At 42.3% G+C, this 144,179-nt stretch overlaps 2 protein-coding genes across 3 annotated transcripts in view; both read left to right on the top strand.

The window, feature by feature from the left end:
- Nucleotides 1–47,774: 47,774 nt before the first annotated feature.
- EFL1 (elongation factor like GTPase 1) lies at nucleotides 47,775–79,954 on the top strand. 2 transcript variants are annotated; one of them, XM_032947519.2, is made up of 24 exons: nucleotides 47,775–47,932; nucleotides 50,487–50,602; nucleotides 50,791–50,858; nucleotides 51,296–51,380; nucleotides 54,635–54,768; nucleotides 57,622–57,759; nucleotides 58,229–58,452; nucleotides 60,147–60,270; nucleotides 60,424–60,503; nucleotides 60,612–60,748; nucleotides 61,606–61,728; nucleotides 62,447–62,546; nucleotides 63,893–64,053; nucleotides 64,476–64,666; nucleotides 66,502–66,637; nucleotides 69,810–69,941; nucleotides 71,057–71,204; nucleotides 71,762–71,914; nucleotides 72,960–73,167; nucleotides 73,681–73,787; nucleotides 73,949–74,066; nucleotides 74,511–74,982; nucleotides 76,598–76,782; nucleotides 79,176–79,954. In XM_032947519.2, the coding sequence occupies exons 2-24, from the start codon at nucleotides 50,512–50,514 to the stop codon at nucleotides 79,362–79,364; spliced, it is 3,504 nt and encodes a 1,167-aa protein (XP_032803410.2). In that variant the 5' UTR covers nucleotides 47,775–47,932; nucleotides 50,487–50,511; the 3' UTR covers nucleotides 79,365–79,954. The 2 variants fall into 2 exon arrangements, with proteins under 2 accessions (XP_032803410.2, XP_075922687.1); XM_076066572.1 differs by lacking the exon at nucleotides 47,775–47,932 and adding an exon at nucleotides 48,017–48,039.
- A 59,747-nt stretch (nucleotides 79,955–139,701) lies between these two features.
- LOC116939299 (RNA-binding protein MEX3B-like) overlaps nucleotides 139,702–144,179 on the top strand; it is a 5,510-nt gene continuing 1,032 nt past the window's right edge. Inside the window, exons 1-2 of the mRNA XM_032947509.2 lie at nucleotides 139,702–141,750; nucleotides 142,815–144,179. The exon at nucleotides 142,815–144,179 is cut by the window's right edge and continues 1,032 nt beyond it. Coding sequence (XP_032803400.2) covers nucleotides 141,159–141,750; nucleotides 142,815–144,179 — 1,957 coding nt within the window. The 5' untranslated portion in view covers nucleotides 139,702–141,158. The remainder of the gene's footprint in view (nucleotides 141,751–142,814) is intronic.

Below are 144,179 nucleotides of genomic sequence, written 5' to 3'. Positions count from 1 at the left end.
TTATTGACCCCTGAGAGATGATGCGCTGAGTTCACCCCCAACCAGGAATTGAATTAATAACATTGTGATTGTGTTCCACGTGCTCCAGCACTGAGCTCAACTATATGGTATTTTAAGAGGAATGTGTTCACGGGAATAAAAACAAAACTCAACACATTCCTCAATAACACAGCCTTAAAGGGAAATACTATATATTGTATATAAAATAGGTGAAGTTTCAGGCAATGGTGCTTCATCTTATTTATGTCCTATGAAGATGGGATGCTGCCCAAAACATTGTTATATTTTTCCTTTTAAAGCACTGTTATTGAGAAGTATATTGAGTTGTTTGTGCTTATGCACCACAGCCAACGCTATCACCAATTAATGGTGTTTCACAGGAATGGATTGGTGTTAAAGATGCTACAATGCTGCAGTGGTTAGCACCCTGGTCGTGCAATCCAGACGTGCATCTTCCGGCGTGGCAGTTTCTCCCTGCTTTGTCCACCCAGCAGTATAAATTAGTACACCACGATTAGCTGATCGGCAGGCCCACGTATAGTGGGGTAATATACGTATGTTTAATTTTTTTGCACACCGTACGTACCCAACCGTGCTAATCAGAGGTGTGGGAGTACAGCAAACAAACAAAAAAGAGTTCAAAATAATTGAGTTTTCAATCTAGATTTAGAAGTGCACAGCTCCAGTGGCTTCCTAATACAGTATTGGAAGAAAGAGCGTTCCAGACGGCCGCAGAAGCGCACTTGAAAGCGTGCGATGCGGTGGCGGTCTTTGTTCGATGGCTCGCCAAAAGCCGCTGCGAGCATGACCGGAGTTTTCCTGATGGTTTATCCATCTTGACGAGATTAGCAAAAGTATTGTGTGTCATGAGTGCGCTAAAAATGTGTGGATACTACCAGCTCTCCCAAGATGTCTGGTCAGCATGGAAGAGTAGGCCAAATACCCTCTAGTGAAGGCTCTTTGGCTTCCAGTAGGGTCAGAAAGAAATTGCACGTTTGATGACCATGCAAAGTTGTTTGAACTTAGTGTGGAAAGGATGGCCATAACCGTCTGAATGTGGAATATTCGTCTGCGGCTCAGGGACGAACAATTGAGACGAGAGCTGTCCACCACAGTCTGAAACATGGGGACAGTGACTAACTCTGTGTTAAAGATAATACATGCGGTGTCATTGTTTGCCCTCTGGAATGAGACACGCCACTGTAGTGCGACGTGTATTATAGTCGGCCTTTCTCTGGAACAATGCGATGAAGCTGATTGAGAGTACATCGCAAGCGGAGATGGAACGATGAGATCAGCTTGTGTACGGAAGCTGGACGGTTCGTTGCCATTGCCAGACCGCAAAGGATAGCGACTTCTTGGAGAGGCCTTTAACCAGCAGTGGATAAATCATGGCTGATGATGAGGCAAATGCCGAACTTGTGTGAGTGTAATCACTTAAGCAACACCACCTAGTCTTACTATACAGTATATACGTAAACATCAAATTGAAATATACCATAGGTAAACACACTGCACTTATAATATATATTTTAAAATATACATACATCGCTCCGAGGTTTATAAATGTGTCGTTAAAACCCGCCACCACCCGACACAGCCAACTAGTAAGGGTTGTCACGTAAACAGAACGTGGCCAATTCCTCAATAGTACAGCACACCGGTGTGTCGGAGAGCCAAGCCACAACATTTACATTTAGAAGTGCACAGCTCCAAATATAAATGTTGTTGTGGCTTGGCTCTCCAACACACCGGTGTGCTGTACTAGTGACAATTGGCACGTTCTGTTTACGTGACAACCCTTAGCAGTTGGCTGTGTCGGGTGGTGGCGGGTTTTAACGACACATTTATATATTTGCGCGATCTAACCAAAAAACCTCTTATGGATCCTATTGGTCGCCTTCGTGTTAAACCGCTACGAGGTCGTTTGCAAAGTCGTTACCAGAAACATTTACAATTCCACTGAAGCAACCGCATCGTTTAAATTCTCATCATTTGCGACAGTATTTAACCTTGTGGTCCCTCCTGGAAGCTTTTGACAGCACTGCTGTAACGGACTTTTGTTGACGTTTTCAACAAGAGCGGTGAAGAGATGGCTTCGCGTGGGGAGGGCTGCCGTGTTTTCACAGCTGGCGAGCCAGCAATCTGACAGCGTTGCCCTTTTTCGCGTTGTGACAGCGAGCCACTTTCATAGCCCCTAAAAATGCGACACGCAAGTTTAGCTCCATGCATAAACAAGGCGGCTCAACCCTGGCTAAGTTATGTAGTGCTGCGCTGAATTATTTATCTCGCATTTCAGTCGCCAATTATATTTAAATGGTTGCTTGCTTTTTACGCGATTCTGCCAAAAGGCCAAGATGTTTAATGCAAAACACAAACATATAATCTTTCGTCAACTACAAGCCAAGCACAACTGCTTCGAATTCTGAAAATGAGGGTAAATAATTGGATTTAAGTACCAGAAAAATTGGCTAATTACTGTATTGCTTATTCGCTCGGGGCTAACGGTGGCTACAGCACCATGGCTGCAGCATGTACAAAAAAAAACTTCTTAAAATATTTTTTCTTCCGTGAAGTCAATGAAATCATAATATATCACACAAAACTCAACCATTGTACTTTTTTTTCATCTCGGGAACAAAAAAAAACCCACCGATATTTCACTTTGACAACGTTCATTATTATTCACCGACCGAAGGGCTCATTCCACGGATGAATCGCCCAACGAACTTTCATGGAGGAGTCAACCGTTTCAAATCATCGGCCCAAAGTACAACAACCCACTTTCCCCCCTCCAAGATTTCTGAGAACAGACATTTCCTGGCCACGTGTCAACTGCTTCATCTCTTGGCCAGAACAGAAAGATCAGAAGGTAAGTGAGTTTGACTCTATTTAACCACGCTCTGTCAAATCATATTCGCTGTGTTAGGTAAGTATCAATTTCTAATTGCAATGTCCACATGATTCCCCCCTGTTACCATTTTGTCAAACTCGTAACCTCCTTGAAAAGTACAGGGTGCACACGATTTGATCTTTTCTTTTCAACTCCCATGGCAAAGCATTGAGAGTTCTAATTATCTGTGCTATATCTCGTTGTTCATTTAAAGCATTGTTGCTATGATCCCAGTAGCTTGAACGTGATGATCAGGTACACTTTACTCAAGATAAATCCACTGCTGGATGGAGGCCTCCCCATGCCACCGCCACCTCTCATGATCCTGGATATGTGGTCTCCTTCGTACGCTTGATGTTGATGGAGAGCAACACCTATAATTTCACATCGAGGTGGTTAAACCAGATAATTTTGTCAAGAGTAGCGGAGTCTATCACTGCGATGCCTTTTTTCCTGTTTTGTGACTCAGGCATTGAGTCGTTTATTTGTTCCACGATCTGTTCTGGGTGACCACAGTCAGCGCACTCCCGGAGAATGTTTTTATTTTCCATTTGTGGAACAATCGCTTGGAGGAGAATAATGTGCACGCATTTATGTGAACTATGTTAAAGGCTTTGCACTGCACCAGGCATCGCGTTGAGAGTGAAGTGCCGATGACAGAACAGGATCACGCACTGTTGCAGGTGTGGCAAAGTCACGTAAGCATGTAAACAGGACAGAAAATAACGTGCGCTAAGTATGCTTTCACCCTAACACATTATAAAGTTCCCTCTTATAGCTAAACATAGTATTTTATGACTGTAGAGCATGCTGCTGGTGCACTTGGTGCCATCTGCATCCATGGCTTTTTCTCTTATAGATCCTAGTTCTTTCTTTACTTGGTTTGGTAGGATGCTGTGGTGGTGGTGGTGTTAGCGGTCAGCACACGACTTGCAATCCAGAGGTTCGTCGGTTCATTGTCCCGACGTGGCAGTTAAAACATCGGTGCAAATTTCTCAAGTCCTCTCTGCCTCTGTCCACCCAGCAGTATAAATGGGTGCACCACGGTTAGTCGATCGGCAAAGAAGGGTGTGGTGGGTTAAAGTGTGGGTACTCCTACCTCTCCCAAGAGGTCTGGCCAGTGTGGCAGATTTTTCCAAATGCCCTCCAGAGGGCTCTACTAGAGCTCTCACGAGTAGAGGCCCTTCTGCCAGCAGTGGCATGAGCAGAAACTGCAGTACTGCACCTTTACCATATTGAACTTTTAAGTAAGTTGCTGACAGGTCCAACCACATACTGGGTTTGTGCAGCACTTGCCGCTGGGGCATGATCGCAGCGCTGGCTGCACTCTGGACAGTCTTTAAATGTGAGCACTGTTCTCAACGTCAGGCTTAGGGTTTTCACGGGAGAGGAGTTCGACAGGTTCGCTGACTTGCTCAATCTCACTCGACATGGGTGTGCGCTGAGCAAAGCCACTAAGAGGCACCCACAGTATCCAAACGCGGCGGGTTTATGAACAGCTCAATGGGGGGGGGGGGGGAGGTCCCATCCCCCCCTCAAAACTTTTTTTTACGTGCCAATATACTACTACTGTGTGTTCTAGTGTTTCCTTTCGCCTGGACACAATGGCAATGAGACAGATGCACGGAGCTTTTTTAGCTTTATGGATCCTTTTATGGTGTATTAAAGCCTTGCATCAGCTTTTTCTGCCCCTGGTAGATTCCATCTGGGCAGAGAAACGAATTCTAGTCTCCAGAACGTCTCTCTAGGATTACCCTCGCCACGCTAAATTTCCCTTTTGTAAGTGGTGATTTAATCTTGACAAACGAATGACTTGTTTTACCCTGTGGTGCCCAGTAACAATGTGTCTACATGTATAGTAATGTTTAAATATAATAACAGCCTCTGACTAAATCACCGAGAATGCGTCCGTCTTGTCATGTCTCGGAAACAAAGCTTAGTTGACCCTATACTGTATAGTGTTTGAATGGATAGCTTGATACCATGCACAGCTGGTGTTACAGGCTGCAGGGCTATGTTGGTGGGAGGAACTTCATCCAGCATTGGATCGACAAAGAGTTGCTCTGTTTTTTACGATTGGTAACATAAGTTTGTCTTCAAAATTCAGATAGTATTGTTGTCATCGTCATCAGCCATGGTCTATCCACTGCTGGAGTAAGGCTTCCACAAGACATCACCTGCCAATTCAGCGGATTAGCATCACTGCAATTTATTCTAAAAAGTATTTTACAGGGTATGTTATTTTGAAATATTTTTACCTATTTCAGGACTTAATTTCCAGAATGCTGCACGGGCTGGCTTGGAGTATGTATTCGTGGCATTCGGCACTGCCACGAGAGTACGTCGCATACCTATCCATAATACTCTTATATTATTGTGCCCTATACCACTAACATCATATGAGGATAAAATACGTATCTCGAGGACAAAATTAAGCGAGACGCATGTCAAAATAATTCCCGGAAGAAGCTTTCCGGACTATTCCAGCTGATATTAAGCACTGACCTATTCTCGTATCATAAGCGACAGCCAGTTCGAGTATCTGTCAACGCAGCGTGCACGAGGTTTGCCCTGCAATTCGAATGGACATTGGCTTGCTTTGCAGCGGCCTATTTGAGAGCATGCAGAGTGCAATTAAACAGCGAAATTGGCTCTGAGCAGGATTGGAAACAAATATTTATTTCACTTGCTTGCGCTTTTCTCAGAGCCAGACATTTGTTTTTTCCAGGACGTGTGTTTGCCACGTGCTGTTGTGGAATATTTTCCCTGTTATTTTGAATATTTCCTATAACATCACTGTGCGTTATTTCCAAAGCATTAATGGAAATCAAGAACGGCATACGTGATGTAAACTGAAGTTATGATCTATACATTCTCCATTACCAGGGGTAATAGAAAAAAAAAACTAATAATGAGACACTCACCCTTGATGAGGGAAGGGCAGCTGATAAATGCAAAAAAATGTAAACAAAATTAGCAAAATTGGTGAATCTGCAACCCGGATAATCTGCCCATACAGTGAGGGAAACAAGTATTTGATACCCTGCTGATTTTGTACGTTTGCCCACTGACAAAGAAATGATCAGTCTATAATTTTAATGGTTGGTTTATTTGAATAGTGAGAGACAGAATAACAGCAACAAAATCCAGAAAAACGCATGTCAAAAATTGATTTGCATTTTAATGAGGGAAATAAGTATTTGACCCCTCTGCAAAACATGACTTAGTACTTGGTGGCAAAACCCTTGTTGGCAATCACAGAGGTCAGACGTTTCTTGTAGTTGGCCACCAGGTTTGCACACATCTCAGGAGGGATTTTGTCCCACTCCTCTTTGCAGATCTTCTCCAAGTCATTAAGGTTTCGAGGCTGACGTTTGGCAACTCGAACCTTCAGCTCCCTCCACAGATTTTCTATGGGATTAAGGTCTGGAGACTGGCTAGGCCACTCCAGGACCTTAATGTGCTTCTTCTTGAGCCACTCCTTTGTTGCCTTGGCCGTGTGTTTTGGGTCATTGTCATGCTGGAATACCCATCCACGACCCATTGTCATTGCCCTGGCTGAGGGAAGGAGGTTCTCACCCAAGATTTGACGGTACATGGCCCCGTCCATCGTCCCTTTGATGCGGTGAAGTTGTCCTGTCCCCTTAGCAGAAAAACACCCCCAAAGCATAATGTTTCCACCTCAATGTTTGACGGTGGGGATGGTGTTCTTGGGGTCAGGCAGCATTCCTCCTCCTCCAAACACGGCGAGTTGAGTTGATGCCAAAGAGCTCCATTTTGGTCTCATCTGACCACAACACTTTCACCCAGTTGTCCTCTGAATCATTCAGATGTTCATTGGAAAACTTCAGACGGGCATGTATATGTGCTTTCTTGAGCAGGGGGACCTTGCAGGTGCTGCAGGATTTCAGTCCTTCACGGCGTAGTGTGTTACCGATTGTTTTCTTGATGACTATGGTCCCAGCTGCATTGAGATCATTGACAATATCCTCCCGTGTAGTTTTGGGCTGATTCCTCACCGTTCTCATGATCATTGCAACTACACGAGGTGAGCTCTTGCATGGAGCCCCAGGCCGAGGGAGATTGACAGTTCTTTTGTGTTTCTTCCATTTGTGAATAATCGCACCAACTGTTGTCACCTTCTCACCAAGCTGCTTGGCAATGGTCTTGTAGCCCATTCCAGCCTTGTGTAGGTCTACAATCTTCTCCCTGACATCCTTGGAGAGCTCTTAGGTCTTGGCCATGGTGGAGAGTTTGGAATCTTATTGATTGATTGCTTCTGTGGACAGGTGTCTTTTATACAGGTAACAAGCTGAGATTAGGAGCACTCCCTTTAAGAGTGTGCTCCTAATCTGAGCTCGTTACCTGTATAAAAGACACCTGGGAGCCAGAAATCTTTCTGATTGAGAGGGGGTCAAATATTTATTTCCCTCATTCAAATAGAAATAAATTTATAACATTTTTGACATGCGTTTTTCTGGATTTTTGTGTTGTTATTCTGTCTCTCACTGTTCAAATAAACCTACCATTAAAATTATAGACTGATCATTTCTTTGTCAGTGGGCAAACGTACAAAATCAGCAGGGGATCAAAAACGTTTTTCCCTCACTGTACATCACCAATAGTTAACTGTACATGATATAGCAATGCCCATTAAATCGGTAAGAGGTAAAACAGCTCAATAAAGCAAGTTGGATCATAGGGAAGTAAGTATTCTTGGGAGAGGCTTTTTAAACCAACATATCTCGGTAGATTATTTCAAGAGTAAGATTGGCAGTACAAAACGGGGCAACAATAGCTGTATTTTGTCCCTGGTCAGAGATTATGATTTTGCAAGTAACTTACATTGCTATTACCATAATATAGGGTTTTTTTTTTCCCAACATACCGGTGTGCTGTACGAGTAACGAATTGGCATGTTCCGTTTACGTGACAAACTTACTAATTGGCTGTCGGGTGGTGGCGGGTTTAAAGACACATTTATATTTACGAGATCTAACTAAAAAAAACCCTATATTATGGATGATACTGGTCGCGAAAGCCTCCGTGTTAAACTACATTGCTATTTCATATTCTTAGTTTTTTCGGTAAAGTCACGTTGAAGAGAAACAACAAAATAACAAAATATATATAAAACAATAAAAAAATCCTCACGACGTTTCGACCATAACTCAAACGGTCATCATCAGGTGTGTTGGTTTGCATAAATTTATTTTTAAAGGCACATTTACTTATTTATAAAAAACGTTGGCGTCACGCGCAGCGATTTGGCAGTTTGCCCAGGACTAGTCCATCTATTTTTTTTTAAAAGAGGAGGGGGGAGACGACATTTTTTATAATGTATGCTGTCTGAAAGCCACTGTAAGCGTGAAAAATCAATTAAGAACTGAAATGGTTTATCAAATCTTTCCAATGATTGCTAAGATAGAATCCATCTTCTCGGTTGAAATTGTCTCTGTGCTTGTATATGTGGATAGCCTCATGAACGAATCTCTCATGGAAGCCAGATGGCTTACAAAGAACCTCCGTCTTGGAAAAGTCAATGGCATGTGAGCCTACTGAATTAGAACAATGATCTGCTACGGCCGAGGTGTTGGTCCTACCGTGTTTAAGGTCTGCTTTATGTTCACGAATGCGGTCCGAGACATGGCGTTTGGTTTCTCCAATGTAACTACTACCACAGAGGCAACTTAGTTTGTAGACACCAGGGTATTGTATGTCCGGAATCACATCTTTTACAGACGGAACCAGATCACGGATTTTATGTAATGTGTTGAAACGGACCTGGATCTTGTGTTTATTCAAGATTTTGGAGATCTTTTTTGTGATCCCAGCAATGTAGGGTAAAGTGATGGTTTTGAAAGGCTCCTCAAGAGGGTTCTTCTTCATGGTTTGAGTGATAGCTTTGCGGATTGTATAGTCGGAGTAACCATTAGCCCTAAGAGCTTGGTGTACGTGCTTGAGTTCACTGCTTATGTGTTCCTGGTCGGATATGCATTGGGCTCTATGATACAGAGTCTTGATGAGAGAATTCTTCTGTGATGGATGGTGGTGGGAATCCGGTTTCAGATAAGCATCCGTATGGGTAGCTTTCCTGTAGACAGAGTGGCTCATTGAACCATCAGGTCTCTTTTTAATTAGGACATCCAAAAAAGATATCTTGCCATCTATTTCGACTTCCATGGTAAATCTGATGGCTGGGTGTATGGAATTGATGTGGTCGAAGAATTGGTCTAGAGCAGGCCGGCCATGTGGCCAGATGACAAAAGTGTCATCCACGTACCTCTTCCATAAGGTTGGGCGCAGAGTGGCAGTCTGGATGGCGTCAGTCTCAAATTTCTCCATGAAAATGTTAGCTTTAACTGGAGAGAAGGGGGAGCCCATTGGGGTGCCCTCAGTTTGTTTGTAGAAAGTTCCATTCCAAGTGAAGTATGTATTGGTTAAACAGTGTCTCACCAGGGGGGGGTACCTCAGTGTTTAGTCCTTGATGAACCAAGTCTTCAATGATTGCAATGGTGTCAGGTACAGGAACCTTGGTGAATAAGGAAACTACATCAAAACTGACAAGCAGGTCGTCTGGGGACAGGGAAATACCCTTGATTGTCGATACCAGGTGAGTAGAAGAATTCTCTCATCAAGACTCTGTATCATAGAGCCCAATGCATATCCGACCAGGAACACATAAGCAGTGAACTCAAGCACGTATACCAAGCTCTTAGGGCTAATGGTTACTCCGACTATACAATCCGCAAAGCTATCACTCAAACCATGAAGAAGAACCCTCTTGAGGAGCCTTTCAAAACCATCACTTTACCCTACATTGCTGGGATCACAAAAAAAGATCTCCAAAATCTTGAATAAACACAAGATCCAGGTCCGTTTCAACACATTACATAAAATCCGTGATCTGGTTCCGTCTGTAAAAGATGTGATTCCGGACATACAATACCCTGGTGTCTACAAACTAAGTTGCCTCTGTGGTAGTAGTTACATTGGAGAAACCAAACGCCATGTCTCGGACCGCATTCGTGAACATAAAGCAGACCTTAAACACGGTAGGACCAACACCTCGGCCGTAGCAGATCATTGTTCTAATTCAGTAGGCTCACATGCCATTGACTTTTCCAAGACGGAGGTTCTTTGTAAACCATCTGGCTTCCATGAGAGATTCGTTCATGAGGCTATCCACATATACAAGCACAGAGACAATTTCAACCGAGAAGATGGATTCTATCTTAGCAATCATTGGAAAGATTTGATAAACCATTTCAGTTCTTAATTGATTTTTCACGCTTACAGTGGCTTTCAGACAGCATACATTATAAAAAATTTCGTCTCCCCCCTCCTCTTTTCAAAAAAAAAATAGATGGACTAGTCCTGGGCAAACTGCCAAATCGCTGCGCGTGACGCCAACGTTTTTTATAAATAAATAAATGAGCCGTTTAAAAATAAATGTATGCAAACCAACACACCTGATGATGACCGTTTGAGTTATGGTCGAAACGTCGTGAGAATTTTTTTATTGTTTTATATATATATTTTGTTATTTTGTTGTTTCTCTTCAACGTGACTTTACCGAAAAAACTAAGAATATGAATTACTGCAGTCACGAAAGCTTTAAATCAAAATTTACATTGCTATTTGTCAGAGATCTGATCTTAAACATTGGTTGATCGACCTACAGCGACAATTACAATCCTGCTTTAAAAAGTACACGTTTACGAATATTTAATTCGAAGTGATCATTTAAATAAATCCATGAATTTGCTTTTTAAACAAGCCTGTAATACAACTTCAGCCATAGATTTAAAAATATTTCGATTTAAAGCTTTCGTGACTGCAATGATTCATCTTCTTTGGTTCTTTCGGTAAAGGTGCCTCTGCGGATGTGTATGCTTTAACTTTTAACATAGCTATTTCTGTGACCAGTCACAAGCTAATCATTCAGCCATTTCAATGCTAAATTATATGCTAATTCCTTTGTCAAGGCGCTTTGTTCCTCTCACACAGCTTAAAGGCCGTGATCTGAACGTGGCTCTTTCACTCCAGCGCTGTCCTACTAGACAGTCTCGTCCCTTCACCTGATGAAGGCCGCTTGTGTTGTGGCCGAAACGTCGTGAGAATATTATTGTGTTATTTTATTTTATCAATTTATTATTTTATTCTCATTCTACGTGACTTTACCGAAATAACCAAAGAAGATATATATATCAACTAGTATTCCCACTTTAAACGTGCATTGTGCAATGGGCCAAAATACACCTGTGCCGATTTGTTTGAACAGGACAGGCTGCATCAGCTGCAATTGGTGCTTGCGAAACATTGCAGCACGTGGTATCTCGCCGTTTCGCGGCCCAAGAAACATCTTGTGTCTGACAGAGCTAGCAGGTGTCATGGTTGCATTCCTAACGCAGGGTTAGAGATCTTGACGCCCGCACTGCTGCTGCTGCTGCCTATCCAGATTATTGGCCATGTGTCTCGGCTTACGCAGCTCACCGAGGCGGCCGTGTGATAGGAGACAAGCTTTAGGTGTGTTCTCCTTTCCAGAAGTGTCACTTTTCTGACGAAGTGCGATACAGTTGCAAAGGGATTGTAGCAATTGTGGTAGTAAGGGGACACATCTTTTATCGCCTTTCTGTCAGTGCGAAATGTACACAAGAAAAATAGGGGTGTGTTACCTTATTAAACGCCCACACAAGTAGTGTGGTAACACAACCGTGATGTTAAGATCGAGTCATATGCAGCTGTTGTTGTATATTGTGCAACTGGGCTGGCACGGTGGCACAGTGCTTGGCTACACTGCGCTGTTATGATCTCCATTATATGAGTTGGACTCCTTGCCATGGCTAATATCGGTGACAAGTGAAATTAGCAGCAGCGTCTGGACCCCAGCCTTCACCAACCCGCATTGACCAGCGTGGTCATGCATGGCCAAACAATCCACATGATCGACACAGTTTGAGGAGGACTTTATCCAGATGTTGATTGACGAAGAGTAGCACATCATTGTATTATTGTTTACTAGTTTATTCAACTGTAATTACAGTTCATTTGGTGAAGTAGCAGCCTCCCAGGTTTTAAGGTCACGGGTTCGTAACCCAGCCAACGTCAACTCAACACATGATCCCTTCCAGGTCACGAAATGGATACCACCTGGTGAGCACCACTGAGTGGAACGTCAACAGTGAGTGTCATAGGAATGTGGAACTTCCACTAATGGCTCAAACTACTAATGGATATGAGTACTACACAGTACGTAACAATGCATCGATTTATCAATAAAAATGTGTTCTTTGCACGCGATACGTACACTGAATTGGGCATGTGGGATTCAATTATTTTCCATGCTTGGATATTGTTTGTCTATGAAAATCAGTGGCCCTGTCGCAGAGTGGTTAGCACACTACCCTATGAACTCGGCCATCTGTGTTCAATTCCCGTAACATTTGAACCTGTTTGGGTACCCCAATCACCAACCCGCACTGACCAGCTTGGTGAACTATAATCAAACAACCCCCTTGACCGGTAGGGAGTGAGGAAGCTTCATCCATCTGTGAATTGATAAAAGGGTTGCAGATAATTTTAATATTATATCGTAAGTAATTGAGGGCACATGGTATTCACGGCCACTGGAGGTGATGCATTGACTACAACGTGAATATTAAATAATCTATTCTTAAATCGAGTTACGATCCCAAAAAGTATGACAATTCATCGAATCATGATGGGAGCCGAATTGTTGCATTCCAAAGCACGACTTACCAATCTCTTAAGCAGATGAACACGTTGGCATTATTTTTAATTGATGTGTAACCATGCAAAATGGTACCAATCATGCTCCAAATTATGTCTTTTCGAATAAATACTAAAAACTGAGGCGATGCGATGTACTTTCTCCCCCCCATTTAATATTTATTGTGCTGTTAGCATCTTACTCTTTGGTTTTTTCGGTAGAGTCACATAGGTAAAAAATTAAAATAAATGAAATCACGACGTTTCGGGCACAACACAAGCGAAAAAACCAGAGCGTGTGAATCCTTGCGGTCACGAAAACTTAAAATCTAGACTGTTAGCATCTTGTCATGAGATGTTTTTTTGTGTGGAAAGTTTGCAGAGCAGCGTGCCCTATGTGTCAGAGGACAGCTGTAGCAGGGAAGCTTCACGGGACGTCTCCCAAAAAAATCATAATTTATTTTGTATTAAATTAAACATCGATTGTCCTTTCCCCTCACCTCCGATTAGCACGGGTTGGCTATGCACGGTGCGAAAGCGGTTCAACATACATCCGTTCATTTTCCCTTGGACGCCGCTATGAAGCTGTTCGTTGCACGGCGGTCAAAACTGAACATTGAAATTCTCACAGCTGGAATTTATCCAATCAACTTCAAATATAAATGTAATGTGATGGGGCTGAAGCCATCAACTCGCAACACTTGAGAACCCTGTTAATAAGAGGATGCAAACCCTGGGTTTAAGCGGTGCCGGTTCGGCACCCTGTCCTTTCAGCCACAAGGCCTCCTCTGAAATCACTTTCATTATTTTGCATTTCAGACTTTTGGACGTGCAGGTACACAGAGCGAAGAAACACTTGCACTGCCATTACGGAATTGGATGTTTTTTTGCATGCACTGTATTTCCTTGTTTCCCGTGGATATATGTGGAAGATAAAATATAATTGATTCACCCACGGTTCGTTAATGGAACACCAAATGAAAGTCATTATTTTTAGATAGCTCCTGAATATCTCAATTGATGTGGACAAAAGGGAGAGCAGTCACAAGCGCAGTTGAGAATTTCAGTGTGGTTTATTCTCATTTGTTGTGCATATTGTCTGTACTGTATTTTTTTATAATCACATTTTGTCCTCAGTCACTTAATTACTGAGTAATTAACCCAAATATAATTTCCTTCTGGCGCCTCTAGATGTACTGCATGGGGGATGAGATAAATATAATAAATAATGAAGATAATGCTAAAATATATAAACATGTTGCATTGAGAGTTGTCTGTTTAAGGTACGTTCATTTCGACGTTATTTTATGAGCCTCATGAGGAAAAAACTAATTTCCTTGAGGTTATGTCAAAGTTGTGGGTGATTGAATTGGCTAGCAGTGAACAACTCGTGACACTGCGCCAGTTTATTCTAGTGAGCAGTTACGATCTCACAGCTGCCTGATAATCTCTGCAAGTAATTACCAGAGTGAGCCATTGTCCATGAAGTTAACGGTATAGACCCTGCCATAATTATTTGGCAAATTATACACGTAAGTTAGTTGGTGGTGGCGTACGCCTGTAATCCGGTTTTGTGGAGGCCGAGCGCTGGTGGGTCACGCAAATTCTGTGAAACTCCATTCCCCTGGGCGTCGCGGGATCGCCATGCCCTCGCTCGCCAGGAGAAGACGGTACAGCGAGTGTGGACACCACTTGTTCCATCTGCATGAGAGAGAGAGAGAGTTTTACCCTATCACGTGCCTTTTGGTTTCGATTTAAAGCTTTCGTGACTGCAAGGATTCATCTTCTTTGCTTCTTTCGGTAAAGTCACGTAGAATGAGAATAAAATAATAAATTGATCAAATAAAATAACACAATAATATTCTCACGACGTTTCGGCCACAACACAAGCGGCCTTCATCAGGTGAAGGGGACGAGACTGTCTGGAGGACAGCGCTGGAGTGAGAAAGCCACGCTTTCTCACTCCAGCGCTGTGGCCGAAACGTCGTGAGAATATTATTGTGTTATTTTATTTTATCAATTTATTATTTTATTCTCATTCTACGTGACTTTACCGAAAGAACCAAAGAAGATGCCTTTTGGTGTTCTCTGGTCTGACACTGGTGAGTCTAGGCCATCAAGAAGGTTGTCTCCAGTGTAGGCCAATCAGTTTCAAAGACAATGCATACATTATATTAACAGATAAAGTTTGTTTGCATGTTCACCACAAGTACCGTGTGTGGTTAATGCGAACTTGATTCTTTGCAAAAGGTTTCTATTTCGTGTTTGAACATCTTAACACACGCTGTTTCATTGCCAGAAAATATATTTTTCCATACTTCCTCTGGGTGCCCTGTTTTTTCCACATGTAAACATCACTCGTCAATTGGCCGAAAACGCCTGATAACGAAACGATGTATTATTTTGCCAGGTAAAGCCCACTGAGCTATATATATCTTTTTTTAAGAAGCGAACTGGCCACAAATGATCGCTCAACAAAATGGCTTATCACTTGGAAATGTTTAGCAGCCAAACACTCTGAACGCACGTCGATTCTAAACGTGGAGGGAAAACCGGAGAACCCAGAGACAAATCCACACGACCACGGGCAGAACATGCAAACTCCAAACATACAGGCATCAGGGTTGGGATTCAACCCACGACCTCCTGTATACCAGGCGAGGTAGTTAACATCGGAATTTCACCCAATGGCTGGCCTTGCCCGTTTGTCTGTGGTCCCTCGCGCCTTTGAGTCCTTCTCTGTCTTCGATAATTAATGAAAACCGTGTACGTTACACATTTTATTGATTATTATTACATGTACTGTATCAACATTTTAAAATGGCCCGCGAAATAACTTTTAAAAAATGCAACAGCTGTCGCCATATATATGGTATTCCCCAGACGTACTTGGAGAACCGAGTGAATTCCCTTGAGCTCTCACAATATTAATGGCAAGACACGATGTAGCCCTTTGAAACCAACCTGACATGATGCACTTGTGATTTCAAAGTCATCAGGTAAGTCATGCGAATTTCAGTGACATTGATACCCGACTTCGTACCATGAAAATTGGTCTCTCACTCTTATTATAACCAGTTTAAAGTTACTCATCTCTGAAAATATGTCTGTGTACCCTTTGATTTACAACTTTATCAAGTGAGAAAATAAAAACGTAAAGATCAACCTGAAACACTATACCCACATTCAGGCTTGAATGCCACAGTGACAAAGTGTGATCTACAATCTCTGTAAAACTATGTAATAACCGCTCGCAACAAAAAGAGAAAGATCTATGTTGCAGTAAAACTCAACAGATTCGGCAATAACACCGTGGCCTTAAAAGAACAAAAATGAAATATATAATAGGCGACATTTTGGACAATGACCCATCTTCATGGCACATGACGCAGTACAGTATCACCCAATAACTAAATAATGCGCTTATATTACACTATATACAAACTCCAAATGTGAACATGCACTTGTTCTCTTGTGAAAATCAAAACCCCCAAAAACAATTGTACGTATTTCGAAGCCATTTTTTACTAATAAAACAATGTTGTGCTTTTTGACCACCCAGTTGCAGCGCAAGCAAATCCCATATGTGTGGTGCAATCCATTCCCTGTGCCACTCCAGCAAACTGCAGGAAATGGCAAAATTTAATATCCTCCCACCTGTGTTGCTGCTCAAGTCCGTGCATGGCCAGGCATGCACGGACTTGTGTGCTGGCACGCGAGAGACTCATACAGTGATGCTGCATGGTGAGTATGGGGCATTAACCTCAACACTGCATGGTGAGTATCAGGGATTAACTTCAACACTGCATGGTGAGTATCAGGGATTAACCTCCACACTGCATGGTGAGTATCAGGGATTAATCTCAACACTGCATGGTGAGTATCAGGGATTAACCTCAACACTGCATGGTGAGTATCAGGGGTTAACCTCAACACTGCATGGTGAGTATCAGGGATTAACTTCAACACTACATGGTGAGTATCAGGGATTAACCTCAGCACTACATGGTGAGTATCAGGGATTAACCTCAACACTGTATGGTGAGTATCAGGGATTAACCTCAACGCTGTATGGTGAGTATCAGGGGTTAACCTCAACACTGCATGGTGAGTATCAGGGGTTAACCTCAACACTGCATGGTGAGTATCAGGGATTAACTTCAACACTACATGGTGAGTATCAGGGATTAACCTCAGCACTACATGGTGAGTATCAGGGATTAACCTCAACACTGCATGGTGAGTATCAGGGATTAATCTCAACACTACATGGTGAGTATCAGGGATTAACCTCAACACTGTATGGTGAGTATCAGGGGTTAACCTCAACACTGCATGGTGAGTATCAGGGATTAACCTCAACACTGCATGGTGAGTATCAGGGGTTAACCTCAACACTGCATGGTGAGTATCAGGGATTAACCTCAACACTGTATGGTGAGTATCAGGGATTAACCTCAACGCTGTATGATGAGTATCAGGGATTAACCTCAACGCTGCATGGTGAGTATCAGGGATTAACCTCAACACTGTATGGTGAGTATCAGGGATTAACCTCAACACTGCATGGTGAGTATCAGGGATTAACCTCAACGCTGCATGGTGAGTATCAGGGATTAACCTCAACGCTGTATGATGAGTATCAGGGATTAACCTCAACGCTGCATGGTGAGTATCAGGGATTAACCTCAACACTGTATGGTGAGTATCAGGGATTAACCTCAACGCTGTATGATGAGTATCAGGGATTAACCTCAACGCTGCATGGTGAGTATCAGGGGTTAACCTCAACTCAAGCACTTTTTTTCACCACGTGTAGTGGCTCGATCTGAGTCGGTGTATCCAATGTAAGCTTTGTGGTGAGATATCAATCATTCGCTTTGCCGCGATGACCCCATTTAATGTGGGCTATCTTGTAGACTCGGGCTGCCACGTGGCCCTTATTGATGAAGTCTGGGATCTTTTTTTTAAACTCCAGAACTGAAACAATCATTTGCGTAGTTTACCATTTTATACATTGTAAAAGTGTCCAATGCGTTTGCAACGTGCATTGAATGTGCAACATCGGTTTCAATGCATTCACTCGCAGTGCCCTGTTTCTTTGCCAAACCGCGTATAATGTTCAAGCTATAACTTTAGCCGTAAAGGAGACAGCCCTTTAGCAATTCGAACGACCCTCACATGCCAGTTTGCCAGCAGATCAAGTTGCACCTAGAAATGGACCACGCTCTTAGTCTCGTTGCCAGCTGTTCTCTTTTCTTATCCACAATTTTCTGTCATCGGCCCACGAAGATCTTTGCGAGAAGTACTGACCCTGCTTTTAGCCTCGTCCCATTTATCTGAAAGAGCTTGGCGGGCTCCTGTGATCCGTGACCCCAGATGGCCACTGCTTTGGGACGAAAGCCATCACAGCCGACTGGGTTTTGCTCGTGAGATGTGGTGCGGCTTGCGCCTGTTCAACTTTTCACTTTTTGAAACTGTCATCGGGAACGGGCGAGTTTGTAAGATGTGTAACACTAGTATGTTGACGACACCTGCCTCTCGTGGATTAAAGGTAAAGACAGTAAAATACCGTACTTATGATAATTGGACGTCTGTTCACGAAGACAAACAGCACACAATAACAGTAATAGCCGCAGTCGTACCTCTATTGTTACAGTGGACTCGCAATAAAAAAAAACTGTTCGGTTAACTCCACACGACTGGCGCCAGATTTTCACGGGCCCCTAAGCAAGAAATATTAAGGGCTTCCTTCAGCATGCGAAGGGAAGTGGGTGTTTCAGAACACATGGGGAGTGCTGTGGTGTAGGCAGATGGTATTTCTGCAGCATGCTACACCTTGCTAAAGTGACTCAATGAAGTCAAAACAATTCCAAGATTGCCATGTTGACATACATCCCATTGGAACACATTGTTCTGGAAGATTCAAATATCAAATTTCACAAATACCTTTCAAAAAATGTTTTTTTTTTCAGAAAGACCTACAAAACATTTAAAACAGTCCTATAACATATACAGATGAATCCCCTCAAAAACACTATATACATACAAACTGTAATCGTACAATCATAATAACTTAGTCTTTTGTCAATTTACCATTGAATGAAGGATTTTAGATGCCTTTCTGTTATGTGGTTTGTTTGACAATACTTCCATATCCTGTTCAGTATAGGTGAGTTAAAGGGAGAGCCCAAGACTACTACAGATATCATTCACCAATGATATTAGCCATAGATGGGAATTAAACTCAGGTGACCATGTTCACACAGCTGCTTGCTATCCACTGCACAGCTAAATAAGTGTATAAATAATGCAAGCAATATACACATTCATGTTATAGACATATATAATGACACTTGCTGATGTATTTTTGCCGTGAGTCATAATATCAGTAAGAAGGCAACAAGGGCTCAGTAAAGGGGACATTGCCAAATCTAAGATATTTTAGCCTTTTTTTCTTGGAAGTGTCTTTTGTCTTGGAACTTAACAGTTTAATGTAATGTCTTCTCAGGATTGATCTCATTCACTGTATTGCTGCTGTTGGCTTAAGGCACTAAGGCGTGAATTATTTTTAGTTCAATTTTGGGCCATGGTTGTTTTGTTGCAATTTGGAGGTGCATTTGTAGTGGAGTAGGAAGGTGCGTAGCACAAACAGCGTGATTACATGATCACACAGACAGTACGGGTTATCTTGGGTCAGTCTGTAGTGAAGGCGAATACAGTGCAGGTTATGTTGGGGCAATTAAGCTGGGGTAGCCGTGGACGGCTGTGATTGGTTGGTGCTGTTGCCTGGGCTGGAGAGGCGTCTGGAAGTCTGGCGAGAAACAGGTGCGACGGTCACGCGGAGCGCCGTTGGGACGCGGGTATAAGAGCAGGAGTCGGAGTCAACAGAGGGGGAGTTGAGTTGAAGGGAGTTGAGCTTGGAGATGGGTTGAAGTTGGAGAGCTTGGGAGAGTTGGAGTGAAGAGTTGAAGGGTGGAATTGCTGAGTGCAAAGACGCTGTGTGTGAAGTCGCTGTGTGTGAAGTCGCTTTGTGCGAAGATGCTGTGCGTGAAGACGCTGTGTGTGAAGACGTTGTGTGCGGAGTTGCTGAGTGTGGAGTTGCTAAGTGCGGAGTCGCTGAGTGGGAGAGTTGGAGTTGGAGAGCTTGGAGACGGAGGTGGTTGAGGTTGGGGAGCTTGGAGTGAACAGGGAAAGTTGGAGCTTGGAGAAGGTTGTTGAAGTTGAGGAGTTGGAGTTAAGAGTTGAAGGGTGAAGTCACTGTGTGCGAAGTCGCTGTGTGCGAAGATGCTGTGTGTGAAGACGCTGTGTGTGAAGAAGAGAATAGCCAGCAGCGGAGAGAGCGTAGCGATGGCGGAGCTGAAGACGAAGAACAGCCAGCAGTGGAGTGAGCATAGTGACGGTGATAGCGGAGAACAGAGATGAAGCAGTTAGCAGTGGAGTGAGCATAGTGACGGTGATAGCGGTGAACAGAGATGAAGTAGTTAGCAGTGGAGAGAGCATAGCGACGGTGATAGCGGAGAGCGGAGACGAAGAAGTTAGTGGCGGAGTAAGCGAAGTGATCGTGGGGAGTGGAGAGACAAAGGTGGCGAGCGAGTCGAGTGAGGTACAGCGAGCGAGCCGTGGCGAGCAGGATACTGTGGAATGTGGAGGACATGCTGAGAGTTGTAAATAAAGCGGTGTTTCGAGAAAGACAGAAGTTGTCCGAGTGAAATCGAACAGTACACATTTATGAATTTGAGTTTTGAACTAAATCGGTGTGTTTCACTCGGATTCAATCATTTAATCATTTAATGGGTTATACGTGAAACAGATGAAAATATTAGTTTTTCGAGGAGAAAACGAATTCCCAACACATGCAGTATTGATTTGGATTATTCAGTTCAGGGTGATAAGTGAGAACATTATAGGCTGTCAATTAAAAAAAAATGAATGAATGAATGTGCTTGTGACCATAAGTATTCCACCACAACATTTCCATGATTTATTGTTAGGGCAAATCTTGGAGTCCACATGTCGACTGCAGCAGCTGGCAAATATGGCAGAGGGCAGAAAGTGTTTACATGGTTCTAGATTTGAAGCTTTCGTGACTGCAAGATTCATACTCTTTGCTTTTTTCGGTAAAGTCACGTAGGTAAAACAAATCAATAAAATAAAATGAATGAAAACAACTAAATTAAATCACGACGTTTCGGAGGCAACACAAGCCTCCGTCTTCAGGTTTTCGGTTTACACCTGAAGACAGAGGCTTGTGTTGCCTCCGAAACGTCATGATTTAATTTATTTTTTTCATTTATTTGGTATTTATTTACCTACGTAACTTTACCGAAAAAAACAAGGAGTATCTTGACAAGGTGTTCCCGCATAAATGTCTTTCACCATAATGACACCTTGAACTTAATCTTGAACCATTATTTAAACAAAATAGTTTGATGGTAAATCCCCAACTACAAGGCACCTGTAACAATTGGGGAGGAAACTTTGATAACACTAGCTGTCTCTGCAGTAGGTGCAACTTTTGAAGGAAGGGTTCGGTACATTTACTGACAAGAGGGAGACATTTAAATTACCATTGTCTTTGGTTAGACTGGACTTGGGTAAGCATTTGTCTCCACAGGAGGAGAGTTTGATAGGTTTCCATAAAATATATAATGAACCAGAAAAGAAAGAATATTGGAGATCAGAAAGGAGAAATTCAAACACTTGCAATAAATAGCATTTGTTTAGCTGACATTACAATGTAAAATCTTATAATCATCAGCCATGATCAATCCACTGCTAGATTCAGGCATCCCCAAGTCACCATCTGTTAAGATAGCGGCCACTTCTCAAGATCCTGCTATGTAGTCATCAACTTCAGGGATAACAACCTGACCATTCTAGGTCCTACTTGCAATAACTTTTGCACCTCAGATGTTCTTTCAAGCGTACGTGCAATTGATTGTTCTGCTTTGCAGACTTCAAGTCGTATATTTTGTATGTGATGTGTTTTATTAGCCTGTATTTTCTGTGCTGGTTGCACCATGTTGATGTATGACCTTGCCATTAAGTACTTGACCATGTACAGTTGCTTTTGGATTGTTTTGTTAATCATTCAAATTTTTTGCTGTAACCATATTTCTACAGTGTAACCAGGTCCCCATTGAAAATTAGCATTAATTTGCTGCCCAATGTTATTTTTTTTATCTGTGCCAAAGTAAAACCGAAAACTTAGCACCCGCGCACGAGCTGATTCCATCACTCCATCTCTTTGGTAGATGTCCTCTCGGACGTGTTACATTTCTTGGCTGCAACTGTCATTATTCCTGGCCATCAGCCAACATCCATTCGAGTGAAGTGTCCTGCCCAAGCACCACTTCATTAACTATCTGAATTATCATTAATCCGCATATGTTCTCGATTCCACGCGGTCATCTTTCTGTTTGCACACTTCTTTGAGCACTAAAACCTATAATTTTATAAAATTGCATGTTTTGCTACGTCTTTTAAAAGTAAATTCTATCTCTGAATGTGTTTTAGCCCACCTCTGTTGCTCTATTATCTTTGCAATTTTCTTTTCCCGAGTCACTAAATATCATGTTCAAAGTAGTGATTCATAACTACTTGCAATACAGTGCATTTATTTCAGTCCAAAGAAAACACGAGGCAATGCAAACATGTGCTAAGATGACAGCTGTGGAGACCCATTGACATTTTGAATAAAATCTGCATTCGCATTTGATATTAATTAAAATTGGCTTAACTATGTTAAATTATTTTTGTCTTATTTTATTCGTGCAATGAATTGACATTCAATTGACAGTTCAGTTCATTATGTAGATTTCAGTCGGATTGTGTTGGTTCCAAAATGAATATGTTATTTACTATTAATAATTTGAGAACACATATATATGGTAAAGTTTTAACAGTGAGATTTGCATCATGAAGTTTGAGAGAGAGAGAGAGAGAGAGAAAAAAAAATCTAGATTTTTAACGTGCATGTGCCAAAAAACCAGCGAGCCGGAAAGGAAGCGTTGAATAGAGATAGCATAATTAAGGTGACAGACCATGTCCACGTACATGGTTTATATTTGTGCATCCTAAGTATGCATTCTGGGCCTCGTAGCAGCTGTAAGCAGCTACATGCCCAGCTTCGTGCGTTTTGTTGCCATCACCATGTTGTTCGCAGAGAAACGACCCCCTATAATTCAGCGTGTGGACTCTTTCATCTTTACAGGTAGAACATTTCGCACGTGGGTCACGAAACACTTCCAAGGTGTGTTGGGTTTGTTTTGTTGTTTACGGCACTTTATCAAATTTGTTTTCAAAATTGCAATGTTTAAATGGTAATAAAAGGCAAATAGTGTATATTTGTCTTTTATGTGAGAGAGAGAGAGAGAGAAAAAAAACGCGCGTCTTATTACCTAATTGAGACTCTGAGGCCCTTTAATTTCGTGATATCTCTGTACTCTGTACTTAAGACAGAAACCCCCCCGCACAACTGCGGGTTTGAATGCGCATGTCTTTCGACATCTCGGCACGATTCAATTGACGAACAAAACCCGCCGCCGTGATGCTGACCATCAACAACTTTCAAGATGAATCGGATGCACATGAATGTTGTGCCGTTTGTCTGGAGGAGATGTGGATACACTTTATCCCTGCAAAACCGTGCGACGAGCATGCATTGCAGGGAGGCACGGCTGCGTGCATCTCTCAACCTGGCTATCGGACAGGTGTGGGTGTGGTGAGAACTTCTGTCTGCGCGTGCTTTGGGCATGATTGATGGGCTGGGCCGTCCAAATGAAAAAAAATGCGGTCATAGCAGTTACTCTGCACACCTTCAGGGCACCCAAAAGTACCCTGCGTCATTTAAATACGACGCACCCGATATTATGCTCGGAACCAATTTCAATTAGAGAGCCCTTTTAATTTTCTGCTACAATAAAATGAAACTGTTAGGCGTAGAAAAGCAACGATCTGGGCTCCGTGCTGTTCCCACCGGGGACTGGTATTACACGGGGATAATTCCCCCTGCTCGGAGGTAAAGATTGCTTGCTCACTGCTCATGGTCTTGTTTAAACGTGCAGCCCCAATTTGAAATACCGTGCGTCGATGTCATGCAAGTCTCAGTCCCTTGCAGGCAGCTAATTTGTTTATATTATATTGCGTTTTGCTATTAAACATGCTCTACAGCGAGGCCTGCTACATATTATAGGCTGTTTGGGTAAAGTGTAGTCTAGGGGTGTTTATGTAATTTTTGAACAATACAATGTTGGAAGTATATTAAATTTCGCCTGACGCTAAAACGACATTTTTACAGTCAACTCTCAATTACGTGAGGTAATGCGGTGGAGGAATGGCCCAGATAAAACAAAACAAAGATAATGAAAAGCACGTTCGTATGGGCTATACAAGTATATGTATTGTTTACCTGTTTAACACGTAGGCTTTCGCGACCAATATCATCCGTTATATAGTTTTTTTTTGGGTTAGATCGCGTAAATATGAATGTGTCGTCAAATCCACCACCACCCGACACAGTCAATTAGTAAGCTCCGTCACGTAAACAGAACATGTCAATATCTTACTCGTACAGCACACCGATGTGTTGGTTGCTAGTACAGCACACGGATGCACTGTATTAGTAATTAATTGACATGTTTTGTTTACGTGACGGACATTTCTAATTGGCTGTGTCGGGTGGTGGCGGTTTTAACGACACATTTAAATTTACGCGATCTAACCCAATAAACATATTGTTAACATACATGGAATGCAGGTGAAGACTTTGCAAGTGCCATGTTTTATTGTTCTTTAAAGAAATCGGCCACTGAGTCACGAGTGAAAAGCAGCGAATAACAGAATAAGCGTGCTTGTAAAATACATGAATGAGTGTGGAATACCACATTTATATATATGTAATTGTATCGCAAGCACGGTTAATCCACAGCCTGGATAATGTGGTGCAATGGCTCTCAGACGTTGCAATCAATTCACTTACCTGTGTTCAATTCCCAGCCACAGCTAAGATCAATGCAGTGATTATCTTCACAGATTATAGCGTTTCCCTTCCCCCAACATCAGAATCAGAATCTTTATTTATCCCGGAGAAATCCGATGAGCTGGAAAGCTCTGTTTAACATATGTCCAGCAGTTTCACAGATGTCCTGAAAGTATGGTCAAATAACCCCCTTGACTGACACGGTATGAGGAGGCCTTTATGCAGCTGTGGATGGACAAAGAGCTGTGAATGATCACTGTTTTAATAATCTCTCCTGTGCGTAAAGGCATACGTTATTAAATCTCTGCATAGTGAGATATGGTGGTGGCTTGAGGAGGCCGTCATCCAGCAGTGGATTGACCTTGGCTTATGATTGTGATGATGATGCTGAACATGCATTAGAGAGAATGAGCGGCTTTAGAGTCGACTACACCTCACCTTAAATGGCACCGTGAAACTAAAATCACCACAAAGGCAACTTCACGCATTCCTGCAGCTCTAAAGTAACCGCTTCGCACGTGAATAAAAACACACGCCAGAAAAGACATTGCATGCCACATAAGAGCGCAATGTTTTAAGGTCCACGGAGGATGCTCGGTTTTATGTGCATAAGCCCCGTCGGTTACAGAAGTCCTAAAATTGTACAGAGATGAGAGAAATTAGTGATCTTCAAAGTGCTGGCCAAAACAAATCACTGGTCACTCATTGAAACAGGTAAGAGTTTATTTTGTAGTTGGAAACTCTCAACAATTAAATTACAACTGATTGTGGAGCATTCCTGTATAATTATGCACATATTTGTTTCACGGTACAGTATGATGACGAGTCGGGCATAATACCCTTCAGAGGTGTTCTCTGAAGCTCTCTCGCTCTTCTCCTCCCGTCCCAACAATCTCCTTCCCTCCTCGCTCTCTCTCACTCCTGTGTCCTCTGCCCTCAACCTTGGCGTCACCTTAGACTTCCCTTATTTCTTACACCCAAGTCTCCACTACTACTCGCATATGCCACTTTAATATATTCAACATCAGGAAAATCAGCAATTCCTGCCGTTATTTAACCACCTGGACAACTGTAACCCTCTTCTCCTTGGTCTCCCTGCCTCTGTGCTCACTTTCCTCCAATAAATTCAAAATTATTCTGCACTAGTTATTTTCAATCTCCCTTTGAATGCTCACACCTCGTCTCTCCTTCAACTCCACTGGCTTCCCATTTACTACCGCTGTCTATTTATGTAACCGACGATCGTCTTTAAATCTCTTCATGGCCTTTTCCCCACCTTATCTCGCCTCTCTCATCCCCTTCTATGTCCCATCTTGTCCTCTTTGTTTCCCAATCTTATCTATCTCTCTCTGTCTCCCCTCCACGTGCTCAATCCCGTTATCCGTCTTTCTCCCTCTTTGCACCCCTCCACTGGAATAAACTTCCCTTGAAGCAGTCCCCCTCTTTAACCTCCTTGTATTCCTCTCTTAAAGCCTCTATTGCCCATTCTCTTCCTGTTCCCTCCCCTCGCCACTCCACTCCTTCCCATCCCTCCCTTACCCTTTCATGATCCCTAAGTACCCTCTATTGCTGTCAATCATTCCTTAATCCACGAATGCCCCTGTCAACTACATCATTCCATTCTGTCATCGTTTTGTAAGCTACGTCCAGCGCCCTGAGTGAAGGCGCCCTATAAATATAAATTAGATAAGATTCTGCCATCAGTGATGTGAGAAAGACAGTTCGGGGCTGAACTTTTGCCTTTTTCCCTCTAGCTATTTTTTTGTTATATTCAATAAGTAATAATACGCAGACCTTTGTCAATCTTCTACCTGATGCAATGTCAGCCATGGGGGTTGAATTAACGTACGAGCAGATTGGTCACACGGGGGACCCAACACCAGTTCATGTACAATGTACCACAGATGTTAGCCATGGATGGGAATCAAACTCAATTCATAGGATAGTGTGCTCACCACTGTACCACCCGATTGTAAACAAATATATTATTCAATGTTCAATTCTTCATAGCTTTGCATCTCATACAATTCAAGCAGGAATACCGAGTTGTGGTGATATCCCATTGAGACGTATTCTCTGGGTACGTATGTACACATATGGCTAACATATTTATAAATATACGTTGAGAGTATTTGGCTGCAATAGATCGCCACAATGAGTCACTTCGTTGAGCAAGGTCGCTTCTGAAAAAGAGCTATATAGTTCAGTGGGCCTTACCTGGTAACATAAAAAAAAGATTTTTAAAATACAATATATTTTTTCAACTTTAGTTTAAGGTTTTATGCTTTCCTCTGGGTTCTTGGCAAAAAAAAATTGCCAAGGAAATGAGCCAACCTGCAAATTCCATTCTTCACATTTGTAATTTTATTAGGCTCCAAAGGTTTTTGGTGCACAAAGGTTAAACATGTGAAATTGATTACATTGTTTAAAAAAATGTCACAGGAGGTGACAAATGTCCAATAAATATAATTGGCTTGCGAGTACTTGAAACTGCTGATTTAGTATTGAATTACTTAAGTGTGACCATGTTATTTATTTAAAAAATGTGTTCTTTCGCAATATTCCAATATCGTGAATATTCCTGATTTGCTGTGCAATAAAAGTAGAGCAAAATTGAGATTCATTACAATATTGTTTTTTTCCTAATATTGTAGCTACATAAAATATGATTGCACACATAGCACTCCTGTTTTAAGTCAAATGTGTAATTTTTTATATATATAAGAGGGTCATTGTCTCCATCATCGCTGACATAATAGAAAGCCTTGTTGATGCAAATATCAAATTGCAAATTGCAGCCACTAATGTGCTATCATTTGGGATTTATCTGTTTCTTCTCAGCGTTGTCAAGCCCAAGAGAGCTCTCCCTTTGTGTGACACAGAGTGCCGCTGTGCGGTTGCGCTCTGTCACACATCTGCATGTGCAGATTGTGGCAGAGAAGACGCGATGGACTCGTTAGTGCAAAGTCAAAAGCAGTAGCACATCTCTCAGCCGGTGATTTCAAAACACGGTCTGGGTCAGACTAAGTTTGATGGGGGCCCAGGGCTGTTATAGTTTCGGGGGCCCAACTTGATGTCGTATATTCAGTTCCTTCCCTTGACTGTTTTATCACCACCCATGGACGATGCCAAACACTCCATTATTATTTACCTTGGTTGCTCAGTTTTAGGTATTATATTGGATACATTGTAACGCTAAATCAAAGTTAAAATGAACAAAACTATTTCATTTACGGCACGTAGCTGGTTGTTCTGCACACAGCGATACTCTGGGGTTTTTATTACCAAATCACACCAGGATTTATCATCGTGCTCCAGAATTGTGTTTCACCATTATAAAGCAGTTATATATTTTCGGAGGCCCCTCAAAATCTGCGGGGCCATGACTGCAACTCCAAAAGCCCCCTGCGTTAATCCGACCATGAACACAATGACTGTACACATTTTTATTTACGGGTTTTTGCACATTCGGTTAAAGCTGTATGTGAAACCTTAAAAGCAACACGGATGTGTACTATCGATTCAATGAATGCACGGCGTTGAAAAATGATCTTTTTTTTACATTGCAGAGTGTATATTGCCGAAGTAGATTGTCTTTTGAATGAAAATGTAGCCTTCAGAAGGAAGCAGATCATGAAGAGCAATCAATTAGAATGTCATTTATACGGAGCGGTGCATTAAGCACACTACTTATGTAACATTTAATACCTCTAACCACAGTAATATACTGCAACACAATACTTACTCATTGATTCACTGAAGTTAGACATTTGAGGTGAATTCAAGAAGGTAGTGTTGAAAAAGTAAAATTCTACCTCACAAACATACATTGCTCGTTACCTGACTGAGTAGAGTAAATGATACTACGTTGAATGGAAGGTGAAAAAAAATCACGTGTCAAGTAAAATGCAGACTATCACTTACTACATTCTTCCAGAAAAATGCATCAACAATATAGGTGCCAGACTGTCAAGAGTTTCCGGATAGACACTCTAAATCATTTAGGAAAATACTATTTTCTTTATTTTCAGATTTTAGTGATGATAATGCATAAAAGAAGGGGGAGGGGAGTGATGGTGCAGTGGTTGGCAAACTACGCTAAGAACCCAGCAACCTATAGCTAACACTCATGGGAAGTGATATTTTAACGAATTCTGGGGCTGACATTTATGGTGAATCGTCATGGAAGTGGAATCTCAGAGGTAGAAATGGGATCTTACCATGCACTGACAAAAGCCTGTAAATAAAAAAAAATATGAAATATAATAATATAAAATCATTATTTTGAGTTAGGTATGATGCAACTAATGTGAAGTCAAACCTTCAACAATTCAGTCATTTGTAATAAAAGTGAAAAAGTTGTCCGTATAACAAAAGGACAGAGCTATTGCAAGTCAGAAGCATACATTAATATAAATTTTCTAAAATTGTGCCGTTATAAGTTTAAGGGAGATAAAAAGTCAAACAAGGTGTTTTTTTCCCATGTGATTTTATTTTTCTACTTAGCACAGAAAAAAAGTTAGTTTTGTCCCTTTATAGCAACCTCTGTCGTGGAAAATTGAGCCTTTAAAGTCTGACATTCAACTGTAACTGTATTTTCTGGAACTACAGTGAGGGAAAAAAAGTGTTTGATCCCCTGCTGATTTTGTACGTTTGCCCACTGACAACGAAATGAGCAGTCTATAATTTTAATGGTAGGTTTATTTGAACAGTGAGAGACAGAATAACAACAACAAAATCCAGTAAAACGCATGTCAAAAGTGTTATAAATTGATTTGCATTTTAATGAGGGAAATAAGTATTTGACCCCCTCTCAATCAGAAAGATTTCTGGCTCCCAGGTGTCTTTTATACAGGTAACGAGCTGAGATTAGGAGCACATTCTTAAAGGGTGTGCTCCTAATCTCAGTTTGTTACCTGTATAAAAGACACCTGTCCACAGAAGAAATCAATCAATCACATTCCAAACTCTTCACCATGGCCAAGACCAAAGGATGCAGGGACAAGACTATAGACCTACACAAGGCTGGAATGGGCTACAAGACCATTTCCAAGCAGCTTGGCGAGAAGGTGACAACAGTTGGTGCGATTATTCGCAAATGGAAAAAACACAAAAGAACTGTCAATCTCCCTCGGCATGGAGCTCCATGCAAGATCTCACCTCGTGGAGTTGCAATGATCATGAGAATGGTGAGGAATCAGCCCAGAACTACACGGGAGGATCTTGTCAATGATCTCAAGGCAGCTGGGACCATAGTCACCAAGAAAACAATTGGTAACACACTACGCCGTGAAGGACTGAAATCCTGCAGCGCCCGCAAGGTCCCCCTGCTCAAGAAAGCACATATACATGCCCGTCTGAAGTTTTCCAATGAACATCTGACTGATTCAGAGGACAACTGGGTGAAAGTGTTGTGGTCAGATGAGACCAAAATGGAGCTCTTTGGCATCAACTCAACTCGCCGTGTTTGGAGGAGGAGAAATGCTGCCTATGACCCCAAGAACACCATCCCTACCGTCAAACATGGAGGTGGAAACATTATGCTTTGGGAGTGTTTTTCTGCTAAGGGGACAGGACAACTTCACCGCATGAAAGGGACGATGGACGGGGCCATGTACCGTCAAATCTTGGGTGAGAAACTCCTTCCCTCAGCCAGGGCATTGAAAATGGGTCGTGGATGGGTATTCCAGCATGACAATGACCCAAATCACACGGCCAAGGCAACAAAGGAGTGGCTCAAGAAGAAGCACATTAAGGTCCTGGAGTGGCCTAGCCAGTCTCCAGACCTTAATCCCATAGAAAATCTGTGGAGGGAGCTGAAGGTTCGAGTTGCCAAACGTCAGCCTCGAAACCTTAATGACTTGGAGAAGATCTGCAAAGAGGAGTGGGACAAAATCCCTCCTGAGATGTGTGCAAACCTGGTGGCCAACTACAAGAAACGTCTGACCTCTGTGATTGCCAACAAGGGTTTTGCCACCAAGTACTTAGTCATGTTTTGCAGAGGGGTCAAATACTTATTTCCCTCATTAAAATGCAAATCAATTTATAACATTTTTGACATGCGTTTTTTTGGATTTTGTTGTTGTTGTTATTCTGTCTCTCACTGTTCAAATAAACCTTCCATTAAAATTATAGACTGATCATTTCTTTGTCAGTGGGCAAACGTACAAAATCAGCAGGGGATCAAATATGTTTTTCCCTCACTGTATGCAGGAGTGAAGTATTTGCATCTTGCTTTAACTAATAACGTGTGAAAAGCACAATTTAAAAGTAACGATATCTTCTTTTTTCAATTCAGAGATTAAAAAAACTATTAAAATTACTTCTGTCTTTGGTTCTTTCGATAAAGTCACGTAGGTAGAAAATAAAATAAAAAAAATAACATCAGGACGTTTCGATCGCAACACAAGTGGAAAAAATAATCCAGCAGTGGAAAAATAATCCACTGCTGGATTATTTTTTCTGCTGGATTATTTTTTCCGCCTGAGGACGGCCGTTTGTGTTGCGATCGAAACGTCATGATATATTATTTATTTTATTTAATTTTTCTACCTACGTGACTTTACCGAAAGAACCAGAGTATGGATTCCTGCAGTCACGAAAGCTTCAAATCAAGAATGACTTATGTCATCATAAAATCTGAGATGGTTAATATATGCACATTTATGTTTTCATTTCTCCACTGCCATATTTGGTATACATGTTGTTGAATAAAAGAAATGTGCCTAACAACGATCTCTCATTTAAATGTTAGGAATGTTTACGCAGTAACTAATCACCCTCAATGCAAGGCTTTCCTTTGTGAAAAGTGGCATTATAAATATTCCAAAAACATCTGCATTATGGGAAATATTTCCTTCTCCAATTCTTCGCCTGTACTTAGATGGCTAGATGGCTGTGTAACTCATTCACCATAATCGGAAACATCTGGTAATTAGCACTCATTATACAAAGAACACTGCTATAATTGCATGCTAATTGTAAACAATGCGATCAACATAATTGTGAGCTGCAGTTTAATTTTAGGCCCGCATTGCTTGTGGATGGCACTGACACATACCATGAAATGCCTATATAATATTGGTATTACATATCACACACTGCCACAAAGATTACATGCTTTAAATGACAAAGAAAAACTCTACTGTGTAAAAGGCAAAGATGCAGCCCTGACAAAAGTCTTGCTCACGTGACTGCTAAGTCGAAGGGCCTTCACTGGAGAGAGCTCTAGAGTCCGTCTGGATGGTATTTTGGCCTACTCTTTCACTCTAACCAGACATCTTGGCAGAGGTGCGAGTACCCCCACACGTTATGCCACGACATGTTACCTGCCAATACTTTGAATCGTGGTGGTCTGTTTCACTGCAGGTGGACGGAGGCTGGAGTATTTAAGAAACGTGCCCCATTATTTCTACTGCCACGCCAGGAGATGGAACCGGTTGATCTTGGAACTGTGATTCTGCTGTGCTAATGACGGCATGACCTGTACTGTGCCGGAATGGTAAAGCCCATCAATTAATTAACTTATAAATCTATTAATGAAATTGTAAATCATTTCAGGAATTAGCACACCCTCACCATGCCTGTTATTTTGTTAAATGCATTAAAATCTACTTACCTGTTATTTACACGCTTGGTTATTTAGACGTTTTAATAATTGTAAAGCTGCACAAGTAGTTCTAAAATTATAGATAAGAGCAAAACAAATAGACCAATAATGAGCTCGTAAAAAAGATGGTCATTGTTTTTATTCTTTTAAAGTTGCAGGGTAATGGCGTAATGTTAAACAAAGCACACATAATATCCTATAAGGGAGGTGGTGTCCCTGAGGAACCATTACATTCCATTTAAGTGTATTTATCCGGGCACTTATAATTGCCAGTAATGTGGAGTTTGAAGTGGCTGGCCACTGTAAACATTACACAGTTCTTGTGCTTCCTGGCATTTCTCTACAAGATTGTTTTTTTAAATCTAAACGTTTTTAGTAAATGCCAAACCAAGTAAACACCAACTAGTATATGCTTTATTTGATCGACAGGTCACCTGTGGTGGTGGTGTAAAGTGTGGATACACTTGGAATAGCCTAACAACAATACCCTCTACAGGAACTATCTTCTGCTCCCTTCAGTGGCAGCCATTCCTCCAGCAATGGTGTGAGCAAGAAATTGCAGGCCTGCCCCTTTACCTCTGCTGTACCTGGTATTTTTTTTTAGTATACGAGGGGGTGTGCATGAAGGGTGCTAGATAAAGCCAAATGTGTTTTATTGTTAAATAACTGTGCAGTCCTAGGTACTGAAAATTACGTTCACAATCCAGGATTTGTATGAGATGACATTTTCTTCCACATCCCATATAATAATATTGAGTATTGAGTAGCAATGGAAAGTATGTTATGACACATTTATACGCACTGAATCATAACAATTGTACTTAAATACTGAAAGCTCTGTTGCTCTTTGCTGCAACATGTGCGTTATGATAGTTTTGCTGCAATAATGTTTACATTGACGTAAAATGTTACATTTCATATTATACTTTACTTTATATGCCGTGAATAACTATGAATAATCAACGATGTGCAAGTGAATGCACTTGCTTGCAAACCGCAAGTTGCAAAAAGAAACACTTTAAAAGTATTTATATTCTAGTAAAAATACATGTGTGCTTACTCTGCTCTATATTAACGCTTCGAGGAATCGGTTTACACTAATGTGCAATACACAGGCATTCAATTATATGAAACATTGAATTGGTGCCACGTGCAGAAAAAATATAATTAAACGTAGCTGAAACAAGGAGGCATACATTTCTTTGCAAAAGCCTGTTCCTTCCAAGAAGAGTATAATTATTGTAACTTGACAATTTTAAACTTTTGAACACCACCCCTTCTTCGAAAACTACAGAGAGAAATAAGAACAATTTAATGAAGAAAAACGATTACTCAGATTCTTGTTTTCTTATTTTATATATACAATACACATATATGTATGTATACAATATATAAATAAAACCACACGACATACTTTTTAATCAGAGGTAAGGAAACGTAACTTGAGTGCCATATTAAAAACGTTATAACCAGACGTGTAACGTTAGAAATGAAAAACAAAATTTGTGCAGACGATGTAGAATATGCCCATTACCGTATCTACATTTGGAATTGCAAAATAAAATGTGTGGCACCACAAGTAAATAAAGGTAAAGTGAGAGTAAAGCGCTCCATTTTTAAAATTTAGTAATCATCAAGCAGAAATCTTTGGCACCAGTGATTTAATGCCTAAATGAAATAGATATATCAGGTTAACAATGCTATGTAATATGACTATAGAAACACTTGTTTACATATTGTATTTCTTTTGAACTTTTAAGTTTTACATTGCACAAAGATACTGCTTCCCCATGTGTACGAATTCTTTACAATTCCCTATCTACTATTTTCTTCAAATTGTAATTGTGTTAAATTACTTGTTGCTATATTTCCCCATAAATTTTGCGTCCATCCTTTAGGTAAAATGAATGGGGATAGCATCCAGGTCAGATCTGTGCATAGCGTATTTGGAATTAATTATTTAATAACTTCATAGCTAGGGATCCCTCCAGGGCAAGAACAATCTTTGCCATGGTATCTCGAGCTGATGAAGGCTTTGATGGTTTTTGAACGTGGTGACGTATATCAGACTCCCATCTGGCATTCGAAATGTAACGAGTGTTTTTCTTAATTGAATGGTGGTTTATGGAAGCTCCTGTTGATTAAGCTAATTTAACCCATGGGATCGCTTATTTATGTTACATTTTTGCAACTGTTGGCCAATTGACTAGATAACTCAGGTTTTGCTTGGCCATTTGAAATGCTTGTGGTAGTTTACAATCATAATGTTTAAAATAAATACATACAGTATATATTTATGAAGATATTACACATGCTCTGTGATGTGGTCCATTTTATAGACGTGCCTTTTCATCTTTTATTTGCACATCCATATCAGAAATATAAAAATGAGGTAGTCTATTATAACATGGCAGTTGAACACAAAAATTGCCAAATTTCTGAAAAAATTCTTCCTGCCGCTGTCCAACCAGCAGCGTACATGGATGTGGTGGGAATAGTGGACCAAATAGCCTGTAAAAAACTTCCTCTGCTAGAGTGCTTCTTCTGCCAGCAGTGGCATGATCATTTTACAAGAGCAGTACGTCTGTTGACCTTATAAAGGTGCAAGCAAAGTTTGGCATATTGAATTCGTAACCTGATTTCGAAACCGAGGTAGTTTAAATCTAGGACAATTTCTTAGCCAAGATAAATGGGCAAGCGGGTCAATTGACAGGTTGTTGAAGGTGGAATAATTCAGAGTTACTTTTTTATCGCTAGTTTCAGCTCGTCTGGACAGCGTGAACCAAACACGGATCAAAGGACCTAAAACAGAAGCAGGAGGCATGGGCGCGCTGTGTGTAGTGCACATTGTTACCGTCGCCAATTAGGCAACTGTTACTCAATGTTTCTTAAGAGTATTCACTATTAAAAAATATATATAATACTGTGGTAATGTGTAAAAGCAAACTCAGATTGACTTTTTATTCTTTATCAAAGAAGCTTCATTTCTTTCGTCGTGGATTTTTTTTTTAAATATGTCTGCAGCTGTTAAATAACACACAAGACAACCACATTTCCCTAAATCATTGCCGACACCATCCTTGGTCTTAGAGTGATGCGTATTTATTTTCTCAGCTGTAACGGCAGCAATCGCCAGCATATAAAAAAAAATGTGACAGCGGCTTGAAAGATGAGTGGATTTTTTTCGGGGCGCTAAATGTTTGTGTTTGCGAATGAACTCGAGGATGAAGCGTGTGTGTGTGTTTTAAATTACTCCGGCACACGCAACACAGAGAGAGAGAGAAAGACGGCGTTTTAAAGCAACAGCGACATGTGCGCTTAGAAGCACAACACGTGACAGCTCGCGAGCACTGTGCTGTTTCATGGACTCAGACGGGGAGTGTGGTCAGGCACGGGGGCGTAATGGATCGCAGGTTCCTTTGCTTAATCACCGTCTGGAAGCTTGAAATATTATTTCAAAGATACGGGCCACTGTCTTTAATCCTCCTGCCTCTGTGTTACCCAGCAACATAAATGGTGGCGCGCCCCAGTTAGTCGGCAGGTCACGTGTGTGGGGTAAAACGTGGGTGGACTGCCACCTTTGTCTAACACATCTGGCCAGTGCGAAAGGGTTGGGCAAAAACACCCTCTCGAGGGACTCTGTCGAGCTACTTCTTTCGGAGCCAGCAGCGGCATGAGAAAGACATTGCATGGCTGCACTTTCACTTTTTTGTTTAACCACTTTGCTTAAGAAGGGGCCATCTTCATCCAGAATCTTTGATACCTTTCTCACCGTGGCCACCGCAACTTTGTTTCCAGTAATCTTTGTTTCACCATCGATCTCAAGTGACATCTCAGCGGCAGCCTGTGCATGAAGACAACAATATTGTTCTCCTGTTTATCAATTAAAAGGACATCAATTAAGCCTGGTGAGGATTAGGCAATGCTCACCAGCCTTTGGGCTATTAATTATATTGATTGTTTTAGATAGTTGGCTTTTAATGCTGATTCCCATTGGCGATGAAACGGATGAATGCAAACCTTGGGAGAAAACACTTAAGTTTTTAAGTCTTCAATGGCTCATTTGCACATGCTTACGGTAGCTGTATAATGGGGATTGTTTCCACAAACTAGGCTTAAGATTGCACAACATTGGTCATATATGGAAATTAAGCTTCATAACCGTCTGTGCTTAATGTACTCCGCACTCACTGAGCCTTCAAGGGGTAATATAAAAAGCATATGTTTCACGATATTTTTTTGGGAAAACTGACAACATTGAGTCCATACATCTGTCGTTCCGTTTTGCCGGATGTGTTCGTGCACGGTCTCATTGCTGACCAAATGCGACCCAATCATCATCAGCCATTGTCTATCCACTGCTGGATGAAGGCCGCCCCAAGTCATCACCATCTCTCAGTCTCAAGATGCAACAATGCATCCGGCTCCTGCGCACGAGCTGATGTCATTGCTCCATCTCTGCGGCCGACATCCTCTCGGACATGTCTTCTCCTTTGACTGCCGCTCCTTCATTACTCTCGACCACCGGCCTTCGTCTCTTCTCGCGACGTGTCTCGCCCAGGGCCACTTACTGTTATTGACAGTAAATATGACGTATCTTACTTGTGTATGTTCTCAAATTCACGTGTTCCCCTTCCTGTCTCTCTTTGCATATTTTAAGATGTTGTTACATTTTGTCCATGTCTAACTTTTTGAGCCGTATCCCATACACACTGATTGAAAACTTTTTTCCCTAAGTAAGAGTACACTATTTATTCACGCATTGCGGGGATTCACGAAAAAAATATCCGAATGAAGGATGACGCGCATGCAACTCCTCCGTTGGTTCGGATGGTATTGCGACGTTTCTCACAAGACCGCATGTACAAGAATAATGTTTCATCCTGGATTTAATTAATTATTTGTTCTACTATAGTAGCTTAGCGCCAGTGCTCCATAAGTGCAACAAATGCAAATGTCAAAGGTGTGCCAAAATGTGGTCTCAGTCTTAAGTCAACATCCATGATGTATTATACATTATCAACAGTGCAGACAGCGGGTGGAGTGAGAGCGAAGTAAAACACTTTTTTTGCTGGTCACTTTGGCAGGATTCAGTTGCTTAATAATGTCGTATTGGTGCCGCACAGTTATGCATATTAATTAATATGTCCGCTAATTGCATATGCTTTCATGATTTGATGATGCCAAAACAGGTCATGCATACGGTTACAAATGATCGATCGAAGATTGTTTTTTTCTCACCACGCTTTCGAATAACGGCGACAATTTTATAGTTTGACAAGACAGGGGCAGAAGACAAATGATGCCTGCGTGTTGAAGTGTTCCCATGACTAATGGCTATGAAACGTAATACACTAACAACAGTAACATAGTCCCCACGCAACATGCTACTGACTAAACCAAGGAATGTGATAGGCCTTTGAAGGTGGCACAGATATTTCCCCTGTATTGGGGCTTTTAATATAACAGAAGCTTCTCTTCAAACCGTTATAAAAAAAATGAAGTTTCCATCACCATCCCAGTCGTATGTTTGGAAAAACGACACACATTAACTCAAAGGAGATCATGTGGATTTCATTAAATGTTACATTATTAGCAAAGGCAATGAACGATGACAGCAAACTGCTTGTGCAGCAGAGAGGTTTAATTGATATTTTTTAGCTTTTGTGAATTTAAAACCTCATCGGATATAATTGGCAATTCTGAATGTAATTATACTATTATCACTAATAACCCTTTTTTTATTCATGGAAATATTCAACTGAGTCTTGAGGATCTTAATTCCGATGTGTGGCCAACTCCTGAATGACTACCTGAATGAAACGTACGAATTCGGAGATGACGTTCAAAAATCGCATATATATGCAACTTACCTTTCTCGCTGCATTACAGAAGCCACTTTGTAGCCATACAAGTGTGTGGTTTTGCCCATATATAAAGAATGTGTGATTCACAGATTTAACTTAAAAAGTGCAGGATTAAACATTCCCCCGGTCATTATTATTTTAATATCTGTTGTATTGTCTGTCAAAATTGACTCATGCACACAATGCAGAATAAAAAAAAATAGCTTTGCATATTGGCCTTGGATCTTCATAAGGTGTTTAAAGAATGTTAAATCAACGTTACTGCCTAGATCCTGACATTTCACATGGATCAAATTGCTTACACAGTTTCAATTGTATTATAACTACAAAGAGGTGTTGTGTGAGCCCGGAATTTTTTAAATGGATATTCCAACATAAATATGTAATATTAATAATGCTCTACCGCTGCTAGTTCGAGTCAAATCAAGTTCATGTTAAACCTATAAATTGAAGCTTGTAGATGGTTGGTTTTAGACAAATAAAGATATGTTAAACAGAGACAAACCCAAACCAAACTTGTAAGTTTTGGCTATAAAATGAGGACAGCGTCAAGGCTGATAGTGATTAGACATTTAAGGCATTTTGCAAAGAATGTTTGGTGAATCAATTCTTTTTACATTGGCAAATGTTTACAACTTTGCAAACTATGCAATCTACAGCGATTAGGAGAGATTAAATCAAATAGTTATTTGTCCACTATTGGACAGGGACAGCTAAGGAAAGGAAGGAATGGGAGGGAATGCGGGAGGCATTTACCAATCATTGGAATTAATACAGGCTGAAAGCAACAACATATATAATTGCTTACTTGTTTATGCAGGAAAGCCGTACTGAGTCATACGACTCTCTTTCAAGAAGGCCCTGCATTTGATTTTGTATATGTTTCCATCCAATGCATGAGAGTTGTACGTGTGGGAGGAAACTGTCGCACCTACAGAAAACCCATGCACGCAATGCTCTATCCCCGTACAGATTGAAACTGATGGCGATTAGTCCACTTGCTGTACTGCATTCTCCTGAGGAGCCTTGCCTCCACAGTGCTGGAGTACAGGCATGTACTTCTAAAGGGACAGTAAAAGGACTCAGAAGCCTTTTGCATTTTCAAGGTCAGGACCTACATTCTCCTAAGAAACGAAAATTTCCCACAGGGAACCACATCGTTTTTACTTGGAACTCGCACAAGGAATTATTTTTTTGACATTTTCTCATAATCAGTTATGGTCAATCCACTGCTGACTGAAAGAATCCTCTACCCAGTGTTCTTCATTGCAAGGCCAGCGGGCTACTGGCGGCCCCTGGTGGCCTTTAGTGTGGCCCCTGACGTGTGTTTTCATGGTGTGTTTTCACCCATTGTGTGTGTTGAATGATGTATTTTCACCGATTGTTCAAACCCCAATGGTTTCAAATATGTAGCGACTCTCACACTGATGATGTCTTATCGGCGAAAGTGGCCCCATCTCTGAAAATGAGCGAAGAACACCGCTCTAACCGCTGTCTCTCATGATCCTGCAATGCAACAATCCAATAGCAACTTGCACACGCGATTATTTTATTGCTCCATCTCCCCTCGGACGTTTTCCGTTACAGATATAGTTACTGAGCAGTGCACTAATGTACATTTAATACCAGCGCAGGCACGCAAATGAATAAATGCATTCACACATAATATAGGCTTTTTAGGGTTAGATCGTGTAAATATAAATGCATCGTTAAAGCCGCCTGCACCCGACAGCTAATTAGTAAGGGTTGTCACGTAAACAGAACATGCCAATTCGTTACTAGTCAGCACACCGGTGTGTTGGAGAGAAAATAAGCCAATTTTACAATCTAAACCCAAAAAACGATATTATGGATATTGGGCGCAAAAGCCTACGTGTTAAGCGTACACAACAAATATTTCCAATGAAAAGAAACTGACGCTTACATTCGCCACATCCACATATGGGTCTGTTACCCCATTATAAAGTATATAGTACGTTATTATACTGCATGCACACGCATTTCAATGCGAATATCTGCATACCCCATCATTACAGTAAAAAGGCACAACATACAAACAGAATAAGATTCACTTCAACAAGCCCTCACAAGAGTACATGCAAGATAAACACGTATTACTTTTCTTATGAATGTGAACGTATGCATATGTACACAATTCATACACATGTAATGTAGCTCTCAGAGACACTGCCTTGTTCAGTTATGTGTATATTAATTATGAATCCGCCGACTCACTGACAACTTAACGAGCAACCGCGAGTGACTATATACACTTGGGTAACTTAGATAACTCTATTCTGAGACAACGTAACTCTAGCCTCCCAAGACTACAAGGTGCCCATTCCATGATGATGAAGACGACCCGCTCCACGGTGATGACGGCGACGACAATTCCCCCCACAACAGCAGCCCAGAGCCCCGGTTCACGCCGGCTCTTATCCCCCTCCCGACCCGGCCACTCCCCTATTCCCGAACCCTCTCTCACCCGCACCTGGCCCTGTCTGTCTCTGCCCTTATTACAATTTACGACCGTTAGGTCACGTGCTTCCCCTCACGTGACCCTGTCAAAGCTTGTCGCATCAATCATTATTAGCAACCACTTAGGGCCCACATTAGCCTAACGTGACCCTGCCTGTTCCCGTTACGTTAATTAGTAACCATGGTCACGGGGAGCTGTACTGTCCCTTCATCACCCCGTACTGTCCTTACACACATTTAATATAGCCATTACAGCAAATATACATATGCGCACTCTCACTACACTGTACTTATTTGTTCAAACTGTTTTAGGAAAATCGACATTTGATTGATATATTTTTTTCGAAAATTAAATCGATATTTTTTCCCCCATGAATACAATATTAAAATAGTCAATATTTCAGTAATAAAGAAACATTGTTCAGTTTATCTACGATTAAATGACATAATACTTTATTTCACTTAACATTAATTTTTAGTATGCATTATGGAAGGCAAGTTTATCATTGAAGTAGGCCAATTACGTACATTAATCAACAACAGTCATATATTGCTATCCCTCTCCATCCTGAAAAGCCACGATACATTTGCTTATTTGCATGAGACGTGGTTGGTAATCTTCTGAGGTGCATTCTCCCCTTTGGTTGCGTTTCTATCACCAGTCACATCCATCAGCTAGCATCCCTTCTAATGGTGTCCTGCCCAAACCAATTCCCCTTATGTTCCTTCACAGAGTGCTGTGGTGGGGAAATGTTATCTGCCTCGCCTGGTGATTCAGGAGGTTGTGGGTTCGATCCCAACCCTGAAGATGCATGTTCTCCCAGTTGTCGCATGGATTTTTCTCCGGGCCCTCCTGTTTTTCCCTCCACATTTAGAAACATTCGTTTACAGTATGTGGCTGCTATACATTTGCACATGATAAGCCACTTCGTTGAGCTATTATTTGTGGCCAGGTCACTTCTAAAAAACAGCTATATAGCTCAGTAGGCCTTATCTGATAAAATAAAAAAATAGTTTAAATCGTTTTCATATGATGTCTCTATTTTGAGTTTGTTCCTTAATTCGTGTGTTTCTCTTTCTGTCCATCGGTGTAATTCCAAGGATACATATTTCAATGTTTATTTTCATACTTTTAAGTATTGTTCCCTTTTTTCTTTTTTACTCCAACTTTATGATCTCTGTCAGGTGATGCGCACTGAATAAAATGACACACTGATGGCTAAAGATGAATACTGTCGATTATATTAGAAGATTATACGTTTTCAATTATATGGTCTTTAAAGAGTAACAAATAAAGTTGTAAATGAATGTAAAACATTCTGCACAGTATTTACAAAATGGTGAGTGTATTGTTTCTACTCGCTGTGCAAATCACTAGTTTCCCAAAGAAAACTCAGAAACAACAACACAGCAATGTTTTTTGCTAACGCTTGCAGGAAGACACTGGTGAATTCTGCCAAAATAAAACTCCCTGAAAAAGAAAGTGATGGGTGGGGGGTATGCAAAATGTTTGAGACTCTGCGACTGTTGAAAGTTTAAACTAAGTGCTGTGCAATTTGACATTTATGAGAAATGAGAGGGTTATGCCAACAAATGTTAGAATATAGAATTCACACATGTGCTGGCATATCTCATACCTTCAACAATCCCCACGAAAGTTATTAAAGGCAGACATATATATTATGAGAGACAACCTGTACCTTGGTACAGAATGACCGTGTCTCCATGATATTGCCTTTACACATAATTATAGCCAGAATACATTTTAAAAATAAGAACAAAAGATCACAAACAACATATTTTCCGAAACACGTGTCACATGCTATGGAAATGGATCGAATTTGCAGACACGCTTATTATTATGGTTATAGTTTACCAGTTCTTTCTTGCAAAGCAAAAAATATATACGCCAAAAGAATGTGCGTGGACCAAAGCCATTTGTATTTATAAAACATATGCTTACACAGTTTCACCTTTGATTTTGCATACTTGAATATTGACGGCCAAGTTAAAGAGTAGATAATCAACGTCAACAGCTCTACAAAGAACTTGCTTATAGTCGTGCTTTTCCATGAACTGTCATTAAGCTGACTGCAGCACAGTGTCAGAGAAAATGAATAAAAATTCGGAGTTATATGTTGCAGTTTTCCCATCTGGATTCTAAAAACAACCTGCATGGTCATGTGCAAAAGCGACGGGCCTAACGATCAGAGCAAAATGGAAACTATGCTGAAAATAGCTTGAGGCTTTTCAAAAGTGTAAATCCTAGTGAGAAATGCTTCAATGGCAGGGCTAATTGTACGCACATAAATTAAGCAAGCGCATTTCTCTTCACAAGGCCTGTGATCAAACTGAGCACCTCATAGGATCCAATCCTTTACGCATTCACAGTTTTAAAACTGATACATTTACATGCCTCACGGAATGCAATTTTATATTCGTTGGGAAGAGACTTGTATCAAGCTGTACTCAAGGTGTTACTAATATGTAGTTTCAACCTAATAATTATATTAATTTACAGCCCTTTGTCCAATCCAGTGCTGCATGAAGACATCCTCATGCTGTGCCAGCCATGGCGGATGTTTGATCTATTACCTCACTACGTTGGTCCGTGTGGGTTTATAAAGTGGAAGGGTACCCAGGATTACCGAGCCGGGAATTGAACTCACGTGGTCACTGGAAACTATGCTGAAAATAGCTTGAGGCTTTTCTAAAGTGTAGATCCTCGTGAGCAATTCTCAGACGCGCCATCGCTCTGTGCACACCAATCTAGTGAGCCTTTCATCTTTCTTTAAAATCATAATTTGTTGGCTTGTATATTAACATTAGTACTCATAATACTGTATTGTCAATAAGATCAATCATAATATTTTCACCAATTTTTTTAGTGAATGCAATTGAAGGTCTATTTTTATAAGTACAGCCATTTTATTTAAATTTGATATTTTGCAAGAGCTCAATTCGCACTATGGAACTATTTCACAATGACAACGCTTAAGTAATTTAATGCACAAACAAAAACTATTATCGCATTTTCATTCAAGAGTATTCCGTGGCATTGTTTTTGCAATCACATAACGAATGCATGCAATCATGCAAATGTATTTGTACAGCCTTGCAGTTTTCTTCACAAAGGTTTGGATAGCAGGTGGTTTATAAGGGCTCTGCACGTCTAATTTGCTCATTATATTTTTGACTCGAGCTTTAATAAGGCACTTGGCCAGCTACCACATTGTGATGCATGTTACTATCATTGTTGAGAACTGACAGGGTGCAACTGAAATATCATTTTGTCGAGTCCAAGGCCTATAACTGTTTGAAACAATCTCCTGGAATGTTGTAGCAATACGCAGCTAATGTTATTTGTGTATCCAGGAGATATTTGCGAAATGTCAAGACTTTTTAATGATGGTCCTGCATTGGAATGTTTGGACCATCCCTTTACACGGAGTGTTTGCTTCTTGCACCATGCGTACAATGAGGTGACACGGAAACGTCTACACAGACGCGTCCATGAATCCACTTTCTGCATCACTATCTTGTATGCATGTTGAACTTCTTTCACACCGTACGTAGCCAACTGTGATTATAATCGGAGGTGGTCATCTCACAGGTCAGTAGATTTGGGAGTTGTAACATCTCTGTGGTTGCCACCAATCTTTGCCTCAGTAGGAAATGAAACATGAAGTCGGGTGTCAAGAGAACGGATGGCTGAGGGTAGAGAGTTCCAACACCATGAGGGCAGCAAAGAAGTATAAACGACCTCCCACAGAGAACATTTATTGGGGGCTTCCAGAGGCCATGGTTGCTGGAGCATAGATGATGTGAGGGGGAGTAGAGTGGATCAGATGAGAGAGGAAAGGTAGGCAGGGGCAAGTCCATGGAGGATTGCTTTCCCATGTGTTGTCAGGTTGTACTATGTGCTGCTCGGGAATGATGTCTGATGCTTTGCTCCACTTGCTTCTTCAGTTCTTAAAGAAGTTCCCAGATGGCACTGGTTTTGGCAGCCAGTGGAGGGCTCAGAGTCTTCATGTGGTTCTATTAACACGTGGAGTCTGATAGTGGAATTTTGGTACATCTACCATTCATACTGCATTTTATGTTGCCCTGAAGAAATATATAGCGTATTGTAGTGTTTTTTGGTACATCTAGCATTCATACTGCATTTTCTGTTGCCCTGAAGAAATATATATAAAATCGTATTGTAGTGTTTGAGTATTATTCCATCGATGAACGTTCAGCAAATCACATTTGTGGGAAAATATAGCAAAGTTATTGTAACCTCTATTTATAGACTGGAATATAATTACTGTGTTGTAAATGTTTCATTGTTTAAAATAGTTTGACTTTAGATTTCAGGAATTGCTTAATGTATGGCCCAATCAACTTTTTAGTTTGGTAGCTATTCATGTCAATTTAAAACGTGTTCATCAGGCTGCATGGTGTAAATTTCAGTCTTCAACTCGTATCCACGCTATATTTTTGATCTCTCTATTTCTGTGCTATGAAGGACCATTGCCCGAAACGTCGCCTGTGATATATTTTCCTTCACAGTATCACAGTATTTACGACTTTGTTTTCTTTGTTAAGTGTTCAGAATGCTATACTACGTCGCCCTCTGCTGGGAATAATGAGGAAATGCAACATTTCTTTACGTAAAGCAACACCAAAATATGATATTATAGAGAGAAGCAAATACAAAAAAATCTGATTATCTATGTGCTTTGTATATTCCACTGTATATATATTATCGTTATAAAGTGCACATACATTTGAACAGAACGCATTGATGCATTATTTTTTCCATCAACCGAAACCGTTATGAATGCAAGCCACGGTGTGCACGCATAACACCAACAAACAAAGAGTTCATGACAGGAGTTAGGCAAAAGCATGGTCATGCATGGTTTTCATTTAGCTTCAGAGGACCAAGGGGATCTGGAAATGAAACCGAACTGCCCTAGGATGTTTCTTAAGAAAAAAATAATGACTTCAGAAAAGTTCGGACAAAATAATGAGATCTCTGGGGCCACCCACGGGTTTTTTTTTGCTTCCTTGGAAACAATGAGGCTCCCCCAATCCATATAAAGTCTGGACAATAGCTACTGGCTCAACCATGAAAACAAGTTTTGCCAACTTTAGTCCATTCTGTTTTAACAGCGAAGAGACTGAGGCTCTGCGTGTAACATATGCTGCATTCTATAACGACACACTATAACACGTTCAAAGGTGACAAATGAGGAGTGCAGTATTTACATAGTCATGCTAGAGCTGTTGCCACTTCAGTGGATACTCTTTGGTTCTTTCGGTAAAGTCACGGAGGTAAAAATAAAAAAAGTTAATAAAATCTAATTATTTTTATTTTTACCTACGTGACTTTACCGAAAGAAGCAAAGAGTATGGATCATTGCAGTCACGAAAACTTTAAATCTAGGACTTCAGTGGATATGAAGTTTAATGTAAGACATACTAACTGCCGTTTTTGTCTCTATGAGGACAAAAAAACTGCTTGTGATGTTTAAATTAACGTTTTCATTCACGTAAGCGGGGCACTTACAAGCAAATACTGATTTGTGTTTTTTTATATTCAACGACAAAATCAACACAAAAGCAATTCAATAGATTTCGATTTAAAGCTTTCGTGACTGCAATGATTCATCTTCTTTGGTTCTTTCGGTAAAGTCACGTAGAATGAGAATAAAATAATAAATTGATAAAATAAAATAACACAATAATTTTATTTATAAAATAACCAAAGACAATTCAATAGAGTTTGATGGACTCTTGCAGTTGCAGCGTTAGTATTTCAGTTGGAAATGTTTTATGACGTTATTGTAAATGTATCATGACCAATGTATATATATGTTCTTCACAACGATGCTAATGATGTAAATGCATCACATACAGTCATTATACTTGTTTGTTTTTTCTAATTATTCTCTGTAGAGATATTTTATCTCAATCCACAGAGTATTTTCACATATCTTTAAAACATTTGTTATTGTTTAACAAACAAAATAAATACGCAATGTCTCCTCAGAATATTTGTTCTTCCATGTAAGAAACCAAAGTATTTTTTTACACATTCCATCAGCAACACATCCTTCTGGGAGTGCATATTTCAGCAGCATTGGCGTAAAATGTCGTTTATTATTTTGTTTGCTATGTTTTAAACTTTGCATCTAAACTTTGGAGCCGTCCATAAATGACGTCACGCGATTTTGGACGATTTTTGACCCCCCCCCCCCCTTCGTCACACGGCGTCACGAAAAGTCAGACCCCCCCCCTCAAATATGACGTCACAAAGCTCTGCCCCCCTCCCCCCAAAAATATAAAACATGGTTCAAATCGCTTTAAACTATTGTCATTGTAGTGCGTATTTAATGTGGCGCTGCACTCTGATGTTATAGGAGAAAACATTAATTAAAAAGTCTACTTAATTAAGTAGAACGTTAAATTTTGATTTAAAGCTTTCGTGACTGCAGGAATTCATATTCTTGGTTCTTTCGGTAAAGTCATGTAGAAGGGAAACAATAAAATAATAAAAATATAAAACAATAAAATTCTCACGACGTTTGACTGCAACACACCTGATGATGATTGCTTGTGTTGCAGTCGAAACGTCGTGAGAATTTTATTGTTTTATATTTTTATTATTTTATTTTTTCCCTTCTACGTGACTGAGGTGCGTGACGTCATTTATGGACGGCCCCTTTACATTTGAATAGTTAACTATTCGTAGATATCGAGTAACAGGCAAACACTTCAATAACCAAAAATATATATAACTAAATTAACTAATTTGTATTAAAAGTAAAGTTATACAATGTTGCTGACACATAGCAGTGAGGTTAATATCAGAATTTTTTGACCGAGCCCACTGATTGATGCAATCGGTCTTTGCAAGATGATTAAAAGGGCCTTTCAAACATGTTTAGTTCCTGAACCTTGCATATAGGGCTCAGGAATTTACGGGAGACAATTTAAAGTTCTGTTTTTGTCTGATCCATATTACGTTTCTTTTGTGTGCGTTAAATTAGATTTTATTGGATTGTTACTTTTTTGCGCGGTGACGTCATGTCAGTTCCCCGCAGCGACGTCTGTGCCCCCCCCCCCCTGTGCGCGGTGACGTCATGTTAGTTCCCTGCAGCGACGTCTTTGCCCCCCCCCCCCCCGTGCGCGGTGACGTAATGTCAGTTCCCCCCTTGACCACGTCTATCGTGACATCACGACCGCGGGAGAACGCACGTGCGTGTCATACCCGGTACAGTGCGACATGAACTAGCAAGTACAGTGGCGCTTTTGGTCCGGTTGTATCGTCGACGTGCCGGCTGATGAGAGGCGGTAACGTCGGACTGTTATAGACTCAGGTAAGGGCTGCACGCACGTTGACCGTGGACTCGGGTGATGGGGGAGGGTCTCGTTAACAGGTTCCGTAAATAGGTTCGTCAACACGTCAGAGGACAGTACTCGCACGGTAGGCTGCCTGTGTCTTAGTGAGGCGAGGCCTCGGGTTTAAAGGGTTTAAATACTGCTCCACGTGTTTTCAGGGAGGCACGCAGTTAATTAGTTTTGGTTGAAAGCCTCTTGCTGACTGTGGGATACCTTATTGTCTGTTTATTTTATATTTGTAAATGGCCTCGATCGGTGTCTCCAATCTACGCAACGCACGTTTTAAGCTTCGTAAATGGATTAAAAAACTCTTAAAGTTGCGGTCAGGCGCGTCATTACTTCACGGCGATTACCTCAGTAATGTTCGTAATGGCGTAGGGACGGTCACGAGAGTTGTTCCATTGAAAGCCAGACCGTCAATTTGCTAAAGTCATTCTTGACCTAATTTTAACACAGCTGCGAGGACACACACGCGCAGTATATATATAGCTTGTAATACAAAGGTTTACTTCGTTGAAAGGGTAAAGTGTCTTCGCGTGCGAGCACTGGGCAGCGTGGCAACCCTGAGTGCTTTGGTGTAAATCCAACATGCCCGTGGCGGAGTACAGTACTGTATATCCATATCCAATCAACCACAGGACAACCCAGCATAAATGCACTCGACGTAATCGATCATGAAAGTATGATTTGGCTGAGCCTACCATCATTCGGGATGTAAGCTCACCAAATCACCGTTGGCCACCAATGTGTATCTGGAAGCAGGCTTGGGCCGCCCACCGTGTTTAAGTCGACGTTTAAGTGGTCACCTGGATGCCGGTGCGGTTACTATGAGACTGGGGTGGCGCCGACGTGAGTGTTACGCGTGCCCTCCGAACGCCGTGTGACTCGTTAGGTCCTCGTGTTTTGCTCGCCAACAAAAACAATGTCCTGGGTGTCGAGCGAAATGCTTGTAGGTTGTTGACAAAATGACACTGTCGGAGATTTAGAGGCGGCGGGGGGGGGTGAGGTTAGTAGGTGAGCATGTTGTTTATTTGTGGACTATATTGCAGTAAATATTAAATATTCAATAGAAAAAATGTTCAGCTCATGATTATTAATGAGGGGGGGGGGGTTGCCCCATATGAAGTGACGTCACCGCTAATGGTTATTGGGGAGGGGTGCGGCATGTGGAATTTGTGCGATCTTGTGCGTTTGTGTAAATTTCCACGCGGGCATGAATATTAATGAAGGGGGGGGGCTTTTGCAGTGACGTCACGCACGGATATAGCACTGTGATGCTTAGATTATTTCTTTACCGTCACTTTGTGTAAAGAAACGTCATATTTCAAGCGACTTTGTGTAATAAATGATTTAATTAAGCTCGACCTGCGTTAGTGTAAAAATCCACCTGCCATGAATATTAATGAGGGGGGTGGGCCTCATTTGGAGTGACGTCACGCGCGGGACGGACAGACATTTCTGGGTGAACACATTCCTGCGGAGGGGGCTGGTAGGAAATTTTGAAGTAATTATGAAGTAATTATGTACGGATATTTAAGCTAAACTTGTTAGGGTCGTGCGCAGAAGAAAGCAAAATTAAAAGTGAGCAGAATTATAAAACGACGCCAGAAAGTGCAGTGTAAAAGAGGTCGCACCGGAAAGTGCAGTGTATAATCCCCTGCCTCCTGTGAATTAATCCCGGTTGGGCTTCCAGTCCATATAAGGGCACCACGGGGTGACCAGCCCCTCCCCACCCAGCCCCACCCCTCCCACCCAGCCCCACCCAGCCCCTCCCCACCCCACCCAGCCCCTCCCCACCCCACCCAGCCCCACCCAGCCCCTCCCAGCCCCTCTCCACTCAGCCCCTCCCTACCCTCCCCTCTCCACCCAGCACCATCCCTCCGACGTGGACAGACATACACAATTAATCCCCTGCCTCCTGTGAATTAATCCCTGTTGGGCTTCCAGTCCACTACGTTTCCTACCAGTATTATAGTCGGTAATGATGGAGAGAGGCTCGTTTTTTTTTACTGGGTCAGCACGTTACAAAGTGCGTCAACTTTATTGAAACTGACTCATCAGTGAGCACAGAGTGGCTCGGCTGCTTGCCCCCCTGTTACATGCCTCTTGGTAAGACTTTGTTATTTCAGATCTTGAATGAGGTTTTATTCAATCGTAGGACTAATGTCTGGTTTTTCTCAACTTTAAGTTAATCGTTAATGTAAACATACGTCACCTTTCCATTTATCTACGCTACCTGTATATTTTAGATTTACAGTGTGTATCAACACATTTGTCATGAACACATCTTTAACCAAAAAGATATGATCAGGGCACATTTTAGTCGAATGCTCTTCTTCAGAGCAGAATATAGACCACTGGTCAAAACATTATACTGGTATACTATGTTATAAGACAATATTAATGATGAATGCGGTACTTATTTTTTTATTTGTGCTTGTGCAACATTACCAAGTGCAGTAACCTCAATTTATTTTGCACATCAAACAATAACTGTGTCTGTGTTTTTCTTCTGTCCATTGTATCGTTCAGTTATTCACAGATTATTAAAGTGACCATGAAGCACGTGGAGGTTGCGAAGATCAGTGCCCTGCAGAAGATCACCAGCAACATCCGCAACATCTGCATTTTGGCACACGTTGACCATGGTGGGGCAGTGTTTGCCGAGAAACGCACGGCTTCTATATATAACACGGCCCTTTGCGGTATTACTCCTGTTGCGAAGATTTGTGCGGCGATCCCTAGATGCCTAATCGTTCAGTGGTAACATAACAAAAAAATCCGCTCTTGATTAATTGTGCATTTGGTATTGACATCATCTTCTTATTTCTTTCAGGAAAAACCACCTTAGCTGACTGCCTGATAGCCAGCAATGGGATAATTTCGAATAGGCTGGCTGGAAAGGTACATTTTAAAATTACTATCTTGATTTGAAACTTTTTTTTTTATACTCGCTATGCATGCTAATAATTACTATAATTGTGATAATATATGAAAGTGATTTATGAAACCAAAATTGTAAAACCATTTTTAAGGACAACATACTTTCTTTTTATTATACTGCTTCGTAGATTTATGCGGTTATGCTTTATAGCTCTCCGATGTGTTTTTTTAGGTTGCACTGTCTATTGTTTGGAATTGTATGCTGGTAGCTTAAAAAATATGTACATTTAGGTGAATTCATGTATATTTTTTAAATATTAAAGTCAAATTCAACATCATAATTCAGAACATAAGCAAAACAGATTAGTTGACTGTTGCTCGTAAAGCTTATTCAGTTAAATAAGCTAAGGTACAGGCATTATCAAAGAGGTCAGTAACATATGGTCTTGGTTCCACAGGTGCGATACATGGATAGTCGGGAAGATGAACAGATCCGTGGAATTACAATGAAGTCAAGTGCCATTTCGCTCTTCTATAACAAAGGTTTGAATTGTTTTTCCTGCATTATATTAGTTCTAGATTTGAAGCTTTCGTGACTGCAAGGATCCATCCTCTTTGGTTCTATTCGGTAAAGTCACGTAGGTAAAAATAAAATAACAAAAAATCACGACGTTTCGGCCACAACACAAGTGGCCTTCATCAGGTGAAGGGACTGGACTGTCCAGAGGACAGCGTTGGAGTGAAAACAGCAAGCCCAGGTCGCGTCCTTTAAGCTGTGTAGGAGGAAACAAAAAAAAAAACGCCTTGACAAAGGAATTAGCATAAAAATATGTACTGGACTGGCACGGTGAGGGGGGGGAGGTTACATAATGTTGGTGTGAAGGGAAATAAGCTGCTGTGAAAGTTTGGAATACCACTACTTGAATAAATATACTGTACTATTGAAAATTAGTTTAATGTTTGGTTTGATTTAGAACATCTTTCCAATGATTGCTTAATTTGAAACCATCCTCTCGGTTGAAATTGTGTCTGTGTTTGTAAATCTGAATTGCCTCGTGGACAAATCTCTGATAAAAACCTGTGGGTTTGCAGAGAACCTTGGTATCGGAGAAAACTATATCGTGATCACCCACAGCATTGTAACAGCGATCAGCTACGGTAGAAGAATTTGTTCTGCCGTGTTTCAAATCTGATTTGTGCTCGCGAATTCGGTCAGAGACATGTCGTTTAGTCTCCTCGATATAGCAGTCACCACAGGTACAACTCAATATATAAACCCCGGGGTACTGTAAGTCAGGAACGACATCCTTCACGGATGGGATCAGGTCACGGATTTTGTGTACTGTATTGAACCGGACCAGGATCTTGTGTTTGTTTAGAATTTTGGAGATCTTTTTAGTAACGCCTGCTATATATGGTAGTGTGATGGTTTTGACCGGAGTATCAAGTGTTGTTTCTGTATGGAGGGAGAAACAGCTTGGCGGATGGTATGGTCAGAGTATCCGTTTCTCTTGAGGGCCAGGTGTACATGTTTTAATTCACTGGTCAGGTGGTGTTGGTCCGAAATGCAATGTGCCCTGTGGTATAACGTTTTGATGAGATAATTATTTTGAGCTGGGTGGTGGTGGGATTCAGGTTTCAAGTAGGAATCTGTGTGGGTGGGTTTCCTGTAGACAGAATGCCCCAGTGAGCCATCAGGTCTCCTCTCAAACAGAACATCCAAGAATGATAGCTTGCCATCTTTCTCCACTTCCATGGTGAATTTGATGGCAGGATGTCTAGAATTGATGTGGTGTAGGAAAAGGTTCAAAGCTGGGAGGCCATGTGGCCAAATGACGAAAGTGTCATCCACATATCTCTTCCACAGGGAAGGTCTGAGGATTGAAGTCTAGATGGCGTCTGATTCAAATTTCTCCATGAAAACATTGGCTATCACTGGTGATAAGGGAGAACCCATGGGGGTACCCTCATTTTGTTTGTAGAAGGTGCCATTCCAAGTAAAGTAGGTGTTGGTGAGGCAGTGTCTAATCAGCGCAGGTGTATCGGGGTCTAGTCTATGTTGTACCAAATTTTCAATTATTTAAATGGTGTCAGGTACCGGGACCTTGGTGAACAGGGAGACCACATCGAAGCTGACAAGGATATCGTCAGGGGACAGTACAACGTCTTTGACCATAGAGACCAATTGAGCTGAGTTAAGTACTGCTGAGGAGGTCTTGCCATTGAAAGGTAGCAAGGTATCTAATAAAAAACGTGCTAGCTTATAGGTGGTGGAGTTGATCGTGGATACGATGGGTCGTAGTGGAGTGCTTTCTTTATGAATTTTGGGGAGACCATAGAATCTAGGGGGTCTTGCAGCAGAAGGTTTTAAGGAGGGGCGTTTAGTTGGTTCGATTAGGGAGGTCGAACTTGTGATGATCTTGTTGGTTTTTATAGTTAGGCTATTAGTAGGGTCATTTTAAATTTTTGAGTAACTTCCATCGTTGAGTAGGTTCTGGATTTTGTTGTTGTACAAATCTTTATCCATAATTACAGTAGCGTTGCCTTTGTCGGCTGAGAGGATGACTGTATCACTTCTGTTTTTTTAAATTCGCGAGTTCAGAGCGTTCATTTTTGCTGATGTTGCTAATGGGTTTCTTAGTATTCTTAAGAATAGTGGCTATTTCAGCTCTCGCAACGTCTGCTTGGATGTGTCCTATGCCTTTAAGAGCCACATCGACCTGAGAGATGATATCATCTACAGGAATATGTTTCGGGGTGACAGCAAAATTTAGCCCTCTAGCCAGTACTGTTTTCAGATTGTCCGAAATCAGGGTGCTACTCTGATGACGAAACGTCGTGATTTTTTGTTATTTTATTTTTACCTACGTGACTACCGAATAGAACCAAAGAGTATTATATTAGTTTGACAAACTATACTTTCTTGTCATTCACACTGCTTTATCGCTGAAATATATATAAAAATTGTCTAACAATAATAGCCTTTGAGAGTCAAGAGAAAGTAGATGGATTGTCTGACTTATAGTTGGAGATCATACTTTACACTGGTGCCTTAAAAAACCTTAAATTAAATTGACATGAATAGTTTGTAATTGATGGATAACACTTTTTTTCTAAACGCCTTCAAATTAATAATTCATTTCATTATCAACTTTCAAGCGAATATTTCATAACTGTTCTGAATTATGATGTTTGGTCAAATCCATATATATGTTTTTGCATTTGGAAGGAAACCAGATTACCTGGAGAAACCCCATAGATGAGGGGATAGATAACGTGAAATATCCACACAGACCGATCATTGCGAACCCACATTTTGTTTTGCAATCTCCTGGCCACCCTGCAGCCCGGCAGGTTTGCGAGTATCAGAAATCTGTATGATCAAACAGCCATTGCCTCTAAAGTGCAGAAGCACCACAATTTTTTTTATTTATGTTTGCCAGGCTTCCCATGTTGAGTTGTAGCATTATTATTACTTGCTCAAGTTGTAGTGCGCAAGTGTCTGAACTGTGACACTTTTTATGGTAGGACACAAGAGCTTTGTTCATATTCTTCAGTTGTATACGTGTATTGCTCTGGTGACAACACTGCCCTATTTTTACAATTTTGCGGCATTCTTCATTCACACTATCTTAATATATTTTTGTACTTTTTAAAATGATGGGTTGCAGTTGAAGCAGTGCAGTGTGAAAATGTCACGTCACATTTTGACATTGTTTTGTTGCCTTTATCACGTAGTAATGTTAACGGTTTTACATGTGCATTCCTGGTGTTTGTGGTTGCAAATTGCTCTGCAGATGACGAGGAGTACCTGATCAATCTGATCGACTCGCCAGGACACGTGGACTTTTCTTCCGAGGTCTCTACAGCTGTTCGCCTTTGTGACGGGGCCATTGTTGTGGTTGATGCCGTCGAAGGTGTATGTCCGCAGGTAATGTTTCCAGTGCCATTCTTTTTCAGGAGGTGCTGTTGCTTTTTTTGCTTACTTATTTTTGAATGAGTTTGCGTTTATGTAATTTGCTTCATCCCTGGACACGGCTCCTCACATTGGGTGACCGTGCCTTCTGTTGTGCTGCTCCCCGCTGTGTGTAAATCCCTTGCTCAGCGCTTTTCAAAATGTAGACACAACGACGGTGCTTACACCCCACCTCAAGATGTATTTATTTGTTCTTGCTTTTGGTTCTCGAAATTAGCTTCTATAATATGTAGTTTTTCCTCCCTTTGGCCAGCGTTTTAAAAAAAATATTTTTTGGTGTACAATACCTCGAGTACCTTGTAGAAAGGTGCTTAATAAATGTGATTTTTTAATTTATTTATTACCACTTGATTAGGGAAGCAAAAGTGAAGCTGTGGGATGTCAATACTTGAAAAGGGTGCTTGTGAAATACCAGGGTGATCCATTTATAGTTACCCCAATTAAAAAAGAAAAACATAGAGAAAACTCAATTTTATTTCAAAGCCTCGACATGTCTCCCCACCATTTTCAATGTAATATTGTCTTACTCTCCTCAAACACTTTGTCCAACATAGCTGATGTGATTGGCTTATAGCGTTCAATGAAGCGTGAGCTGAAGTTGTTGATATTTTGCGATTTTGGTTACACATGGCCTTTGATGTTATCCTAAAAGAAAAAAAATATATTATTGTGGGGCTATGTCTGGCGATTGCAGGGCCATGCAATTGTTCCACCTTGGCCAATCCAAACCAGGGCCACTCAGGGCCACCTCGAGGTTCCCTGATGCCCTGAGGGAGAATGCCACATGGGGCCTCATTCATTAGTGACGTTAGGCTAGCTGTCGGGGGGTGGGGGGGAGTTGGAGGGGGCCTCTTTTGTTTGAGTGCAGGCCCATAAGACAAGGTCTTTAGAAACCAGTGGGGTATTCATAAATGAGTCACCTTGTATTATGTATAAATAAATGCGCCCTCTAGAAGACCGAGATGCAAATTGCAGACAAATTGTGCCATTTTCACTCCAGTGTAAAATCCTACATGTCTGTTATCCAGATCTGTAGATACGTTTTAACTGGACATTGTGGTTAACCTATCCAATACAACATTGTGAATTTGTCCTGCTGGTGAATTTGTATTGGCAAATAAACATAAAGGTTACATTATGTATATGTGCATGGTAATGTAGCATTCACTATGCCATCTTCCCAACCAAGAGTTTGAAACTCACTTTTCTCCGTGGGTGTTTGAAATGGCTTACCAGCTGTTATGCGTTAGCCATTATTTGCACAGTAGTTTATTTTTTTACTAGAACAACGGTTGCATTTGAGAACACAGTTGATTAATAAATGTAATGTTATTGAACAAGCAATGTTACTTTTTACAACTTAAAATAAATAAATAAAATTTCTGACTAAAATATTCGTGTATTTGTCTAGTGTAGCATTACCCATATAATGTATATTTTTTTATCAGGTCCTGTGGGCATAAATGTTCATCCCACTACGTTTTAGTATCAGTCCCTGTTGAGGCTGCTTTATTATTTGTTAAAGTATACCTAATTAGAGTAACTTTATATAGTTTCTAAACTGTCGCATGGCTTTCCCAAACTGGTTTTATGCAGCTTACGATTTTCTCTAATGTGTTGTAGACTTGTGCGTCGTAAAATGGAATCATTTTAAAATGTGTATACTATGATATCTTACATTGATACTTTTAACACACCACGCACAAAACAAATAACGCTTTTGAAGCAGCTGTATGTCTGGCAACTTCACTGTTTTAATGATGCCCATATGTTTAATGTTGGTGCTGGCAAAGGCATGCCATTTAGCACCTTTGTAAAGTTTAAGGGGAAACTTTTTTGTTGTTGAAACATACAGATAGTCCCTTTGACCAACCTCACAAAAGCACTTTGTTTTAAATCTTAACAAAGCTCCATTGGCTGTGAAAGAAAGCACCGCGGGGAATCTAATAGCTCTAGTTTTCTTTTTAGTGGAGACAAGCCAGTGTGTAGTGGGGCAGTTGAGGCATTTTAAAAGGGCACTAAAAATTGAGAAAAGGCATTTATTTAATATCACAAATCTATTTGGTTTTAGTGAATGGGTCATTGTAGTATTTGTATCTGTGTGTTATTTTAATATCTGTGAAATGTGAAACCCACATTGCCGTGGCAGCATCATTAGTCCTGTACGCAAATCAGTACGCTAACTTTCTATCGAAAGGAAACCTAGCATGCTTATCAGCCGTTTAATAGCTGGCCTGTGCTTTATTTAAAATTATTTATATTCGTGGTGTCTATGAAAGTTGCACAGCAAAGATGGATGTCTATTCTGACATTGGATTTCACCTTGATAATACAACAACTTTTTTTACAAGCGATATGCTGTGGGACAAAATTCACGGTTTATTTATTCTTTGCTCTAAAACACTAAAACATTTGAATTATGTAGCATCTAAATTTAACCCCATCTCAAGACGCTATGCAATCTTGTTTCACGACATTGTGTCCAGTCTCGAATGCAAAATCATCACATGGCTATTGATAGACATGTTTATTGACCAAGTAGTCTGCAGTGCACTCTGAATGGATTTATTTTTCTGTGTTAATCACCAAAAGAGAAAATAAATTACAAATTGCATTGAGGAAATGCATTGTGAAAGACAACTAAATTGTCCCTTCATCCTGTGGCTTCTAAAATAAATATATAAAGCCTTACAGGCTTTCCTTTTGGGTGATTTACTTCTCATGATTAGTATGTGTAAAATGTAAACGGTGCATATTAAACCGGTTGCACTCCAGTAAAGCGGGAACATTCGTGTTTTGTTACCTCAGACCCAGATGGTGCTGAGACAAGCATGGCTGGAAAACATTCACCCTTGCCTCGTGATCAACAAAATCGACCGCCTCATCACAGAGCTGAAGCTCACTCCAACCGAGGCACATATCCAGCTGCAGAAGATTCTGGAACAGGTAAACTCCATCCCCACCCCGCCCCCCCCCAGGATGATCTTGTGTTTATGGTACACAAGATCATTATGCGTCACCGTAGGAAATTCCATTCTCTGTCAAAACGTTAATACATATATTGTTATCGTACCATCAGCCTATTGGCTTTACAGACAATAAAAAGGCTGCTGGAAATAAAAAAGACTGCTAGTCTGGAAATCCAATTGGCTTATGTTCAAACATACATTGTATTTATATGTGGAGACACAATGGAGTTCTGCTTATTAATGATTTTGTTTATGGGATAAACGTTTTAATACATTTGTATGGGGTGCATATGTACCTGCTACAGTTATAAAACCAAGCTTAGTGTGCAAATATATATTCTTTTACCCTACCATGATGTGTCACAGGTATTTTAACCTATATTTTTTGTTGTTGAAAAATGTCTCACAATGACGTCAGTCTTGTGAATATTTCTGTCTCTCGTTAGGTCAATGCTGTCACTGGCAGCCTCTTCATCTCCAAGGTGCTAGAAGAGAGCGCAGAAAAGGTTTCCTCAGGACCAGTGGAGGCCACCCTGGCGAACGAAGGGAAAGCTGACCCCTTGTTCGACTGGAGTGCAGGCTTTGAGGAGGCAGACGACTCTAGCCTCTACTTTTCTCCAGATCAGGGGAACGTGGTGTTTGCTTGTGCACTAGATGGCTGGGGATTCAGGTTTGTCACGTGAACTAAACATGCTTATCGGTTACTAGTTCAGCACACCGGTGTGTTGGAAAGAAAAGCCACAACATTTACAATTTGAGTATGATATTTTTCTGGTAATTACAACCAGCATCATCAGGCGACAGCCAGAGTTGTGGAGAAGTCCTCCTGTTCGTTCTTAAATAAAGGGCTAAAAGTGATGTCACTTGTGAGCCAATCAGGTGTGAAAACTAGAGTGGGTGGGTTAATCTATATATATAAAAAAGGGAAATTTGTGAATGTGTGTCTGTTCGAAATGTTTAGCATACTTCCCAACATGCAACAAACTTAGAATTTGGCATGTGGGTAGCTTCCAGACTGTACACAATGCAAAAAGTATAAAAATAGACTTTTGTATTTTGGGGGGTGGGGGGGGGGGCACAATAATGGATATAATTTGCACGGCAAGTGAGCGGTGACGTCACATCTGTGATGTCACCCGCATGCGGTAGCGTCACGCAGTGTGCCTGCTGACGTCACGCATCCCCCCCCCCACCCTCCGCGTAGGCCGTGTATTAATCCAAGACACGAAGCCGGGTAGTAAAGCTAGTGTATGCATATAAATTACAATGGAAATCCGTTACCGATTTATTGTAATATGTTTTGGTCTGTCATGTGATTACAATGAGAGTCCGTGGTGGGCAGCAGAGGGCAGTGTAGCAAAAATAATACTTAGTGACTTCAATGTCTTCACATATGAGCTTTCTGCCTTCATCGGCATGCTGCAGTACGGTGAACCCAAACGACCTTCACGGTTAAATTTCGATTTAAAGCTTTCGTGACTGCAAGGATTCATCTTCTTTGGTTCTTTCGGTAAAGTCACCACGTAGAATGAGACGAGACTGTCTGGAGGACAGCGCTGGAGTGAGAAAGCCACGCGTGGCTTTCTCTCGTCTCGTCCCCTTCACCTGATGAAGGCCGCTTGTGTTGTGGCCGAAACGTCGTGAGAATATTATTGTGTTATTTTATTTTATCAATTTATTATTTTATTCTCATTCTACGCGACTGTACCGAAAGAACCAAAGAAGACCTTCACGGTGTGAGGAGGCCCTCAACTAGCAGTGGATTGATCAAAAAAAGTTATTGCATTTTGGCGCTTAAGAAAACACACTTAACCATTAAAAGTACTATCATCACCCTAAGAAGTACCATTTAAGGTTAGACTTAAATCAGCATTCCTGTTCAAAACAAGTAATGGAGCAGCACTCCTCTCCACTGGTGGCCCTGAGCCAGCGGTGGAAAATCGACATTTCCTTGGCAGGGGCCAGGCATTCCATAACAAGGCCGCTGTTGACTCGCCACAAAGTGGTGCTACACATTTCATCGACCTTTGCTGGCTCATAGCCTCAGTTGTGCCTCAACTGGGAATTTGGGCTCACAACCTTCTGATTGCGAGTCACTCACCCTAACTGCATTGCCACCAAGCCGGATACAATATATATGGCTATCAATATGTGTCCTGACATCTTGTTATTGTCTATAGGGCTGGAATGGGCTTTCTCATGTGTTGCGTAACCCCTGGGGAAACCACACACATTTCGGCCACTTAGCAGTTGGTGGAGGGTTTTGGTTGGTATTAAATCTTTACCCTGCCACTTATGTGGCAGAAAATCAAAGACAGCGTTGTTCACAATGATTGCTCGCTCGCTCTCCTGTCTATTTTGCAGTATAGAGCATTTCGCACGACTCTACTCGAAGAAGATGGGAGTGAGAAAGGAAGTGCTGCTCAAGACCCTGTGGGGTGATTTTTACCTCAATACCAAAGCCAAGAAAATCATGAAAGGGGCCCAAGTATGTGTCAAAATGCAGTTGTTTATTACACTTGCTTTAACATCATGAAAGGTGTAATGTATATATATGTGTGTTCTATAGATAAGAATAGTTTTTGCAGTGCATTTCTGGACAAAATGTAATTAAAAGTGAGTGTTTGATTTTATGTTCCAGGCCAAAGGGAAAAAGCCCTTGTTTGTGCAGTTGGTTCTGGATAATATTTGGGCTCTCTATGAAGCTGTTGTCATTAGAAGGTGAGTTTTTGTCACATCTTTTCTCAGAAAAATAAATTCATTTTGGCTTCAAATCTTTCAGGTTTTTTTTTTCTTATTACTGTACATTGTTTTTTTTTATTGCAACAGAGACAAAGAGAAGTCTGAAAAAATTGTGAACTCATTGGGGCTGAAGATCCTTGCAAGAGACATGAGACACACTGATCCGAAGGTCTACCTGAGCGCCATCTGCAGCCAGTGGCTGCCACTCTCTGAGGCTGTCCTTTGTATCCAAAAACGGCTGAAATTGCGTTTACATTGTAAGCTTCCTATGTATAAGGATGCTCGCGTGATGTATTTGTTAGCACACAGGACTTGCAATCCCAAGGTTGCCGGTTTGATGTAATTTCCCGCATTTGTCTACGCGGCAGTACAAATGGGAGCACCATAGTCGATTGGCAGATAACGCATGGTGGGATAAAGTGTGGGTACCCCCAACTCACCCTAGACGTCTGGCTCGTGTAGAAGAGTAGACCAAAAATACCTTCTAGACAGGCTCTCTAGAGCTGCCTCTTGTGGAGACCATTCTGCCAGCAGTGGCATGAGCAAAAACAAATTCAGGGCTGACACTTTACTTCTGTAGCTCTACCTTTGTATTAATCAAAGGAGAAAGCAATACAATTCATTACATTTGGCTTCTCTCTAGCGCCCCAAATGTAGAGCATCCCAAGGCACTTACAATAAAAAAAACTTGACAATACAAAAAAAAACGATCACCAATCAGTCCAGCTCAAGGATAAGCTAATGCAAACAAATACGTTTTCAAATGTGACTGAAAAGACTAAACTGTGCTCGCATTCCTGATATGACTTGGGATCGAGCTGCAAAGGCAAAGCTAAATGCAAGTATCTTTGAGGGCCGCCGCTGGATGGAAACACGGATATATATGTATGTTGCTTGACAAAGTGATGCAACATAAATGCAGCTTTTTTTTTTTCCCTTGGTGTAATAAAAGACCGCGTTACAAAGGAAGTGATGGAAATAGAAAACGTGACCTTCGGTCCTGTCAAATACGACAATATATCTTCCAGTGCATAATCGCGTGCGCCTTGAGAGTTTGGTTTCCTTGACTGGCGCTGTGCAGCAATGGTGAGCTGCCGTCTTCCCAGCCCCTTGGAAATGTCTGCACAGCGCGTGGAGAAGCTGCTGTGTGCGCGCGCTCAACGCTTCGAGTCTCTTCCAGAGCAAACTCAAACTCTGAGGGACGGTGAGAAAGAGCAGATGCAGGCTTCTGTAGTTTACGATTACAACCACGGCTTGTTGCATGCACAGGCCTATTGTCAAAATCCACTTGCTTGATGAGGGCCTATCCAAGGCAAACGCGGGTTGTGGAACTTATTTGACCATATTTCACCACGCGCATCAGACCGAGTTAATAAAGGCGGGGGAGCATAAGTGCTTGAGAATGGTATGATGCAGCAATGGATTTGTCTGCACTACCCCCTGCAGAAAACATAAAACCCACAGCTGCTTATCACAGATATCTGTGTTATGCATTGTGTGTCGCCCATCCAAGCACGAACCAGACTCCTGCTGCTTTCTGATATATTATTGTTATTTCCAGTCTTGAGTGGCTTAATCCTCCAATTCAATTTTTTTTGGGAAATGTTAATAATGTTTCAGAAAATTAGGAAGGTTTTTTTTGCATAAGTTTGAGGTTTTATTATGAAATGCATGTATAGAAAAATATTTTTCATACAGTAACATCTTGATTTTAAGCTTTTGTCACGTAGATAGAATTTTTTTAAAAAATTCTATCTACGTGACTGTAGCAAAAGAACCAGAGAGTACAGTAACATCTAAAGCCTTAAACCAAATTATTACCATTCCTGACAATTCAGTAATAAAGTGTCCTGTGTTTGATAGTGTCAGTCATTGTTGGAACAAACATAGATTTTTAAACTCTCCTTTTCTTCCCCTTGCAGATTTCATTTCATGTAAAAGCTCTGACGACGCCCCTGTGATTGTGTTTGTCTCAAAAATGATTTCTGTTGATGCAAAGGCCCTTCCTCAAAAGAAGCAAAGGTACGATTGTACTCCATATGGCCGTGATACTGTGGCAAGATGTTAAATACCTCTTCTGGTATGCAGGAGATCATGGGTTCGATCCCGATCCTGACGCTTGTATTTTTCAGTGACGTGCGGTGAGGTCAATGGCTGGGGAGGCACTGGCTTGTGTTAGAGCCAGTTTCACACAGAGGGAGGCGTGGCCTCACTGAGGGGGGCGTGGCCTGACCGAGGGGTGCATGTTAGACACGTCCCCCTCAGTGAGGCAGATATGATAGCTGCCTCCCCTGGTGCTTTTTCATTGCAGTTTCATGATGAGACCAGCGAGCCTAAATATCTTTATGCACAATACGTGAAATAAGTTACTTGGAGTATGGAAGGCGAGGACATGAAATGAAGGGGTCTACAAACATTACATTGGTGACATACTGAGATAGTAACAGGCACGTGCTTATTGCTCGCGCTCCATCCAGTTACTGAGGGGTTGTGCAATCAGAGGGGAGGCGGAGCTCGTCGCTGCCTCACTTCTTGTCTCTCCCTGTATTTGCAGCGGAGCTCTGCAAATTTGGCGATTTTGACTATAAAATGATTGGAATCGTACAGAAATTACATTTATAACACAGATCAGTGGAAAAATCTTAATATTTAAGTTAATTATTCTTTTTTGTACTTATCGTAACAGCTATTTTCATTGGAGTATGACAGGTTGAGGCTCTGCTTCCCCTGCCTCCCCTGACCGCACGTCCCTGGTATATTTGGAGTTTGCAAGTTCTCCCCGTGGTCGCGTGGAATTTTTTCTGGGTCCTCTGGTTTTTCCCTGCACATTTAGAAACATGCGTTTAGAGTATTTAGGTGCAGTATATTTCCACATGATAAGCCACTTCGTTGAGCTATTATATGTGGCCAGGTCGCTTCTGATAGAGCTATATAGCTCAGTGGTCAAATAAAATAGTTTATAGTTTACAGAAACCACACTCGTTATGCCAATCTTATTGCATTGCTATTGCAGTAAAATACCACATCGCTTCTCCGACTCGCTGGGAAGAGAGGTATGGGCTGATTTGTGAAAAGGTTGGATATGTGAATATCTGTAGAAATGTACAGTTAAATTGTTCACAAATGTGTTACTGGACAAAAGGATGAAACTATTTGAAAGATGTAAAAATGCTTATTACGTGTACATTTGTTGGATTTTTTAACATACATAGAAAATAACAGTAAAACCGTGCACAAATACTCCGCTAGGTGTGTGTGGTTAATTGGTCAGGGCGGGTATGTGATGTTCGGTTATGTGACGTTCTGTAGTTCTGTTTATTTTATTGTCGACTGGTTTTGCTCATTGGCCATGTGCCGTGTGTTATTAGACCTCTTACCCTGGAGGAGATGGTCCAGCGAAGGGAGCAGGCCAGGCAGAGGCACTTAAACAAACTCACCGGGCAGCAAACACAGACGGAACCACTTGGCTCCAAGACAATCATGAGGTGCTCGGAAACAAGAGACAACCAAGAAGCCAGAAGTGACCAAGGTGATGATGACTCTTTAATAATAACCAGGGATACCCATCTGAGGTGCAAGACCTCATCTCGTGATCTTGATTTGTGTGTATTTTACAAAATAATATTTTAGTCCATCATTCTATGAACCTTCAGGCCCTATGTTTTTTTAGCAGCAAATAAGCAGGCACACACTGGATCATCAGTTTCAACCTTGCGGTGGAACAAACTCTTCTCTGTATGATTATTTTATCACCCACAATCCACGATGGTAGCATGCGCTACATTTTGATCTCTTGTGAATTATTTTGCACGTGGAAGTAAGCCATAGTGCCCGGAGATAACTTGATGCATGCATGGAGAGAATACTGAAATTCTGCACAGACTAGTCAAAAGCCGTTCCTGTTGTACTGCTGCCCTAAAAGAGCAATTATCCTTCGACCCCCCATTCCAGGTGTCACCGAGAAACAGGAAACTGAGGCGGTTCCATCAAGAGACCTGACTGAGCGGCCAGAGGAGGACACGGAGGCTTCAGATAGAGAGCACTTCGTCGCCTTTGCACGGGTGTACAGCGGCACGGTGCGGAAGGGCCAGCGGCTCTACGTCCTGGGGCCGAAGTATGACCCAGCAACGGCGCTGGAAAAGGTATGCACGTTGGAGTGTCGCATTTCGTGGAAGGAAAAAGGGCAACGCTGGAATTGCTTACGCATGCCCACCCGCTGGCAGAAGGGCCTCCACTTTAGTGAGCACCATCGACATGGTATATTGGCAGTTTTTCACGCTCGTCACATATGACAGTGTTAGAATGATAATTTAGAAAATGCTTAATTACAAGGGTTCCAAAAACGATACATGTTGAATAATTTTGCCAAAAGCATATTTTTGGTTTCTACCTAAAGCAGGGGTGGGGAACGTCCGGCCCGTGGGCTGTATAAGGCTCGCGAAATAATTTTGCAGTTCCAGCCATCACATTAGGGGTGAGTTAATTAAATGTTTAACGAAATATAACAGGCTAATCTTTAAGTTGAGACTTTTGTATGGCCCGCGAATGATGTTATTAATGTCCAAATGGCCCTTGGCAGAAAAAAGGTTCCCCACCCCTGACCTAAAGGATACTCAAGACGGAAACGTTTTCTTGTCAAAATCCACTGCTTTTTATTTAGACATACTCAGAATTTCAATACTTGAGCTTTCAAGGAATTCTACACAACTGTTAAAAATAAAATGTGCCGTCTTTATTTCTAAAGAAAGGTCATTGCCGGAAATTTTCGATATATTTTGGTTGCAAGATATTGCTAATGACAGTCCTGGTTGAGGGTCTTGATTTTGTTATCGATATAGTAGCATAAATGTTACATTGCAACACTGTTTTATACTGTAATTTTTTTTTATTGACCAATATCAATGACCACAGAGAACACGTACAAACACGGTTAACATCGGCATGTCAGGGGAGGAGGGGGGGGGTGCCTTCTGGGTAGGCTTTCCTCTTCAAACAGGAACCGGTTAAGGGTTGTACCAGATTCATTTTCTTACCCCGGCATTAGATGGGGACCGGGGGGCAGGGGAGGGAGAGAAGGGGGACATTTTTTATATTCATAATGTAATTATGTCTCCTTGAAGAGGTGCCTTATTTTTTTACTGAATCTAATTTGCTTAATTCATTGACAATTTAAGCTTAATTTGGGTGATCTGATGTTCCACATTAGTGCAATCAGTTCACAGTAATGCACGCCTTGTGTAGCGTGCAACGACAAGCTTGGCATGTGGGAGATTTTTACATTTGAATTTTACACGCCGGAAAATGGTCATTGGCAGCAGGTGGAGCTCTTGTATTACTTCTTGTGGAAAGCAAATTCATGGCGTGACAATTTCTTTGTTTGCGGCATTGTACATTTTTGTAGCTGTAAAGTGCACCATTTTTTTTATATTTCTACAAAACGAATGTAATCATGAATATAATTAAAAAAAAAACAACCGCTGCTGTATTATACAACTCTTGAGTGACTCGTGGAGATAATGGTACACGTTTGAACACCGGGCCCTGACTGGGTTTGAATCATTCAGTCACTGGAGGAAAAAGAACAGCATCTCTTCTTTTGTAGCAAGTTGAATTTCTCAGCATAGCCACAGCATCATGACTGCCAAAAATATTGACATTACCATTTGCTTTTTTCCCTTAATTCTGAATGACACAATTTCAAGGGCTAAATGTTTCTAGATCTAGTTACATATATACAGGCAAAGTATTAACCATTCATTTTACATAAGTGATTAGAGACCAAAATAGCACCGATGTAAGATAGACCATTGAAGGATGCTGGCGATGGAAATACCCTTGAAGGGTATTCTGTCTTGTTTATGAAACGTTGTGAGCGAAGTTTATTTTTGCGTGCATTATTAATATGGGAGCACATCCGTGTTTACAGATTTGCCCGTGGTTCGTGTGTGCGCGTGTCCCCTGCGCTGTTGTGTGCCAGTTGCCAGAAGGCCCAATCAGCGAAGCGCTGCTGGTAGGGGTGCCCCACCTGGCCTGTTTGACAGTGGACAGCTTGTACCTGCTCATGGGCAGAGAGCTTGAGTCTCTTGATGAAGTCCCAGCTGGCAATGTGCTTGGTAAGATTCTTTATTTAGAAGAGGTGTGAATTATTCATCATTCTTTAATTTTCTATACTTGGCAAGCATATATACTTACTAACCCCCTCGAGATCAGAACCGCACAATTGACTTCTTTCATCCATTGTTGGAGCAGTGGACATTTCAGAATTCCGTTCAAATTGTATGCACTGGTTTAAAAAAAAAATGAGACAGCCTTTATGGGATAAATGTAGCCTCTGTTCAATAATGTTGGTGTATATTACCGTCTTTTGTAAGCCTCTGGGCATTTACCTTGTGTTATGCTGCAGGAGGATAACAGAAAGTACAATAATACCCCACCATATTTTGCACTTGCATAACCTCTCTTGGCCCAGACAACTTCCACATATGTCACACATCCAGTGCAGCTGCAAAACATTTTTTTGTGTGTTACTTTTACCATTAATAGTGGTTATTTCTATCAAAGCAATGTGCATCATTGAATCGGCTGGGCGCCTATGGGACATCTAATGCACTGTTTGAGATACAAAGCCAACATATCTGTGATCTGGAGTTTGAGCTGTAGGGTGGACAAGTAAAAAAAGGTTAGAAGCATTTCCTCCCCGGGTTACGAATATTTTTTTTTGTTCTGAGTGATTCAATGCCCCAATGGAGTCACTTGTGTTTTCTTAAGATTTTTAACTTAATTTATATTGATAATGCTCAAGTCTTGGCTTAGAATTTGGTTGATGTGGAAATGAATTAATCATTCCAAGCTACATTGGTGGCCAGGCTATGTCAGAACTTAACATACCATCTGAGTTCACTTTTAAGTGGTGCTTGGGGCTGTGCTTTACTGTGTGAAAAATACAAAGGTTCTCTATCACAAATGGTAATAGAATCATGGTTGAGCTTATAAAAAGAGTGTGCACTTTACTCAAATAAAAAAAAATACTGACATTATTTTCCATCGGAGCATAAGCTGCCATTAAGTCCACTGATCAGTGTTGTGTCACAGCCACCATTCTGAACATATTTGCTGGTGATGTTCGGCATGCTGGAAATTTAACTTAGTTGGCCAGGTGTATCGAGCATAGCGTGCAAAGCACTGTGTACCGCCGTGGTATTTTGATTATGTGCATTATTATGAAAACATGGTGCATTTGCACCATCCATTTCATTGCACATTGTTGGTCAATAAAAATACCTTGTGCAAAGAAGCTTCAGTACGATTACACTTAACATTGGATGATTGCCTTTTTAACGTGTTTGGTTTAAACCAAATACATCAAAGGGTGTTTATATATTGCATCGAGAATAAATTACCCTGCTGCAGACCTAATTCATAAGAAATTCCACACATTTACATGAGCGCTATAGTTTCACTCTGGCGAAGAATGGAAAGCATGATGTGGACTGCCAAAATGTGACATTCTTTCCATAATTGATACGTGTGTATGAATAACCTCAGACGTGTCACTGTTGGTAAGCTTCCTTAAATGTTGATGCAGCAGAAAAACACTGACTCTCACATTAGCTCAGTCGTGGATATGCTTAATGTAATCAAGAAAATCTTTAGGCTTGCGAGTGCAAGTTACAAGCACGTGTATTGTGCAGGGCTGCAGCCCTGGTGGGGACAAAGGGGGTTACGTTCGTGACCCGGACTTGACCGCCTCTGGAGAATACGCAGTGCAGCGATACAGTGAAAGCCACGGCACAGCGGCGCACCATATGCCGTGTGTTCTTGCCGAGTCTGGAATATAACCTGGCAGGCGCCGGTCCCTTGGGCACCTATTTGCGCCTGTAAGGGTCAGAATGGCACACGGGGGAGGTTAGCCGAGGATAAGCGTGACCATCGAATGATACATTTGTGTATGTATTGTTTCATTAGCTGCCTGTTAGTGCTTGGAGCAGGCCACTGTTGGGCATATTGCTTAAACTACCCAGCTTATTTTGATGAGCACCTACATTTTACATTCCAGATTTGATTACGTTGAGCAGTCTTACAATACGACTCGACTCCGTATTGACCGTAACAATATAGTTTCTGCAAATGTTCAACATGTTTGCCGTTTTGAAAAAAACTACGACGAACTTTCAGTCTGCACTCCGCATTATTGTAAATGCTACATCCGTGTGCAATTTCAAGCGTGCGTTGCTGTAATTATATTCTTATTTAAGCTTCCGTCGTGAATGGCAGCTAATTGATTATAAAGGGCACTTGATGCGCAGACCACCAGTGGCTGTTATGCAGGAGTGGCAGGGTCTGCAGGAAAGCTCATGCACTTTCTTTTAATTCCAAGAGTCACTGGGTTAAGCTGCAATCTTGGGAATAGGTGGGGGGGGATGGGGCGGCTGTGCTTGGAGTCTCGAGCTTTCACGAAGCGTATACCTTCCTTCAGGGGCAGCTCCGTGCGGTTCTATCAAGGCCACGTGTAAACTTCTCGAGGTCCCTTCACACGACGTTGCTTTGGTCACCCCACTTCCCGTAAATTGAATGCCCAAGTTAAACCCGGTCACAATGTCAACCTGCCAACAGTCGTCGCCGATTTCTCACTTTTAATGTGTTCGTCTCATCGACGCGTGGCACGTGTGTTTGCGTTCGTTGAAAGGTGTACGCAAAACAATGTGTGGTTGAGTTCCATCGGTGATGTGAGAAAAGCATTCGAGTAGGAGTAGAAATTGCAATAAGTAGTTGAAAAGACTTGGGTGAGATTTTAAAATATAGTAGTTCTCCGCATGAAAGCATTTGGCACGGGCACTTAAACCAATGTTGTCATACGCTTACTGAGAACAAGCTTACCGAGAACAGTTTACAATTGAAAGCTATGATTAGGCGTTGATGGAAAAAGTGTCAATGAAGCTGTTAATTATTTTTAATGAGTGAGAAGACAAGGAAGCAACCAAAATACGATGCCAAGTGATTAGACAAATGAAGTGTTTAAAATCACAACAAGAATGCAAGTATTCAGTTCTGAAAACATGTTTTGTTTTGCCTTACATATGATAGAGGACTTTATTAATCATTTTCTGAGTGAACACTTGTACGCTGGTGGCATTGCAGGTTATCAAGCAAAATGTAAGATTTTAAAAGTTACGTTTTTGTGGCATGGTGTGGTTCTGATGACCTTTTTGAGTAATCCAAAAATAACTGATGGAAACAAAAAAAATACTTTTACATGAATAAGAACTGTGCCTTCGTCCTCCCAAGGAATCGGTGGACTGGAAAACCATGTTCTCAAGTCAGCCACCATCTCCAGCTGCCTGGCATGCCCTCCTTTCATCCCGCTGTACTTTGAGGCCGTCCCAATCATTCGCGTGGCTGTCGAACCCAAACACCCGAGTGAGTCGCCCACGATTGTTTGTGTGTTTTATTTAATTATCGCGTGTACTCGGTTGTGTTCTCTAAATGTCACAGTGTTTGTTTATGGAACTGCCTATTTATTGCACCTTAAAAGAGGCTCCATTGGCATTCGTTTCAAACAGAGACCGTAAACACTGTATCAATTCCTAGAAACGTCCTAAGTTCGTAATAGATGGTGGCAGCTTGTGAAGGCCTTAATCCAACATTAGATGACAATGGCTGATGGTGATGAAAACAGAAATAATATATTTGGTTAATCTGGGCAGTGAAAATCATTTACAGCAAAAAGGGAGGACAATATTTTCATTGAGCTAGTCAGAGACCACATTTTAGAGATCTATTCTTTTCAAGCACATTGCCAAATTAATTTTCCAGCTGTGCTAAAACATTACAACTGCCCTATTTCTCCACTTTGGAGAAGGGTCATTACCTGAAACATGAGTCGGCTCAGATTTTTTTCTGTTATAAGGCAGTGGTTGGGGGTGGAGTGGTGACGTAGGGTTCATAGTGCTATCCTGTGAACCCAGTGACCCGAGTTCATTGCCTAGCCATGGCTGACATCAGTGGTGAATGATATCTGAATCCGTTCTGGATGACCTCTTCACCAACCCGCACTGATCAGCGTTGTGATGTATTGTCACACCACACCCGTGACCAACACCGCCTCCACACAGCAGCGTATTAACAAATGGATGAACATGGTGCACATTTTTACTAGCACACTGTTAATGATGACCTTGGTGCAGTGTTTTTTGCGCCTATGCATTTGTTACCGAATGTAACAGCCTCTTATGCTTTACCTTAATGATGTGCAGCGTATTCCTTAGAAGAGGTGCGTGAGTGTGTAGCACATCCTGGCAGGTGCACACTGCATTTCAAAGATGACACAATGTCCCCGAAGAAGGTTTTATCTCCATAGGTGTCTTTAATGTCATGCTAGGCGGCTGCAAGTTTTGTTTTTAAATCGCGGATCTATACACATTCAACACCTGCACCGCTGATGGTGAAGTCTTGGATTTCTTTTTTTATTTACCATCGGCAGTAATGAATCGCATCGGCACCTCCGTGCCCTTTTTGTTCTTTTATTGGCAAAGGTGAGATGCCGCTGCTGGTGAACGGCATGAAGCTGCTAAACCAGGCAGACCCCTGCGTGGAGGTGCTGATTCAGGAGACGGGGGAGCACGTTCTCGTTACAGCAGGGGAGGTTCACCTGCAGCGCTGCCTCGATGACTTGCGCCAGAGGTGTGAGATGAGCGAAAGAAGTAACATCGCCCCTCTCCGATGTGTTTACCAGTTTTTTGTTCAGCATGATGTCCGATGTTTCGACTCCACTTGCTGGGAGCATCTTTCGGAACTTACTCCATTATTCAGCTGCCAGCAAGCGGAGCGAAACTTTGGACACCATGCCGAACATCACGCGGCACAATCCGATAACACGTCGCGCGGAGAGGCAACGCAGCGCTTCTATGAAAACGTACAGAGTAATAAAATCACCCCTGCTTATGAATACACATTTCAAAGATTCCATTTCCATTAAAAATGAATGCGTTAAATCTCCAATGCAAATAAGCTTCGCACATAACTCAACAATATTTAATTCTACACTTGTGTATGTTATGGCGCCATATATACCCATTGCTGCATCCCGCATTGGCCGTTTATACTAACGAAGCAGAACGCAAATTAACTTTCATGCATCGCTGTCAATCATTGTAACTGGCTGACATCAGTGCTCATGGTGCACCAATGGGCGAGTGTATAAATGGTCATTTAATGACGTTTGCCTTTACGCCTCGCAGGTTTGCCAGAATCCAGATCAATGTGTCCGACCCCATAATCCCGTTTCGCGAGACGATCATTCGCCGTCCGAAGGTGGACATGGTGAACGAGGAGATTGGGCAGCAGCGCGTATCGGTCATCCACCAGAAGCAGAGACAAGACCAGGGTGCCAGGTGCCCGCTGTGTCCCTGTGTGGCGTTGCACGTCGCTCATTTATTTCACGTCCATCAGAATATACTGGGTTTTTTTTTCTTTGTTTAAGCTAGTGTCTTGTTTACGTGAAATGCGTTTATTTTTATCACGTTGTTAGTTGATATGACCTCCTTTGAAGGCTCTAGGTGCACAATTCAGTGAGCCAAGCTGCAGGTGACGAAAGTTATTCTGGGTGGAAGGGAAAACAAAACGCCCAATGTTTTGTTTTCTTGTTATTTCAGACCTTGTAATGAAGACATTGAAGGTGAAATAGTTAGCTCTGTACTTGCTAATATTGTTGCCTTGGATAAATATTAGGTTCTCCAGAATGGAGATCAATGTATAATGCCTTTCATGAATATTAGTTGAAAGGGAAAGGTGGGTGCCTTGCTGTTTGTTGCTCATTCCACTTGTGCTGGATTGCTCTCCACTAGATGGATTGTCTAAAGAGCCCCTCTAAACGTACATTTTTGCCGACTTTTCCACAGTGGCTAGACATCTTTGAGGAGGTGGTAGCACCTACGCTTTACTCCACCACATGCAACATTGTGATCAACTTACTTTGATTTTTCCATGTATATTACTGGGTTAAAATCTAAAGTGGGATTAACAAAGAAACATATATACATTCTAGTCAAACATACATTGGTCACAGAACTCTGAGGCAAACGAGTCATTCAGGAGGCCGTTGCGGTGTATGTCTGCAGTTGTCCAGCTCTGTTTCCTGACCATGTTAAACGTAGCTCATTTAGAATGAAGACGGTCACTGCATCGCGCGCTTTCAGGTGCGCTTCTGCGGCCTTCTGGAACGCTCTCTTTATGTTAGGAAGCCATTGGAGGCTATGTACTTTTAAATCTCGATTGAAAACTAATTTCTTTAGAATGGATTTTTGTGTTTAGTTTGTGGTCCTTCCCCCACATCGCTGATTAGTGCGGATGGCTACGTACGGTGCGAAAGAAGTTCAACAGACATACGGACATTTGTGATGTTGAACACGTTGTTGGATGTTTGCCGTGTTACGGCAGGATCCCGGAAGATGTGCACGTGAGCGCAGACGGGCTGGTGTTGATGCACACTCCCAGACGGCAGTGCGTCATCGCCATTCGAGCCACCCCTCTGCCAGAGGGCATCACGCAACTGCTGGAAAAGCACGGAGACCTCATTCGCACCATGGAGCATTTCAACATGGCTCTTAAGGAGGGCCAAGATATGACGGCTTGGCAGATCCAGGAGGTGGGCTGGAGCTGACCGTTGTATTTGTTAGCCTACTTGGGGAGTAGTGTTGGAATGAAGCCTTGACTCATGGATCAATAACAGTTATTGAAATCGCGGTACATGCAGCGTATAACGTACGTGAGAATAAATGTTGTTACCACTGTGGGTTTTTTGCGGTTGCGCTGTGTAGCTCTCGAACCTTTCGTTGGCCATGACCCTCCGACCTTTCACTCCACTTGCTGGGTGTTTCTTCAGACACTCGATTGTGAATGCTACTTTAATAGTATGCGTTGCATTTAATGGTGTCACATCCCTCCCTGCATCCACTAGATGAGCTAAAATTCACTGCGATATTAAACGGAAAGATTATCTGGGAAGTTGCAACTCTGAATCGCCATAAAATGTGTTGAATCACCAACGTGTGGATTGTTCTACTCTATTTAGGACAATGTTAATACTGAAATCAATCGTTGATGAAAGAGAGTGATTAATATTCATGTAAATGAGTTAATCTTGTCATTATTTTTGCAGAGTATTTTGCTGGCAATTCGAGATTTTAAGAAGCAACTTGAAGATAATTTTCGCGGACTGAAATGGAAAAATGCAGTTAATCAAATCTGGTCATTTGGACCAAGAAGGTATGTTTTGTTTTTATTTTTGAATTACAGGTAATTTGTTCTTGAAATTAATCATTACAAATACAAACCCGTAAGAATGAACAAGTGTCCATTCTGATAAGTATAGTATGGAAAGTAGTCCAATATGTTAAGACGTTCATTGTTGTTGTGTTGCTCTGTAGGTATGGACCAAACCTTTTGTTAAACCGTATCAGCGGGTACCATCGACCGTCTGTCTGGCAATGTATTGAAGGGAAACCAGAAGATTTTCATTCCTACGGGGAGTACGACAGTAGCCTGGTAAGGCTCTATTTTTGGTGTTTTCCAACGAAGGTTAAATAGCATTCTGTCTATCGTGGAGGTGATAAGTGGTAACCACTGTGAATATTATCTTGTGTAGATTAAATTTTTATTTAAAGATTTGCTGCTTTTGGGGACTTCAACCTGCAGAACAGTGGCGAAATTGATACATTTTAAAAAAACTGTTGGCCAAAATATGGCGATTGAATCCAGCACTTAGGATAAGCCTTGTCGGCCAAGGCGATGACGTCACACATCATGTGCTCGCCCCCCCTCTCAATGACGCCATTACGTGATATTTCTTATTTGTTTTTTTCTTAATCGTTTGCTGGTAATTTATTTGGGTGTAATTTTAGGCCTTATGTTATGGCCCTCCTTTGATAATGCGTCGCAAGTATCCGTCTCTCTGAACGATACGAACGGCTCCACTGTCATGTGCTACAGGCGAGCGGCTTCCAGCTGGCCTCTCTCGCCGGACCCATGTGCGAAGAGCCGATGATGGGCGTCTGCTTTGAGGTCGAGAGATGCGAACCGGGCTCGGTGGCAGGTTCAGACCGGGAGCGGCACGGCGGCACCGCCGAGGCTCCCGCGAAGGCGCTGCACAGCGAGAAGAAGAGCGAACGGGCAGGATCGCCGAGCAGCGGCCATAGGGAGCCACCAACTAATGCATCGCACGAAGCTGGCGACAGAAAAACAGCCGAGCTGGGCAAAAAAGAGGATACGAAAGATGATTGCAATTCGTGCACGGACAGGCCTTCAAGCGGCAGAGTGAATGTTAGTGACAGTTATGGCTCTTTCACTGGACAGCTTATTTCCACCATGAAGGAAGCGTGTCGGTACGCATTCCAGGCCAAGCCGCAGCGCCTTATGGCTGCCATGTACACCTGTGAAATACACGCGACCGCTGAGGTGCTAGGTAAGCAACGCGGGGAAAAAAGTATCGCATGCATGTAATCTTAATACGTTCTGATCTCTTACTATATAGGTTTTTTTGTGATTGTGCTGTACAGCTCTCCGATGTGTTTTCTGGGTTGCACCGTATACAGTGAGAGACAGAATAACAACATCAAAATCCAGAAAAACGCATGTCAAAAATGTTATAAATTGATTTGTATTTTAATGAGGGAAACAAGTATTTGACCCCTCTGCAAAACATGACTTAGTACTTGGTGGCAAAACCCTTGTTGGCAATCACAGAGGTCAGACGTTTCTTGTAGTTGGCCACCAGGTTTGCACACATCTCAGGAGGGATTTTGTCCCACTCCTCTTCACGGCGTAGTGTGTTATCAATTGTTTTCTGGGTGACTATGGTCCCAGCTGCCTTGAGATCATTGACAAGATTCTCCCGTGTAGTTCTGGGCTGATTCCTCACCTTTCTCATGATCATTGCAACTCCACAAGGTGAGATCTTGCATGGAGCCCCAGGCCGAGGGAGATTGACAGTTCTTTTGTGTTTCTTCCATTTGCGAATAATCGCACCAACTGTTGTCACCTTCTCAATAAGCTGCTTGGCAAAGGTCTTGTAGCCTATTCCAGCCTTGTATAGGTCTACAATCTTGTCCCTGACATCCTTGGAGAGCTCTTTGGTCTTGGCCATGGTGGAGAGTTTGGAATCTGATTGATTGATTGCTTCTGTGGACAGGTGTCTTTTATACAGGTAACGAGCTGAGATTAGGAACACACTCTTAAAGGGAGTGCTCCTAATCTTAGCTTGTTACCTGTATAAAAGACACCTGGGAGCCAGAACTCTTTCTGATTGAGAGGGGGTCAAATACTTATTTCCCTCATTAAAATGCAAATCAATTTATAACATTTTTGACATGCGTTTTTCTGGATTTTTTGGTTGTTATTCTGTCTCTCACTGTTCAAATAAACCTACCATTAAAATTATAGACTGATCATTTCTTTGTCGGTGGGCAAACGTACAAAATCAGCACGGGATCAAATACTTTTTTCCTTCACTGTATTGTTGGGGATGATATTCAGCGTTTCATTCCACGTGCGGAGAATCTCTTCAGTTGCTGAAAAATGCGGTCCAACCCGAAATAACATCGGAGAGCTTTTGTGATCTCTTGCCCTGCTGGGAGGTACTGCTGTCATCACACTTTGCTGACAATGATAGGTCACTCGACCTATCATTTCATGTTCAATAAAACGAGTGCCACTTTTGGGAAGTAAACAATGATCATTCTTATTCTTGGTTCTTTCGGTAAAGTCACGTTGAAGGGAAAACAATAAAATAAAATATATATAAAACAATAAAATTCTCACGACGTTTCGACTGCAACACAAGCAGTCATCATCAGCTGTGAAAACTAACGGCAAGCTTTAAATCAAAATGATCATTCTGTTTTGTTTAGTTATCTTTCAGTCCTTTCAATGAAGAAATGAAGGTCCAAGGGGTTAGTTCTGTAATATAGATTAACCAGAATCGTCATCAATGTGCAATGCCTTTGATAAATCATAGTAAGCACTTTGTTTTAATGGAAATCTGCTCTGTGCCCACACACACACACACGCACGCGCGCCAGGCCGGGTTTATGGTGTGCTGTCGAAGCGCGAGGGCCGCGTTCTGCAGGAGGAGATGAAGGAAGGCACGGACATCTTCATCATCAAGGCCGTGCTTCCCGTCGCCGAGAGCTTTGGCTTCGCCGAGGAGATCCGCAAGAGAACCAGTGGCCTCGCCAGCCCGCAGCTCATATTCAGTCACTGGGAGGTAAATTGCACCGTTAATGTAATAGCAGGAATGGTGCCGAAGTGTAATGGTTAGCAGACTGCAATTGCAAATCCAGAGAGGTCGACGGGTCTGTTCCCTCTCCAAGCACGTCAGTTAAAACAGCGGGCCGCGTCTCTTAAATTCCCCCGCCTCCTATAGTTAACGGTATCAATAGGTATGGCACAGCTGGTCGATCGGCAGGTTGCAATATGGTGGGGATATATTGTGGGTACTCCCACCTCTTGCAAACATATCTGGCCAGTGTGGAAGAGTAGACCAGATAGGCTCTAGAGGGGCTCTCGAGAGCTGCTTCTCGTGGGAGCCCAAGCAATTGCTAGGGCTGCACCTTTATTATAACAGCAAGGAGCTTTTGCCCATTTGACAATGCCGGCTATAATGAAAGCCAAAATAGTTCCATGAAGAATAAACGTTCAAGCACCGAGTGAATTAAAAGTGTGACCTTAAGGGGCACAGAGGGTAATATAAATAGTGTTTGAAGTTGTTTAACTACATGCATTTTCATAAAAAAATATATCCCTGGAAGGTCCTGAGGTCAAACGATCAATTGTCTAATATCGGGAGGGTTATTTTAATTCCAACGAGACCACACGTGTCAATAATCATTTCGGTTAACGTAGTAAAAGCTTGCTCGCGGGCGTTTTTGTTAAGACTTGTGTGTGTACTTATTGTTATCAAAGATAGTCTTATATCATAGTCATACAATTAATGATCATTCATAAGACCTGTCAGTCTACCACTTAATGAAGAACTACCCACACCTTTCCAGACATGACTGTTTGGCCATACTTCACCAAGCTGGTCACAGTACAGGTTGAAGAAAGGGGTGTGGCAGGACCACTTTTTAAATATCACTAGCCGGGAATAAAACTCCGGTGGTTGGCGTTCATGAAGCAGTGTGATATAACCTCTTTGCCACTTCTTCACCCCAGATTTGTATAGCTTCACGTAAGTTTGGTCGCATACATATTTTTACGTTTTTCAAAACTTTACAAAATAACTCGGTCTCATTATACACCAAAGGTCTGGACCCTGTGTTGTTATTTTATGAATATATGGGATTCCTAAGATCTTTAATTCCAATTTGAACAGCTTCAACCGTTTGCTTCCAGCAAGTTAATGCAATGTATAAAAGGTAGTGAAGCCTGCCTGCGTCAATGAGAAATCTTGAAAGTGTTTACAGTATTTTCACCGATGACAGGGAGTTTACAAGCATGTAAGCATTCTTTAAATAGCAGGTTGTCTGGACGCCTGAGTAATGGTGATTGCAAGGTGCTATGTGTCTGCCACTCAGGAAAGGGCCCCGTTGCATTGATACTTAATGATTGCAAACTGCTGCCATATGTCATATAATTAGAGTGGGGTCAAGAGTCAGGAGGATGTATGACCTGGGAAAAGGTCACAGAGTAGTGCGCTGGTCAATAGCATATCAAAGGATGAATGTCTCGTCAAAAGCATGTTCCTTAATGGGCAACACTGCTTTTTGGTGCTTAAAGAAAACCCATTGTAAGTGGTTTATTTAAACAATGATTTATGGCACAATTCAATTATGAAATACACGCAGTCCTAAATTGCATCACTGTCTGATTACAGAGTCAATGGAATTGCATTTTAAAAATGAGGGAAAAAGGCTATGCTGGTGCATCTGCTTCAGACAATTGAGTCATTCATGTTCTCGTAACTTTTGACTTTTCAACTTTGGCAAATGTAAAGGTATTTTGTGCATGAATATGAAAATATCGTGGGCAAATTTAAACACATTTTTCTCAGTTTGTACATTATTGTAAGCATTAAAATAAAGAATCTGAATTTTGGGATATGGCCACATTAACATGCAACATTATAGTGCCTTTCAAAATATATATGTATACATTTTATTTATTATATCACGTCTTCCTTTGGCTACACAGCTTCGGCTTTCATATTTTTAAAAATAAAATATAGTTTTCTAGGCTTGCAGGATCCCCTCCTAATCCTTGAGCACCGCATCTTTTTCTTTGCACCTCTGAACATGCGCACGTTCACGTGTGCACACTTGTTGTTACGCTAGCACGGGGAGTGGTGGCGTAGCGGTGAGCGCGCGCATTGCTCCTACGAACACAGCGACCTAGGTTTTCATCTTTTGCTCACGGCCAATCTGGGTGACATTCGGACCGATCCTGGGGCTCCCCTAGGTAGACTTAGCCTTAAATGAGTTTACCTGGTACGACGTGAAAACATCTGCGTTGGGGAGATGAAGACGGCCGGGAGTTTTGACCACACCGCTCCCCACTTGCACCGTGACGGCCTTCATATGCGTTCGCCAATCGCGCTTGCCCCAGCGGTCCTTTGTTAAGGGCCATTTTGGGTCCTTTGCCCCCTTTGTCCCTGTGAAGGTGATTTCCAGCGACCCGCTGTGGGTGCCCACCACGGAGGAGGAGTACGCTCACTTTGGCGAGAGGGCCGACTCTGAGAGCAAGGCGCGACAGTACATGCGTGCCGTTCGCAAGCGAAAGGGGCTGCACGTGGAGGAGCAGGTTGTGGAACACGGAGAGAAACAGCGTACACTCGGAAAGAACAAATGAGAGGTTTTTTTCTGTTGTTGGGGTTGCTGACGGGTCGGCCGACTTCATTTCGAACTCAAATTCCAGGTTTTGCAGAGGATCGAGGTAGCTTCTCGGTGCATTTACCAGTTTACAGTCAAAACGCAAGGGCTTTATTTTCATAATATTATAGGTATCGGTGATAAAACAAAACTCGTAAAGGTTGGAGATTTTTTTGTGGTTGAGGTTTTGTACACATACGTACTTGTAATAAAATGCCTTATTTGTTTTGGTTTGTATTTTAATGTACATTTCATTATTATATTATCTTTTGCTGCCTTCAGTAATTAGTGTATAAATATTTGATGACAAAGATATTTCCCTGCTATTTTATTCTGAAAGAATAAACATTGCTCAAATAAACGTTTAGTAGAGATGAAAAAAAAACACTGATTTTGCATTGTGAATATTTATTTAATGTTTATTCCATCTTTGGAAAATTAGCATTTATAATGCTAACTTTAAAAAAGTTACGAATCGCTTTGAGCCTTTGAAAAGTTTCTTGGAGAATGTAATTTTGCTAATTGGAAAAATTAATAAAAAATTACGTCAAAGAGCTACTGCCTTGCAAACGATGTCTTGAGAGTTTTTATTGCATTTTTGTTAATATGCTAAACCTTCAATTAACTGCACTTCAATTAATCACAGACATGATCGCCTGCGCTCGTGCACCATTAAATGTATTTTTATTTATGGATCCGGGGTGGGAGGGTGATACTCATGTTTTTGTAATTTAATCATTGCCCTGACCCCTGAAGTCTTCCTCCTCGCGCGTACCCGAATCCCACATCCTCTCCCGCTTGCGTCCGTCCACCCCTCCCTCATTCCTCCCGTCACTAAATCAGTGAGTCTTATTAATAATAATGTTGGGTTAGCCACAAAATTGATAATTTGCTCAGGAAACGACCCCCTCAGCCGATGTGATCAATTGAGAATGTGTTGGTGAACCTGGTTCAACGGCGTTTAAGACTCGTCGCACAGTTAAGTGACGTAACAGGTCTGTCATTACCTGTTGCTATTTTGCCCTCGTTATACAAATGCATAGATACCCCTAATGACTCAAATGATTATTGAGAACACCGAGGCCAAAAGGCTAGAGATTTTTTTTTTACACATCTGTTAATAATTACAACGCACATTTACGGTGCCCTGTTTCATATCAGAGAGCGGCAATTATTTTTGGCAGTTTGTAATTCTCTCATAATGGTTGACCTGTGTTTTTAACTAGGCCTTTGCCAAGGCAATATAAATAACTTGAGGTTATATACTAAAAGTTCACTTACAGCCCATTTTCCTTGGGTCACGGAGCTGCTGCTGCTGTAGCTGGCTTGCTGCTGCTGCTGTAGCTGGCTTGCTGCTGCTGCTGTAGCTGGCTCGCTGCTGCTGCTGTAGCTGGCTTGCTGCTGCTGCTGCTGCTGTAGCTGGCTTGCTGCTGCTGCTGTAGCTGGCTTGCTGCTGTAGCTGGCTTGCTGCTGCTGCTGTAGCTGGCTTGCTGCTGCTGCTGTAGCTGGCTTGCTGCTGCTGCAGCAGCTGGCTTGCTGCTGCTGCTGTAGCTGGCTTGCTGCTGCTGCTGTAGCTGGCTTGCTGCTGTAGCTGGCTTGCTGCTGCTGCTGTAGCTGGCTTGCTGCTGCTGCTGTAGCTGGCTTGCTGCTGCTGCAGCAGCTGGCTTCATGCTGCTGCTTTCAGTCTCACGAGAGCCGCATTAAGTTGGAGAGGAAAAGCATTTCGCTGAACTGCTTTCCCTTGACACCGCTGAACACGTCCACATGGATATTTGCTGACCCTTTGACATTACATTTTTCGTGACATTTTTTTTCATTTATATATTTTTTGGCTTTGTAACCTGACACTGGAGGCTTCACCGTGTGGGCTCATAGGATGCTGCTTTCCTAACAAACAGGAAAAAGACACTCAGTGCTTCCTCAATCAGATAAAAGTACTCCCGTCTGCCGAAAATTTTAAGGGTGCAGGTCAAAGGCCATTGTAGATTAGTGACCCAGTAAAGGGTCATAAAAGGTTGACTTGTTGTAAGATGCTGCGAAAGAAGATTCATCCCAGCAACTAAAATGCAAGAGGGTCCATTGTTCAATTATCTGTGCGCAGAATGCTAGGTGGTTCAATTAAGTGGATGGCATTGATGCTAGCCAAAGGTCACCCTTACTACGCAGTATATTATTGGGAAGTGAGATTGTTCGGTGTGACTAGAGCAATTTGGTTAATAATTAAAATGTAGTTTATAACTCCGTAAGCGTGTGACGTGCATGACTAAATGCTCATAATCCAAAGTGTCACAAGGTGCGGCTTTGTAGATTATGCTGCTCATTGCGAAAGTGATGTTTCATTGACTTTGGCTGATACATAATCTGGTGGATTTTTTTGGATGGTGCATTAGGTTGGAGAGTTATTGTTAATGACAGATTCTTCTTTTTAGTGCTGCTGTTTTTTCAGTGTATTTTTCAGAAATATAGAGCTCATATCGATGCTTTAACAAAATTATACACTTTTAGCAATCTCGTAACGCAGTCTTTTATTCTTCCACTGTTTCATGTCGTCACTAAATTACAATATCAGAAGTGTACTGCTCTTCAGTTATTGTGTTCTGCCAAACACAATAGTTCTATTCACAATGTGACATTACAAGATATGGCTTTTTTCACGGAAAAAAACCTCCAAAGAAATTACGTGGAACTCTTTTATAGGCATGAAATTGCAAAAATTTGTTGCAGGCATGCCTTCTAATTGAAGTAGAATTTGGCAACCGATGTTTTAATCACCCGCTGGCTGGGGTTTTTTTTTTACCACACAGGTTAATGTTTAATCTTTTGAGGCACCTTGAAATTGGCGCATTAAATGCTGTGCCTTGTGTGTGTGACCTGATGTGGCTGCACGAGCCTCCCCCCTCCTCCTCCCGAGCTGAATGCGCTCGGTTGTGGGTCCCGTGCATGGCTTCTCGCGAATCGTGTGCAGCCGTCATCCAAATGGGGGGGTGGGTTCAGCTGTTCCACGGCCTCTCCTGGGAGCAACGATAGCCTTCAAGCTTTCGTTCTCCACAAGGGAGGGGGGAATGAGAGGGGCTGTTTTGCTAACAATTAGCCGTAGCCCGCCGTGATTTTAGCCTGCGCGCATTGAAAGGTGGCAGACCAGCGGCGAGGAATGCATTCACGTGAGCGTTCGGGCGGTCGTCTGGCGGCGGTCTGTATTAAACACGATCACGATGGGATTTTTTTCCCCTTCATATATATGTGTGTGTAACGTTCAGCCCGAAAATGTTGATCGAGCAATTGAATAAAAAATGACTGATTGGGAACATCTTGACATTGTCCCGGGCACGGTTATTTTTTTTATAGGCTGTAGCCACTTGTTAGCTTGAAGAAAGCCTCGTTAGAGATTTAGTATTACTATTCCCTGCAAGCTCTTAACAGTTAACATGCTTTTTCTTCACATGCGCATAAAGACGTAAACCTCTTCCCCCCCCCATAACCACCACCCTCTTTTCGTTTAAGAGCAACGTTGAATGGATGTCCAGTGTGTTACAGTGGCTCCAGGCATAAATGCGGTGTGTAAGTATTATGATGTCTGACACATTGCATCCTGCGAGCAATCAGTCGCGTACATTTTTTTCCAGGCCCCCCAATTTTTTTTTCAACGCAGCGGCTGTGTCTTTGTTTAAGTGTAACCTTATATAACTTCAACATGTGACTCTCATTAAGTGAACTGTGGTGTACTAAAATACCAAAGGTGGCTATTAAAAAAAATCCTCTGCTGTATGTTTTAATTGCAATGCCACAGGTATTGAATTACACTAAAACAAGGAGATATAATTTCATGGCAACTGAGGGAGTAGTATGTAATGTTTTTTGTTCTTTTCATGTTACATTTTCTTAAATACTTCATACAGTAATACAATTCATCATATAAGCCTACTGCTTATGCAGTGGCGTATTTTCATTGAATAAAATAAACACGATACATTTCATTAGGTTATTTGATGTTAATTAATGAAATATGAACGAAAATGCATTTCACTGATATTCGCCATTCTTTAGGCTCTGAAAAGCACCCTTCGCAAACAGCGTTGTTGAACGGATAAATTCTGCGTAAGAATCCGCTTCGTCCTCTGAAATGTTGAATGCATTTACAACACCCCCTTTTTTCTTATGAGAAATGTCCAGTACGTTCGTGAGGACTGGAGAATGTAGTATTTGAAAGTTACACTAGAGGTCAATATTGAGCCAACTCTTCAATGCTTCTCCACTTCAACGTGAGACATCTTTTTTTTTGCGTGGGTTTGAAGATGTTCTTGCACTGGCTTAGACTTGCAACGAATAATCCCCTGGTTCTCATTTTAAACCTGGTTGGGCATCGGTTGCAGGAACCCTCGATGCACACCCATTTTATCAGAGGTATGAAAAAGAGGCGGTGTAACATCGCACAAATAATTGTGCATGCGTGCATATGCATGGTCAGCGTTGCTTATGTTGGAACTTGTGTCTAAAACCTTTTGGCCAGTCTACACTGTCACATGCACTATACAATTATCTTTTTTTCGAGCATTTGCAATGGCTGGACGAAGCAGACCGAGACATCCTTTAATCTGAAACATCCTACTCAAAACAGCTTGCTGTCTGTAATGGTGCCAAGAACAACCATTCAAAGGCAGGACTCGTACTGCGACCCGTACAGCTTAAATTACTTTTGCAGAACTTGACACACTTGCTTGCCATTTTTACAGTTTAGATTATTTGATGGGAAACTGGCTGCTTTTAATAGTGAACTTTTCACGTGCCAAAAAAGTGTATTTATTTTTGCTCCTTTTTACAGACATGATAATTGCTATAAATTTTTATGCTATTGCTACATTTCCACTGATGTGATTGAGTTGAACTTTCTCGGTAACGTGGTCTCGTGAAGTTGACTCAATTTTGCGTGATTAATACGACGTCTCTGTTAGTTGTGGCCGATTATGCCATTAACTTAGACGTTGACGTGAAATAAACAATCGTTGCGTATTTTTTGGGGCCTTCGCGAATTATTTTTCACGATCATCTTTGATTAAACTGCCGTGAATAAATATTGAGTGCATGCCCTAATTACATTGGATTATGCATTACGGCTTCGTTGACTTTCTGTCCCCCCCCCCCCCCCCCCCCCCCGCTGCAAGAAGATGACTGGAATCGTCCACGATAAGCTGTCGCCGCGCAGGGCCCCACAAACGACCCTTGTCTTTCTGACCTCCAGTGTAACCCCCTCTCGACAGAGAGAGAGAGAGAGCCGTCAGCCCCGCTTTCGCGGCACGCACGTTCGGTTTGGATTGTTGATGACAGAGCACGGACCTGAATGTTACAGCTGGCACCGCCCAATGTGCAGTTTGTGATGTGGGCCACAACGCGAATATGTTGAATTTGGGAAATCCGGAGTTGGGGAGGATGTGACACTGCGAAGGCTTACATTATGTAGCTTCGGGTAGGAAATTAACGGTTGGCTACAAGGGTTTGTCATTCACACTCTTGAATGTCGCACCTAGGATGTAACAATGCAAACGTCCATTTTCGTTAATTGCCATCATCGCATTTATGAGGAACGTTTTTCTTTTTGGATTCTAACTTAACTCTGTGGGTTGTTAATGGTTGCAGTGGTAATGTGGAATTTGTTGTGTCGTCTACAGTAGTGAGTTCCACTTCTTAATGTCAGCGTGAGCCTGATGAACAAGCAACAAACCCTGTAATCGCACATGAAAATTTCACCAAGTCTACGGTACATGTTTCAACCATCTTGTTCATAAAATGCATAATAGCTGTGTGAGGTTGTGCGGGGATCTGGCATTCCCTTTGTGGAAGCATTTTGGCCGTGCAGGAAGTACAGATTAGGTTTAATTTTCTATAACTATAGCCGTGCATTTCCAACCGTATTCAAAGTTAATACGTTCAAATACACGGGGACCACATGGGTTCATGAAACAAGTCTTCCAGCTCGAAATAAGTTCATTTATTGCATTCCGGCTGAACGGCAATAGAGGCATCAGCATGAATGTTAATATCACCTTTTTTAATCTTAAGAAATGTTGAAGCACTCTGGGCGAGCGACTGGGACTGTGATCAAATAGGCTCACAGCCAATGCCTCAGTGTAACAAAGTGTGTCTCTTGTAATAGGCACCGTATGGGATACCTGCCAGGGTAATTAAACACTGTTCCAACTCAGGTCTCTGTTACAACCCTTGGATCTAATTGAAGCCATTTATTCCCTTGTATGGTAATAATAGTGCACATATAATAAGCATATACTTATGCAGAACTTGCAACACTTTTCTCCCCGTCGTGTATAATTTGTTTGAAGAGATAGGGGCAAGAGCGGTGGTCGCAGCGATTAGTACAACTGTGCAATGAACCCACCGACCTCTTGATTGCAATTCACAGCCACGGCTAACATCAGTGGTGAATTATATCGCAACCTGTCCTGTCGTCACCCCTCTTCGTCAACCTGCACTCACCATGCTGGTGAAGTGTGGTCAAACAGACTCGATGACTGACACAAGTAGTGGGGCTGCCTTCGTCCAGGAGTGCATTGACAAAGGGATATAACTTATAATACAATGCATATGTTCGTGAATTTTTTTAATGGAAAATTATTCAAGCGGATGGAGATAATGGGCAGGTAATGGTTTGCCAGGCAGGGTGGTCATGTTGATATTACGATGATTTGTTCACGAATGTGTGGACTGATAAACATGTATTATCGCTTCGTTGCAGTTTTGTTTCCAAAGCGTCAATTCAAGGAGACCTTTTTTTGTTGTCCAGTAATTATATACATGCGTGGCAGTCAGAAAGTAATCCAATTCATATACTAAGTAAATAATAATGATCCAATGTTAAACTAGTAATTTAAAAAATATATGCCTTATAACGATGTCCTCTTGAATATACCAAAATATACAATTACAGTATTAAGTGTGTACTGACGATCGTTGATGATTAGCACTAGGTGTGAAACGAATAATGCATCGGTGTATCGCTTTGTGTGTGTGAGAATCGATTATTTTAGAATTCCTATGTGCTCGTTATTATGAAAACTCGTACAGCCACTCGAGGCTCTAGAGTGCACCATGGTGTGAATGCTACAATAATTATTCAATCAAATATTAACCCTCATAACAAGTTGTCAACTCTTGATGGAGACGAACTGTTATTAGCATTACTCATACTCCACACACACAAAATCAGAATAGGACGGACAAAAAAGCACACTTTTAGTTTTTTGTTATTTTCTTTGAACCTATCTACGTTACAGAAAGACCCAAAGAACATGAATTCCTGCAGCCTCGAAAGCTTTAAGTCAACTTTTTATATTTCCATTATCCAACCTTTTTTTTTTGGCTACCCAGGAGGTGTTCATTCGGAGTTTTTGTCTTACAATATTACTCACGGTGTGTGTGTCACTGCAACAACGAAGTCAATCGGCAGGCGTGTTGGTTTCTTGCAGTGTCATTGGTTTGTTACAGATATGTCCCGCACTTAAGTAAGCCTGGGACTCTGTGTTCACTGTTTTCTAATTCTCGGTTGTTTCCTCCATGGGGGGGAATGCTCAACCTCTGACCCCCATTGTCAGCCCAGGAATGCGAAGGAAGAAATTACCTGTCCCACCTTCCACACGGTGGCATTATTGTTTCCTCAGTAAGGGAGATATGCGGTATGCACCTGTACATGTACAGCCCTATGTCTAGCGACTGTTGGATGGAGGCATCTCTATGCCCTGTCTGTGAGTTGTGCGGGGAATTTGGCGATACATCACCACGCTGATCATTATGAGGTTGGTGAAGCAAGGGAGTCAAAGATGCAGGCACATTGAACAAATGCCCTCTAGAACAAGTGCCGCCCACAACGTGACCCCCGTGGCCTATAACACCTGTTATGCATTGTGATAGCTCATCCAACAAGCACTATCCAGGCTCAGAGGTGCTTGGCTTGCGAGATCTGACGTCGAGGCCGGGCGCGTCCCAAGCTTGATGTGGTCATCGGCAAATATGTGCTCGCCCTGTTAGAAATGAAAGTGTCGTTAATGAAGATGGAGTGAGAGTGTAGTCAAGCAGATATTCTTGGAAGAGGCAAACAGTCGGCGAGCGAACACGCTATGGCTTGATACTTCTGTGACAGATTCCAATCACTTGCTACTCTAAACGTAAGCACGTGTGGCTTCGTGAAACGCTAAATATAAAAAAAAACTTTGAGCCTATTTTAGTTTGTCAATTATTACACATGTATATGAGAGCCGCTGCTGGAAATGTCCCCCCCCCCTTCCTTTGTCTACTACCTAATCAGTAAAAAGAGGGGCATTTGTACATTTGTTTTAGAACAGAAACAACTGTTTACACATGATTCACGCGCTGTCAAAATCTAGGCATTTGTCCTTGTTGAGTTGACCTGCAGACAGGACAGACACTCGGCAATTTCCTGTCCGGAGGAAATAGTGCACGCAAGAGAAAAATAATCCCAACTTGCTGCACAGACTTCCTGTACTAAAGTACAACCCTTCTGAGAGTTTAAATAAATAAAATAAGTAAATTAATGATACGCACGATAAAAACAATTACTTTGCAGGATTTGTGTGTGTGTTTTTTTTGGGAGTGGGGGGGAGTCACAGTGTTATTTTCAAAGGTGCTGGGTTGCAATTAATTTGGTTTTTGCGGAAGGGGGGTGGGTGTCATGGGGACATGCGGGTGAATATTTCGGCTCGCTGACCTTGCACCGCCCACTGTGATTTTTGTGCAGCGGCCCAGTCTGGCTTTCTTCCTGCACGTGCACCCAACCAGCACCCCCCCCCACCATCTCCCAACCTTACCAATCCTTCCATCCTCCAATCACTCACGCAACCATACTCCTGTAGGCGTGTTCTAATAACTATCGCTGTCATGGGCCCAAACAGTATCTCATTGCTTCCCAACTTCCACCACCCCCAGACTGACTTTTCTCAGATGAGCAATGACAACTACAGAACTTGTAATGTCAGCTGTTTAGCTACTTTTGTGGTGTGTGCAAAAAAAAACCCGAGTAACTCCTGTGAGCATTGTTAACGGCTAGGTCTCATGGAAATGAAATGAAGATGTTTGATGGAAAAACGAAATGTAGTTAACAGCATTTGCCAAACCACGGTAGTTGTACATGCTGGCGTTTATATGTTTTAAAAATAAATATTAATTATCATGTGTTTACCAAATTGGCAACTTTATATTTTTACTAGCCTGAAGATGTGTTCACTTAGCAATCAAAAAACGTATAAAACTGTGCTGCAGAGCGTCACGTGAATGATGAAACAATGACTTAACTTGACTGGACTCTGTTCTGACTTCAGAGAATTCTGCTGCTTGGTTATCTTCATGGCAAATAAAGAACAGAATCAACGGCATACTCGCGTCATCGCGCACAGCCTTGGAGACTGTGTCCTGTGAAGTGGCTAAAAGGGCAGGAATGTACTGCAAGTTATTCACAGCTGGCATATGAATGTTATGCCTATATGCACCAGTGTTGTTACATGTGTATGAGAAGGATGGAGGCGGGGGATGGCTTCGAATATAGTGTACTAGTAAGAATAGGCTGCCCTTTGCCAATCCATTGCTGGATGAAAACCTCCCCAAGCCAATGTCGTTCGTGGGAGTTGTTTGACCTTATTTTCTCACGTCGGTCAGTGTGGGTTAATTAAGGCGGGGCTGGTTCTGATATCACTCGTCACTGGTGTAAGCCATGGCTAGGAATTGAACTGAGGTCACCACGTTGATGGCAGAGTCCGTGAACCACTACACATCTGCTCCACCCAAGGCTTCTGTTGACGATATCACACTGTACATTTGGCAGGCCGAAATGTCTTATGAAACTCTATTTCCTCTCTGCCTTTTAAAATGATCAAATATTAAGCGTTCCCAAGAACATATCACTTTTTTGCTTGTCAAAGAAGTGATTTGTACTGATCATCATGATCTAGAGTATCACATAGTGCTCACGGTCAATTGAGGCACTCAATTCAACAGATAATATCTGAGCAAACATTCTGACAACCACTAAGCCATGGGGCATTGCTATATATAGATAGAGACTACATATACTAAAATCAAGATTTAATGACCTGAATTATTTTCCAAAAACATATTAAGGCTTCATTTATACGAAATTATTAATGAAAACAAATCCTTACGCATGTTCTTACACTAATTTTAATCACAAAATTTAATCACACTAATTTTAATCACAAATTATAAGTTAGAAACAATAATTATTGGGGGGGGATGCCCCGTGTATGGTGCACCATGAGCTACACATTAAATATATAGGAAAGCATTCTCACCTCTTAAACATGATACTTTTGTGTAATAATGCAGTGTTAATGATTAATGCCCTGTCTTCTTTTTTTGTGCCTGCACAACATTTGCAATGGGGGCTCATTTATTTTTTGTCGAACCTCAAACCTACTTTCTGTGCTCTGCATTGTGTTATAATAATATACTGCGTATTTACCAAATGGCTACACTTCATCATCATCATCATCCACGAATCTATCCACTGTGTTGGATGAAGGCCTTCTTTCCACCTCATCACCATCTCAGAAGCGCAACTTTAAAAGTAGCCAACACTTATCTCCACACTCGACAGTATTCTCTCCAAGACTGAACATTGTCCCGACTGCGTGAAGATCATAAAACACCCTCAGTTTCTTTTTATTTTAAAGGCCACTGTGCGAGGGTGTCACGGGCAAATGTCACATTATCCATTACTTGAAAGGGTGCTCTTAAAGTTATTGCCGTGCCGAGTATTTCCTTTGCAAGTGTTCACGTTAGAAGTGAACAAATAGACTGCAAGCACACGAGGAAACTCATCTGGTTCGCCGACTAAGAATTATTATTTTTTTCCTTAGCCGCAACGTGGGTAGCAAACGTGGTGCCCAACAGCCATATGACTGTGAGGTCTGGCTGCAACTAATATCGTGTGTGTTACATATTGCCTGTTCCTGTTGAGAAACATCAAATAACTGGGTGGGGGGAGGGGGTGAGCTGCCCAGAAATGTAATGAAATGCAAGACGTGTATTATTTGTAATCCACCGTGCATTAGATTACTCATGCTTCAGAAGACTCAAGGCTCGCACGAATGTGGCACATATATTTCGAAGAAAAATTGGCAACTTTTGCTGTTGTTGTTGTTGCGTGAAGACGTATATTTTTGTTATTTGTTCTACACACGAGAAATGTATCACCAAATTAACAGCTACTATGCAGTAAAATAGCAATATATAAATAACGTATTTAACTGCACAAATTGGACCGTTGCTCCCAGATTAAAAAATATAACGGGTTCTGCCCACACGACGTTGACCGTAGAAGAAGGAAAAAACACAAATACACGTTCGGATTCAACACGAGACATGTTCGTTGCATTAACAAAGAAAAACAAAATGTATTGTGTCGTCATGTTGTGGAAAGAGATCTGGAAGTTTTGTGGGATCCCCTGGGTTGATGTGAAATCCAGGGCTGGGGGCTTGCACGGCCTAATGGCAGCAGGTGGCCAAATCCTCTCGAGGGCTCCATTTTGCCCCCCACCCCCCCCCCCGAGAAGGGAAATGATAATGATGATGTATTTACTTAATTGCCATTAGAAAACAATGTGTGTGGATTATTTTCATTTGGAAAGTCACATGAAGGTTAATTTATAATGGTTTTGTTATTTCAGTTTTTTCTTCCTTTAAAACCAAAATTACAACATGCACTCGATTGTTAGCACAGCGTGAGAACTGCAGTGGTGTTTTTTTGGTGTAGTGGAGGGGGGGTTGACGGTATTAATAGCTTCAACCACATTCTAGCCTGTGCTTGTGGAAGCTGGTAGGTATGCATCTTAAATGTTTTAAAAGTTAAGGTTCAAATGCAAAGTGCAATAGTTTTTAGACCCTTGAAGAAATCAAAGCTTTTTTCCTGGAATGTTTTTGCTAAACTTTAACAGCCCCATCTGTGCTCAAAAACTGCATTTGAACAGGCTTAATATGTTATAAACGTATGTTATCCTCCCATTATTGTCACAGACTTGACAAAACACAAAACAAATGTTGGTAACATTTTAAATCTATGGACAACTCGCGATTACCCGGGTCAATGGGATGGTTGAGTGAAGGGATGGTTTGGATGAAAACGTAAACACAGATAAAACGAACTCGATGCAAATTAGGCCGTTAAAACACGATTTATTGTTTACGCGCGTAGAATGGGGGAGAAGACGTAGCAGACCGTGTCCTTTGTTTTTTTTTACTGTTTCTTAAAGTAATCGGTCACTGAGTCACGAGTGAGGAGCACCAACAAATAGACCAGCTCAACCCAAGACTCACCGACGAGCTTGGGATGACACATTTTCTATTTTTTCCTATTTTTTTCCCCCCCGCAACCACGTTAATATCCACAAACCAGATAAACCACAAGGATACCGGTAAAGTTAACGATAGTTGTATACTAGTTTAACACGTAGGCTTTCGCGACCAATATTATTCATAATAAAGGTTTTTGGGTTAGATCGCGTTTATTTATAAATGTGTCGTAACCCTCCACCACCCGACACGGCCAATCAGCAAAAAAAAGTGTCACGTTGACAAAAGACAAATAATTCACTACTTTAGCCCAACCGATGATGCTGGATGTATTTACCAGCGAAACGTCGTACTCAAACTGTAAATGTGGATTCACTCTTCAACACACCGGTGGGCTAAAGTAGTGAATTATTTGTCTTTTGTCAACGTGACACTTTTTTTTTGCTGATTGGCCGTGTCGGGTGGTGGAGGGTTACGACACATTTATAAATAAACGCGATCTAACCCAAAAACCTTTATTATGAGTTTTATACTACTTTGTTCATTGTCACTATCGTACGCAATTATTACTTTTATACAAGAGACACTGTGACCACAAGTCACCGGACAAGAATGTTTATTTTTAAATGTTACAGCTTTAAACATGGTGGCTTACAAAGGATTGATCATGTAAGAATGAGATACTGCAAAAGAACGCACTTAGAGGTCCGTGAAGTAAGTGCATGAGTGTGCTTGTAATGATCCATTCTCTGAACGTTTTTTGCCTTCATAAATTCCCTGCTGCAGAGGAAGCGTGTTCTACTTTGTAAAATCATGCGTTTCACAGACTAGTATGAGATATGTCTGGATTGATGTTTCGTTATAAATGAGTGTTTTAGAGTGCACTTACAACTCGCTATTTACATCTTTGTTTCAATCCCCGCTATGTTCAAAGGAACGTCAATTCCAGCTCACAGCTTCTAAGCATAAACGTTAAAAAACTGCAATGTGGAAAATGCATCTTAGTCCATAGTGTCATCTTCTGACTCATAATTAGTTTATTTTTGGGTTAGATCGTTTAGGTATAATGTAAATGTATTAACTATAACCTTGCACCACCCAATAGGGCGAAACTAATTATTAATCATATCATTGGTTGTGAAAGCCCATGTATGGATATCCTGTCAACTTCTGTCTTTTTGTGGATATAAAAAAAAATCTTTATATATGTAAATGCCTGACCTTTTCGAAATCTGTTCATCATAGCAACATTAATAAAAGCCAGTATATACTATTTATAGTGTCCCAGGAAACACAACATTAGCATTCCTCCTAGTTTAGTGAGTTACTTGGTTGTCACCCAGTGGAATAACATGCCAATGCCAGGCTTGCATGCTTTTCAAGAGTGTGCTACAAGGCCACCGTCCTTGAGATTGTTTCCCATCGCGTGGTACGTACATAGTCTATCATGGCGATGAGAGCCCACGGAGGATCCTCGTGGGATTTGTGGCAGGCAATGTGTCTGAAGAAGAAATGCGGCCATCCCCTTGTATCCTTATTGCTCTCTGGTGGTGAGGCAGTTTGTTTTCGCCTGACCAAGGCTCCGTGTGCTCGTTGCGCTTCCTCGTTCCACGAGTCAGAGGTGTCCAGAGTCTTCTTCTTCTTCTTCGTTCTGTCGTGCGGCTGATGTAGATGCAGAACAACAACGACAATCTCATATTCAGGTGGCCAAGGCGGATAGCCACGTCAGGCGCTGCGGAGTGTATCGCCGTGATGTCTCCTTCGTATTTTTGGGTCGGAGCATTGCGTGGTTATACGTTGTATGGTCTGTTCTGGATGACCACAGTTACACACTGGAGAGTTTTACATGTTCTATTTGTGCATCAGGAATTTGCATCTGCCATGATTTTGTACGGATTCGGTTTCGAGTGGACCATGAGCTTCGTGGAAGATCAAACCCAGGGATCTTCTGCGTCGGGTCTTTCGCAAGGCGTTTGTGAGTTTCTTTTGAACTCCATTCAGCTCTCCAAGCTTAATCGGGGGGTGTCCAGATGTGCTTTGCAGAATTTATCTGTGCCAGACACAGAAGTGGTACAAAACACAATATGTGACAGGTGGAGAACTTTAAATAGCACCTTATGGTACAGCGGCGTTGGCACTGGTGTGTAAGTAAAAGGGTGACCATAATTTGCTGGTGCCGTCAGTAAAAGTCAATGTGCAACTTAAAAATAAGCGAATGTTTTTGGCAGAGGCTCTTCGCCTACTCTGAAGATGGGCCACTGCCCAAACCATTGGTTTAGTTTACGTGTTTTTAGTTATGTAGCGATGTAAAAATTGGAAACATATTTGTTATCCTAGGAATTATGGAGCCCAAGTTCTGTTTCTCATAGTACTGCTATTGCAAATACCTTTGTAAAATCTCTTTCACTTTGCTGGAATATTCAAAGTGTTTCTCAATGTCTGTTTTGCGACCACAATTATTCGCAGATCAGCTGGCTTGGTATGCAACATCGGTGGCAAATTTGATAAACGCGCCGTGCGAGTGTGTGTTTGTGTGTTTCTGTGAGCATTCCTAAATGTTTGGATGTTCACCATCAATCCAGTTGATTTTAAGGTCAAGTAGGCCGGTCTACTTATCTGTGGTGATCAAGGCATGCCGTACGATGCTTAGTAACTGTCAGCACTCGGGTTTCTCCAACATGAGGAAGTTATCCATGGTATTCTGTTATCAAGTATAGCACATTTCTTGCCAAGAGGGAGTCGTGTCTGTTTTTTAATTGGAATATAAAAGGTAAAGGTGCCCCCGTGCACTTTGCTTGCCAATGTCACTGTTTGCAGAAAAACAAACCTCTACAAGAGCAAACTCTTGAGTGTATTTGGTCTACTCTTCCACGTTGATGTGGAGTCAGAGTCGAGAGGGGGGGGGGGTTGAGAAACGCCCCCATTGTTTTCACTGCCGCTCCAGAAGATGGAATTGAACCGGCAACAATTGAAATGCAAGTCCAGTGTGCTAACCATCACATCGCGGCGGCTCCCGTTATTTCAGTATATGGGCTCAAATGATGAGCCAATAGAAATGGAGGTCCCCCCCCCTCCCCCACAATGAAGCCAATGTTTCTCTGTGCGATATATTAGCCTCATAATTCCACAGGTATTTTCCCTTCCCGTGCAGTCAAATTGGCAGCTTAGTCATCGCTCGGATTCCAAACACAGCTTGGAGTTTGCAACACAGAGTTCATGTCTATCGAGTCAAGAGCCTTTTAGAGCAACTCAGGTGATTTTGGCAGGTCGCTGCTGATCTTCGTAGGTTAAGGAGAGGATGTTAACAGGTAATATTTTTGTCGGTGTTTGACCTTTTTTGTGTAGATCTACCCTGTTCGGGATCATTGTCAGTCAGGAGGTGGCCCCCTCCTTCTCATAATTTTGGAATCTACATTTAAAAAAATCTAAATAGCATAACAATGCAAAAATGTGCTCATATGAAGAAAACAAATCAATACATAATCGCGTGGTCTCCATGCATTATTACTTAGCTTCTTTTTTTCCCCATTAAATACTCGAGGTGTGATGATGCAGCATTCTGATTCATGTCACCGATTAGGCTCACTATGCAAGTGTAAAAACTGATTGTGTCCATTGTTTCCGTACACTGTGCGTTGTATACTGTGGAATGGTGGTGCAGTGGTTAGTGCATCACACGATGAAACCAAAGTTAAATTCAGAGCCACGGCTAACATCAGTGGTCAGTCATATTAGCACCGGTCCTGCCCCCTCCTCACCAACCCGAACTGACCTGCGTGATGAAGTGTGGTCAAACAACTCCTTAGAGCGTGGAAATGCCTTCATTCAACAGTGTATCGACTTACAGCTGTAAATTATCGTGATAATTCTACTTGTGTGCGTTGTATGTGATGGGGTTCCCGTGACCTCCGCTGCCACGAGAGGCACTGACCATTCAGCGCAACACACTTAATGTCGTTCTATTGCCTAAATAATATTGGATGTAGTCAGTACACTTCAGCTTCCTCGCGCTGCTGTAAGCAAATAACCAACAGAAAACAGCAACGGACTGTTGACGTAAAGTATTGTTTTTAAGTCCAATGACAAGTGCAAACATTATTTAAGAGGTACAGTGTGATAAAGTAAAAAAAAGGCAATCGGGAATCTGTGCAGCCGAGACTTTTATAGGTATTTTATATTGTATGGCCCTTGGCCCAAAGGAATCCGGAAGATCTGCCTACCCTTTACGATTGTTAATAAATTGTTGCATGTTGTGTACATGGTATTTATCTCGGTTTTGATTGATGTTCACGGTCCTTTAAAATAATGCACTCAGGATTAATAAAATGTCTTGGAAAATGGGCCTGAAAACCAATTGTAAAAAATATATATATAACATTCCTAGGAAATACGGCATATGTGGTGGAAAATTATGCAGTGGTTATTCAATATTTTATTGCTTTGATATAAATTTTGTTTATTTGAGGCTACTGCGCTATTGCAAATCTTATTAATAAAATGCTTAAATATAAAATTACCTTCTTATCTCTCATTATGTTCTCGCTTTAAATGTAGGGATATTAACCTTGGGTAAGAATCAGTTGGAGAGGGCTAACGTTTCAGGCTTAAACAATTGAAACTTTACACATTCCTTCTCAGGAAACCGTGTCATAGTATACACAAACAGATAACCCCCCCCTTTGTGTTTTCAATTTACCCTGGTATGAGGACCTCCGGGCAAAGCCTCAACTCTGCGCGCTCCGACCAATAAAGCTGACGTGTGCCTTTGCGAGGAGGGTGAATCACTGCGATCGTGGCTTTAGGCGTCTATTTGTGGAGGCATATGAGCCCCCCCTTGCCAACGCGAAAGTTGGTCCAGCTGTCTAAATTTCTGACGGTTGCCCTTGTGTGTTACCGGGATGATCTCTTAGTAATCCCCAGGTTATTGAATCGCCTGGCTAAAGTGGCCAGCTCAACCCAAAATAAACACGCTCTGCATAGTTTTGGGGAGGAGAAGGAACATTGCGTGTAATACTTTTTTTAAAAATAATCTTTTCTACATTTCTGTTCGCCCGATTGAAGCAATTGTGATGATTTGGCAATGGAAAGGATGATGAATTTTTTACGTGTGGCCTGGAGGGGATTTTTTGCATTTATGCAAAATTGTACTCTCTGAACCAGCGGTTCTTAACCTTTACTGTAGCCTTGCACGCCTTTGGTTCTCAATCGTAAAAAAATATATAATGTTAATAAACACGTGGGTGTGATGAAACAAAGCAGTTGTGCTTACGTGCCTGTGCTTGTGTTTTCGATTATTCACCTTCTAAGAAAAGACTCGGCTATGTCTCGCACTCCCAGAAAGGCCATCTCGCACCCCCAGGGGGTGCGTGCACCCTAGATTAAGAAACACTGCTCTAAGCAAAGGAACAATTTTTAAAGCGCATGATGGAAAACGCATGGCGGTTCTTTGAGTGACTATTAGACAATACGCATTCGGAAAAAAATCACTCAATGGGACTGTGAATACTCTTTGATTTCGTAACATGTGCATTTGATAATTGTCCATTTGAAATGTAAAACAAGTGTATAGAATCTTCTTTGGTTCTTTCGGTAAAGTCACGTAGAATGAGAATAAAATAATAAATCAATAAAATAGCACATTCATTTATTATTTTATTGCTTTATTCTCATTCTACGTGACTTTACCGAAAGAACCAAAGAAGATGAATCCTTGCAGTCACGAAATCTTTAAATCGAAATTTAAGTGTATAGAATGTAAAGAAAAAAATTACAAAATGCATGATTACACGGCGTGAAAAACAAAGGCAGCGTGTCAGGATGGTATTGACCTCTAGACACAAAGACAATGGCTGTGGTTTTAGGTATCAGTAAATACCTCCGTGTTTGTATTTGCGGAGAGCGATTTCAGACAGTCTTCGGTATCAGGGCAGGTGTGTTTACTTGACGAGCTTGCCGAGAGTAACCAAGAAAAATGAGCCAGAGCTTTGCGTCAACCTTCCTGTAGGCATTTGCAAAACAAACAGCTGACTCAGGGGTTTAGGGTAGAGGCTTTCTTGTGGTCTGGGATGTGCCACAAGGGTTGCTTGTGAGGTAGTGTTGATCACAATACTTCTCTACGAGACAAAGTAACCCTGAACCATTTCATTTCTCAGCCACACCGCACCCCAATCGTCTACGCTCTTAAAAACTCACTTTAATACCGAACAATGTCGCACCGATAATTTTGGTCTGGCCAGTAATGATGGGATTTTGCGGCCCTGTCTGAGAATTTTGGGGAATGTTAAACACATGGTTACCTTGAAGGCGCATTTTGTGGAAAGCCACAAATATTGCTTTTGGAAATTGGGGAAATTAAATCCGCGCCATTGTTTTTACAGATAATTACAGCTCTAACAGTATCGGTGAAGCAGTTGGTTGTAATCATTATTAGGGTTATGTTATGACAGGATGGTTGTGGGTTACATTGGCAATATCCATAATACAGCATCATATGTCCATAATGCGTGTGTCTGGGTACTGGGCCAGCACTTGTGTGATCCTGAGTTAAAGCCCTTGGGCGGACATGTGAAAAAAATGAGAATGTTTCCTTGGTCTGGAAAAAAAAAAATCACATGTGCAGCTTGTTTGATGGCCAACAGCACAGCCAATGGTGATTACACACAAAAGAGCTGTCAGAATTAGTGTTTTCACTTAATTTGGAGAAATAGCAAACCTGAAAGTATAAACGGCTGTAAAATAGAGAAAATTGCAAGATGGTCAAGTGGAGGCCATGCTGAAAATTTGTTTAAGAATCACTAACCTACACAACATTTTAAAAACAAATAACACCTCGGATAAATAATCTTCCTCTCTGGACCATGTACATTGTAATTATTATTTGGAACATTTAAAATAAGATACATCTCTTTCCTGCCTTCGCGAGAGTGGCTACAAATCCCCTTGAAACATTATTACCCAAAAAAAAGTACGTTTGAGGAGACTCACGCATACTTTTCTTTTACGTGCATACATTCAGTGGGTGTGCTAGTAGTAATACTAACTTTTTAACCAACTTCCATATTCGAGAAAAAATATTTAAGAATTGTAGAGGCTACGATGATGATGACGCACGGCCAAGCAATTGCCACGACTGACACGGCACGGGAAGGTCTTCATTCAAATGTTGGATTGGCAAGGCGTTTTAACTCATCCGTTGATTGTTATTACGTTTTCACAAAACATAGGGCGTAATTGAATAAATATTGTCAGATAGATGAAACGTATATAATATATAATGACCAAAATGAAATCGATACGTTAAAGGAACAAATAAATCTCAGTTGAGGTTACTGAGCTCTGATTTTTCACAATTCAAAACGCATGCTTATTCCAATAAATGTTTACAAATGTGATGGCCTTGGCTTTTTGGATGACTCGCGTCTATTGACGACTGGGCCATCTATGTTTGTGTGGCAGTTTAAGACAAAAGTGCAGGGAGTCATTGAACGTTTTCCTGAAACAGTCTACAGTACCAGCCGTGGCAGGTCGATTAAACAGTCATGCCGTTCACAATCAGCTATATCGCCGGCAGCTATGGTTTTGGGATCATTTATGCCACACTCAATTGTGCTCAGTTGCACTGGAAGTGAAATCATGAACCACCACAACGCGTTATGCAGCCAAGTTGTTGCCAGCAATGGTATAATAATAATGACGATGTGGCACGAATGGTGTTGCTAAATTGTTACGCTACAGTCGTCACTTCATCTGTTGTTTCCATATGACCAATTTGCCAGATCTGTGTCTTCATATTTGCTGCATTAACACAACTTGTCTGATAAATGCTCTGTCGTGCAGTATGCAGCTGTCATTTTCTAATTTCACTGCAGCACTTTTTTGCATTGCTCACATCTACCTCACACGATCGTCGTGACATGCACGGTTCAGGATGACTAATTAAAACGACGTCCACACCCACTCTCGATAACGAAATGAAGACCTGCGATACTCGGGTCCACACCTGATACAAAACCTTCCGTTTGCAACGTCAGCCTCCGTAAACATGCTACCTGCCCATCCTTTTGTTTCGCGTGTTAATTTTCCCCACCATCTTGTAATATTGACATTGCTTATAATTTCCTCGTAATGACAAGGGGTGGGATGGGGGGAAATGTTCAGAGAGCTGAGCCAAGTGCCCGGAGCCCCGAGTAAAGAGCTGCGAGAAGAGCTGTCACGGCCACAGGCATCAAGAGGAAACCCAGACCCAGAGTTTTCCTGGCTGCATCCCAAGCAGGCCACTAGGGCAGAACGCACGTGCGCCGTCCGCTTCGCAAACCGTTAAAACGAACTGCGGCGAGGACCACTTTTAAATGTCTCCGTGATGCGAATAACATCTCGCGGACACAGCTCTCCAGTCGTATGCACGTGCGTGCGTGCGATGATTCTTCTTTCGCACCGTACTTAGCCAATCGGAGGTGCGGCGGAACGACAACAAACCAAACAGACAGCCATGGGTCCTTTGTTTGCCAATAAGATGTTTGAACATCTTCACACCTATTCTTTGGGTCTTTCGGTAAAGTCACGTAGATGGTTTCAAAGAAAATAACGAAAAAAAACTACGGCGTTTCGATCGCAACACAAAGAATATGAATTCCTGCGGTCACGAAAGCTTTAAGTCAAGATCTTAACACCTTAAATTTTGATGTAAAGCTTTCGTGACTGCAGGGATTCATATTCTTGGTTCTATCGGTAAAGTCACCACGTGGAAGGGAAACAATAAAATAATAAAAATATAAAACAATAAAATTCTCACGACGTTTCGACTGCAACACAAGCAATCATCATCAGGTTTCCCTTCTACGTGACTTTACCGAAAGAACCAATAATATCTTAACGCCTGTTAAATTGCCAGAAAGGGTACAACCTCTGCTTATTTGTCATCAAACCAAACAACAACAACAACAGCAAAAGTTCCCCCAGACACTTGAGGCAGCTCCCAACACGTTGAGCGTAAAACGTCGGACACAGCGGCCAAACCACCACCCCCCCCCCCCCCCCCTGAGAGTTCATACAGCAACAGTGACCTTACGACATACAGAGCAGCGTCTCTCGACAAAACGTTCACCCGGAAGAAAAAAATTTCAATGGCAACATCACGGCCGTTGCAACAAATTGTGGATGGGGGGGGGGAGTGGGGTGCAATGGGGAAACAACGAAATCCGCGTTTTTAATTCGCAACGCGTCGTTACCGCGCGCACTTTCCTGCGTTGTCGCAGCAGCAGCAGCAGCAGCGGCGGCGGTGGCGGCGTTGTCCGTTATAAAATATTCAAGGACGCGTTATTTCATTATTTTATATTGTGTTTAAATATGATGCAGTCGTGATTTAAGTAGATTACGCGCATTGATAATACGCATCAATTGTTTCCAGCATTTTGCAATTTGCATTATATATATTATATTGGCCGTAGCTTACGGTGGAATCATCGCTTATGTATTCCCTACAGCCATTACTCAAAATCACGACTCTTAATGGTAAAAGCAAGTGGTATTCTGTGCACACATTGTTTGTGAACACAAAAAAGAAATCCCTGCATCATAAAGAGTTGCCCCATTAAATTGGTCTCCCTTCGACGCTGTTTGCTGAAAGCCAGCTGCTGACAAAATGGAGCTTTAATCCCAAGCAGTAGCTGGGTGCAATGGCACTGCAGTTTAGTAAACGTGGATTTTATGCAGATTGTTTGCCATTTCTCGGTTTTCCTGTAGACAAATGGTTTTAATACATTGTCGGTGTTTTGATAACAGGCTCGCACCTCCTGAATGTAACAATGTATTTTGTTGTCTTCTTTCCCTTCAACGTTTTTAATTGGAACATGTTTATGGGTTTTTTTTTGTTTCTTCTTCCTAGAACACGTTTAATTCTCAGAAATATGAACCAAAAAAATAAGAAATAAATGATTTGAACGGTTTTTATATGTACATTACACGGGGTATTATTTCCAGACAGTAATAATTTACTGAGACTTTATGAAATTGATGGGCTATCTTTATTAACCGTTGAATTATTAACAACCGAATTATATTTCCCTCTTTACAATATTTTTCATCACGCCACCGAGTTCCCTTGCTGTTGTAATATCAGAGACATTGCTTCTTGCAACGTGCAAAAAAAAAACGAAGGAGTAATTGATGTTTTGCTGTTCGGCATTCAATGCATATCATCGTGCAAGAACACGTGGCACCTGGTGAGTGGCACAGCTATAGGTGATGTCTACCAGAGGAAGAAAAATAACGATTCAAATCGGGGAACGGGAGGCGAGAGACGGAAGAAAATGAGGATAAGGCTGTGCCCTGCGGCATCCTGCCGTAGTCACTAAGGCTGCCAGTCACAGTTGGCCAGCCCCTTTTAAGGTGCGCGTACGCGTACGCTCGCGACCCGATCGTTTCATGTGCTTTTCACTAAGGACATAATTAGATTCTGAATATAAATGTAGAATTCAGATGATGTTGGCATCAAAACAGTTCAAAGGTGATTTATTTTGTGCATTCAAAGAGACACTGCACATCGGTGGGCTGTGATGGTAAAAAAAAAAAACCCGTGTGGATCACTTGCATCGGAAAATGATGGATGTTATTCTGAAAGAAAGGAGAATTTCTGCGTTTACATCAAATGGGTTAGTTTTTCGGAAATTACGAAGCAGTGTTTTGTATCAGCTAATGAGCAGACAATGCAATATTTTACGTGAGAAAAAACCACAACGGTTAATAGATAATACGTACGTAACTGAATTTCGTATGCGCAGGCTTACATGGAGATATAACAGCAATATTTAACAGTACATTGCCTCTTAATGGCAAAAGTGGTCTACGGCACAAACAACTGTTGGAAAAATGTTATTTTATACCGTGGTTATGTTTGGCTGTCATAAACACACGTGTGCATTTCACGAATATTATTTTTTGGGACACAAATGCGAATGGTGACATAGGCAAGGAGAGAAATCGTTGAATGCTTTTATTATACGATAGAATGGACAAAGTGTTTCCGGAGCCAGCACCAAACATATATGTGAAAAATAGATATTTATCTGCGTATTTGTTTTCCATTTGTTCACATTTATTGGAGACTGCAGTGGTTTGGAGAATCAGATGAGAGATGAGGTCCATTTACCCCACGACACACCAGTGGTGGGGTAAAATGTGGGTAGCCTTGTCCAAGACACCCAACCGGCCCTCTCCAGAGGGGGCTCTCTAGATCTCCCTCTCGTACAGGATCTTCTGCCAGCAGTGACATGAGCAAGCAATTGCAGGGCTGTACCTTTACATCTCGCCTCTTACCTCAACAAAATTGACCTCCCAATGGAAGCTTGGCATATCACGGGGGAGACAATTTCGAGGAGATTTAAAAAAAAAATCTCCCTGATTGTTGTGGTTCATTTCATCGGTGGCCTGAATGAATGATGTGAGTTTCCAAGACAAATTATGCCGCGGCTACTTGCTCCTGCTGCGAAATATCAACATAAAGGCAACTCGTGGAAGAAACACACTCGTTGAAGCGTCCCTATGCATTGGTTTAGAAAAACATACAAACTTAGTGGGAAAGCTCATCTGTTTCCCAAAGTGACTTGTTGAATGGCTACTTGGTGGAAGGTCCAATTTTTTTGCCAAGGATCAGAAAGCTGGCTTCTTGGGTCAGTGGAGAGTGCACTGAAGCACTGACCCTGCGGTGCCCTTAACGGGAAGAATGCGGTCAAAGGAAACCCTTCTCGCAAGAAAACCCCCAGGCCATGTTGGGCAACATGCCTTGGGTGGCTTTTAACTCCGTTCATCCCCAAAAATAAGAGGGAAGCAACCTTTCAGTATGTGAGGCCGCAGATAAGACAACCCATAGTCTCCAGCGTGTCAAGTTGCAGGTGCAGGTGTAAGGGTTTGTGTCAAGTTCTCTATCGGTGAACGCATTGGCCGTTAACACATTAACAAGTGCAGCCATTTCTTAGCGTACTCCGAGTTTACGACAGGGAGGGCTTTTATGTGCAAATGCTGGCATATGTTGCGATTTTTTTTCTTAACAGCCCACCAGATGATAGCCCAAATTTAATTAGAACGTGATATATTTGCCATTTGAATCAAGTATCAAAACAAACGTTTCAAAACGGTGGCAGACGCAAATGTGGAACAAAATTTTCCTCCCCTGTCACACTGAGCCGAGATTACAGTAGTGCCACGTGTAAAACTAATCCTTGTAAAATAAAACGCACGTGGTAGCATGGGATTTAAGAATAAAGCAGATGAACAACTTTACGATCTATGTAAGAGCCGCTCATCCCAAGTATCTCTTTAAATAATAACTTTCCTGTGACCGTGTCTCTTGTGTAATACACTGTCAGAAAAAGGTTACCCACCAATCCAAAACAAATCATTGCAAAACTGTTTTTCAGATGTTATCACCACCTATAAAACTTCCCTGCGTCAATGCAGGAAATACCTTGCAGAGGCCTTGTGTGGGAAAGCGGTACATTGCAAAGTAAAATAAAAACGATTTCCTACAACCTTATGAGTAAATATGCATATATATGTACTGTCATGTATGTACATACTGTCATGTATGTACATTACTTCCGCACCAACGATTATCACGGTTGGCGATGTATAGTATGAAAGAAGTTCAACATACGTACGTCATGGAAAACATTGCATCATTAGCTTAGACTCAAAGCCATATGTCATGATGTCCAATAAAGGGCAAACGTTGTGCCATATGTAAGGCAATAAAACTTGTCTTAGCATGAAACAGACATTGATTTCATTGAAACGCGCTTCCGCATGTTTACATCGTAAACTACTCTGGGAATTTGTTTTTATATCCAGTTTGTTTTCACTCTGCGTTTTGTTGAAGATGTTTTTGAAATATGTGTCAGAAAAGTGTTGCTCCCAGCGAAAGTTGTTATACAAGTTAGTTAAATTATGTGAGTGCTACCCTGAGGGTAGTTTAAACATTTAAGCATGCTAATATGCGCTCTTTAATGTATTTTCCTTGTTTGCAAAAAAGTGTTCTGTTATTATCAATGGTAAAACACATTTATATAGCGATTGTTGCCAAATTCATAAAACAGCGCGTATTGCAACGCAAGATGAAGTGCATGCTTATTGTAAAAAAAAAAACTGCAAAGCAATAGCTGACCATGGCAAAATAAATGTTACAGGCCTTGGCAGTGTTAATTTTTTTGTTCGTGTCTAAAGCGTCTGGAATATGCCAAAACTTGTCAGAGAAAGCTAAAAATACACCCATGTTTTTTCAGCAATTATTTCAGCTGCACAGAGAAGGCAGCAGTGAGTTTTCCCACCATGCTTTGCTTCTCTCTGGGGGATTCTTGCGGCGGGGTGGATCTGACGGGGTTGTGGGCAGGCGGGCAGCGGGAAACCTGCCAAATTACTCAAAGCCATCCAGTCAGCCACTCTGCCCAGAGTCTGCCTAGCAACAGCAGCAGCAGGAGTGCCGTTCACCGTGGTGGGGTAGGGGCGGGGGTGGGGCCGGTGGGGGTGGGGGGGTTCGGAGGGAGGGTTTGGGATGAGGAGAGAAAGGGGCGGTGGTGGTGGTGGGGGGGTGGGTGCTGAATGCACGGGGAGGTGAAGGGAAGGGAGAGGTGGGGGCTTTGCTGACTGCTAGCAGTGGGGACGGGTTACGCATGTCTGGATTCGGCCCACTCTTGTGTAGAGGGGGGGAGAGTGTTTGTGTCTGGAGCAGCCAAATGACCGGTGGGAGGGTGTTTATGTCTGGCATCAGCCAAAAGGAGCGGCAACGTTGCTTGCCTCTTGGAATGACCGTCCTGGCAGTGGATGGGGGAGTGCGTTTTAGTTGCAGAAAAGCCTCGGCACATTATTTGGAATTGATTTTTTTTTTGCCTGAGAATACGCCGTTTAGCCCCTTACACCCAACAAAATGTGCACGTTTCTACCAATTTCACGCCAAATAAAAAAAAATGCTCCATATTTTTTTTTAAACAGAGGTCCTGTGGTGGTTTCAAATTACTCATAGACCAAACCACAATGTCGTTGTTGCCTTATTTTCACTAATATTAAATGAGCAAAAAATTGTATATTAAAATTATATATTTTTAAAGTGATGTTGCGCTCAAATGAGCATTGAGGGTGGTGCACATCTCCTGTTTATAGCCCAGATGTAATGGTGGCATTTCCATATTTCTATGATGGGGGCAAGTATATCCATAGGACAGCCACTGGTTGACTTCGCCACAAAGTAGTACTCATTTGATCACCCCCAGAGGGATAATGAATTAAAGGGGATTATTTTGCTCAAATCAGACATTGTTAAACAAGCCTGACTTTGCTGATGAAATCTGGTAGATAGAAACCATCCAGAGTTTGTTTGCTTAAATACAGGTTTCTGGATAATATGGTCTGGAAAGCCATTTTTGGATCTAACTGATCAGAGTCAATGAAGGCACAGACCAATTTGGTTATGAAAAAAATCTGATTTCTTGCTCAAACGAGCATTAAGGAATTGCTCATCTCATGTTTACAGCCCATCGCAAGTGGTGGGAATTAAATATTCCTATGGCAGGACCGAGTTTATCCATAAGACAACTGCTGGTTTCCTAAGTTATTTATCCCAGAGAGATAATGGGCAGAGTCCACTCACAACCAGGATTTGAACTACCCAACCTTCCAATTGCGAGCACCTCACTCAATCGCCAAGCCATTTGCCTGGTAAAACACAAAACTGCGATATTTATAATACGAAACATCTCCATGGCTTCGTACAAGCTTTTGCATTGACTTTTATTTTTAATAGTGTGATTATTTCGGCCATTCAAGTGACCCTTAACCTCCATTGGCACATATATTCAGTAACGGAGACTTTTGATCAATCTGGGATGTTCTCTCTCTCTAAACCACTTATTCATTACTCATACCAAAAGTACATTTTGTGCAGGTGTGGGTCTGACATTTGACTAAGAGCTGCCAGCCAGATTTGAGTTCTAAAATTAACTATGTTATTTAAGAAAGTACACTCAGTGTACACCGACAACCTTTTGTTTTTGTGTCATATTTACAGCAATAAATTGGGCATGACTGTGTGTGATCATGTTTTTGTTGGGTGCTTTTATTTTCAACATCATTATTTTTCATACAGGGGAAAGCAAAAAGTACACTGACCGTGTTAAAATAATCACCCAAACTCAGTTTTTATTTCGTAGCAAACATTGTTTAAACATTTTGAAAGATTGTGTTTCTTGGAAAACTGTCCGCTCATGAGTAATGGTAACATGCGTATTAGTCCAAAACTGCAGTCATATATGGAACGTTGCCTATGGGAATTTTTCATATCACAAATATTTCCCAGCAGTACGTCAGGGTTTTTGTTTAACGCTTTTTTTTTTGAGCAGCAGACGATGATGTGGGTTTGCCAAAATAATGATGCTCTATGTCATCAGACCCATGATTGGTAGATTCCTATAGTACCCCTGGTGATTTTCCCAGTATTAAAAGCAGATCATTCCCTGGGTTGTGTTTATTTGTAAAGTTGCACAGCAGCTAAGCTATGCTTTGGTACGACAAAGCTGTAGGCAGCCTAGCCTACATCCCGATAGGATATAGATCTCGAGTCTTAAAGGAACCTTTTACCTAGGTTAAGTCACCTTTTTGTCCTGTACAGCACGATTCGGTAAAGATGTCTAAGACAAAATCAGCATTGGAAATTCAAAACGTGAATAAATGTATAAATTCAAGTGACCACTCATATACTTGACTGCCAGAGTGGCACTTTGCCCAAATGGTTAAGGTGGCTTGCTTCGCAATTCTCGGTCAGTGGCTCTATATAATTAGAAGAATAAAATCACTTTGTATTTTAATTGCCTTGCTGGAATACTATGACAGCGTATAAGTAGAAAAAAATATCCCACTCACCATTGCAGCACTCGTAACATACGGGGTCTGCAGCTGTTTGTCGTGCACATTGAAACATTTTCAAGGCCAGACCACTTAACTGTGCAATTCAATACACTGGAACCCCATCCCCCAAAAAATAAAAAAAAATCGCAGTCGCAAGGTAGGCTACTGAATTCTAGGAATCGCCTCGAAATTAATGCGAACAATGTCTCCTTCTGAGAAACGGACCAGACACAGGCCCTTCCTATCAGAACGGTTTGAGACTAAACAGTGGGGACTTGCCCCTGGGGCATGGACTGACAAGCACAGAGCTCATCCCTGCCATCATTATTTCGTAATTACCCACACTTACGGATTATTACTCGTGCCGCCATGAATCACGCAATTATGCAAGGGCTTCTAAATTATTCATTGTGCTTTTTTTTCTTGCTGAGTGATGCTTTGTGTGGATGGCTATGCTGCCACACCCTATGGCCCATGCATTACTCGCCTTCCTGCACATATCACTCGTCACTTCGCCTCTGAATATAAATATTTCTCCCCCCCCCCCTTTTACATTTATTCAACTGTCTTTTTTTCACGTGAAATTACTCACGATGTGGCTCGCACAATAATATTGCATGTTATAACTGCGTTGGACTGCAACCTAATTTATGAACATAAAATAGACAATTGGAAAATAACTAATTAAATTAATTTCGGCAACATTTTAATATCATCAGCACATTTGAGCAATTGCCAGCACAGTCTCTCGGTTAAACGCAAGCTGTTACAAACAAAAAAATATTGTGTAGACTGATGTAATGGAAAACAAATTGTTGATTTATTTCCTACCCCGCCATTTCATTATTGGAGTGGGCGTCACTTCCCTTAGCTCAGACTCTGTGCACGTGCAGCAAATGGCCTCTCTTGCTGACAAAGCTTTGTTGGACAAAAACTGCTACGGACACATGCGGATCAATTGATGGATGAGTTGTAAGATCTTTGTTTCCGTCCTTGCCATGCATTTTGCCCCCAGACTGAGCAAATAGCATAAGGCGGCCTGATTTGTGGCATTCGCTCATTAATCAGCTGGGCAGGTAAACTCTCCTCTGTTAGTTTGCACGGGGTCACGCTACGCGTGCGTGCGTGCGCACACAGCACGTGGTAAGGTGTTAATATGCCTGCACGTCATTTTTACGGGAAAAATAATTAAACCGTGAACGCGACAATTACCTTGCACAGAAATGCACCCAAGTATAAAGAATATCCCAAAATTATATGCATAACAGGTTTACGCCCGTAGGAATTTCTTTTTTCATTGACACCAATATTTAATGGGAATTTGACGTAATGTTTTTGATCGTTTTTTTTCCCTCCCAAATTTTATTACAACTGCACTATCTGTGTCATTACACAAGCTGAAGGATCTGTTGGGAAATGTCAGCGAGCAGTGCGCTGTGTGACAGAGAAACCACCCGCAAACGTGATTTTTCACTGGACTTCTCTTGAGAAATCCTTCAAGTGGCATTTCCATCCTTCGTACAGAAAAGTGCACGCTTTCTCACAAGCTCTGCTATGAAATTGTTTATTGCATGACAAGTGAAACTCGTATTATTATCGAGCTGGAATTTACCTAAATCAGTGCAAAACCTAATTTTTGTATTTAATACCATGGGGTTGTTTTGTTTTTACAATCAATGGCTAAGCTTTGAAAAAAGTGGTTTTAATAAAAGGTCGCCTACCACCTGGATTCAAACCAAAAAATCTTGGTGATGCCAGCTCAGCCGTCTGACCTCTGAGCCACACCCAGTCACCTCATTCAATGCAATTCTTTAAAGGCTGTTGCTAAAGATGCAAGTGCATTAACCGTAGCCAATGTTTTATCTTAGCCGAATGGCATGCAGTGAAAAGCATTTACTGGATCACATTCACACCATGGACTTTATGTGCCAACCTTCGGAGGCCTTTTGCATATGCAGTGGTTTAGAATATTGTACGTTTTACCCTGTTCAGTAATGGAATGGCAGATATTGTACGTTTTACTCTGGTCAGTAATGGAATGGCAGATGTTGTACGTTTTACCCTGTTCAGTAATGGAATGGCAGATATTGTACGTTTAAAGGTATTTTAAATAACTCTTTGTTCCTTAAAGAGCAATATAATATTGTAATTTAAAATAACATCTCAATATTGCATTCCTTTCGTACTCATTTTTTTACCTTAAACATTTTTGACAACTGAATAAAAATGTTTCTCCTTTGGAATTACTATATATTTTGTAGTGAATTATGTTAGCAAATGCAAAGTGCAGAAGTAAATCATCTTTGTCAAAAAAACCTCTCTTCATTCAAGTATTTAAGGTACACAAATACCCTCAAGGAGCAACATTCTGTAATTATGATGCAGGTTTTTCAACAACTGCAGTGGCATATTTTTCCTGTTATAACCAGAAGCCTACAATTATTTTGTGAACTTGTATAAATTACACGGGCAGTGCAGAAAAATCTGTAGTAAATGTTTTGGAAAATGTCCCAGCTTTTCTTGCTGTAAGTAAAACATATCAGCAGGAAGCAAACTGAATTTCTTAGAAAAGTCCTCAGTGATGACAAAAAAAATCAGATCTCTGTAGCTTGAGGCAAAATGACTATTTTGAGAAGTTAAAGTGTTACAGTGAACAAATGCAGATTGTGGAGTAATTCAGAACAGGCAGGCCTGGCTAAAGATAAACACAGCCAAAACATAATTTGGGATGCCTTTGATGCATTTGATGGCCATAGAAATAACACAGTCAGTGGCCACACCAGCAAATTCAATTTAAATTCAGATATGCCTGGTTTAAGGAAGGAGAAAAAAAACAGCTAAGACAGCGGTATTGTCGGCCAAGTCCTTAATAGAGATTCTCACACATTGCTGTTTTGTCTTGCACCAGTGGAGAGAGGGCAGGGTAGGCAATGGCGCGATGCATGAAAGGGTAACGTTACAGCAACATAAGATCGACCCCTCCGTGGTGGCGAGTGAAGTCATGGCCAGCCGAGGGCCCTCAGGGCGAGTGAAGCAGACGTTGGCCGTCTAACAGGGGGCTTTGTGCGTCTCATGAAGTCTTCCAGATGTGGAGGTTCCGTTTCTGGAAAGATTTTCTGTCGCTGGTTTCACAAAATATAAAAATGCGCCGAATTTAATTGGATTATTAGTTAAGGTTATTTGGTCCTCTTAAAAGACGGCATTGGAGGGGACTTCGGCTTTGCCAGGGACTGCGCAGTTTTCAAATAACAGTCATTCCTTGTGCAATCTGCATTTGTGCAATCGTGTTATTTTTGGTGTTCGTACTACAGCAACTTCGTGTTATTTCGGCCAAGAAATATGGTGTGCAGTAGATAACGTGTAATATGCCGCCTTGTAATCAAAGGCTTAAGAGCTTTACACATTTTTTTAAGTCTGCGTGGCTCATGTCACGTTACCTTTTTTATCTTCAGTAAAACTAGCCGAAGCTCGGCCTGCCAAATGGCTCGCGTGTACGTGTTCTTGTTTTGCAATCACATGGTGTTATTAGCGTACACTTGCATATGCGTTGGTAAGTGTCTGGTCACATTTCCCTCCACGAACTTGAAAGGAACAATACATGTAACTGCCACTTATATTTTAGTTTTGTGGACGGTGAGATATAGGTAGTAGTAATGATAATAAATAAAAAAACTATCAATTTACGTTTAATTTGTCAATCCACTGCTGGATGAAGGCTTCCTCATACGGTGACGGTCATGGTGGATTGTAGTTTGGCTATATTTCACAGTGTTTGTTCGTGCGGGTTGGTGAAGAAGTGGTTGCCCATGGCTGGATTAGATGCCAGTCGGCGCCAATGTTTAGCCCATGGCCATGAATCGAACTCTGATGGCCAGGTTCGTGGCATTGTGCGCCAACCAATGCACCACCACTTGATCCCGCTGGACAGGAATATGCCACATAGATATATACGCTTAATAATCCACAAAAGCGCTGCAATCCTGCACTGAAGTGTGCATTATGCCGTGACCTACTTTTCTCACCGTATTAAACGGCTGGTTTCAATCAGTTACAGCTCAAGTTACTGGAAATGCACAGCTTCACATAGCAACCACAATACAGTATAACAGAACATGGTTTCCAGTTTTTAACAAATCTCCTTCGGTGCCTTGCTTTTATTTTTTTGACTTTACTATTATTATTATTGTTCTTTGATGATAAAAAGATATACGTGTCATGCTGTGTGGTGAATTACACGATTACGTGTATTTTTTGTTTGTTTTCTTCGAGAAAACACAATTTGGATGTTGTGGTTTTTCATCATGTGTCCTAATTGTCTTTCTTTGTGCATGCTAAGTGGAATTTGTAATACTGAAAGCTCAAGTGATAATTATTTTATTTTATGATTTGACATTTTGATGCGGGATGAGGATAAAAATTGCAATGTGTAATAAACCGCTGTTGCACTTTTCCAGAGAGAGCCCTTTAAGAGGATGTCTGACCTTCTCTTGCACACTCATCAGTCGTTCTTGAAGAGGTGGGAGTACCACGTTACCCCACCACACACGAATCAGCCGATGGAATAACTGTGGTGTACCTCTTTTTTTTACTGCTTGGGGGACAGAGGCAGTGGTGGGATGGGGATTTAAGAAACGTGCCCCCATCATTCCAACCACCACACTGGAAGATCAAATTGCACGTCCGCTGATGAAGATATTATTCCGAAATTGGCTCAATTAGAGTGAAAGTTACAAAGGATTAGCAATTTACTGCATTGTTGATTACTTTGCCCACAAAGAAAACGCACTATTGCAATTATCATTTTAATTGTTGGAGCTTTGTTTTAAATATAGTCTGGTCATGTCGGAAGCTTTTGACACCGCGGCGCAGCAACTCCATATTCAGATTGACCTTGAGGTTACAATTAAGGTTCACGCAGATTTATTAACGTCGCCATGAAACGGCTCGGAGCCGGCTGGTACAGTCGTGCGGAGCTCAATCTTTTTTAATCATTTCATCCTGCTCCGGTGTAGATTGGGTCACTGACTTATGAGACCCGCATTCCGAGAGGCCTAATGATTAGTCAAGACTTCCTTGCATGAATCTCGGGCTCGACAGTCAGGAGTAAGTTCAGAGCGAAGAAGGCCATTGACTCCCCGCTTTTCTACATTTTCACACGTGCGCTATTTCTCAGTGGATCTGTGTGAGTATAGCATTTCCTGAACCTCCACGCCCCACGCTAGTTAATCAGTTCTTCATCAGGTATTTGGGTAAAACGGTTACAGCGCCACCCCCCTTCCCCCCTTATATGCTTCAGGTGTGCGATGACCGCTTATTATTAAGCCAGTGGGAAACCCCTGGGCACATGGACAACATTTTTTTTTTTTGGGGGGGGGGGATAAAGGTGCCACTTGTTTTCTGGCTTTGCTTTTTCACGTGGCGGGTTTTTCTTTTTTGGACGCTGGACACAAAAAAAAATATGACGCTTTTGTGTGACGTGGCGGTACAATGCAAGTAAGGAGCGCGTGCGCGTGTGTCAAGTTTGATTTACTGGAAGAACAACAACAAAAAAACAACGCGCTTTCAATTTAAAAAACAAAAATCACAAAATTCCCCCCCGCCTCACCGCCTCTTCGTTAATAAGAATTTAATAACCGTAGTTTTGGTGAAGTAATGCTGTGCGTCGTCGTATAAGTCCTGGAACAAAAAGTGTTGTCGTTGATCAAAGCTAACAGCTATAGTTAAAGGATATATATTTCCATCAGAAGCACACACGTGTGATATATTTCATTGCAACACCTATTAATCTCCATACGTAAAAAAATAAATCTCATTTCTTATTAAAATGTGTAATAAAGCACATTAATTACAGTTTGCAATATTCATGTACATGTTAAGCATTTGTTCCACGTTATGAAACATTTTACCTATTGTTATTTTAGCATTGAATTAATATGCATAATGTAGTATATAAACACCGTGTATAATACATTTTCTGTACACTGTTGCATGATAAATTTACTGAAATGCATTTATTACGCGATTTTTCTTTCATGATTTATAGACTATGGTAAAACCCGTGCGATTATTTAGAGGTGTGTGCATATTACTGACTATATCTGTGTATTTGTATATCGATATCTACATATATTTATACCACATGTCTAGCATTTTAGCAAGATTGTACTGTTTCTTTAGAATACATTATACCGGTTCGGCATTGTGTACTCAGATATCTGAGTAAATATTATTTTCTTGGAATGGTAGCTTCCTGGAAAAATCAGACCGCAAAGCTTCTCTTTCTTATGCTAACGAAAGTCATCTGTTCAACATTCAAATACTTGCCTCTCGCTCCACCATTTCCAAGGTCTCTTCCACTTTATTCCAAGTGAGTGACGCCTGAAGGAAATAAGGAGGGGCTTGTTACTCCTAAATAAGCTACGGCCTGCTGTGATGATTATCTGTCAGCTTACAGCTAAAGCCTGTCAGCTGGAAGAGTTTATTTTAAGTTAACAGACACTGCTTGTTATGAGACCAGACCTAAATACCACAAATTCCATTTCCAAGATAAGACTTTAAATAAACCAATATGGCTATACAAAAACACAAACAAAGGAGAACCATGTATATATATATTTTTTTAAAAACAAATATGGGTGATTTATTTTTTTTCTTACAATAATGTGTGCCACTGAAGTGGGTTTGTCACAAGTGACTATTTTTGTTGTTGTTTCGGCTGATTGTGATCGCGGCCCACATGCCGCATTGTTTTGCGAAGGGAATGAGTTCACTGGGCGAGCCGACGACGGTGCTCCCACGGTTGACAGCGACGTTGCAAGGGCACCTCTCGCTGTCTCAAACGCGCTCGCTCGCTCCCTCTCTCGCTCGCTCGCTCGCATCTCTCTCCTCTGGCGCTGTCCCCTTTGTTCCCTCGGCTGAGGGATGACGTCAACCGCTCTACAGAGCCGCCACTGCCGCCACCACCCTCGATCCTTCTTGCCGCTCCGCTCCGCTTTTGTCCGAGCGTTTGGCTGCAGACGCCGATGCGATCCAGAGCCCCCCCACCCACCCACCCACCAACCCCGATCCGCGGCGTTATTGAGCAGCAATGGCCAGTAACGCGGGCATTTGTAACGTTCTGACTCCGCTCAAGCAGTTATTTAGTGAAGGCACTGATATTTTGTCGGGGTTTTTTTTGGCCAAGTGTTCAACTAAATATGTTCAACAGCGGTGCAATTTCACGATCATTTCTATGAGGTTTCTCAAGGATGTAAGCGTTTGGGATTTTGAATGCGCTTTATTTTAACATATTCACAGAATATATTTCCTTTGTTTGTTAAAGGTCACGGCTATTTATACCTGCAAATAAAAATGACACACGGAGACGGCTGTAGAAAATTGCATAAACTGCATTTCTATTCTGAACCAGCATCCGTTTGATGATAGATGTGTCGCCAGCGAGAGTGCCAACTACAGATGTACCGCATGTAAAAAAAAATATATTGCTTGTTCAGTCGTAAACAAATAACTGAAATGGTTGCTTTTGCAGTGAATAAAAATGTTTACGTACTAAAAGTGCGGTATTTATATTTTTTACATCAATGCCATGGATAAATATTGCGCGCAAAAATATGTAGCGCAAACGGGAGAAGAGCTTGCGCGGATGGATTCTTACAGCATTGCGTTGTTTGAGAGACGTCTTTTTGCGTGTGTGTGTGTGACCTGCAAACCTAATAATTTTCGCATCAGTTTACTACTCCACAGCGCGTGGATATGAAACAACCGTCAACAGTGGCAAGGCTGTTCTGTGTCACTGCAACCGTTAAACGCAGCATCGTGTATCCAAACACGAAGAGACAACGCACCGTCATTATTTCAACCTCGCAGACAATGCTTTACAGGCGCAAAGCAACAGGACAGGGCAATGAAACACGCCTGCGGGCGCAAGTCATGCAGGCATACTCCAAAAACACGCAACGCTTGTCCATGGAACATAAGGTATATATGCCCGCTTTGTTCGGGTCTGTGCGCATGTGCGTATGCAATGGACATTTATGTTACTGCTATTTTGGTTTTAGTATGGGTTTAAGTCAGCGGCTTGTAATTGTACACAGCTATACACGCGTGACATGCATGAATCATTAAATGTTAGTGCTTTGGCAATGTCGTCATACTTTTTTTGGTTAAATGAAATAACAGAACACAGACCTGTCGAACTATGAATTATGCACTTCAAATATTATGATATACAACGTTGCAAAGTTAAAATCATATGCATTGTAATCATCACTCATGTTCAATCCACTGCTGGCTAAAGGCCTCCACCAAGCTATCGACATCTTTCACGAACCCGAGATGTATCAAATCCACCCCCAGAGCCTATGCATGTGAAATTATTCCATCACTCCATCTCCCTCGGTGGTACATACTCGCTCATTGTAATGTGACTTTGCGCATTTGTAATAAGTCACATTAAAACTCAATCGTAATGCGACGCGCATTAGATTTAAAAAAAAAAAATCAGCCGAACACTTTTTTTTAAACTGCTATCATCACCTGCTATGGTAACTCTAATTCCCCAAAAAAGGCTTGACCTCTTCACCAACAACCCTGAAATGACTGCAGACAGAAATGTGCCCGCGAGACAAATAATATGGATATCAATTAGCCGAGCTGTGTGTGATTTTTCCGCACGCTCGGATAGCGATTCAATGAACATGGCGTGGCGTGGGGTCTTACAAAAAGAGAGCGAGGCTCACAGGTAAAAAATGACACAGCTCTCGAGACAAGTCGACAAACTCTCCCTTTGACTCACATCCCTCCACTCGTGCCCTTTGCTTCCCGTGCTGCCATAATCGCTCTCTCTAAGAAAATGGCACATTGGCTAAGTGTTCAGGCTTTAGAATACACCTGTTTCTACGTTGAAGAGATGCCATTTATATAATTTTTCCAGTATTATTTTTTTTTTACCTAAGGTTTCATTAACGTGCTTATTCAATGTTTTACAACTGCAGTAATTGTTTTACTAAGATGGATCCATCGCAGTGTCATACCTTTGATTCATTGCGTGTCCTAAATGCATTGTCGCGTGTCCTTTTCCAATCAGAAGACACATTGGGCATTCTACTTTATGCTAAATTCATGTTAAAAACTGCAGGTGTGTGAACATAGGATCGTATAAAGTATGTTATAAACTACAATGTGATTTTCTCCTTCTGGGAAAATCAAATACATTACTTTCGGTCTCCGTTGACCGCTGAGGCTTGGAGAGGGCTTCATCTAGCAGCCAATTGACAACGGGATTCAAAGCAACAACGAGCCATAGAGGTAAAATGAGAAGGACATTTATTTTGGCATTTCATGAAAGCTGCAAAAAATGTTTTGAGAAATGTGGTGACCTCATGCTAGGATTATAAAAAAAAAACCCCACTGCTTTAGTCCCTACTCATAGAATAAATACATTAATATTTGAGGTCTCCACAGTATTTGGAAATACAAAGCACGAGGTGCAAGTCTATGCTTTTAATATCCTGTTTAAAATTTTCAAATCGCTTCCTACAAACATTGTCAAAGGAAAAAAAATAAACTTTTAAGTATTTAAAATAGTTTAATAGAACATACAATAAAGGTGCTGTATCATAGATATCTCGGCAAGCTGCCATGGTGAAATGGTTAGCACACTGGAATTGCTATGCAGAAATCGCCAGTTCCATGAATTTCCAAGAACGATGCTCACGTATCTTAAATACCCACGGCCTCTGTCCATCCAGTGGTACAGTGAGGGAAAAAAGTATTTGATCCCCTGCTGATTTTGTACGTTTGCCCACTGACAAAGAAATGATCAGTCTATAATTTTAATGGTAGGTTTATTTGAACAGTGAGAGACAGAATAACAACGACAAAAGCCAGAAAATCGCATGTCAAAAATGTTATAAATTGATTTGCATTTTAATGAGGGAAATAAGCATTTGACCCCCTCTCAATCAGAACGATTTCTGGCTCCCAGGTGTCTTTTATACAGATAACGAGCTGAGATTAGGAGCAAACTCTTAAAGGGAGTGCTCCTAATCTCAGCTTGTTACCTGTATAAAAGATACCTGTCCACAGAAGCAATCAATCAATCAGATTCCAAACTCTCCACCATGACCAAGACCAAAGAGCTCTCCAAGAATGTCAGGGACAAGATTGTAGACCTACACAAGGCTGGAATGGGCTACAATACCATTACCAACCAGCTTGGTGAGAAGGTGACAACAGTTGGTGCAATTATTCGCAAATTGAAGAAACACAAAAGAACTGTCAATCTCCCTCGATCTGGGGCTCCATGCAAGATCTCACCTCGTGGAGTTGCAATGATCATGAGAACGGTGACGAATCAGCCCAGAACTACACGGGAGGATCTTGTCAATGATCTCAAGGCAGCTGGGACCATAGTCACAAAGAAAACAATTGGTAACACACTATGCCGTGAAGGACTGAAATCCTGCAGCGTCTGCAAGGTCCCCCTGCTCAAGAAAGCACATATACATGCCCTTTTGAAGTTTGCCAATGAACATCTGAATGATTCAGAGGACAACTGGGTGAAAGTGTTGTGGTCAGATGAGACCAAAATGAAGCTCTTTGGCATCAACTCAACTCGCCGTGTTTGGAGGAGGAGGAATGCTGCCTATGACCCCAAGAACACCATTCCCACCGTCAAACATGGAAGTGGAAACATTATGCTTTGGGGGTGTTTTTCTGCTAAGGGGACAAGACAACTTCACCACATCAAAGGGACGATGGACGGGGCCATGTACCGTCAAATCTTGGGTGAGAACCTCCTTCCCTCAGCCAGGGCATTGAAAATGGGTCGTGGATAGGTATTCCAGCATGACAATGACCCAAAACACACGGCCAAGGCAACAAAAGAGTGGCTCAAGAAGAAGCACATGAAGGTCCTGGAGTGGCCTAGCCAGTCTCCAGACCTTAATCCCATAGAAAATCTGTGGAGGGAGCTGAAGGTTCGAGTTGCCAAACGTCAGCCTCAAAACCTTAATGACTTGGAGAAGATCTGCAAAGAGGAGTGGGACAAAATTCTTCCTGAGATGTGTGCAAACCTGGTGGCCAACTACAAGAAACGTCTGACCTCTGTGATTGCCAACAAGGGTTTTTGCCACCACGTACCAAGTCATGTTTTGCAGAGGGGTCAAATATTTATTTCCCTTATTAAAATGCGAATCAATTCATAACATTTGTGACATGCGTTTTTCTGGATTTTGTTGTTGTTATTGTCTCTCACTGTTCAAATAAACTTACCATTAAAATTATACACTGATAATTTCTTTGTCAGTGGGCAAACGTACAAAATCAGCAGGGGATCAAAAACTTTCTTCCCTCACTGTAAAATTGGCTACAACACGGTTATTTCGTTGGCGCGTCGTGTGTGGTGTGGCAAAGTGTGGGCACTCGTGACCTCGTTAAAGAAGTTTGGCCATCGTTGAGCAGTTGGCCAACCATAACCGCTGAGAAGGGCATTTTAGAGCTCCCTCTAGTGGAGGCCCTTTAATTGCTTCACCATGCCTCGTCGTAGACATCTTTAAGACGAAATCTCTATCATAGATTCGAGGGAACCAAATGGAGGTCGAGTGATAGCTTTGGGGGATGCTCACAAAAGTTCAGGAGAAGGGTGCTTATTAAATATTTCATTTCAGTTAGGAAGTTGGGTGGCGAAAGGGTCTGTGTAGTGTCCAAAGCATTCTAAATGAAAGCTTTCACGCAACGTATGTTGAATGGCAAAGCACCCAATAAATATGTGGATTTAGAGCAAAGTATGAAAAAAAATCACTCTTGGTATGGATGACCAATCATATGCTGTACAAAATGAATGCAATAACATGAAGAAAGCCACTGGCTCAATTATGAGATCCAGGTATATATACATACACACATACATATATATATTAAAAAAAACGCTTTCATGGAAAGTGAACAGTTGGTATGACTGAAAGGAAGCTCGTGACCAGTCAGTGTGAAGCACGTTAAAAAAAAACCATTCATCCCGCCGCTTCATTTCTGTTCATTTTGCCGAGAAATACACGCAGCACGAGTGTGAACAAAGATAAAGATCCCCCTATAGCCTTGAATGACACATGGGGAAAGTGCTGTTAGTGAGCACCTACATAGACACAGGTATAGACATACACATGTACTGTATACACAGACACAGGTATACAGAAAGACACAAAGACCAAGGCCCTCCACATAGCCTTTATTAGACTGTTGGGGCAAGTTCTGTTGGTGAGCACTTATGAAGGCTCGACGGTCCACGTGTGAGTGGGTGGCTAGCACCTTGCCCAGCCACCTTTGCCTCCCCATTGCTGATATGTTCTCTTCACCAGATACTCATTTAAATGTGAGTTGACCTCAGGGGAGGCCCAGCACTCGTTCAGATATTCATCACTTAGGTTCGCCGTAAAGGGGTGAATCGAACTCGGGTCACTGTGTTTGTAGCAGAGTGCACTGACCACTAACAATACCAGTCTACCATAAAAAAAAATATACGTATAAAAATAAAAAGCGACCACTCACATATGTGGGCGCTCCTCGGGGTTGCAAGGTGATGTTCTGGGTATGTAATGCTTCACTGAGCAATGCCTTTTGACGCCCCTTGGAGCAAAGTTCTGATCTCCCTTTCCTGTGCGCGTGTTTTTTTTACTGAACTTGAAACACACGCTAAACACATTGTTCTTATTGTGGCAAAAAATACCGTTTTCTTTTAAATTAAAAGAAATGAGTGGAAACAGATGCAGCAAAAAAATATTAATTAGCAAAATGTAAGTTAATAGTTATCCGAATTGTGATTGTGTTGTATGTACTGGCTTGCCGCTCGTAACTAGTATCATGAGAATTGTACTTGGGGACTACGAGTTTTAGGGGCCTGGTGTAAGGGTGCTGGGGAGGCTTTAGGTTAGAAAGGGTCTTTTTATTTTGTTCTACCCTGAGTTATCACTCTCCCGGGACCTAAGTATGTGCATGTGTACTTGTGCATGTGTGTGTGTCCAAGGGTAGTGGGGAGCAATGGTGTAGTGGTTAGCGCACTGCACTACAAACCCGGCGACCCGAGTTCGATTATTACTCACGGCCAACTCCAGGGACGCTTATCTGAACCCATTCTGAGTTGACTCAGTCTCAAATGAGTACCTGGTATGGTGTGAAAACATTGCCACTGCGGAGCCAAAAGGTGACCGTGCGCGGTGCTGGCCACTTACCCCCTAATGCACCATGCCGGCCTTCATAGATGATGGCTAACAGCACTTGCCTCAACAGTCTGTTCAGGCTATACGGGGATTCTTTGTCTTTGTGTCCGAGGCCAATGCACAACAGTACCAGTTGGTATCTGAATCTGACCTGGACTTTCTCAAGGTTGCAGCAGTGTGGTCAACAACACCAGCACTGGCCAAACAAGGGTTCACCATCCCAGCATGAGCCATTCAGGTCTCAATGGGTATTTGCTGACGTGCCGTGCCCCAGCAATGCAGTCAGGCTAAATCTGATATTGTAGAACATTTTAATGCAGCGTATAGTTGAAGTCACCGTGTCGTCCTTAAAGAGGCATAGCTGGCCTAAACATCAAATATTTACCAGCAAAATAATGCGTCGCAGTATTCAACAGAAACGAAACACGTGTAAAAAAAGGCATTGAAGCAAAGATGCGGCGCTGCAATTGCTTTGCTCACGCTCTTGCTGCTATAAGTGCCTCCACAAAAGCGACCTCCTGGAGAGATTCTCGAAAGATTATTTGCTCTACTCTTCTACACTTTAACATGATATCTAAACCTGTGTCAACAAAAATGGTACTTGCGATATTCATCCGGCAATAACCTTGATTTAACCAGGTGAAATCTCTTTGAGACAACAGGTTTCCTTTGCATGGTACACCTCGGCTATAATGCACATTGAGGAATGTCCTTGCATTAACTATTATATCATATTGTATTATCAGCATCCGTATTTTTGTAAATGTTAATATGCGTTCATCAAAGACACAGAAACACGTACAAATTAGACATATTTATAGATATAATAAAGTTGGGCTTTTTTCATATTTTGCAGTACTTATAGGGTGTTTAAAAAGATGGACCCAATTTCAAAGCAGTATATTTCACGATGGCAATATGTTACAATTACACAAAAAGTTAAAAATGGTTGAATTAGTTATCACGTTTTACTAACCATTTTATAAATGCTCTATGTGCCCACCATCTGCTGTAGGGACAACATCGAGACGATAGTTGAATTTGTCCCAACCTTCTCTCTTTTCACGTTTTCCTCTGAGGTGTGTGGTCGCCCTATGCTCTTCCCCTTACATAAACAACCTGTTTCCTCAAATTGTCGGTACCAACGACGAATGCTCTTTGACATTGGCGGATCAATGCCAAAACGCCGTTGAAACGCACGCCGCACCGCAATTACGGATTCAGTCTTGCCGAACTGCAGAACGCAAAACGCCCCTTGTGTTGCGGAGTCGTCGTCTTAGCGAATGACTGAGGCTAGGGGCTCTTTGTGCGCTGGGAGAGGCACCGAGCGGTAATCATTTGAAACTCTATGCCCAGCCCTTTCAAGTGGTAAGAATTTCATTCATGGGCGGTTCGTGTTTGCAGAGATATAGCGATTTCAAATCGGGTCCATCTTTTTTAACACCCTGTATAACCTCTGCTTTGCATAGGCAGTAAATGGCAACAGTAATCTGATTATGTCTGGCAAGTAGGTGGAAAATGTGTGTTCTGGTTGGTGGAAAGCTGGTGGTGATTTTGCAATAATAAATGCAGCTTAACTGGGATCTCATTCTGCCGCCTTACTGGTTGCTGCGAATTTGGCAAATAGGACGCCTAATGTTTTGTCATAATTAACATTGAACACTAAAACATCACTTCAGCATGCAGTCCTATAAGTGCGTTTCATCATGATGAACTTTAAATTGCCTTCTATATTTTAATTTATACACAGTTTCACATTATTACATTGATTAGCAATGTTACAAAAATATACATGGCCATGTGATGGAAAATGTGTAGAATAAGCGAAGCTTCTTGTGAGAATTTGCAATGGCACATTTTATACATTAAAAAAAACGAGGCCTAGCATTGACTAATTTTGTTTTACTGATTAAGATTTTTTAATGAAACCTGATGAGCTGAACCGAGAATGAGAATTATACAGTGTCGTTTTCTTCTTTTACATTTGGCTTTCATTGCGTGTCACGATTCAGAGGTCGGTTTGTTGACTACCATCCATTGAACCTTTTTCATAGCGTTGCCATCCAGGCAGGATGCTCGTAACGTCACGGACCTTCTATGACCACCTCAGGGAAGGCATTCTGTTGAGTCTTGCCATGTCCTAATTCCTCCTGTGGGAATCCATGCAAAATAACCAATGTGCAAACTTAAAATTCTTGACTCTTACAGGTCACTGCCAAGCCTGGTGCTGTAATCCATTTAGTTCCTTTATTCTTGGCCTGTCAGTTTACCAAATCCCGTCTGGCACAGGGTCAGGGACCACGAAAAAATTCTTCCAGACAAAATCACTTCATAGAGAGCCATTCTCAAAAGTTGTTTGACCCCCACCCAAAACCCAGTTTAAAGTGAGTATGCTCTATTGACAACATTTAGATTTGCATTCTTCTACGCTTGTATATGTTTAACTGCATTTTTTGGGGGTGGGGGAGGGGGGCATACCTATTAAACAGTATTTGAAAGGTTACGCCTCTTGAGCCGAGGGGTCTATCCCAGGGCTGACGGAGTTGCTTCCTTAGGGTCTGCATTATTTTAGAAGTGGGAAATGGGGTTAGCCATTCAAGCATTCATCACCTTCATCCATTTTGTGAGTTAGGAGAGGGTCGGGTGGGTGAGATTTGAGGGCCAAACAATTGCTCCAGACTCCCACCCCCCGCTCACCCAATGCTCGCAACCACTCCTTTATTTCACGAAATATACCCTTTCTATGAAATTGTACCACAGCAAATATGCAGCTTTATAATGAATAAATAACTAGCATACTAGTATTGTTTACGCTGGCGCACCTGGGTGGCATTGGCTAGCTCAGCAATTTACAGTTACATATGGTCGTCCAATCAAACTGCCTCCCCGGTTTGAGGAAAAGCCGATTGACAGCGCAAGCCAGCTGTGACAACACAGCATGTAAGTTTCAACATGCGTAGCCATGAAAGTCGGTCAAACCAACACTACGCATTTTTTGTTAAAGGCGCCATGTGAAGTTTCTTTTGTTGCATGGGCTCTTTAACAAATATCAGATAAATTTTGTGCAATCCTGGGGGGCAATATATGTTTTCTGTTTGTTCATTCTTGAAAGTCCTGGCCAAGACTTTTGATTATTTTATTGCTTGTTCATGCTATAAGCATATAATTTGTTAATATATTACAACTTTTGAAATTCTACCAGCATTAAAAACTCAACAAATTTATAAAGCAGAGGAACCAACAAAGTGCTTGCACCAGTGACAATTTGCTTGAAATGAAAAGAACACATTTTCCGTCAGTAACCAACAGGATTAACATTTCATTTAACAAAGTTCCGTTTGCATGCCCACTGTAATGACAATCACAAAGCACTGCTACCGTACGTGACCACCATAATAACGAATGGAATAAAGAGATGTCCGATCAAAGAAAGTTAATTATATAAGGAGAGCTTTTGATACCATCAATTAGATGCGGCAAGGCTGTCGCCGGACTTGTGGGTAATCTACGGTGCACAGGTCAAGGGGTCAGGCCAACACTGACTGGCAGCCATTCTGAAAGGTCAACTTATCTCTGCAGCAGCAGGGAGGAAAAATAAATCCTTTCATTTGGAACAAATGAGTGGCACAGTTTGGCCAAGCTTGTGCAGTTAGGATTTCCACAGACCGCCTACTTCCCTACAACATATTGTTGATTATGTGACCCCTCTGCCATGGAGGGGTCATGATGGGTTCACAGCAGGCAGCACAGGGGGAGGATTCTTTCCAGAAACGTTTAGTTCATTAAAAGAGGAATGGTTCGCTTGGCGTAGACGAGTGCAGTCTGAAGCAGAGAAAAAAGGAAACTTGATCATTTCTCACTCTTTTTTTTGTTACACGTGCTACATGCTTGATTTTTACTTTGAAAAAAAGTTGCCTTTTATAGCCTTTCTCTTTTTCGTTTGGTTGTTTTTGAAAAGTTGTCAAAAAAGTATCAATTTTAATTTGCATTTCAAAGTAATGTATCGTGCTTATACTGGCTTACTAGCGATTGAACAATGGGAAATGTGTGTGATACATGAACGTACTTAACTTGCTTCAACATTTGATGAAAAGGAATTTTTTTTGACAAAGAGGACAAAAATTCTCGTCGAATTCTTGGAAAAAATCTGTGGGAAAATGTTTTACCCAGAAATGTTGGAAACCCTCCAAAAAAACCCATGGCACAAGGTTTGATGTAAGAAATACATTCACATTTAGATTTCCCCCCTAGGAATGGCCCTAGTGTAATCCTTTCCTCTTGACCTCCTTCAAATTAAATATAATCATTCACATACAGAGTTTGCCTGAAGGATAATTTCTGATTCTTCCCATCATTTAAATTTACCAAATAAAACTAAAATCAAAGGGAAAAAATGAGAACGTTATTATTAAATACTTGTTTGCAGTATGCTTGGGAATTGACATTGTATTACCATAAATAATACATTTAAACAATAATTTACCGTCCTTTGTCAAACCACTTTTGAACGGAGGCTTCACGTTACCAAACTGGTGAAGTGGGGGACTGGGAGTGGTTCAGATATAATAGTAATAATCATTTACACTTATTAGGTGCCTTTCACAATGCCTCGAGGTGCCCTGTCACTCACCACTGTTGTGAGACTTGGCCGGCAACGTCGAGCTCAGGCTTGCTAAGTTTAGAGTGCCTGTGAACCACCATGCCAACCACTCCACGACGTTATCATATCGCCGATTTAAGGGGGGGGGGGGGGGGTGGGGAAGGAAATTAATGACAAATTGAAGCATCAAAAAATGTGTCATTACAGAAAATGGATATTTGAAAGGCTTTTGAACGGGACCGCTTGTAGGATCGTGTAATATATTCTCTAACAAAGGGCTGCACAGCATACCACTCTTATGAAATATTTTGTGAACAGGAAGGCTTGCCAGAGAGTCTTTTGTAGCACTTTTAACTTTAGATAGAATGGAAAAGCAGTAAAAAGTGACATAATGAAATTAATTAGGGTAATGTATTTTACAACGTGCCTAAAACGCCTCTATTAATTAAGCATACTTTCTGTAGTTGCATAATTGACATTGCAGTAAATGTAATATAACTGGCAAGTGGTAATTAATATTACTTACGACCGCGTTTCGTCACGCAAGTTTTTCCTCTGCAGTAAAATGCCTTACTTTGCATACGGATAATAAGCCACTTCTAATATGCAGAGAGCCACACAAATCCGGCAAGGGATGCGGTGTATTTTTAAATCGGCACTGTTGGCTAAAACGCACAAAGAGTCCGTGGGGTATAGACTACTTGGCCTGTGACGTACGGGAGTGGGAGTTGGGTAGATAATGCATCCATAGGCAAATCCCGGGGAGAACGAGACACAATAAACACCCTTTATAAGGAATGAGTTGACCTTTACATTGAATGCCCTGCACCTGTACTGGCTGAATGGTGAAGGCTGTTTGTGGTTTGTGCAGCTGTGGGGAGCACAGCTCGCTGTCGGGGGTTGTGCTCCATATCCACCCACCACAAGTATATAAAACTTTTGATGAGAGGCTGCATGCGTTACCAGGAGTGAGCTTATCAGGTAAGCAATCTCGACCACAAAACGAAAAAATGCTCCACACTCAACGAAAGCGATGACCTCAACTGCGTTGATGACTCTCATGGATAATTTGGCAGGAAAATGGGTTCAGGATACGGCTGCTTTTCAGGAACAACGACTGTGCTGTCTAAATCCCACATGTTTTGTTAATTGCTGGATGCCAGGAGTGGCTGATGCAAGGGGTGTTAGTGTCAAAGTGGCATTCTGTATTTGTATAAGTCATCATAATTATCGAGCAAAGCCCTTTGTGAACATACTCCTGGATCGAGGTCTTCCCATCATGCCGTGTCAGACACTGGGGTTCTTTGACCATGCTTCACGCTGGTCAATGTTAGTTGGTGAAGGAGGGACGTGGGGTGCGGTGTATCGGGGGAGGGGTAAGGTGGGGGTGGAGGGGTAGTGGTGGGGGGGGGGGCGGCCAAGATTAATGCACATGTCACCTGCCACTGATATTAGCCATGGCCAGGAATCCAACTGAGGTCTCCAGGTGCAGTACACCAACTACCGAGCCACTGCTCCACCCTGGCTGGTTGGAGGCCTTCATCTAGCAATGGATTGACCATCACATTAGTGGAAGGTGCCTTACAAATAAATGCACATTTTTATCATAACAAAAACTCGTTTATATGGGGGACACTATTTTGTTTTAGAAATTATTATCTGACAGCATGGCCTCATTTATGGTAAAGAGTGTTGGGAGGTGATTGTTGCCACAGGACCACGTATAGTACTTTACATGGCACTTTTTGAACTGCATTACTGCACGGGAACTGAATGGAGGTTATAGCAGGCAGGCAAGCTCGACTTTTAGATTACTCCATTACCCCAACAATACACGAAACGAGAAGTAATATTTTCCTGTCTTTAAATAGGTCACCGCACTGCCTCGCCATTTGCAAGTAGTGATATCTGAACTGGTTCTGAACACGACCCTTCACCATTGTGAACTCACCAGTGTGGTGAATTGTGGTTAACCCCCCCGCCCCCCATGAATGATACAATATGGGGAGACCTTCATTCAGCAGTGGGTTGACAAATGGTCTCTAATAGATGTTTTTAAACATTCATCAGACATGTTGAAATAGCAATGATACAATTGTCTTTGTACAGCCGCACACTTTCTCTTATAATGAAGGCTATACAAGTATCCCCCAAGATGCTCTGTAGAATATTTTATGCTGTAAATTGTGAAATGAAATATATAAGTACAAAATATTTAAATGTAAAAGTAATAATCAGAGAGCCCTGAAGCCCAAGAGTATTTGCAAGCTCGGCGTGTAATAGCGTTTAAAGTGCAGGAGCAGCACATTTTCTGGTGCAACAGGAGCAGAAGAATGGATGGAACTGACCAACGTATTTTTACCTTCCTTTTTGTGCCAGACGTTAATTGCAACCAGGAGTACCTTTCTGCCTTCCTGACTCCCACATGCTGCCAGAAGTTAATTGGATGCAGCATAAGGCTTACATTAAATCCTGTAGGAGGCACGTCTGCAAGAGGCAGTTAAAACAAATTCACTTTCATGGGGACCTTTCTGTCTTTTTTCTTCCATCCATCTCAGCTAATAATACAAATGCAAATACGTAAGAAAATATAGCACTGTCTGTTGGAAATACATACATTGATCTGCCGCTTTTAAGTTTCACCGAGAATGTACTCTGCAAGACAACTTTTCCAGTGCGCGACACGTCACATGCACACGCGTCTTTGGACGGCACACATGGGCACTGACACACGACTACTTCCAAATGGTGAGGCAAGGAAACTCCCGGCAGCCCGCGCTGCTAATTTTAGATCTGCGGGGTTGAAACAAAACACAGCGATTCACTAGTTGAACAGGAAGCAGAAAAAAAGACATTTTAATGGTTGTTTCTTTCCACATTTGGCCACATTCAATGTGAATGAGATATATTTCTTTAGACCTGTGTTCAAAGGAATCCACCTAAAGCTATCGCTAAATACACAAACAAAACCCCGGCAAACACAAACGCCTGCTAAATAATGCAGCCATATCACAAAATGTTAATTCTTTTTGTTTATATTTTTAATGCTGAGAACGTGAAGTGTTAAACACCGCAGTTCTTAAACTACACCACTCAAAATGCTTTTGTTGTACGACAAAAAAATTACAATTTTATTCCTTCAAAATGGCCTGTGTAAAATATAATTTGTTACAATTTGAGGTAATTTAAAAATCTAAATAAATTATTGAGCGGGGCAGATAAGCTTTATAGATTAGTGATGTTCCTTGCTGTGAAAAAGATTGCTTCTGTACCCAGGGGCATTCTTATTGCTGTGTTTAGGTATGAGGCCATATAAGCATGTCTCCCCATTGAAGTCATCTACACGAAATGCACAAAGATAGTCTCTTTGAGTGGCACCTTGATTCAGATGTGTGCCAGATTTGTGAAAAAGAACAAAGGCATATGAGAATTCCAAGAAAAGCCATAATTAGCACCATTTTGAGCAAGAGTAATTGCACTGTTAAAACTACCATTCACAAATTAGTTATATGATCTGCGGTGCACGAATCTTTAGGGGATTTGCTGAAGGTTTATTTGAGGATCAGCTCCAGTCTGATAGGCTGAGATGACCCCCAGGCAATGATCGCGCGCCCTTGAAGCCAGAGACCAGCAAACTCCTTGAATCCTCTGGGTGAAATCACCAACAACGGACCAGTTCCTCATGGCCTGACAGCAGCAGGTGCTTAAACCTCCTGTGGGCCACGTGGAATAGGGAATAATGATGATTATGTTACCTCTGGGTCAGATCTTCTCAGATTAACAATAATGATATATGACTACACAACAATAGCACGTTTCAACATAAACCATCCCATGGTTTTGTTTTGGTTACCTTTGTATTCGTCATTTAGCGAAAGTTTGTTCTTTGCGTTTGAAGTGCCTTGATTCTCCATCTGTCTGTGGTATAATCTGCGTTGTCTGCACATCGTCACGAGCGAACGGGTGTGTGTAAGTGCTCGTCATGTTGGCCTTTTACAACGGGGTCAAGTTACGTTCATGAAAGCTACATACTCGAGACAGATTTTTGTTTTACCGCAAGCATGCTTCTTCAAGGCTGCTGCAAATCTATCTGCACTCCTTAGGTTTGAACGTGTTTTCAGTACTGTTAAACAAGAAGAATGAGTGAAAAGTTTTCATTTGAAGCTAACTCAACTAATTCCAAAGATAAACTTCATTTTTTTAAACCCTTTCTATTATCGTTATGGTAAGTTTAATTTTAATGTTTTTTTTGTCGTCTTCTTTAAAAAAAGATCCCACACAAAACGAGGTGGCTGTACTAACTCAAATAATTGTATGCTCTGAATTTTAAAAAGGGGATTTAGCATAATGCCACATTTATCTGGATTTGCTGTACACACACACGAAAAAAAAAGAACTGCCTCAATCAACAGCAAAAGCTTTCAAACTCAATTTTGGCAGCGAGCCAACCATTCCATAAACTGCAGCAAGGCTTCCTTCCTGAATGCTCAAGCCATTCCTAAATGTTCTATTTATCGAACGGACACATATCTGGGATTGTATCGACTGCACTGGCCGGAAATGAATGAACTGTACCCTGAACTGGTGGATCGCCAAGTAAAAAAAATGTGGAGAAAGTAATGTTTAATACCAACGCACATATTTTTTGTTGGTAGCCGAGCATTTCTGCTATGTTCTTAAATTACACATGTTGATGGCATTCTAAAAAAAAAGTTGACAGTTCACGTAGAAATTTTATTATAATGAATAGCCTTCCTATCATTAAATCAATGGTACATTACTGATATTCTTTTGTGTCATGCTGGCATTCCTTAATTGACATGCTGCAAGCCTTGGACTTGGAATTATTTAACATATTTGGTTTTATATTAATTTATGATGGCAACCCACTCTCCAGTACCACAGTCTATAAATGGTTCAGACAACTTTACCAGACATATGCAAACGTAATGTAGGTCATAGTATTGCAATTTGCTTCTGCGTTTTCTCCGGTTTCAGCATCCATAATTTTCCTACATTAATATTTCACAGGCTTGTTTAAATAATGTTGTTCATCCACACAGAGTCATTTTTGTTCAATATGTATAGAAATTACACGAAAAAAGGGCATGTGCTGCATATTCCCCCCATTGCGATCTTATTGATAATTTGTAACATGCTGGTACTTGCAACAACAAAAAGAACATAATTCACCATAGCTAGTAGCAAGCTATATTGAGATTCCGGTTACACAAATTCAGGGGAAAAAAACTGTCACATAAGAGCAGCCCTCTAAGCTTGAATAACGAGCGAACACATGACTGGATTTCATCATGCTTTCCAAGTACAACTATTTCAGATTTCTGTAGCGTGATCAAACAGTTGTGTCTCGAAGCTGTGACGGCTATTTCTAATCTGTCTGACAGCTGTAACTGCCGGTGATGCGAACAGCTGAATGTAGCCGCAACAGCCTGTCGTGGTTTCTCAGCAAAAAAAAACGTTCCTCTGCTTTGCTTCGCCACGCTGTAAAGATGAAGGCAGTCATTGAGTCTGAAAATAGAGGATCAGAAATCAGTTAGTGTATTGAACAAAGCATGGACTTGAGTAAAATAAAATACAGTGTCATGTGGCTGTGTCGAGCGTACATTTCAGGGTCATTAATTTGCACTGTACACAGTATGCATGTTATGTTTGTCGTTTGTGGCTTGTAATGTACGAACATAGCGCACATAAAAGTTGTCAACATATAAATCACGCATTTTCTTTCTTGCTATCGTTTAACGATATTTTATCGACCCTAAAACAAATTAACATTATTCAGAATTTAAGCTGGCATCAATCTCTTATTTGTTCATTGACCGTAATTGATATTATGGGATATACTTACATCGCATTATTACGGCAGCTCGGGACAATGCTGCATTGTACATAATGGGTTTTATTAATATTCTTTGGGTCTTTCGGTAAAGTCACGTAGATAGGTTCAAATTAATGAAAATGTAATAAACAAAAAACTACGTTTCGATCACAACACAAGCGATCGTCATCAGGAAGACGATCGCTTGTGTTGTGATCGAAAGGTCGTAGTTTTGTTTATTTAATTATTTTTAAACCTATCCACGTGACTTTCCCGAAAGACCCAAATAATATGAATTCCTGCAGTCACGAAAGCTTTAAGTCAAGGGTTTTATTAAGACGCGGACAATTTGAAACGTCTCTCAACAATTTCACAAAAGAAACCTGGTTTATGTACAATTATTCTGGTATTTTGCAGTGTATGTGATATTGACTTGATTGAGTGGGGTCTCTGGGCTAAGAAGCCCACAGACAAATCCCACTCAGACTTTTTTTTTTCCTGAAACACATTTCCGAAGGTGGTCATTAAGTTACTGAGCACAAATGCTGAACGTTTTGATGTATTATGAAGATGCAATTTCGATTAGCATCTGAAAGGGTGATTTTACTTAAATCAGGGATTATACATATTTTGCAACGGTTGTTTTATCCACTGTTTCATAGATTTGTTTTGATGAATCATCTTCTCATCAAATTTCACGCATGAATTACAGCCAGTACTTTCAACAAGATGAGTTCATGAAGAAAAAAAGTAATGTGTCTTTTTAATTATAATAATTGTTTACCGTGTTACCCCCTGGAACTATGCATTAGTTGATGAGGCAACAGCCATTTTTCAGCTATAGAGGTTTTTGTAACACACAGGATGTCTTTGTAATCTCTCAAATCTGACATATCATTAAAATTAGAATCCTCCCAAAGTGAGGGCAGCTCCTCCACTGCACCGTGCGCCCTTTGCGGGTTTTCGTGGAGCATGACTGGGACCCGGTTACTCGATACTACCAGCAACGAATAACACATAACTCGAATTCCACCCTTCGCCAGTACCAGACACATTATTCCATTTATAGACACAACATTTTGAACAAATTACATCCTTTGCGAGAAACACAATCTGAGATTCCACTACGGACAGATGCACCCCCCTCCACTACACCCCGGCCTCCTTTTCAGGTATAGAATTGAGCCTCCCATGCAGAGCTATGAATTTAGATGGGTACTTTCTAATTGATAACAACGGTATGATTTAACCAACTGTACAGCTCTCAGATCACAGAGCTTATAAACATGGAATGGTAGTGCAAAAAAGTAATTTACTGGCTTTGAAGGCAATTTTCTGCGTTCACTGTTTCCATTATATTACATGAGATAAGGTTACCTGTAACCAATGATTGTACACATGTTATGCTGTATTAATCATAAGCATTACAGTATTCATATTGCTACGAATGCATTTAACATTTTTTTATGCAATACACTTACTTTTATCTCAGATAATTATTGAATGTCTAATTTTTCAACCTTTTTATAATGGAGATAAATTTGGAAAGGCACATTGTAAACATTACAGTAGTTGTAAAATGCCTCGCATTCAAGTTATTAGGCTCATAGTGTCAACATGACAATCAGAGGGGGGGGGGGGAATCCATGCATCTTTATATGGAATGATTTGAGTAAAATAAATTAAGTTTCCAGATTATGCTCTTCAAATTTGCAGTCTTATGAAGTATTCACACAATATGTGAATACTGTAGGTATGGATTCTCCCCCTGCCCAAATTATGAACAGGTTTTAGTATTGTGTTTTTTTATATTTAAATGCATTACATTTTAAACCACTTTCTCTGTGTAACAGTGGAGGTTTTATATTGGAGATTTTACATTGAGCATATGTTTTTATATATAGTACTGTATACCTATAGTGTACTTATATATTTAAGGGTACATGTCTACAAATGAGCATAGAAAGTTAACAAATGGTTTAAATATATTTATGATAAAAAGTGCACACATTTATATCAAATGTTCCTTTACGCATTTGCATGTGTCATTAAATGGATTATGTACCACATGTTTGCAACAAAAATGTAGATCGTTATGGACTCAAAAGTGATATTTATTGCACAAGACTAATGTATTTTAAATACAAGGGGGGAAATGCACTTTTACGAATTTAGCAAAAGTATTGATAGTGATTTAAATTCCATAATATAAGTTTTTTGGATTAGATCGCGTAAATGTGTATATGTATCGTTAAAACCCACCACTACCTGACACAGCCAATTAGTAAGGGTTGTCACGTAAACAGAACATGCCAATTCGTCACTAGTACAGCCACACCGGTGTGCTGGAGAGCCCAGCCACAACATTTACAATCTGAGTACGACGTTTCGCCAGTAATTACAACTAGCTTCATCAGGCGACAGCCAGATTTGTGGAGAAGTCCACCTGTTTCGTTGCTTATGATATTGATCGCGAAAGCCTACGTGTTAAAGTTATTGAAATTGTTGTTTTGTTGAGATGTGCCTGGTGGAATAGAGAAAAAGTGTAGCCCTGCAATTTCGTGCTCACGTCAATGCTCGTAGAAAAACGTCCACTAGAGGGAGTGCTCGGGACCCCCCCTCCCCCCTCTTGGGGGCATTCGGCCTTGCTCTTTCACATTCATAAAAGTAGGCCATTGTATGCCGACGTCAGGGTTCCACATTTGAGTATTCTAAAATAAACCTCCGTTAAATGACTCGATCGCGATTAAACATCGCAATAATTGCCCCCCCCCCCTACTAGCAGAGGAATGTCCAAGGTCAATCTTGCAAATGAGGCAATACTTGTCCCTTGAGTTCTAATCTGGTTAAACAAAATAAGTTTGAAACTTGAACCTCACCAGCCGATTAAATAACATTGATCTAATATTTTAGTTTTTTTCGGTAAAGTCACGTAGTAGGGAAACAATAAAATAATAAAAATATAAAACAATACAATTCTCACGACGTTTCGACTGCAACACAAGCAATCATCATCAAAAATATAAAACAATACAATTTTCACGACGTTTCGACTGCAACACAAGCAATCATCATCAGGTGTGAAAACCACAGCAAGAACATTTTGAAACAAAAATTATGATTGCTTGTGTTGCAGTCGAAACGTCGTGAGAATTTTATTGTTATATATTTTTATTATTTTGTTTCCCTTCTACGTGACTTTACCGAAAGAACCAAGAATATTGATGTAATACTCAATTATACTCTGAACAATATATATTTTTAATTTTAGCAGGTAAGGCTCACTGAGCTGTATAGCTCTTTTTCAAAAGCGACCTGGCCACAAATGATAGCTCAACGAAGTGGCTTTTCACGTGTAAATCTAAAGCAGCCAAATACTATAAATGCATGCTACTAAATGTGGAGGGAAATTGCTGGAGGACCCGGATATAAATCCACGTGACCACGGGGAGAGAGACATGCAAACTTTAAATATCCAGGTGTCAAGGTCGGGATCAAACCCACGACCGCCTGCACATCAGGCGAGGGAGTTGACATGTTACCACCGTGGCAGTGGATGAACAGGGCAGGGGATTTGTGAAAGCTACCTTTTGCTTGAACAGCTGGGCCAGGAGATCAAATCAGGATTCAAGTCCAGTGTGATAATGAATCATATTACCATTGCAGCATGGGAATATTCTTCCTGGTGGCACAGATGCTGCCTTAAAATAATACATCTACGTGTAGAAACATTTTGCCAAGAGATGAAATATTTTTTTATAACAGGCTTCTGCAGAAATGAATAAGCTATGCACAACTATTATCTTAAATAATAGGATTTCTGAACATTGGAGCATCATTTGTAAGTACATAATTGCACTTGTTCATCTTTTTATGGTGCCGTGAGCTGTGGCTGGGTGTGTTTGAGAAGCATTTTGCATTCCTATTATCATCTGCATGTAATCGAAGGGACAAAAGGATTACGTAAAATGAGAGAGAAAAATTACAAAACATTATATATTTTTAGTGACCCTGTAACTTTCCTTTCACAAAAAAGTTAATCGGTTCAATTCCACAATTTATTATCATGCCAGTTCTCCCTGACATCACGACAATGACCGAACAGCACAACTATTTCTTAAATCGTTTATGCCACGTGTAATTATTAACACCAAGTCCATGCATTCATTGGTGATAGCTCACTGTTATTGTTATGGATGTCCAGAGGCTGGGGTGAATTTGGCGTGGTATTGAGTGAGGAGGCTCTCCATGGTCAGTTCTAAGGTTACAATCAAGAGCATAAAGGATATTTATTTACTGAGATAGAAATACAAATACTGCTTCTGGTAAGACAACCGCGCCATCCACCTGACCCTCTCCCTCAGTATGCTTGGACTTGTAACTTGTACTCTGGCTCCATTCACTAGTCATTTCCGGTTGCACCTCATAACCCATCCTTCCTTATCATCCCTCCCTCTCCTTCCCCTATCTATGAGAGGGGTGATCGGGAAAGATACTGGACGGAGTATGCAGAAGTGTTACCAAGCTGTCACATTAAAACCTGGGCCTTCGCTTTGTTTTTGTGCTAACGCTTGGGAGGTCCACAATACAGCTGCCAAGTGCCCCCAAAGTTCGGCCCTGTCTCCCCCGGGTCTCCACTTAAAAAAAAATCTGACTGTGACCCCTGGCATGTGTCATTTCACTGCCATGCCCCCCCCTCCCAGGCTCCTCTTCCCAAAATACTGTCCATGCCCTTGCACATTTGTTCTGAATTTGCAAGTCAGCCAATGATGCGTTGTTATCTAATCTTGATGAATGTTACGCTAGGCTGGTCAGATTTATTATTTCCTATTTCAATAGTCACCATTGTGCTACATTATAAATTATTTACTGTCCTACCGCCGCACCTTCGATTAGCATGGTTGGCTACGTGCGGTGCAAAAGCAGTTCAACATACATACATAGATGCATTATTTACACATTGAATTGTTCATTCCTTTCGTTTATATTTTACGTTGACTGATTTTAGATATTAAAACTAGTTTTGAGAGACTCACTGCACATCTGGTCACAGTGTAACATATTCATATTCCTCGATTTATCTTACTTTTTTGAGAGGTAATGAGACATTGCCAATAACCTAACAACCCAGAATGCTCCTGATCTCACAAGATCTTGGCAGATAAGCAGGGTTCAGCCTGAAAAGTGCTTTGATGGGTGAGCAAAGTGTATTCACACATTATTGTGTGGGGCTACGTGGTGAATAACATCGGGTAATGAAGTAAAAACTTTACCATTATAGTACAATAATGAAATGTTCCCACAGCTATGTTCCCCGCCTTCACCAACGTGCACTGCCCCGGCACGGTGAAGCATGGTAAAATAACCCCCACTGCTCACAAGTTGTGGGGAGACCGTCATCCAGCAGTAGATTAACAAGGGAGAGTGTACATGGAGACAATGATAGCAACGTTGTGATTTTTTACAAAAATCGATTTTTTTTTTGTTTGTAGCCCCTGAAAAAAAAACATTTACGACGTCCACTAAAAATCTGAGTGAAGCAGATGCATTTCAAACAAGGCATTGTGAAGCTTTCTGGAAGTATATGTTCATATTTGTTATATTATATATTGTACATGCAATGTGAATGATGCTACGTACAAAACAACTTGGATATTTTTTTTATCATCCAGCTTAGCAGCATTGAAGCAAATGAAGTAATTACCCAGCTGAGATATAGACAATATGAGGTTAACAAAGGTGGTGCCTATGTCTGAAATCTGTCATTTTTGTACTCTTTGACAAATCACTGCCCCTTGTCCTGATACGATGCCACCAACGCAGTTTCATGTCACTGGAGATTTTCATGCCTTATAAATCAACTGGCATGGCTTGCTGAGGTCCAGATGGTCCAAGCAGAATAATTGACAAAGCCACCGGGATTGCCTGAAGTGCATCAGAGCAAGAATATGACAAATACCTTTTGCAGTGAAGCAGAGAAATCTACAGATGTAGGAGAAAAAAAAACACCCTCCTTTGTATAAATGCTGTAGGGGCTGGTGGCATGTATATTGTCAAGTACCTCGAAAGGTTGCCGTTACAATGTCACAGACAACAAACCTGTTGAAACGCTTTCGTACCGAGGGACACCGCTAGAGGGCAGTTGACAATAACCAATTGCCATTCTGGCAATAGCAAAGCCACGACCTCCAACCTATACAAGCATCCCTTTGGCAAGCTTCAGGTGAATATTGAATAAGACAAACGTGCGAATGAGGCCACGAGGGCCCAGGTAGCGGGACCAGGGAGAAAGGATAGGTAATGCGGAGGAGGAGATTTTTTTTATTTGTTTCAAAGATATTCGTATTTTATTAAACAAAGGCGTATGCAATAGTATTCCAATATTTTTTGGTAGACAAATCCAAAATGGTGTTTACATTTTATTTCTTCACAAGTACCAACCCAAACATGTATGTGATTTCAGTTTGAGAGTGGAGCTTAGAATTATCTTGTCCAGGGATTCAATTCAGGTGGAGCTGGGCGGGGCTAAGTTTCGGAAAATATTTCCCCGACATGGGGGAAAGGGGTGTTTGGTATCTTGGAAAATATTCCTTGAAAATGTAAGCAAATGTTCCTGTTCATGCGAAGCACAATGAGACATTTCATTCGCCAAGACATCGTCCACAAATCGTTGTTACTCCGCGCGACATTGCAGCGTGTTCCGTCGCGAATTGTCACTTTGATAACAAAAGCACAATTGGAACATCGTGTTATTATTCGAATGTATTATTTTACTGCCCCCATTGTTTAAACTGACATTTAATTTGCCTCAATGTACGCTACTGCTAACAGCGCTTAATGACACAATTAATCGTGTTTGTTCGGACAACAATTCTTGGATAGGGTTACCCCATCTTCGGGTGGTCCGTACAACCCTGAAACTCCCAAGCATCGCCATTGCAAGTGAGAGGGATGGGCGCCGCGCCTTTCAAGGTGCAGGTGCTGACACGTGCATTCTGCCACAACAAAAAAAAATGACGCATTCTGGAATGTAAATACACACGCGCACGCATTAGTCATCAGTGCTAACGGGGCAAGTTTTACGAATGTGAATGTCAAAGTGTCAATTTAATGACAAAGACGCACGTGAACCCCCAAACAAAGAGGCCCCCTAAAGTAAACATTAATTGAGTGCGGCAATCAGCTAAATAACGCTGCCCTTAATAAAAGCGCTTCAACGAGAGGGATAACCTTCCAAGATATCAAAAGAGCAAGCAGCGGAGGCGAGGTCGCGTGCATTTTAAATCCAATTAAGGCTTTCACAATCACGGCAATCACATTTCGCGAATGCTAATGACACGTATAACCAAACGTATATTTATGTATTTGCAAATAACTAAATAAGACAACGTCCTAACGCTAATGGAACGGCGGTGATTAGGGTGTGGCTGGAGGTACGAATGAGAGGTTAGAGAGAGCAACAAAGCACAAAGGGGAGAGTGGGAGAGCGGTGCTGGAGAGACTAGACGGGGAGGGGGGAGAGAAGTGGGTGGTGTATTTGGGTGGGAGTGGTGGGTGGTGTAGGGCTGTGTCTGCGTGCGTCTTTGTGTGTGTGCGCGCGTCTGTGTGTGGATGGGTGGGGTGGGTGCGAGTGGGTTGGTTGAGTGGCTGAGTGGGTGAGGTGGGTGGTGGTCGTGCAGGTTTCAGGGGAGGGCGATTGGTGTGGGGGATTGATGAGATGGGGGGGGGGTGATGGGATGGGGGGGTGGAGGGGGTGATGGATGGGATGGGGGGCGGGGTGATGGGATAATGGGGTTGATGGGATGGGGGGGATGGGGGGGGGGGTGATGGGATGGAGGGGGTGATGGGTTGGAGGGGATGGGGGGGGATGGGGGGGGATGGGGGTTGATGGCATGGGGGGGTGTGATGGCATGGGGGATGGGATGGGGGATGATGGGATGGGGGGGACGATGGGATGGGGGGGGGGGTTGATGGGATGTAGGGGGGGGTTGATGGGATGTAGGGGGGGGGATGGGATGAGGGGGGGGGCTGATGGGATGAGGGTGGGGGGAGGTGGGATGGGGGTCAACGTGTCCTGTGTGTATGTATGTTTTTATTTTGGCGAGTAGGATCGGTTGAGTGGGTGAGGGTGGATCGTGGTGGAAGGTTTAGGATGAGGATAATGGACGAAGGGGAAGGTGTTCGTCCGCGTCGATGTCTTTGTGTAGGGTCGTGTTTTTGGGTGGGGTGGGGGTGTGTGCATTGGTCGAGTGACGGAGGGGCTAAGTGGGTGAGGTGGCTGGTGGAGGTTTGAGAGGCGGTGGGGGCGGTATTGGTTGGTGTTGCGGGGGAGGGGAGAGGTGGTGTTGGTGGTGTTGGTGGTGGTGGAAGCTGTAGTCTGCCTGTGGGAGATGCTGCCTGGCCTCTGTCTCCCACCCCCCCCCCAAATTGAGAGCAGGAGGAGCAGGAGCAGGAGGAGGAGGAGGCGGAGGCTTTTTGGGCGGTCGCGTCTCGCCCGCCACCCAATGAGCTGGCGGGGAGCGCGAATTAGCGACGTGACGCGCAGGAGCCATAGGGCGCATAAACGGAGGCGCGGGGCAGCGGCCAAGGCGGAAGGCAGCAGGGAGTAGGAGGAGGAGAGAGAGAAGGAGGGAGTAGTAGGAGGAGGAACGGACGGAGCCACTCTCTTCACCCTCTGCTCGACTTTTGTGTGTGTGTGTATTAGACAAGGCGCACAGACGGGGGTGGTGTGAGAGCGAGGAGGGGTGGGGAGAGAGGACGGGAAAGCGGGGAGGAGGGTTTCAGTGGCTGGAGAAGGAGACTGAGCGAGAGAGAACAGGAGTGGAGGGGCAGACGGTATAGAGAAGGAGGAGGAGGTGGTGGTGGGTACTAGTGCTGTAGGGGGCGGCTGCTGTGTTTTTTTTCCTTTCTCGAATGCGTTCGGAACAAAGGAAGCCAGCGACGTCTGCGGCTTTTCGCGACTCCCTGCCACATCGACTCCTCCGGCGCTGTCCGGACGCGCGAGAGTGAAACACCGCGCGTGGAGCGGCGGCCACTCCAACAACACCATCACTCCAACAACAACACCATCACTCTAACAACAACACCATCACTCTAACAACACCACCACTCCAACACCACCACCCCAACACCACCACTACCACTCTAACAACACCACCACCACCCCGGCTGCAGACGACAAAGGAAGCGAATCGGCCGACTCGAGACGCCCGGCGCCCCTCCGCAAGGGGGACCCACGAGGCGAGGGGGTGGAGGACTGCCACCTCTGGGGGGTGTGTGGGGGGGTGGTGGTGGTGGTGGGTTTCTTCTTCATTGGGTCGCGAGATCTACGAGCGCACACGGTAGTAGTAGTTGTTGCGTTTGGTTCTCCGATGAAATTTTTAGAAATAACCACGACGAGCGACATTTAATTTAACTTCGCGGCCGAACCAAAAGGAGAACGCCACCTTTGTGTGCGTGCGAGGTGGCGGTGGTGGTGGTGGTGGTGGCGGTGTCTACGAAGCCGGCTGGCGCACAGAGAGCGACGGGGACACCGCTGCGGTGACGGACGGCGCTAGGTCGGCACGGACAAGAGACCGAGAGCGAGGCCCGCAAACAAAGAAGACGAAACGAGCGGCGGCGAGAAGCCACGCGGCCGAGCCGGCGGCGATTTTTTTTATTTCCCTGCAGCGCCACGAGGGGTGTAGTGTGTGTAGTGTTGTGTGTTTGGTGTGTAGTGTTGTGTGTGTGGGGTGCACGAGGGGCGGAAGAGCGCAACGCCAGGAGCCAACCCGAGTGAGAATCAGGAGGTTGATTGGGTAGTGGTGGTGGTGAAATAAGAAGAGGAGAATTTGTTGTGGAGCGGGTGAGGTTTTAGAAGGAGCGGCAAGCGATCGTTAAGAGACTCCCACACACCACCCCCCCAAAGCCATGCCGAGCTCGCTGTTCGCCGACATGGACGGCAGCGGCCTGGGTGTCGTCGTTGGAGGAGGAGGAGGAGTGGTGGTGATGGGAGGCGAGGCCATGGACGAGCAACGCGCCCTGCAGCTCGCCCTGGACCAACTCTCCCTGCTGGGGCTCGACCACGAGGAGGCCGTCAGCGCCTCGGCCACCGCCGCCGGCTCCCCGTCGCCCTCGTCCGGCGGCGGCGTGGTGCTCCTGCAGGCAGGGCCCGTGCAGGTGGCCGGTGGAGGACCTCAGTCGTGCGTGACGTCCTGCTCGTCCGCCTCCTCCTCCTCGTCGTCGTCGTCCTCCTCCTCCTCGTCATCGGTGTCTTCGTCGGCGTCTTCCTCGTCGTACTTGTGCGGTGGCAATCCGGGCTCTGACGGCGGTGGGATCGGGGGTCCCGGCGGCAGCGTGTGCATCTACACCGGAGAAGTTGGCCCTGACCCGGGCTGCATGTTCGAGGGTGGAGGAGGTGGAGGAGGTGGTGGTGGTGGTGCAGGACGCCGCAGCGTCAACATGACCGAGTGTGTGCCGGTGCCCAGCTCGGAGCACGTCGCTGAGATTGTCGGGCGGCAAGGTGAGCCGAACGCTGCGTTCCTGCACGACACTTGACAAGAGTAATCGCTTGGTGGTCGTGGTCGTTTGTGTTTGCGCTGATGGTCTGAGTGTGGTGGTGGACACGACCACTTTCTGTAGTACAGCAAACTACACACACCCCGCGCCCCCATTCATCATCATCAGCATCGGTGCTCGCATTCATTCATGTACTCCCAACTCTGTGCAGGCGGCGATATCCTATTGAGATATCGAGGAGGTGTGGTGGTGGTGGGGGGGGGTCCCTAACTCGTTTCTATACAAAAAGTATCTATGCACGCGTTGATGAGGCGGAACGTGCACGCAGATGTTGTAGACAAAAGGCATTCGCCCACTCGTGCGCCATTTGGACATCGGGCGCAAGGTGTGCGCACATGGCACGTGTCGCCTCACTGGTTGCGGTACTTTTGTGCACAGCCCCTTGCCGGGTTGTTATGCATTGCTACGCCGATTAATAAATGGGCACTGTACGTAAACGCCAACGCGTTTTTTTGACGTATTTAAAGAGACGCGCACGGTAGCCGTCCAGTACTTTTGTTTGTTTGGGCCTGCAGCTAGGGGCTAGTGAAGGGTGTGTGTGTGTAGGGGGGGGGGCTCCCATTGCAGCATAGTTTTCATCGCCGATTCGTATGTCCGGGTATTGTTTGAAGCGCTCGTAGTTGCTGTATTTGTGGTGAATGCAGTTGCGCTTTCTAGACAATAAAAATATGGCTGACTGCTGGTGAGATGTTTCCTTGCCCTACTTAACGACGTACACTGGGGAAGGGAGGTGGAGCTGGTAGGAAGGAGGAGGAGGTAGGGGTGGGTTGGGGGAGGTGATGTTGGAAGTTGCCCCTGATTCATGGGAAGGCATGCTTTGCCAAAACTGTCGAGTTTATCCACCTGCCTCAACGTTTGCATACTGCAGCAACTTAAATGTTTTTTTGTTTTCCTTTTGCATTTTATGCGTTGCAGTTTTTTTTTGTGCACACGTGTGGTAACTTTCTGGCGTTTTCCCCCCACCCCCCCCCGTGTCATTTTTGCCTTGCTGCTGGGGGGAAAAAAAAGGTTGCAAAATCAAGGCCCTCCGTGCCAAGACCAACACGTACATCAAGACGCCCGTGCGAGGCGAGGAGCCATTGTTCGTGGTGACGGGCCGCCGGGAGGACGTCGCCCTCGCCAAGCGGGAGATCCTCTCTGCCGCCGAGCACTTCTCCATGATCCGGGCGTCGCGCTCCAAGCCGGGCGGCGGCGGCGGCGGTGGTGGAGGCGTGTCGGGGCCTGGCGTGCCCCCGCCGCCCAACCTGCCGGGCCAGACCACCATCCAGGTGCGCGTGCCCTACCGCGTCGTGGGCCTCGTGGTGGGTCCCAAGGGCGCCACCATCAAGCGCATTCAGCAGACGACGCACACCTACATTGTCACGCCCAGCCGCGACAAGGAGCCCGTGTTCGAGGTCACGGGCATGCCCGAGAACGTGGACCGTGCCCGCGAGGAGATCGAGGCGCACATCGCCCTGCGCACTGGCTGTGGCCCCCTGGAGTTCAACGAGAAGAACGACTTCCACACCAACGGCACCGACGTGGGCTTCGAGTACGGGGGCAGTGGTGGCGGGGGCCTGGGCAGCCTGTGGATCCGGCCGACGCCAGGGCCTCGCAGGGCCATGAGCTTCGCGAGCTACCGACACGACAGCGGCAGCTCCATGGGCAGCGGTGGCTCGTCCTCTTCGGACTCGTTCTTCAACGGCGCCAAGCTTTCAGAGTTCAGCCCCATCAGCCCGTTCACGGGCAGCGGAGGTGGCAGCGTCGGCAGCAGCAGCAGCAGTGGCAGCGGCGCTAGCTCCGGCTTTGTTTTCGAGAGCGCCAGCTCCATCAACTCCGACGACCGAGACCTGGGATTTGAATCCCCGGGTTTTGACCCCACCCCGGGCTTCGACCCTGCCCAGGTGCCCGCCACCGCCGCCACCATCGTGTGGTCGCAGTTCGCGGGGGGCGAGCGCTCGGTCGGCGCGGGCGGAGGCTGCGGCGGCGGCGGCGGCGCCAACGGCTTCGTCATGTCTTCCCGGCGCAGCTACAGCCTGAGCGGCGGCACTGCCACACCGCGCCTCTCCCCGACGCTGTCGGACAGTGGGCCCAGCGCGTCCGTCGACCACCCGCTGGCGCGGCGCGCGCGCAGCGACCCGCTGGGCATACCCGGCTACAGCTCGGCAGCGGCCTCCGCCTCTACCTCGCCGGGGGCCTCGTCGGGCACCGGCTCGACCACCAGCGGTGGCGGCAGTGGCAGTAGCGGCTGCGGCTCGTCGCGGCCCGGCGGGGGCTCTCGCGACTGCCTGCTGTGTGCCGAGAGCGTGGTGATCGCGGCGCTGGTGCCCTGCGGCCACAACCTCTTTTGCATGGAGTGTGCCAACCGCATCTGTGAAAAGCCCGATCCCGTCT

This window comes from Petromyzon marinus, chromosome 1 (genome assembly GCF_048934315.1).
Source record: "Petromyzon marinus isolate PM22_M1 ecotype Great Lakes invasive population chromosome 1, UKy_Petmar_22M1.pri1.0, whole genome shotgun sequence".
Lineage (NCBI taxonomy): Eukaryota > Metazoa > Chordata > Hyperoartia > Petromyzontiformes > Petromyzontidae > Petromyzon > Petromyzon marinus.
Note: the sequence above shows the minus strand (reverse complement) of the source record. Positions and strands in the feature narration are given on the sequence as shown.

What these genes read in the sequence shown, in the direction of transcription:
- EFL1 (XM_032947519.2), top strand. Translation starts at nt 50,512, where the DNA reads ATGAAGCACGTGGAGGTTGCGAAGATCAGTGCCCTGCAGAAGATCACC. An exon ending in TTTGGCACACGTTGACCATG is followed by an intron (nt 50,603 to 50,790) that starts GTGGGGCAGTGT and finishes TATTTCTTTCAG; the next exon opens with GAAAAACCACCTTAGCTGAC. An exon ending in CGGCTTGGCAGATCCAGGAG is followed by an intron (nt 73,168 to 73,680) that starts GTGGGCTGGAGC and finishes TTATTTTTGCAG; the next exon opens with AGTATTTTGCTGGCAATTCG.